Source organism: Corylus avellana, chromosome 11 (genome assembly GCF_965113065.1).
Source record: "Corylus avellana chromosome 11, dhCorAvel1.hap1.2, whole genome shotgun sequence".
Lineage (NCBI taxonomy): Eukaryota > Viridiplantae > Streptophyta > Magnoliopsida > Fagales > Betulaceae > Corylus > Corylus avellana.
The window spans coordinates 14,611,004-14,734,530 of NC_142500.1; the positions used below are offsets into that span (position 1 = coordinate 14,611,004).

At 36.2% G+C, this 123,527-nt stretch overlaps 7 protein-coding genes and 1 pseudogene across 13 annotated transcripts; 3 read left to right on the plus strand and 5 right to left on the minus strand.

Moving 5' to 3' along the window:
* Positions 1 to 222: 222 nt before the first annotated feature.
* LOC148583141 (uncharacterized) lies at positions 223 to 574 on the plus strand. The gene has a single exon (XM_088511505.1). The coding sequence runs from the start codon at positions 234 to 236 to the stop codon at positions 564 to 566; it is 333 nt and encodes a 110-aa protein (XP_088367631.1). The 5' UTR covers positions 223 to 233; the 3' UTR covers positions 567 to 574.
* A 7,689-nt stretch (positions 575 to 8,263) lies between these two features.
* Positions 8,264 to 13,324, minus strand: LOC132165909 (uncharacterized). Of its 6 annotated transcripts, none has more exons than XM_059576615.2 (9): positions 13,143 to 13,324; positions 12,892 to 13,014; positions 11,155 to 11,235; positions 10,993 to 11,081; positions 10,824 to 10,898; positions 9,970 to 10,031; positions 9,799 to 9,867; positions 9,502 to 9,684; positions 8,264 to 8,719 (listed from the first exon to the last, which is right to left on the minus strand). In XM_059576615.2, the coding sequence occupies exons 2-9, from the start codon at positions 13,012 to 13,014 to the stop codon at positions 8,637 to 8,639; spliced, it is 765 nt and encodes a 254-aa protein (XP_059432598.2). In that variant the 5' UTR covers positions 13,143 to 13,324; the 3' UTR covers positions 8,264 to 8,636. The 6 variants fall into 6 exon arrangements, with proteins under 6 accessions (XP_059432598.2, XP_059432595.2, XP_059432596.2 ...); XM_059576612.2 differs by having other exon boundaries at positions 8,264 to 8,731; XM_059576613.2 differs by having other exon boundaries at positions 9,799 to 9,870.
* Positions 13,325 to 37,922: 24,598 nt separating this feature from the next.
* LOC132165422 (polypyrimidine tract-binding protein homolog 3) lies at positions 37,923 to 47,442 on the plus strand. Its single transcript, XM_088511664.1, has 15 exons — positions 37,923 to 38,079; positions 38,563 to 38,631; positions 38,737 to 38,808; positions 38,938 to 39,014; positions 39,216 to 39,294; positions 42,670 to 42,802; positions 43,080 to 43,144; positions 43,244 to 43,293; positions 43,387 to 43,428; positions 43,538 to 43,589; positions 43,720 to 43,777; positions 43,874 to 43,887; positions 44,576 to 44,683; positions 44,766 to 44,909; positions 46,746 to 47,442. The coding sequence occupies exons 2-15, from the start codon at positions 38,575 to 38,577 to the stop codon at positions 47,133 to 47,135; spliced, it is 1,341 nt and encodes a 446-aa protein (XP_088367790.1). The 5' UTR covers positions 37,923 to 38,079; positions 38,563 to 38,574; the 3' UTR covers positions 47,136 to 47,442.
* A 5,039-nt stretch (positions 47,443 to 52,481) lies between these two features.
* Positions 52,482 to 54,592, minus strand: LOC132166321 (glycylpeptide N-tetradecanoyltransferase 1 pseudogene; annotated as a pseudogene). The gene is made up of 2 exons (XR_015909480.1): positions 54,525 to 54,592; positions 52,482 to 53,874 (listed from the first exon to the last, which is right to left on the minus strand). The product of XR_015909480.1 is annotated as a glycylpeptide N-tetradecanoyltransferase 1 pseudogene (transcript).
* Positions 54,593 to 71,775: 17,183 nt separating this feature from the next.
* On the minus strand, positions 71,776 to 82,866 carry LOC132164897 (Splicing factor, CC1-like protein). Its single transcript, XM_059575409.2, has 13 exons — positions 82,221 to 82,866; positions 75,663 to 75,741; positions 75,499 to 75,555; positions 74,937 to 74,992; positions 73,998 to 74,229; positions 73,736 to 73,822; positions 73,528 to 73,602; positions 73,246 to 73,329; positions 72,902 to 72,966; positions 72,630 to 72,828; positions 72,472 to 72,560; positions 72,191 to 72,305; positions 71,776 to 72,030 (listed from the first exon to the last, which is right to left on the minus strand). Exons 1-13 carry the CDS (start codon positions 82,736 to 82,738, stop codon positions 71,989 to 71,991), a joined length of 1,698 nt encoding a protein of 565 aa, XP_059431392.2. The 5' UTR covers positions 82,739 to 82,866; the 3' UTR covers positions 71,776 to 71,988.
* Positions 82,867 to 85,948: 3,082 nt separating this feature from the next.
* LOC132164898 (protein LIKE COV 2) lies at positions 85,949 to 100,889 on the minus strand. The gene is made up of 7 exons (XM_059575410.2): positions 100,656 to 100,889; positions 98,021 to 98,073; positions 97,816 to 97,925; positions 96,935 to 97,102; positions 93,553 to 93,650; positions 93,032 to 93,158; positions 85,949 to 86,396 (listed from the first exon to the last, which is right to left on the minus strand). The coding sequence occupies exons 1-7, from the start codon at positions 100,761 to 100,763 to the stop codon at positions 86,296 to 86,298; spliced, it is 765 nt and encodes a 254-aa protein (XP_059431393.1). The 5' UTR covers positions 100,764 to 100,889; the 3' UTR covers positions 85,949 to 86,295.
* LOC148583142 (uncharacterized) lies at positions 89,390 to 90,970 on the minus strand. Its single transcript, XM_088511748.1, has 2 exons — positions 89,446 to 90,970; positions 89,390 to 89,395 (listed from the first exon to the last, which is right to left on the minus strand). The coding sequence occupies exons 1-2, from the start codon at positions 90,739 to 90,741 to the stop codon at positions 89,390 to 89,392; spliced, it is 1,302 nt and encodes a 433-aa protein (XP_088367874.1). The 5' UTR covers positions 90,742 to 90,970.
* Positions 100,890 to 104,329: 3,440 nt separating the features above from the next.
* RNR1 (ribonucleotide reductase 1) lies at positions 104,330 to 110,771 on the plus strand. The gene is made up of 17 exons (XM_059576472.2): positions 104,330 to 104,897; positions 105,251 to 105,312; positions 105,435 to 105,522; positions 106,299 to 106,562; positions 106,703 to 106,943; positions 107,020 to 107,096; positions 107,288 to 107,458; positions 107,558 to 107,650; positions 107,743 to 107,892; positions 107,982 to 108,068; positions 108,203 to 108,367; positions 108,451 to 108,570; positions 108,941 to 109,143; positions 109,230 to 109,379; positions 109,464 to 109,611; positions 110,168 to 110,251; positions 110,352 to 110,771. Exons 1-17 carry the CDS (start codon positions 104,670 to 104,672, stop codon positions 110,448 to 110,450), a joined length of 2,430 nt encoding a protein of 809 aa, XP_059432455.1. The 5' UTR covers positions 104,330 to 104,669; the 3' UTR covers positions 110,451 to 110,771.
* Positions 110,772 to 123,527: the final 12,756 nt, after the last annotated feature.

Consider the following 123,527-nt stretch of genomic DNA (forward strand, 5'->3'; position numbering starts at 1 on the left):
ACCAACGTTGCACTTTCTCTCTCTTTCTCTCACATAACTTAAACAACACGTACCCTCAAAACCCGCTCGACGCGAAACCCTTTAAAGGGAAACACGGCCAACAAAACACAAGAGAGAGAAAACGGCCGAGAACAGAAAGGGAAAAAAGAAAAAAAGAAAAAAAAAAAGAAAAAAAAAAAGAGTTCATCAGATCCTCTTTCCTTTCCTTGTTCTGATTTCTTCAGAGAGTTTCAATGGCAGAATCACCATCTTCCACACGTAAAAGTAATCCCCAGAATTTGATGACGGTGATGGACATGCGTGTCGTGCAGCAGCTCATGCAGCTCAGCGATGAAGATAACAAAAACAACAACAGAAAAAACGATAAAGATGAAGTGGTTGATCAACCGCGAAGCGACAGATCAACGACTATGGCGAAGGCGAAGATTGAAGAGATTTTCGGGAAAGAAGACGCGTATCGGCCAAAGAAGCGAAGGTATCGATCTCTCGTTAGTATTTACACGGCGACGAAACCTATGAATGCTAGATATGGGAAGAAGGTGAGGTCTTCAACAAACCCTAATTAATTTTGTAACAGATTAGCTAAAGGAGTTTTAGCTTAGAAGGCTAATATTATTACTGATTGAAGTTTTTTTAATAATTTCTTGAAAAGAGTTGAGCCTTTCTTACTATAGCGTGTTGCATGGCTGGTCATGATGATGGTGGTCAAGATTCAGTTTTATTTTTTATTTTTGTTATTAATTTGGTTGCTGGGATTAATTAATATCATGATATAGTGTATTTATCCGAATTAAGTGGGACAAGATCTTGTTGGAATGCTAACTAAGTAGGCTCATGGACAAAATTTAATTCTACTTATGAAGAAAAATCTCATTCATGTATCATCATATCCCCAATAGCTTGGTTAGATATTATGCAAATGGGGGTAACTGAGTGAAGAAATAAGAATTTCAACTAAAATTGAGGCTTGATGGTCAAACCGAATAATATTTTTGATTAACCAGAAAAATCTTTTTTAATTTTCATAAAATGCTTTTCCTTTTTAAAAATTGTTAATCACCGACTTTGAGCTTTTCTATCTCGCACGCACTCCTCCCTCTCTCTCTCTCTCTCTCTCGTAGTCGGTGCTGATATATATATATATATATATATATATATATATATATATATTCGCTTAAATCAATTTCTTGCAAAATGATTTTACTGAAATATTTTACGTGAGGAGAAAATGCTTCGAGAGGTTGTTTGGAATCTAAAAAAATAGAATTAGGAGGGAAGGCAAGTTTAAAAAGATTAATGTGAACCAAGAAATTTGTAGAAATTGGGGTATATATTTTTCATGATGTGTTAATTATGTATTGATAGTTTTTGGTCGTATAGTTGTTAGCTACTTTGGCAGCTTTGGTTTCGATGATGTAGTTGAGCATCTAGCGTTCTAGCTTAAATGTGTTTTATAATAAATAAAAAAAATTCATTCCTCAAAAGCATGTGTGTACCTACTTAAAGTAGCAGTTGGTTTTGCTTCGGCGCGCATATATGTATATGCGCTGAAGTAATTGGAATGATATGTTAGTGAAAATTAATCTTTGAAGGGGACTAATGAGTGTTGATCTAAGCCGCTTGGTTTGCGGAATAGACCATTGGAATGAACTACCTAATCTTATGTATAGCTATTCATTTGTTTGGTAATATACTATTCATGAAAATAGTTTATTTCCATGAGACTACTAATCTCATATACACAAGATTAGCTAAAATGAGCAGCTTAACTGATTCTTAAGGAATTAAATATATTTTTCAAAAATACCCATATAATTTTATTTATTTATTTTAAACTTAAAACAAAATAAAAAAATTTGAAAAATAAAGTGGGTGGCTTGACCACCCATAGAAGAAGTTGGGGGTGGTGCCGTGCGTGGGGGACCACTCTTGAGCAGTTTAGGGGTGGTGCGACCACCCCCGTTGCTCAACGGGGTGAGCGTGGCCATTCCCAGCCCCTTCTGTGGGTGGTCGACCACCCTAATGAATGGTTGGACGCCCACTTTATTTCAGGTTTTTTTTTTTAATTAATTAATTAATTTTTTTTTTTTATAAATATATGAGTTTGAAAAAAAAAAAATTATGGCGATTTTTATAATTTTGATTCAATTTCAATTTTTGCATGTGTATTGTTACCAAACTAAGGAATATTAATAGCTATATTATTTCACACTCTTTTATTCATAGTAGTAGTTATTCCTTTTTCAATGGACTAGACTAGACATTCCGTGAACTAAACGATGCTTAATTTTCTCTGCCATATCATCAAATTGTACATTTAACAGTCATATAACAGCTTAATAAATAATATTACTATGTTGAAATTAAGGCCGAGATAGAGATTATAATCAATAGAGAGAAACCTCTTAGAGCGTGTTTGGTTGCTGTTTTGGAAACAATATTTTTTGTTTCCGAAACACCAAAACGTGTTTCACTACTATAGCAAGGCATTTGGCAATCAATTTTAGAAACAAAAAGGGGTGAAAACAAAATCAACTAAAACACGAAATATGGAAACAATTTAAAGATGTTTCTGAAAACAGATTTTTGTTTCCACCAAAACATGCGCGGAGTGCTTAAGGGCACGTTTGGTATACAGAATGATAATTTCTTTAGGAATAAAAATGCTTATTACTGGGAATATATATATATATATATATATATATATATATATATATATATATATAGTTGGAATGGAATGATCATCTTTATTTTTTAGTTTGGTAACAACATATATTCTCTCACTATAATTTAATCAAAATTCATAAAATACTCTAGATTTATTTATATAACAGCAACAACAACAACAATAATAATAATAATAATTTTAAAAAAACTTGAAAAACGTTCTATGGGTGACCAACAACCTTTGCACAACCACGAGACCCCAAGAGCTCCGGGGTTGGGAAGACGCTTGGGGGGCGGCTAGTCCACCCCTGATGAGCGTTATGGGTGGTCTTGGCCACCTTTGTGGTTTTGCCAGGGTGGTCGGTTGCACATAGAATGTTTTGTGTGTTTTTTTTTTTTTTTTTTATTTAAAAATAATAATTAATGAGTTTGTTGAACAACCTATTTCGTTCATTAAGGAATAGTTATTCCTCTCATTTTAAAGGATTGGCTATTCTCCTAAAGGAGGGGGATAGTTATTGCCATAGCATAGTATGTAACTAAACAAATAAATGATTGTCTCATAAGAAATAGACATTCATTCCAATAATTTATTCTGCATACCAAACGTGTGATAAACATTCGAAGCAATGATGTTCACGAGGTAGATGAAATTAATTATATGGACCCCTTAGGTGATCACTGATCAGATAATACAAAAATGACAAGTTAAATAAAGCGTATTCTTTGTTTAATAATAAATGGATGACAGCTTTAGCGGTAGTATTGGTACGACACCAACGGGTAGCCTTGTACCTATTCATGTAGAGGACAGTCCTGCAACACCTTCCTCTATAAATACCCAAAGTCCTACACTTTTCCTCCAAACAAAAAAACCTACTAATCAATTTATAATATGAGACCACTTTACAAAAGAGTAACTTATTGCCTGCGATAACCTTAAAGCTAGATACAATTATTGCTTTAGGCTATTTGGGAGAGATTCTCAGCAATAGCTATTCATGTAGAGGACAGTCCTACAACACCTTCCTCTATAAATACCCAAAGTCCTACTCCTTTCCTCCTACCAAAAAAACAAAAACAAAAAAAACCTACTAATCAGTTTATAATATGAGACCACTTTACAAAAGAGGATCAAGATTCTCAGTAATAGCTGAGGAATTGCATAAGGGTTTATCCAATGATCTAAATTTTGCCACGTGTCTCATTCAAAAAATATAATAAAATATTATATATATTTTAAAAAATAAATATAAAATTAAATAATTAAAAATTAAAAAAATTAATTTAATAATATGGGGTGGCTGGCCACCCCATTTCCCCCATAGGGGGTGGCCGGCCACCCCAGCCCAGCCATGGGGGTGGCGCACCGGCCACCCCCATGACCCTCCCTATGGCCAAACCTAAAAACAAATGTTTTTTGGGTTTGGCCCTAGGCCACCCCTCAACTGGCCATTGGGGGGTTGCTGACGCCACCCCCATGGCTCTAGGGGGTGGTTCGGCCACCCCCTAGGGCCAAACCCAAAAACAAATTTTTTTGGGTTTGGCCATAGGGGGTGGCTGAACCACCTCTTGGGGCCCTAGGGGTGGCTTCGGCCCCCCCCCCCCCCCAGTTGGGGGTGGCCAGCGCCACCCCCATGGTTGGGTTGGGGTGGCCGGCCACCTCATATTATTAAATTAATTTTTTAATTTTTAATTATTTGATTTTATATATATTTTTTTAAATATATATAATATTTTTTTAATAGGACACGTGGCGAGATTTAGTCCAAATTGACAAAAAAATATCCTTTAGCAATTCCTCAGCTATTGCTGGATCCTGATCCATTTGGGTGTCACTATTAAAGGCAAGGCACCTTAATCATGGGATCCCACCTACAATTTTGTTGCAAAAATTATTCACTTGGACATCAAATACTTGAAAATAAAAATCAAATATTGTTGCCGGTGGAAATGAAGAAGGTGGATGACAGTGCTAGTAGTCCAATAGAATTTGTGAAGTATGATCCAGATAGAACAAGAGCTTTGATTGTTCAGTATTTTTATCAAATGTTAATTGCCTTTCATGTGGAGACTGAGGGGTTTTATGACATTTTGTTAATGGATTGGCACCTAGGTTTGAAGTGCCATACAATGTTACTGTACAAATAGATAGTACGAAGTTATACATGGATGAAAAGGATCAGTTGAAGAGTTTGTTGAGCGGTCAAAGAGTTTGCCTCATCACTGATATATGGACATATTTGCAAAATATGAATTATGTGTTTTACCGCTCATTTTATTTATTTATTTTATGTACATCATAAACAAACTACAAACAACAATAACAACAACAAAATAGAAAAAAAAAAAAAAAAAAAAAAAAAAAAAAAGGGACTCAAATTCAATCGGATCAACCGAAAAACCTAAACTAGACAGACAATTAGTCCCTCACTACACTGGAGATAAGTTAGAAAGGTGAAAACCTAGGAAAATGCATCTAGTGAAGGTTGTGACCCAATATGATGGATAAAACTATCGAGAGTTAGAAAACCCTATGTAACTCAACTCTTGGTCAGCTTCCAAGGAAATTAAAAAGACGAAGAAGAGAAAGCACAATGGAAGCGGGATCTCCTTAAGGGGTGGTGAATTTGAAGCCCAACCAAATTGGGTTAACTTGAAGCACAAATTTGGATATGAGAAACTAGGAAAGGATCCAATATATTATATGCATCTCTTGATGCTAAAGGTGGACTCAAAGGCAATGGTAAAAATGGGAATCACCAACACATCACTTGCTATCTCTGTAAGGATATGATATTTGACTAAATTCATCTTCCACTAAGCTAAAATATCAAACTTAGGTGTTGATGCTTCACACTTATCCAAAAAATATCTATCCAACTTTGATCTACACTCCAAATTATTCTCCTCTACAAGGTGTTGGGTGAATAGTAATGTATATTTATCCGCATTTAGGACCCGGTCATCATCATTAATGTTAAAGGAAGCAGCATTTAAACTTCCCTGAGCCACATCAAAAAGTCTACTAGTAGCCCCCTCCACGAAACTTATAGTATTGCTCGGTCAAATGGTTCAAAAGGTGTCTCACCTTTGCCTCTATGTTATCTGACGACTCATGACCATTGCACTCTTTTAACTAAAACACCAAAGCTTTCGTTAAGGATAAAAGTAGCATATAACATCAAGTTGATCATATTCAAACTTCTCCAATACTTTTCATACTTACTTTTCATATTAGTTGTTATGGCACTCATAATAGGACTATCACTAACACACGTATCATTCAATGTGTTTTGAATTACACAAATTTGCCGAAAATTTAAATTGAAGGTCACATACATTGAACCAGAAAGGCTCGATGTGACATCATTATTTTTTTCAGAAATTTTACAATATTCAAGCATTTTCCCAATCAACATATCGAAGAACAACTAATTGATTATCCTCCTCTCCATTAGTTCGAATACTCTTTGATACTTTTCTGCAATGCTCAACATTAAGTACGTCGAGTTCCATCTAGTAATAACATCTAGACACACCATCTTCTTACGCTGAATCTTTTTCTGCCCTATACACTCTTTAAACTTGGCCAACCTCCACGACGAAGACTTCACATATCTCATTTCATTCCTAACATTTGATATCGAATCATGTACGTCTTTCAAACCATGGGTTACAATAAGATTCAAAATATGTGCGACACACCACATGTAAAGAAGCTTACCTCCCAAAACGGTACAATCCTTATCTTTTATCGTTGTTCTCATTATAATCAATAGCAACATCATTAGAGGAGGCATTATCAACTATAATTGTGAAAAGCCTATAAACCCCCCGTTCTAGCAATGCAAACTCCAACATTCTTCTAATGGTCTCACCCCTATAAATAGGAATTATGCAAAACTTGAGGATTTTTCTTTATGCAACTTTCAATTACAATCAATAAAATGGGCAGTGGAAATGTTGTGTTGGCAAAAAGACTTTCTTTGGAAAAAAAAAATTCTCTACACGAAATCCTCTCGACTTGCACTCGTGCTAGAGGACCTACTCCTCCCCTCCTACATGAAGTTTCTACTACCAATCATTTTAGACAGGTTTATCCTTTACTATTTTTGGCTTGGGGTTTTGGAGGTTAGATCTTTATCCATCCATTTGCCTTGGTCATCCACACACCTCCTTTCCATCGTCACTAGTCTGCCCTCTTCCTCCCTATGGTTCTATTTCTTGCGAGTGTTCTACACGCACCTCCTTGACGCGCGTGGGCTACAGGTGGCTATTCTACCATGGATTTGTCCCATCAGATCCAAAGTCCCCTTATCCTTTTATAAAGAGCACTTTTGGTTCTCTATATCTTTCATATATGGATTTGAGATCAAACAACTTTCGATCTGGTTGGACGTCAAAATCACCATCTTGATAGGAGATCCCTCATCTAAAGTCTCATTTTGGTACATTGAGGTGCTAGACGTCTCTATCTAGATTGGGTTTCTCAGTTGATTTGGTTGTATTTAGAAATTCATTATCTCCACTTACCATTAGGGCCTTTATTTGTACAGAAAATTGAATAAGGAACAAGCTAATTGACATTTAGGAGGAATTTGTGGAAAGCTATGAAGATCAAGGTAAATATTTATAAATTAGTTGAAACTTAGTGTTCATTACTTGTTTATTCATTTAACTCAAGTTCCTTTTAGTGTAGATAAGCCTCAACCTTAACCTTCAAGAAGTGAAGCATTTCTTGGCTAAAATTTTGTTTGTAATGGTTTTTTTTTTTTTACTTGCGAGTTAATTGTCTTTATATTTTACTTTAAATTAATTTATACTTGTAGGGGTGTTGATTTGGCTTCGTGAATCGTGGTGTGCTGCTACTAACTGTTACATTTTGTGGGGTTACTTGTACTTTGGTAGATTATAATGTATGATGGATTTTCTTATATTGTGAATTTGCAACGTTTTGTAAACACTAAAAATGTAATATGTAGTGGATTGTGGTGTGTGTTGCATGCATTTAGTATTGGCTTGGTGATTTAAAATGCCACTAAAACACTCAATTTGGACATTTTGTGTCCACCATGCAACCATTGGACATTATTTCAAGGCAGTTGAATTCAATTCACTCGTTTATTTATTTTTTTTTCAGAGAATATAATTTAATTCAATTGTATTACAATTACATTCAAAGTGTGTATTTACAGTTCAATTTACTGGTATTGTCCAAGTTATAAAATAGATGTACTTTTCAGATTTCAATAAAATTTATAAGTACTTGTATTGCCCAATATTTACAATTTCAGATTACAAATCTTCTTAATTCTACTAATGTATTTAGTCAAAAAAATTAAAAAAATTAAAAAAGATTAAGCCTATCTAATAAAAACTCTATAGGTAATGATATAGAGCACGCCCGGCGTGCATCAACAGTGATGCATGCCAGGCATAATTTTTTTTTTATTATTATTTTATTATTTTAATTTTTTTTTTTTTAAAAAAAAAAAAAAAATTATGCCCAACGTGCATCACTGTTGATGCACGCCGGGCGTGCACTATATCATTACCCAAAGTTCTATATTAGGTATGCACTTAACGGTCAGGATTTAAAATAGATGTACATGATTCCACTTCATTAACTATAATACCCAGTTGTCTAGTAAAGTTAGCATGCAACATCTATTAAAAGTTAAGAATGAAAGAATGTACTGCTACAATTCCTATCCAAAAAAGGAAAAAAAAAAAAAAAATTATACAACCTTTTTCATAAAATCTTGGTAAGCAAAAACTAAGAAAATATTCCTACCCCACAACCTACTAGAACAAAACTGCAAGCACCATGGCAACAATACTTAACTTGAAACAAAGTTACAAAGCCCACAAATACCAGCAAACTTCAATAGAATCCAAGCAGAGCAGGCAACCACATCATTCTTCAACTGCGCACTAAATATTTTACTTCAGCAACACCTGCTGGCTTAGGCAGCTGCTGCTTGGACCGGCCCATCCGATCTGAAATTTCGACCACGGCCACTGCCCCTTCCCCTGCCGCGACCACGCCCTGCAAAACCACCTGACAATATTGTATTAACATAATAGTCACCTGCAAGAGTTCCACTGGCTTACAAAGCCTAACAAGTAGCAAATAAGAAAATTAATTAAAAAGAACTCCAATGACAAGTCATTCCAGCACCAGGGTATTTTAACAAAGAAATTTAAGGTAAAAATCAAGTAGCACATCATGCTGTTTTATTAGGGTTTCATGCATTTAAGTTGGATTAATTTGCTTATAAACTACTAATTATGAAAAGCTTATTCACCATAAGATGTTATGAGCGGCATTTGAATGATAAGGTCAAGCAAGAATCTCTTTATATCAAACTCAAGCACCAACACTTGTTCCATTATTTACAATTGCTGCCCAAAATATTTTTGAATAAATGACAATTTTCTTTATCAGAATAAACAACAATTTTCTTAATCAACTATGTTTTAAACACTTAGAATAAAGCATCTTTATAACAGAAGCTTTGTCACGAATTATATACAAAAGCGCAGAGTAAGATTCATGAGTTATTGGCTGCCGTATGTACCGAGGGAAAAAGAGAAGAAAACGATTGCATGAATTGAGAATCCCCGTCCCTGCCCAAAAAGAAAAAGACATTTTTCTTCTGCTACAATTCTATTCAAGAAATGAACCTTGCCCTCCAAATCTTATCACCGGACCCCATTCGAAATACAATACAACTTATGCAAACAACACAGCTTTATCAGGATCACCAGAAAGAAACAAAGGGAAAATACAAAAAGTGAAGCTTAAGATTGATTGCTCTACAAGCTTACCTCGTCCTTGGGCAGGTGGTGCCTCTGATTCACCATAGTCGTAGTACCCACCAGATTGACCACCATAGCCTCGTCCTCGGCCCCAGAAAGAACGGCCCCTTGCACGGCCACGACCTCTGCCACCAAAACTACGTCCACCATCCCAACCATCTCCATTATACTCCCCAGGCCCATTATAACTTCCTACAATAATATTAAACAGATCACAAACCAACAAGCAACTTTAGCAACTTGCACAGGCATCAGGAGTCAATATAAATTCAGGATCATCAAAAGTCAAACAGCGATCAGTAATACCTCTACCCCTACCCCTACCCCTACCCCTTCCACGACCACGTGCCCTGCCTCGCATCCTAGGCGAGCCTTCTGCTTTATATAAAATAAACCAATACAAAATTAATATAACAGCAGCAGAGGCCCTGATAAAATATAAAATTATAAATAAAAAAATAGAAACTTTCAATTCACCTCCTTCATCTTCATATTCATTTAACGGTTTCACTTGGTCAACTGGAAGAGGAGGTTGATATCTGCATTAAAGGAGTTAATTAAATCAAGGAATACCCAGGCGATTAAAATAGTAAAGTGTGGTATTCTGGTGACCAAAACAAGAATGAAACATCTACCCATTTTTAAATATAAACTATTGAAACAAACAAATCACTGGTACTTCTTATATCAGTTTGGCAAACAATTCAAATCCTAGAGTGAGAATTTTAAGTATCTCACACTTGCTTCATGTACGACTACAAGAATTTTCAAGTAGTTCCTCCAACATAGTAATTTTTCCAAGAATATCTTGAAAAGTATGATCTATCTAGCTACAAGTGTTCAATTTGTTTCAAGCAAAAGTAACACTTATGACACTGCAAATATTAGAAACTGAGGGTAATATATATCTTAATGTTCATCCTACAATCTTTAGACTGTAAACAAGCCATACCAACTACCAAGTAGTCAGTTGCTCAATCTCAGCTCACACAAAGTGACTAGATCAAATGTATGACTGGCCTTGGTGAGTTTATCAAGAAGGTTCAGATAGAATCAAAAAATTGATGAGCTCTAAAGCAAGATAGAGCTTTGCAGGTTTATATAGTGAGCCAATTCTGAACGAGACTTTTAAATGGTTACCTTGAGCAAAGTTCAAGTAAGTTGATTCATTTATAAGAATCTTAAATGATTCATGCTTTGGCAATATATACAGTTACAAAAAACATTAAAAAAAAAATGCATATCCAATGCACCAATAAACAATTAGAATTTATTATCTGAAATAAAATATTTGGCCCAATATTAAGAGAGATCCACTCTAAATCACTTACCCAGTAGATGAACTATCAAGATCCTTCTTTGAAAAAGTGATTGTGATCATTGAAACATGGCGGGTAGTCTCCAGACTGCAACAGAGCAGAAAATCAACCATCGCCATACACAATAAAACTATAGCATTTGCATGAGCTTGATAACATTAAAGAGTCTACTGTTTCATACGGAAGAAGGCCTTCTTCTAGTGGCTCCCACGTATCAGTTATATCAATTGATCCAATTGAAGTGATTTGATGGAGACTAGCAATTCTTCTCTGAAAGTGGTAAAATTTGATAAATAAAAAAGTTCAGAGCAAGTGAGAGATAGACAGAGCACTGTAGTCCTACTTTAATTAGTTCAGCAATCATCACAGTCTTATTAATAGCTCTGCCCATTGCTTTGAGGACAATTTCATCGGACCCTTTCTCCTGCAAAAAATACAGGCATTAATTAGATAAATAGCACAAACAAATATATTTAGGAATGAACATTTGAACTTGTGTCAGAGAAACAGCTAAGAGGACAAGCAAAAACACCCTCAGAATTGAGGAGTAAGCAGATCAAGCTGAATTGATGAAGAAAGCACTACTAACTCAATTGGGAGATCACACAAGAGAATGCCAAGGCATGTTGGATCTGGAAAAAAAGTTTATAAGCCAGAAGTGTAGTGACAAGATATCAGTATGAAGTATCATATTACCATCAGACTTAATTCTCCAACAATCTAACAAAATAACATTATAAACAAAATACAACATATCATAAAAGTGAGAAAGCGTCAACTAGCAAGAACAGAGTCTCTAGGACTGCATCACTGCTATCGCACCCATATGTTTTCTCCGATTACCTTATCAACCTAGGAACTAAACAAGGCATAACCAATAAACAAGGTTTAAGCAAATTGCACACCAAGTCAAACAGAGATCAGATCCTTGGATGGCATATAAATTTAAAATTCTATCCTTTTCCTGGTCAGGCAAGACTCTAAGTCAGTCCTGGAAAGATTAAAATGTGAACAATATGTCCATCCCTGTAGTACTAACACCAGAAGGAATACATTTCAAATTAAAGTAATATCGAATGTACAGATAAGCATTTCTAAACCACAGCAGTCCTGCAAACAATAAATATAAGTAAGTCTCAAACAAAGTAAACATTACGGGTAGTAGATTTTCCAGACTATTCCATCATATCCCAAATCAATATTCAATACAATTGCACAAATTAGATGCTGACTTCTATGCCATAAATTCAAGATCAAATTCAACTTCTTCCGACAGACATACCCACAACCTTTTAAATTTTTTTTTTTTTTTCTTTTGATAATCAAGTCAATTTCATTAAAAGCGCATAGAGGCACAACCCTAATACACAGAAAGTATACAAGAAAAACCCGTCATATGTAAAATAACATAAACAAAAATCCAAAAACTCAGAAAAATTAAAAAGGGGCAAGCTATTGCGCGCTGCTATCCATGTGTAGAGGGATTGAAACAACATTTTGTTTCAGCTCTAACATATCAATTTCTCAATCTTCAAAGCTCATTGCATTCTGCTCTCTCCAAACACAATATATTAAACACAAAGGAGCCACCCTCCAAACTTGAGAATTACGATTGCCCATTTGTCCTCTCCAACTCACCAACATCTCTCTCACCGCTCTAGGTATAACCCAAACAACACCAAACAAATAAAAAAATCTAACTTCATAATTCACTTCCAATCTCACAATGAATAAGGGGGTGATCAATAGATTCCCCAAAAACCTATTCAATTCGTACCATCACAGTCCAATAAAAAACTATATATGGGGAAAAAAACCATTCTCCAAAAAACCAATGTTCTTTTTATTTTCTCGCAAAACCCAAACTCAGTACATAATAATCTATTCAATTTATACTATCATAGTCCAAGGACAAAAAAAAAAAAAAAAAAAAACAGGGAAAAATTTTTTTTCTTCAAAAACCCAACATTCTATATGACCACCATTTCCACACAGCTCTAACAGTAAGCTCTGGAAGTACATAAACATATAAAGTGAAGAAAAAAAAAATAATAATATGGGAGAGAGAGAGAGAGAGAACCTGGAGGAGAGTGGTGGCATAAGTAATGTAATTCCTCATGCGGCCTTGAGTAGTGATTCGAATTTCGTTCTCGTTTATCGGCGTCTCCGCCTTCGGCTTCTCCACTCTCTGGTACCTATCCATCTACTTCCCACCCCCAACAAAAAACCACAACAAACATTACTTCTTCATTTCGCTTTCCAATACATGTTTCTCTTTGCTTTTCGAAGCAAAGAAACAGAACCTCAGAACATTAAGAGGGTAGAGGTTACCTGTTTTGCTCTCACAGAGGCTTCACGCTCTGCAAACACTCTTCTCTCTCTCTATCTCTCTTGGTGGGATTTGAATGGAGGGACCGAAAGGCTCGGGATGGCAGTTGGGGTGGGTTTTATACGATGTGAATCGAGGCGGAGAGGAAAAAGGTTAACCAAGACACCCGAGGAAGAGTAGGGCTTTGAGGTCGCGGTCCTATCGCCGCCGATACCGCTCTTTCTTGGGCGACTATATGGGCCCTGTTCTCCCTCGCTTAAGCCCATTAAGGCGCTGGCCAAGTTTAGAGCCCAAAGACTAGGGTTCAATCAAATGAGAGGCAATTTTTAATAAGGGATAAATGCAAAATTGGTGTATTTGGTTGGCCTAATTTACAAATAATTTATAGGTCCTAAGAGTAGGCCAAAATAACATTTTGCTCCCTGAACTCATTTTCCGTTAAATAACTTAACAAAAACCGTTTCATTGCCACCTCACACCCAATAAAAATAAGACACGTGTTATTTTTTATTTATGCTTTTAAAAAAGAGAAATGCTTTAGTGCAATAAAAAGACCATTTTTTGCCTATAAAAATCCTAAGTGGCAAGAGGTCATAGGCTCTATCCATAGTTGCTGTGACCCTACCCACCGATGGGTCTATAGTCTCTTGCCACCTAAAACTTTTATGGGCAAAAAATGATCTTTTTATTGCACTATAGCATATCTTTTTAAAAAATGACAAATAAGCTTTTCTATGCCATTTTAAGGTTCCAGCACATACTCCACGTTAAATTAAATAAACATAATCCCTCTATACCTTTTGTGTTGTCGTCGTCTTTATCTTCATCACCTATTCAATGTCCATGTCGTTGTCTTTATCTTCCCCACCGATTCTTGCATCCATCTCCAGGTGAGCTGTCGGATTTCGTAAAACGACTGAAATCGCTGCCAGAGAATCGCTAGAAACGTCATGACGGTAATTAATCCACCTTCCTTTGGAGCTTTTTTACTTCCGCTTTTAAGATTTTGGATATCTTTGATTTGTAAGTTACTCTGAGATTTTTGGGCATCTGTGTTTTTGGAGTAGTGCGTTTTTGGGCAATCTTTCTATGGAAATTCGGATTTGTTTTTGGGCATTGAAGCATCTTCAAAAATTGTTTATGGGCATTGGAAACAATCTATCCCTCTCTCTCTCTCTCTCTCTATATGTGTCGTTTTTTTGTTTTTTTATGGCAAGCACAATTGTGTTGTGTACTGGTAGGCACAATGATGAACATCATATATTATTTCGGACTAATATCTTCATTTTGGAGTAACATCAGGCACAAAGTACAAATGGTGGATACCACAAAAGAGTGTCTTAGGAAATGAAATAAATAAATAAATAAAGGAGGAAAAAATTGGGTAATGGCTGGCAGTCAATTTTTTGTTTTTTGTTTTGTTTTGTTTTGTTTTTGTTTTGTTTTGTTTTGTTTTGTTTTGTTTTTTTTTTTTTTTTTTTTTGTGGATTTTGAACTCTCAAAATCAGACATGAAGACGACAACATGAACAGTGAATCGGTGGGGAAGATGAAGACGACGGTGGCACATGGGGATATAGAGGGATTGTGTTTATTTAATTTGACGTGGAATATGTGCTGGAGCCTCAAAATGACGTGGAAAAGCTTATTTGTCATTTTTAAAAGCATAAATAAAAAAGAACATATGTCTTATTTTATTAGGTGTGAGGTGGCAATGAAACGGTTTCTGTTAACTCATTTAACGGAAAATGAGTTCAGAAGGTAAAATGTTATTTTGGCCTATCTTAGGGACCTATAAATTATTTTTTAAAACCACAGGGAGTGATTTGTAAATTAGATCAACCATAGGGACCAATGCATTTATCCCTTTTAATAATAAAAAAATGCAAAAGTAGTTACCCTAATTTGCAAGAAAACCCTAAGTTTTATGTAGTATAATTTTTTTTTTTTTTTGGAGTATAAAAGTGTTTTAAGAGCTTATTGTGGTACACAAAAATAACAAATAGCATGTTTGAGATTGCATTTGAGAGCTTAAAAAATACTTTTAGTACCCAAAAAGTTGTGTGCCAAACAAAGGCTAAGAGCAACTCCAGCAGTAAGAGGTATTCTACCTAGTCAAAAAGCACAATTCTTTATCTTAGCTACTCATTTTTTAATTCCAACTCCAACAGATTCTTTATTTCATTCTCTATTTTTTTTTTAAATATTATTTTTTAATCTTTCTTTATTATTTTCTTTTTCTAGTCTTCGTTCATCATCAATCTGAAGCATTTCCCAATTCTCATCTATTATATGAACCCCTTCCTCCTCTCCTCGGTATGATTTTTATTACCAGCCATGCCCTTTTAGGTCAAAGCAGTTGAGAAATCCATGCCCTCTTGGGTCATGCTCTCTTGGTCTGAAATCCACTTGGGGCAAAAAGGACGGCATCAAAACAATAACAATTTCAATAATTAATGTTGAGGAATGAGAATGTATCGCGATAACAATGGGAACCAATATTGCCGGCGTCTCAACAAAAACGGAGTGTAGATGAACTTTCTTGTTGGAGAAAGTGAGTCTCCAAAGGACTAAGGAAGGCTGTGCTGAACGAGGCCATTGAGGGAGGGAGAGAAGAGAGAAGAGAGAAAAAATATTAAAAAATTTGAACATGGTGCTACTACAGTGAATAGCAATAAGTAGCTATTCGCTATCTCTAAATATGTAGTTTACTTATTCCATAGCTAATCTGTTGGAGACGAAAAAGTGCTCATAATAGCTAAATATACCCATTATGAGCCATTTAACTACTCTGCTAGAGATACTCTAACATGTCTAGTAAAAAATCTCAAAAGTACTTATTTGACTTTTTTTACTCGAAAAATGGCCAAAACGAACTTTTGATAAAAGCTTGAAAATGAAGCTTTTGTCAATAAGCACTTTTTGACTTAAAAACTTAATTTTCCAAATACAATTCCAAACATCCTTTACACTCTCTAAAACAATGCACAAGCTTAAGTAAAAGTCTATTGTGACTATCAATTTCCATAATGAATATGATCATTACTATTTCTTTAAGGACATGACAAGCACATTAAAGACATAAATTTTCATTATTTTTCCAAATGTTTTGGAAGTGTCCTTCTATAATGGTGATCAATGTCTAATAGGGAAGTGTCGAACTTTTGAGCCTTAGGTTCAACTAGTGCATTAATCAATTTGACTACCAAGCTTGTTGACCTGCCTTAGATGGTTGTCTATCAAACTCACACCCATGCAACCCGAACCAACACAGATGAAATCATATAAAGTGTGCAAAAACAAGTCATGAGTCATGACATATCAAGTATGCAACAATAAACAACACACAATGTCCATCAACATCATCTACATCTAATGTAACAGATGCACATGTAATTAAAGCATGTGACACAATTCATCAATGTTTTGCTGATTAGCAGGTTTATCAGGCTCTAGATTTGAGTGTTTCACTAAAATGAAGATACTAAGCGAATAACTAATTAACTAATTACATACATTCCACAATAGTTTCCCTTTATCATTCTCTATACTAATTAAATATCATTTCTTTACTCTTCTTTATTTTTTTAGTTATTTATTTCTCTACTTTTTTAATGATTCAAGAGAGAGAATGCGGTCTTTTTTTTTCTCTATTTTAATAAGCACAATGATTGCTACAATGCAACCCTATACATTGGGTTGTACTATAGTGATCCTAATGTTAGAGCATTCCCCGCAGCTTCCCTCTCAATTTCCCTAAGTTTAGGAAACCAAACTACTTTTTGCCTCCCTATTCAAATACACTCCACAGTAGCTTCCCTTTATATTCCCTATAACATTAAAATATTATTTGTTTTACTTTTGTTTTGTTTTTGTATTCATTTATTTTTGCCTAGAAAAGTGTGAAGAGGAGAGTAGTGAATGTCATTTTATGATTATAATAAACCATGCGGATTGCTTGTAGCAATCCTAATGTATAAGGAAGATATAAGGAAGCTATTGCGGGTGAATTTTTGTTATTTTTTTTAGATTTTTCCTATATGTAGGGAAGAAAAGCAACTTTAGGGTAGTTGCTAGGAATGCTCTTAAGCATTAACAACAGCTTCCCAACAATTTTCTCTCAATTTAGGAAATAAAACTACTTTTTGATTCCATATGAAAAAAAAAACACTTCACGAAAGATTTCCTTATTTTTTCCTATATGAATTAAATACTATTTCTTTTTATCATTACAACCAATGAAAGATGAGAGAGGAAAGAGAATTGTTGGGACATGTGAAGGAGAGATGAGAGAGAATCAATTTTTTATAATTTAATAATGCATTGGGCATCTACAATGTTTCCCAATACATTGGGAAACATTGTAGATGCCCTTTGATGTTAGTTATATTTAGGGCTTTTGATGTGTGTGTTTTTTTTTATGGTTTTTTTGAAATTTTTCCTAAACATAGGGAATGGAATAGATTATAGGGAGTCTGCTGCTAGTGCTCTTAGGGAGATATAAGGAGTCTGTTGTGGGTGGCTTTTTGTGATTTTTTTAGCATTTTCCCTAAACTTAGAGAAGAGAACCACATATAGGGAGTCTGCTGTGAATGCTCTTATGATAAACAAGTGAAAATCATGATGGCATTTATGGCCCTTCATAACTTCATTAGGAAGCATGCAGTAAAGAATGCTGAGTTCCAACCATATGATGATGACAAGGATTTACTACCTACTGAAAGTATAGGCGATGAGGAAGCACAAGATGAGTCAAGTATACAACAATCAGAGACATTCAATGAAAATTCTATTATGCGTGATCATATTGCTAATCTACTTATGACCCGTTGATGATTTTCTTTTTTAATTTTGTTTTGTTATAAACGATTTAAAATGTTGTGAGGATTTATTTGATTGTTGTTATTTTTTATGTGTTAAATACTTTGAAGTGTTTTTTTTTTTTTTTTTTTTGAATCATAAATAGCTTTCATTTCATAAATCAATTGCAACAAACTCCCTGTGCAAAAAGCTCAGATACAATAATCGGTAAAAGACTTTCTGGTGGATCATTCAAACACTCTTTATCCATTTCCTGTTTTGCTGGTAGACGTGCCAACACGTGTGCAGCTTTATTGGCTTCTCTTCGAACATACCCCATCTTCCTGCACGGAACAGCTTGCAACGTCTGAAAAATATCATCAACCAAATGTCCCCAACGAGTCCACACTGATTCTCTTGCATTCACAGCGTCAACAACCACCTTGGCATCGCCCTCAAACAAGACCTGTTGTAACCCCATCTCGCAGCACATATGAGAGGCCAGAAGGACAGCCATTGCTTCGGCAACTACGGGTTCGAGGAATCCTTGCCTAGTTTGACTCTTTGAGGCATACATCTGTCCCATATGGTCCCGGATAACAACTCATAATCCAATTCGACCATGGGATTTATCCACAGTCGCATCCCAGTTTACCTTAACCCAGCCTGGAGGAGGTGGCCTCTAGTTGATCATACATTCTGCCCCACCTGAAATATATGCACGGGAAACCCCATTATGTGCTTGGGTATACTCCCTCAAAGAAGTTGAAGCTTTTTTGACCACTTCATTCGGATGTAGAAAAACACCTTCAGGAATCAAGTCGTTTCGCCTCAACCAAATTTTCCTAGCAATACTGATGAACAGTTGGAAATCTTGCACCTCACATTTTTGCAGCAATCTCAAGAAAATCAGTCCCAGAGAAAGAACTTTTCTGAAACTTCATCCTTCCCACACTCTAAACATCTTGTGCCGATGGACATTGCTATAAAATATGACAAATGGTTTCGGCTTCTAATCTACAAACTGGGCAAGTCGGGTCCGAAATAATTTTCTTCCAAAACAGGTTGTCACGGGTAGGTAATATATTTTGGCAAGCACGCCAAAAAAACATCTTGTCAACCTGAGGCAACTGCAAGGTCCATAGAGTTTTCCAAACCACGCTGGAATTGTTCTGAGAGGAGCCTTCTGCCAACATAGAAGCTTCACGTTCCTTTTGGATATAATAAGCACTCTTAACAGTGAACACTCCCTTTTCCGTCCCCCTCCAAAATTGAATGTCTTCTTGACTGATTCGGCTGATGGGAATTGAAAGAATAGTTTGTACTTCATGAGGAGAAAAAAGTTGACCCAAAAGGGTCTTCTTCCACCATTTTAAATCCTCATCAATGAGTTGTGCCACTGTGGCTAATGGGTCAAGTAATGTGTGAGCAGATTGCACCTTAAATGTGGAAGGGGTTGGCAGCCACTGGTCCCCCTAAATTCGAACATTTTTCCCGTTCCCTATCCTCCACACCAAGCCTTCCCGGATTAACTCACACATGTGTTGTATACTCTTCGATACAAGAGATAGTTTTTTTTCCTTGTGTGGCCTCAAGAATTGAAACTTCCGGATGATACTTGGCCTTCATAATCCTTGCAACTAGACTATCTGGATTCTTCCACAACCTCCAGCATTGTTTAGCTAAAAGAGCTTTGTTAAAACGAGATATATCTCGAAAGCCCGATCCACCACACGCTTTAGCCAAACCCATTTTACTCCAACTCATTCAATGGATCCTTTTCTCCTTCTCTTTGTGACCCCACCAGAATTTATTCATTAGAGAATTAATATCTGAGCACAAAGCTTTTGGAAGAAGAAAAATACTACAAAAAGTTGGTATGGCTTGGATTACCGACTTTAGTAGAATTTCTTTTTCGGCTTGGGAGAGGAACTTTAGTTTCCAATCTTGAAGCCTTTTCCCAACCTGCTCAGTAATTCTTTTAAAAGCTTTCTTGCGAGACCTCCCTACAATAGCAGGTAGACCCGAGTATGTATCATATCTTTGGGTGGCTGGAATCCCTACTACCTCCAAAATTTTTTCCTTCTCATCCTCAAGAGTGTTTCTGCTGAAGAATATGGAGGTCTTATTATTGTTCATTTTTTGTCCCGACGCCACTTCATATGAATTCAAAATCGCTGTCAAATTGGTCCATTGGGAAATAGTTGTCCTGCAAAACAATAAACTGTCATCTGCAAAAAAGAGATGGCTTATCTTAGAGCCCTGTTTTGACGTGGGTACCCTAGTCAAAAGTCCACCCTTGTGTGCATGGGACAATATGGAGCTCAAAACTTCGGCACAAATGAGAAATAGATATGGTGAAATTGGGTCACCTTGCCTTAATCCCCTCGTAGGAATAATATGGCTGTACGGATCACCATTAACTAAAATCTCATAGTGGACAAAAGTAACACACATCATAATAACTTGAATTCACCTATCATTAAATCCCAATTTTTTCATCACCGCCTCCAAAAACCTCCATTCCACCCTATCATAGGCTTTGCTCATGTCTAATTTAACAGCCATAAAACCCTTCTTCCCCCACATACTGGAATACATCGTATGTAACGTCTTGTAAGCTGCCGCTATATTATCCATAATCAAGCGTCCCGGTATAAAAGTGCTTTGATAAGGTGAAATAATGTATGGTAAAATCTTTTTAAGCCTATTAGCCAAGACCTTTGAAATAATCTTGTATAAAATGTTACATAAACTAATAGGCCTAAATTCATTTACGCACATAGGGATTTTCACTTTTGGAATCAAAGCAATGTGGGTCAATTCAGGTTTGTGGGCATTAAGCCAGAATTAAGAATGCCCAATACAGCTGTACAAACCTCTTCTCCCATTAGGCTCCAATTTTTCTGAAAGAAAAAAGCATTCAAACCATCTGGCCCGTGGGCTTTAAAGGGCGCCATTTGGTATAGGGCTGTGTTAATTTCCTCTGCTAAAAATTCCTTCATGAGCTCTTCATTCATACTTCCCAAAACCTTAGTTTCCAAGTGCTGCAAACACGGGCCCAGCTCCACTTCCTGTCTAGCGGTGAATAACGAGGAAAAATAATTTTCAAACACATTTCCCACTTACACTAATGAATTCCAACTTCTCCCACTTTCATCTCTGATCACTGCTATATGATTTTTCTTTCTCCTTGCATTAGCACAAGCATGGTAATATTTTGTGTTTTTTATCACCATGTTTGAGCCAACCCTCCTTTGCCCATTGTTTCTACCACAAGTCATCCTTTTCTATTTGCACACGCAATGCATTTTGGAGGGAAGAAATTTCTTCTTTGTTATCCCCACTGTCCCGGCCTTGCAACTCCAAAAGTCTCTGACTCATTTGTGTAGCAGAAACGTTTTTAGGGCCCTGCAAGGTTTGTTTCCATTTCCTTATGCCCCTTGTGCACGCAGTGATTTTGTTCCTCAACCTCTCCCACCTGATGTCATACTGCCTAGTATTACTCCAAACCCATAGCAGCACTTCCTGACAGTCCTCCTCTATTGCCCAGCTCGCATCACACCGGAATCGTGGACGCCTTCTATAATTATGACAATGTCCCATTAAACTCAAGAAAAGAGGGGCATGATCTGAGCTAACCGCTGCTTCCACCGACACAATAGCTTAAGGAAAAAACTCCCTCCACTTTGAATTTGCTACTCCACAATCAAGCCTTTCCTTGGTGCACTCCATGCCTTCCCTACAGTTACTCCAAGTATACTTTGGGCCATTATAGTCTAGGTCAGACAAATCACCAAATTCCAAAGCTTGTTGAAAAGCTAGCATTTGGCTACTGTGTCTCTCATTCCCACCCCATTTCTCCGACCCACTAACTATTTCATTAAAATCTCCTAGACACATCCATGGCACCAGTGAAAAGTGTGCCAAAAATTTGAGCAAATCCCAAGCCTCATGTCTTTTTATGGGATCCAGATGACCATAAAATCTGGTAAATTTCCAATTGAGGTCCGTCGTTTCTCCCCGAATTAAAGCGTTGATGTGTCTTTGACTGAAGTTTTGGACCTCAACCTCCACATCTTCACTCCAAAGTAATGCCAATCCTCCGCTACGACCAATACTATCCATAGCAAGTATGTTTGGAAAGCCAAGTTTTTGTCTATCAAACTCCATCTTGTTTTTTCGTAATTTGGTTTCCATAAGGAAAACCATAGTGGGCTTTTTATCCTTTACCATCCGGCAAAGGTCTTGTACTGTCTAAAGGTTCCCAAGCCCCCTGACAGTTCCAGCTTATGATGATCATTGCGGTCGGCGGGGCTGATTTCTAGCCTCTGCCACCCTCGAACCATTTTTATTTGCTTCACAGTGAATCCAGCTACTACCCTTCTTAGCATGAACCACACTAACTCCCTCCCCTTCTGCCCCCTTCTTGTATTTGCCCCCCAAGTGTCTCATTAGCCAACTCCTCCTGACCCTCCAACCACTCTCGTTCCTTCCGTTTCCATGTCCCCATAGCCATTCCTGCAATTTCATCATTGGCCGTCCGATTTCCAAAACCTTGGGCCTCCTTAATCGTTTTTTCCACTACTGTCAGTTAGGGCCCCGTAAAAACACTTCCTGGGCTCACCTATAATTCTCCAAGGCCCCCAAGACCCCCACTTAAAATTAGACTCCCATTTAAACGGGGTGACACGTGGGCTCTTGCTTTTGAAGAAAACACATCCTTAATTTCCTCATAAGTTCCCCTAGATTCCCTCACTTTCTGTTTTGTCCCAGACTTGAAAGCTCCAGCTGGCTGGCGAACTTGTCTACAATCAAATCCCAAAGGTTGACTCTCTGTGTCTACATTAAAACTTCCAGATTGGCCTTCCTTTTCTGTCTTCTTTTTTGCATGGAAATTCCCCATATCTTCTCCTTGATCCGCGCCAGCATGTTTAGGATTACATTTTTGGAATTTGCTTTTATTTCTTTCCTAGAATAGGCCATCGTGATCGGCCGACACACCAGAACCGTCGCCAGCCCGTCTCCGTTCGTCCCCTCTACGGTGTTCACTTGCATAAAGTCGTTGCAGTCCCTCGGGACCGGGTTGGTCCGAGTAAGCTCTCCCTGGTTTTTGGGCATATCCGCCATTGCTCCTCTCTGCTCTTCAGGTTGGCGATGAAGCTCGCAGCCACAGGCCATACTCGATCACTTCCTCTTGGTTGCACATCTCACTTTTTTTCTAACATCCACCCTAGCCATGGCTAATCACTCCACAATGAAAACAATATTTTGGAAGGCGTTTGTATTGGAAAGCAATAAAATTGAGTTTCCTTTCACCTTCAACACTCTCCCCCACGCAAGCGGTTTAGTTAGATCCACTACTATCTTCACCCACAGGTACTCCCCCCATCTGATGACATCCATTCCAGTATCTACCGCCTCCACCGCTCCCACAGTAGATCCTATCCGTCGGCCGGTTGTTTGATTCATGCATGCCAAAGGCAAGTCCACCATTCTCACCCAAAACCCTGCCTTGTCAAAAGTAAACTTAGATGGTGGGGTTAAACCATCAAAGTCCTCAACGAGAAATAGGCTTCCTTCGAAAACCCATGGCCTCCCATCCAGTACACATTTTTTTTTATCTCCAATGTCAGTGAATTCCACCAAGAAAACATTCTCTCCCAAAACTTGTAAAGAGATTGTTCCCGATAGTTTCCACCATCGTAACAAGGTCATCTTAATTGTCTCCTTACTCACCATACGATCTGAGACCAATATTCCCAGCACACAAAATTGGCCCCGAGATATTCCTCCCTGTAACTCGTCATCCAGTGTATCCAAATCCAAGCTTTCATATGTAGATAGTGTTAGCTTCATCCACAGTTTTGACAAGTCGTCGGTCATCCTCACGGTTCTTTTCGAAATAGACTCCTTCCACCAACTCAAAGAGGCATTACTTTGAAGTGTTGTGATGCTGCTTTTGATAAATTATATATTCTTATTTTAATGATGTAAGTGTGTTTATTATTGCACATTTATGTTTCTTTATTTCTTTTTACTATTATTATGGTTTTGTATTTAAAGTTTATTTATAGCTTAGAACCTATACCGGTTTTGACGTTTTGTTCAAAATATGTACAAAGAAAGTAAGAAAGAAAATGCAGGACATCACTTTTTATTACATATAAGTACAAAAGAAAGAAAATATTGACGTTTTGTTACATAAACCTTTACAAAATAATAATAATAATAATAATAATAATAATAATAATAATAATAATAAGTTAACATTAATCATTTTTATATAAAAAAGTTGCTATAAAATAGAAGAAAAAAAAAACATTACATGTCCTTTATTGTCATGCGTCTGTTATCTGTACATGATGATCAACACTATATGTAAATAATTATTACATACTCACCTACTAAGGAGAAGACAGTAACCACGTAATTATTTCATAATAATGCCTAAAAAATAGAGATATTGCAATAATATACAATTATTATGATTATCGGCTATATTACAGAAATATTGCTGGTTGGTGTTCATTGACTCTGCAACTAATTGTACAATTATAAGTCAATTGAGATGTGACAGTTTCCATAGCATTCATCACGTTTGTTCCTGGCCACATGAGGCTCACTACACTTGAGCCTCTCCAAGTACTCATCTTCGCATCTTTCAAGACATTTTTCCAGTTTTTTCCTTTTCGATTTAGAATTTAACTTTTTTGAGCGTATACCATCATCTTCTGGAGAGAAATAGAGAAGTCGAGCAGGTAGTGGCAAGGAATGGAGAGAATGGGGCATATGGGAAGCAGAAAAAGAAAACGGGTAGTCCTCTGTATTCTTCAGAACTAGAAAAAAAAGTCACTAACAACATTATCATCACCATAAGTCTCTTCATTAGATTTTCATCCATTGCTCTTCTCCCTCTCTTGGGTTGTTTGCTTTTGGGAATTGTAGGATGAATCTATAATCTACAACATCGAAAGCTTTTATATACAAGAGTTATTGGTTATTGAGAAATTATAGACATTTTAGTTTGAAACTTTGTTTATTATTAAAAAAAGCTTGATTTTTTTATTTTTTTTTATGTAAGCGAATTGATAATTGTTTGGTGATCTTGGAAAGGTTTGATGGCTTATGACTAACATGAATTTTGGTTAACCCCATGCCTCCTAACTCATGATTTTTTTTTATTGTAGTCATCGAGTAAATTTTAAGATTTTTTTTGGCAAAACTCGTGTTTGATCGAGTACGAAAGTTGTATTTGAATTCATTTAAGAGAAAAGTTGTTTAAGCATGGATCGTTTTATGGCTTTAGACTAAAGTGAATTTTGGTTATGACCATATCTTCTTACCCTTGAAGTTTTTATTATAGTCATCTAGTAAGTTCTAAAAGTTTTTTATTTTTATTTTTTTGTGACAAAAGTCATGTCTAATTGAGCATGAAAGTTGTATTTAAATTTATTTAAGCAAAGAGTTGTTTAAGTATGGTGAACTTGGAAACGTTTGATGGCTTTTGACTAAAGGAAGTTCTCGTTAAGGTCATGTCTTGTGACTCTTGAGTTTTTATTAGTCAGCAAGTAATTTCTAAGTTCTATTTTTTTGTGACGAAAGTCATGTCTAATTAAGCATGAAAGTTGAATTTAAATTTATTTAAGCAAAGAGTTGTTTAAGTATGGTAAACTTGGAAACGTTTGATGGCTTTTGACTAAAGGGAGTTTTAGTTAAGGTCATGTCTTGTGACTCTTGAGTTTTTATTATAGTCATCAAGTAATTTCTAAGTTTTTTTTTTTTTTTTTTGTGTGACGAAAGTCATGTCTAATTGAGCATGAAAGTTGTATTTGAATTTATTTAGGGAAAAACATAAAAAAAAGCCCATCAAACTAATAGCCGTTTGCGATAGAGCTCCACAATGTTCAAAAGGTATTAAAGTAGCCCATCAAACTACCAAAATGTATCAAAAATGCCACTTTTTTTTTTTTTTTAATATTCATATAATACCCCTATTCTTTTAACAAATAAAATACTAAAATAATTGTAAAAAAAAAAAACAATTTTTTTTAAAATACAAAATAAATAAATAATAATGGGCGAATAAAAACAATTTTTTAACAGAATTTGATTCCACGACTAAATTGTTTTTTTTTTTTTTTTGAATATCTCAAGAACCTTTGATTTTACTTTCATATGACATGAAGCAATTTGTAATTTAGGCCAACTACAGTGACTACTTATTTATTTATTCCTTTTTTTTTTGTATTTATTAGCCCATTGTTTTTTTTTTTTTTACAATTACTTTATTATTTTATTTGTTAAAAGAATAGGGGTATTATAGGAATATAAAAAAAAAAGTGGCATTTTTTATACATTTTGGTAGTTTGATGGGCTACTTTAGTACCTTTTGAACATTGTGGGGCTTTATCGCAAACGGATGTTAGTTTGCGGAGCTTTTTTATATTTTTTCCATTTATTTAAGCAAAAAGTTGTTTAAGTATAGCGAAGTTGGAAATGTTCGATGGCTTTTGACTAAAGGGAGTTTTAATTAAGGTCATGTCTTGTGACTCTTGAGTTTTTATTATAGTCATCAAGTAATTTCTAAGTTTTATTTATTTTTATTTTTTTTTTTGTGACAAAAGTCATGTCTAATTGAGCGTGAAAGTTGTATTTGAATTTGTAGTAAAGGATATAGCTTTAGGTGAAGAGTTATAGTCTAATTGTTTATTTTAATTTCATATGCCTTTTTAAAGGATTAAGTGAAAAAAATATGTTGGCCTTGAGAAAGAGATGTAAAAAGGAGTATCAAATTATTCAAATGGTGAACTAGGTCTTAGAAATATGAAAAGACAACATGATTGAAGTTGCAAATAGATTTGACATTTAATAATTGCAAATCAAATAATATAACTTAAGTCGAATGTATAATTCATCTTTCCATTACAAAGAATAGTTTTAAGAACAATGAATATTGAAAATATATCATAGCTTTTGAGTTGAGGGGTGAAATTGTCTCTTGACTAAGGTCATGTGTTTGTGCACTACTTGTTGGGTATGTCACAAAGTCTCTTTGCTAACATTATTTTTAATTTTTAAGATGCAATTTGTATACACATACACTTGTAATGATGTGATGTTAGCAAAGAATAAGTAGAAATGCATAGTATAAAATACCCATTCAAAGGATTGGCAAAAGAAGTGAAAAGACTTATATAAAGCAGTTTAATTTGTTATATTAATTTTGGTCTCGTGTGATATGGAGTGGATATAAATAACTATTATAGTAGCCTTTGCAAGGAAAATCATCGAGCTATCAACTAGTTCTTTATTTACCTTGTATCCCACCAGGGACGGAGTCAGCTTTGAATTTGGAGGGACCTAGAGCAAAAAAATTTTTGGAGAGGGACCAATTGGCAAAAAATACCTTAGATTATTATTATTTTTTTTTTGTAATTTGGGGGGACCAAGACCACTGCCAGCCCCCCCTAAATCTATCTCTATATCCTACACTCACCAAGGTTAACAAGTTATCATTCTCGTCCATCAAAAGATTTATGATCTTCTTAGTATGAGAACAATTATCAATATTTGAGACATTTAGAATTTAGATTTTTGATGAAATGAATTCTAACTTCAAATCTTTTACCTTTGTCACAAATGGGATCACTAAAATAACATTACTTGATGAAATATTACTTCACTAGTGAAAGAATAATTATGTGATTAAAATGGGTACTCAGGGATAAGAGGTAGTGAATTAAAGTGGCAGAATAATTGACTTTAATTCGATTACGAAGTATTTTAGGAAGGAATCAAATATTCAATAGAAGAATTGTCTAAGAGATTAAGTGACTAAATAAAAAATAATTTCTAGAATTCAATTACAATTGAGTGGAATTAATTGTAAATAACAGTAATTTGTGACAAGTTATGAGATGGCATTTATCACAGGCCTATTAGAGCGAGAAATATTTTCTTTTTGGGTCCCTCTTCAAGCTCATATAAATGGACCAAGATAATAGGCCTTATTTATTTATATGTGTCATGTTTAGATTTTAAAATATGGATTATTATATGAGAATGGCATGGACTTGTTTAAAACAATGCAAGAGAAGATTGAGAGGTTTGGGCTTAGAATAATACCAAAAAATCCAAAGAGTATCTAAACACATGGGCTAGAGTCAAAACCCAAGCCAAATGCACCTAATATGATGGAGGCTAGGGAAAAGCCTCCACCTAAGAGCATTCTCAACAGCTATCTTAAAGCTGCTTCCCTTCCCTACACAGGGAAAATCTCAAAAAAATCACAAAAACTCACCTACATCAGCTTTCTTATATCTTCTCTATACATTAGGATTGCTACAGTTGAACCTAATACATTGGGTTCAACTGTAGCAATCCACATGCTTATTATAATCATAAAATGACATTCTCTCTCATCTCACACTTTCCTAAGCAAAATAAATGAATATAAAAACAAAACAAAAGTGAAAAAAAAAATAATAAATAAATAAATATTTTAATGTTGCAGGGAACTATAAAGGGAAGCTATTGTGGAGTGTATTTGAATTGGTTGGTAAAATGTAGTTTGATTCCCTAAACTTAGGAAAAATGACGAGAAAACTGTTGAGAATGCTCAGCCATCCAGTCATAAAGGGAGTGAAACTTTGTTTTCCTACTAGTCACACATTGCTCATGTATTAAAGAATTCTAGTAAACCCTAATATAAATAATAGACTTAAGAAAGTAAAAAACACAAGTCTTATTACTAGATATATGATTCACTCTCAAAATAAAAAGGGATTTAATTAATCATCATCTTGTGAGAGCCCACACTCTTTGGTTATTTTCAGTTATTGAAGAGAAAACTCTAGCATGAGGAGTAAGGAGGAAAAATTCAAGAAAACCATGGTGGTTGAATTTCCAAGTAAGTTTCTCTTACTTGTTCTTGTTACTTCAATTGATTGTTCGTCATAATCTTTCCATGATTTGTATAAAGTTTGAATCCTCGGGATCTTTATCTTATTGTGCATGTTTGATGGACATGATTTCAACAAATGATATCAAAGCACGCTTTATCAAAAATATTGAAAAGATGGAAATTTATGAAACTTAATGCATGCATTTTTGTTGGGATTTGATTCCAACAAACCTAAAGCTTGAAAAAGTTCATGAAAAACGCTTAATAGGTTTACATATCACAATTTATGCAGAATTAATGGATATTTAAAACTAAGCAAACAATCACCAAAATATGAATAATCACACACAAAAATTTTGGTGACGAAGAGGAAACCTTTTAGAAACCGATCTAAAAGTAAAACCTCTCCGAGGCAGCCAAACCCAGGAAATTACTATCAAAAGATTATCCAGAGATTACAGACACTAGGAACACTTACAACCCTTTGCAAGACCTTGGCTCTGTAAGATCGATTAGCCTACAACTTATCTCCTTACTCACAATCTTCTTCAACGTGATTCTCCTTTACCGGATCCTTCCGATAGACTTCTCAGCCGTAGATTTATCAAAGGAATAACTCAAACTCTAAGATATTCAATTTAATGTTCACCACATATGATCTCTCTTGGCACAGCCTCTGACGAACTCTCTAGGGGTGATAATTCGTACCTCTCTCTTCTATAATGATATGTGTGTGTGTGTGTGTGTGTGTATATATATATATATATATATATATATATATATATATATATATATAAGATATTCAATTTAATGCTCACCACATATGATCTCTCTTGGCACAGCCTCTGACAAACTCTCTATAGGTGAAAATTCGTACATCTCTCTTCTATAATGATGTGTGTGTATATATATATCAGTACATCAAACCTTAGACCTGGGCCCACTAAAAACACGTTTTTGGGCATAATAGGTAAAGGGTGTTCGGACAGGGCCTTGCAAGCAAAAAACATGCTTGCTAGAATTGGTGTCTGGACAGCCTAGCAGCATGTCCAGACACCCCCTGCAAGGACATTTCGTAGATCCTTGATCAACAGCTTTGATCGATGAGTGTCTGTGGTCCGATTGAGCTGAAACTTTACAGAGACGTTCATGACACATGAATTCACATTATGAACGGTGGAGATTGGATTATGAGCATTTGATATCAGTGTTTAAGCCCGTGGATAGTAGCCTCTACATTTTAGAACTGAATTAAGCCAACACAAGAACTAACAAACTCCCCCTTTGGCAATTCGGTGACAAAACCAAAATATCGAGCCAATCTCATCATCTCCCAATATTTATTCCCCCTTTTTGTCACAGAATAACAAAAGCTCTTCATATTTCCCGAAACACCTCACAAAATACATCAATGCATATCTGGAACACGAATACATAGATAAAACTCATGATCACAAAAAACAATGACGTACAATGCAAGATCATGAAGAAACATTAGCAAAATTCTCCCTCAATGTATGACTCAATAAGAATAAGGGAAAACAAATTTGCAAACATGAGTATTCATAAGAAAAGTATATCCAATAAATGATCAAAAATTGCAAATTCGGATAAACTCTTGTTGAATGTGCCAAAAATATCCAAAGCATGCAAGAGTATCAAAAGATGAATAAGCAAAATCACTGTTGCAACTCATGTGATGCCATTATGTACCATCACTATTCATGCTACATGTGTTGTGTGTGATAAGCCATAATAAAGAGCCAAGCAATGGACAAACAAATATTGACAAAGAAGGCACATTAAAACTTTCAAATCATATGAAAGAAATTCATAGCTTGTTAGGTTAGAAGTCAAACCTTACTAGGGCCTAGTCACTCTCATCCAATACTCTCCCCTTTAGGGCCTATTTGAGATTGCGTTTGAGTAGCCTAAAAGCATTTTTAAGGGTCCAAAAAGCATAAAAATGACCAAAAACACTTTTAGCAAAAGCTAAAGCTCTTTTTGATTTAAAATCTGTAATTTTCAAACGCAATCCCAAACAGACTCTTAGTCTTATCACAAGGCTCAAAGCTACATCCAAAATTTTAATTTTGGATGAGCCAACCACAAAAATTGACACAGTGCAAATTTCATTTTTGAAATATTTTGGCATTTTGCACATTTCACTTTAGATTTTATCTTTGAGAGCGTGTCTTTCATAAAATTAAATACAAGACATAAGGGTTTTAGCTGGAATTTATAGGTCCTAGGTTCAACAAGCATTTGATCAATTTTAACCCACAATGAAAAATCCATCATATTCATCTGGTTTGTCCAACACAATAAATTTGTCATGGATTGACATTCCTTCTTGAAGCTTAAGTGCATAGAGATAGCATAAATGAAATGTGCCACAATAACACATACTTCAATGGATCAATGACAGTTCATTTTAAAGATAATCAACTCAAGAATAATAAGTGTATTCCATAGGTACATAAATTAAGAGGATTTCCAATTAAGAAATTAAAGAGCATTTAAAGCATATATCCATCTTAACATTTCAAACATCTTTGCAACAACAATATCTTTCTCAAAAATTTATTAACACAAATAAAACACAAAAAAGGGCAGCAAAGAAAAACAACATGTTTGAATTGAGATTACAACATGCAATACATAAATATCTTTTAGCATTAAACTTTCATCACATCTTATAGGTCCCACTACAAAATAATAATTTAGTTTAATAACTACTTCTAGGTCTTCACAAGACATTACACATTCATAAACGTTTGATTAGCAAATAGACAAAAATATTGATGGTCCGCACACAACATCTCATCTATAAACCTTTCAAAGATCATGGCATATGAATTTCTCGAAAGGTCCTTTATGAATTTGCCTCAAAACAAGAATCTCAAAACAACCATGTATATACTCTTCACACAAAAAGTGTAACAAAAAAAAAAAAAAATGCAATGCATAAACATGAAAGCAAAAAAAAAAAAAAAAAAAAAAAAAAAAATTGCAAAGCAAGAAAAACATGCTCTAAGATATTCAAAAATATGCAAAACAACCAATCCTAGGCATGTTATTGATTCACCTACATTAAGGTGAGATCATTACCACTCCCCCTCAATGGGTGAATGGTATAATCCCTCATAACCCACACTTAAACAATCTTAGGACCAGATATATGACACACATGGGGTCTCAAATTAAAACAAGTTGGTTGAATATGACCAACTTTGCCACAATAATGACAAGTGGGAACAAAATTTGAGAATGTTGGCTTTTATGAGGAGGGATATATTTAGACTTTGATCTAGACAAACACGACTCTATATCACATTTTTCTTTCTTAGGAGAAGCCGGGTTTTTTCAAAGTCTTTGGGATTTGAACTGAAAACAATTTGGTCTTATGTGACCAATAATCCCACAATGGTGGCATGTCAGAACAAACTTAGTTTGAGTTTGTTTCTTAGAAGAAGTCTTCGATTTGGGCTTCACACAATTATTCCAACAAGTGGTTTTACCCTTATCCAAACAGACTGTATTAGCCTTGACTTCTTTAACATTCACAGGCTTAACAAACAAGGTCTTTCTTTCAGATTTAGAAGCATGCGAAGTAGAGCAAATACCATTATCAACAATCATACTATGCTTATTATCAACACAGAAAAAACTTTCTAGATTATCAATAGAGAATTTTTGTGAAAGTTCTTTCAAATCATTCTCAAGTGATATATTCTTTTTAACAAGCACAGACATCTCAGAATTTAAAGAATCAATCAAGGCATGTGATTTAGACAATTCATTCGCCAAAGACTCCTTTTCCTGTTCTACAGTTTTAAAATTCTTACACATATTTTTGTATCTGTAGGACAGTTGACTATACTCATTAGAGAGGATCTTGTACACATCGTCAAGATCATCAAAACCAAAAGAGTCAATGACAAGGGACTGAGATGTATCTATAGCAAAAAGGCGTTAAGGATCTCACTCAGGAATTTAAGCCAAACAGAGTGAACCCGCTCTGATACCAATTGAAAAATGCTTAGCAGGTTTAAATATCACAATTTATGCAGAATTAACAGATATTTAAAACTAAGCAAACAATCACCACACAAGGATTTTGGTGACGAAGATGAAACCTTTTAGAAATCGATCTAAAAGTAAAAGCTCTCCGAGGCAGCCAAACCCAGGAAATCACTAACAAAGGATTATCCAGAGATTACAGACACTAGGAACACTTACAACTCTTTGCAAGACCTTGACTATGTAAGATCGACAGCCCTACAACTTGTCTCCTTGCTCACAATCTTCTTCAACATGATTCTCCTTTACCGGATCATTCCGATAAACTTCTCAGCCGTAGATTTATCAAAGGAATAACTCAAACTCTAAGATATTCAATTTAATGCTCACCACATATGATCTCTCTTAGCATAGCCTCTAACGAACTCTCTAGGGGTAAAAATTCATACCTCTTTCTTTTATAATGATGTATATATATTAGTACATCAAACCCTAGACCTGAGCCCACTTAAAACACGTTTTTTGGCATAATAGGTACGAGGCTGTCCGGACAGGGTTAGTGGATATCCGGACAAGGCCTTGCAAGCAAAAAACATGCTTACTGGAATTGGTGTCCGGACAGCCTAGCAGCATGTCCGGACACCCCCTGCAAAGGACATTCCATCGGTCCTTGATTAACAGCTTCAATCAATGAGTGCTTGTGGTCCAATTGAGCTGAATTTTGCAGCGACGTTCATGACACATGAATCTACATTATGAACGGTGAAGATTGGATTCTGAGCATTCGATATCAGTGTTTGAGCTCGTGGACAGTAGCTTCTGCATTTTGGAACTGAATTAAGCTAACACAAGAACTAATAGTTCAATCTTGTATTTTTTACATGTTCTTTGACATGTTAAGATCACAAATACAAATTTTCAAGTCATTTGGAATCCATTTAAAATTTTATTAAATTGTTCAAAAAGAAACCGTTCACGCAAATTTTTTTACAGGGATTGTCTAATTACGATTTTTACAACATACATTGAGAGAAGTCTTAAAAATATTTGAAGACTGGTTTTTACATGAAAAAATTGTGTTTGACGCATTATAAAAATGGAATCTTGAATTTCAGACTAGGTGTGTGTTTGTAAAATTTATTGTTGATGCATAACCAAAGAAAATTTGCTTATTTGATTATGGTATATGTTATAAAGTGTTTATAACAAGTATTGATCAAAAGGGATTAATTTTATAAAGCCTTCTCATTTGTTATTGAAACCTAAAAAATTGATTTCAAGTTCATAGCTTAAAAGACAATTATTTTCCTACTTTAAAATAATTTTGTTGATATCCAATGATTCAAAACATGTTTTGTTCATTTAAACACAATATAGAATTTTATGGGTAGCTTTTATGATGGTTGACCATCATACTAAATGATTTAAAAGGATGTTTTGATCATTGACATATAATTGAGAATTATATGAGCTAAGTTGTATGATGGTTGGACCATCATACTTAGGCCTGGACAAATTCACCGCCTACCGACTTTTGACCGCCTATTGACCGATAGCCGACCGACTTCTACCGACACCGCCTAACCAATGGGCAGTAGGCAGAACAATTTTTTTTTTCTCGACAAATTGGGTTCGGTAGGCGAAATAAAATTCTTTAACTAAACCGACTTTACCAACTGCCTACCAACTGACTTCGACGAAAATTTTCAATTTTGACACATACCGACCGACTTTATTGACCGCCATTCGGTGTCGGAAAAAAAATTTGGCGGAATAAGTCGGTGAAATTTCTAACTTTACCGACATTTTGGCGAAACAAAATTTTTCCTACCGACGCCCAGGCCTAATCATACTCAATGATTCAAAAGGATGTTTTGATCATTTACGTATAATAAGAATTATATGAGTTGCATGTATGATGGTTGGACCATCACTCATGGTGGTAATATAATTATGAATCATAGCACCACAACAAGGTTAACCATGGGTGTAACTCATGACCAAGGTATTTTGTGCTTTCATTCATGAATTTGATTTATAATTGAAACACCACCTTAGTGATGGTAATGTGATGCCCCAAAATACCAACCTTTAAGAAAATGATTTATTAAAAAACATATGCTCGTTTTTAAATCGATAAACACCCCACTAATCTTAAAGATTTTTAATTATAACCATCAAAGTGCTACCCTTTTTTGGTGGAAAACCTTTTATTTGAAAAACAGCATAAAAGACCAAAATCAGCCTCTAATCGAACGTTCTTTGGGGGACCACTGAACATTCGAGCCCAACTCTTAGTGCAAACGTTCGTCTAGGGACCACATCGAACGTTCGCTGACCAAATTGTAAACCATTGGGCATTGACCGAACGTTCAACCTGCAACCCTAGAACTACTGTGTAATAGTACATCGAACGTTTGCACATAAGTACTGAATGTTCGGTAACAATCTGAAAAGTAATTTCAACCAATTCTCTACCATTTCAAACTAAGGCACACCCCTCCCACTATAAATACCCCATCCTTCTGGCCTCAAACTCTACCCCTACACCAGAAACCCTAATGAGGAGAATTTGGAGTGGTTTGCCAAATGATTGGTTCAACTACCCTCATCTTGCAAAAGGGGGAGGCCGAACAATCCCTAAGAGCGAACCACCCTCAAGGGCCAACCTATTATTATTATTATTATTATTTATTATTATTTTTTTTCATTTGACCTTTGGGGGTGGCTTCAGCCACCCTCGGGCCTAACGAGGGTGGCAAGCCTCTTGGGTGTGGTTTGGTCACCCACTTTTTGCAAGTTGGGGATGGCTGAACTATCCCCATAGGCCATGCAGGTGGTTTGGCCACCCCTGGCTAGCCATTGGGGGTGGCTTGAGCTACCCCTAGCTAAAATAGGGGTGGCTAGCCACCCCCTATGGCCAAGATGGGGTGGCCAGCCACCCGTTATTTTTATTTTTATTTTTTTTTTAAATCGTAAATAATATTTTATTATTATTTTTTAGGGAAAACATCAGTAAGCCCCCCTAAACTTCCACTCGATTTTACAGACACCCTTGAACTTTCAAATCTCTCATTTTGGACCCCTAAACTTCTATTTGCTCTCACTTTGAACCCCTCAGTTAGTTTTCAATGTTAGATTAAATGGTTTGACTTTTTATACTCATTATACCCCTACGTTAAAACTACACTATTTTGGGCTTCAAAACTATAACACCCACCTAGCCCAAAACGACGTCGTTTTGAGCATTAAAATTATAATTTTTTTTTAAAAAAAAAAATGAAAAGAAAAGGCAAAATATTAAAAAATAAATAAAAAAAATCGAGGTGGCTCTTGGCCAAAATGGAGTGCCTGGATCACCCTATTTTTGGCCAAGGGGGTGGCTCCCATGGCTGGTCTAGTCAACCACCCGCATGACCAAGGGGGTGGTCCGGCCTCCCTCAAAAGGCAAAAAAAAAAAAAAAAAAAACAACGGAATGACTTTGGGGCTTTTGGGAGCGGCCGGACCACCCCCAAGGGCTTAGGGTGGTTTCAGCCACCCCCATACCGACCGTAGGGGGTGGCCGAAACCACCCCCAGGCTCTTGGGGGTGGTTTGGCCACCCCAAAAGCCCAAACCCATCCCAAAACCCTTCTTTTTTTTTTTTTTTTTTTGCCTTTTGGGGGTGGCCGGACCACCCCCTTGGCCATGGGAGTGGTCGAACCACCCCCATACCAGCCTTGGGGATGGCTCCAGCCACCTTGATCTTTCTCCAGTTTTTTTTTTTGGCCCTTTTTTTTTAAAAGAAAAAAAAAAACAATTTTAATGCCCAAAACGACACCGTTTTGGACTGGGGTGTTTTTTTTTTTTATTATTATTATTATTTTTTATTTAAGTTTTTTAATATTTTTCATTTTCATTTTCTTTTTTGTTAAAAAAGAAAAAATATATATAATTTTAATGCCCAAAACGATATCATTTTGGGCTGGGGTGGGTGCTATAGTTTTGGGCATTTTTGGAATTTCAAGTGAGCTGAGTAGGGGTATAATGGGCATAAAAAGTTAAACGGTTTGAATTTAACGTTGAAAACTAATAGAGGGGTCCAAAGTGAGAGCAAATGAAAGTTCAAGGGTCTAAAATAAGAGATTTGGAAGTTCAGGGGTCTATAAAATCAGGTGGAAGTTTAGGGGGCTTACTGAAGTTTCTCCTATTTTTTATTAGTGGAACATGTGTCCCATTTGTGGCTTTAAGATTTATAAGAAGAAATTATAGTCATGAACTACATACTTCTAGCCATTAACTGAATACTCTCTAGTCCAATTTTGAACTGAAGACGAGGTTCCCTTTTTTATAAAGAAGATTAAAATTAAATTTGAAACGTAAAATTAAAAATAACTATAAAAGATGTGCCGTAAATTTTTATTTTTTATATTTTTATATCACCTGAACAAAATTCATAAGTAAAATCTTAACTGGGTGAAGAAACACCTACCTCGATCTTCTTTTGGTCTTTTGTCTTTTTTTTTTTTGGAAAACTTCAGTAAACCCCCTCGAACTTCCAACTGATTTGACAAATATCCCATGAATTTTCAAAACTCTCACTTAGGCCCCCTTGGGTGGTCCGGCCACCCCCAAAAGCACCCGATCCCCCCCCCCCTCCCCCTTTTTTTTTTTGCCCAAGGGGGTAGCCGGACCACCCCTAGACCGACTAGGGGGGTGGCCCAGTCACCCCGATTTCGTCTTCTTTTTTTTAAAAAAAAAAAAAATCAATGCCTAAAACGACGTCGTTTTGGGTTGGGTAGGTGTTTTAGTTTTAAAGCACAAAACGGTATAGTTTTGGGGTAAGGGTAAACTGGGCATAAAATTTGACTTTAACGTTGAAAACTATCAGAAGGGTTCAAAGTGAGAGCAAACCAAAATTTATGGGGCCTAAGTGAGAGTTTTGGTAATTTAAGGAGTGCTTATCAAATTGACTGAAAGTTTGGAGGGCTTACTAAAGTTTTCCCTTGATTTTTCTTTTTAAATAAATTGTGAGGAGACTCTGAAAATTACGTTAATGACCAGGACCTATTCTGGTAACCATTAGAATCCAAACCTAGGGCTCCAGGCCTCTCCCCCCCTCTCTCTCTCTCTCTCTCTCTCTCAGAGGCACACAAGCCACAGATTGGACACTCAGACATATATAAATTCATAGAGATCAGATTCAGAGCTCTCAAGCCCGCCATTTTAACGGTACACTTCTTGGGTTTTTATACTCCTTCTACCAAAGGCGTTTTTTGAGCACGCCCCTTGATTATTGAAGCTTCAATTTGCGTTTCATTCCGAGATTATAGTGTCCGTTCCCAATAAACTTCTTGGGTTTTTTTTTTTTAATCAATTTTTTTTTTTCGTCTGGTTATTCTGTGTCAGGTAAAGTTGTGTTCTTTGATCTTATTAACGTAGTTTGGTTGCTGAGAAAATGTGGGAGAAGTTGGGATTTAAGTCTCCAATTAACGGAAAAACTAAAATTGGGTCCAAAAACAATGAAGAAATGCAAGATACTTAGCATTTTTTTTTCTTCTTCTTTTTCTTGGTTTTCTTAGGACCCAAATAGAGGCTAATGCTTTTCTTGTAGAGTTCTACTAGTGTCACTTGTATTATTATGATTTTCTTTTTCTTTTTTCTTTCAGACATTAGAGGACTCTAGATGTTTAACAAGTTTTGTAATTGTCACAGTAATTGGCTAAAATGACAGAGCCTTCGAAAGTTCTTCATGTTCGAAACGTGGGTCAAGAAATAACTGAGGTACTCTCGCATTGCAAAGGAACTTCTCTCTATTTTTTTAATTGTCTGAGTACCATATTGTTCATTTCAGTTGTGTTTATTCTTATCTTTCTTTGAATTTGCCAGAATGATTTGCTTCAACTGGTTCAACCATTTGGGGTTGTCGCCAAGTTGGTGATGCTTCGTGCTAAAAACCAGGTTACTTTTTTGGGCTCCAATGGTTTTCTTTTTGAAACTTGTTAGTGCTTCTATGCATAGGTCAATAGAGCAATGGCAATTATGGAGCAGTCTAATTTATATTAGTTTTGTCTTGTCATTTTGAAACAGGCTCTTATCCAGATGCAGGATGTGGCATCCGCTGTCAATGTAGTGCAATACTACACGAATCTTCAGCCTAGTGTTCGGTAGAATGTTTTCTGTGACAATTTCTCTTTTCTTATATGCATGGCTGTGACAACAGGAGACTTCTCTAGTGGAAACCCCTTTGTCAGGTCATGTGGTTGAGTGCCATGGTTATTAAACCCATCAATGTGTTGATTAATTTTTTGAGTCTGTTTTTGAAATGTTACACTGAAAACTTAAACGTGTCTGTATGGTTTTATTAGGGGGAGAAATGTTTATATTCAGTTCTCTTCACATCAAGAACTGACTACAGTGGATCAGAATAGTCAAGGGCGCAACCAGGTTGGTGATCGAATTTTGGATACCTTGATATATATGTGGCTCTTGACCAACAATATTTAGCCTTTCTATGCACTAATACAATTTTGGCCTTTCTATGCACTCAACCTCACTTAAAGTGGATGCAAAATATGTTAAATGCTTATATCAATGTGTACAGTGTATGACCTTTGAGTTAGAAACTTTGTTACGAGTGAGCACTCTATCTTTTGCTAGCTAATTGGATTGTTGTTCATAAGCAGTCTTATCTGTTAAAATAAAAATGTTGCTTAGTTGTCCATTAAAGATGTAAACCGACTTTGGCTAAATCAGAGTTGGTTCGTGTTGGCAATGTCAATAATGTTGAAGGTATGGCTAGCATCTGGGGTTGCAGGTTCTCTAGACCTATGAAATATTTAGGCCTTCCATTGGGAGCTTCGTTTAAGGCCAAATTTATATGGGATAACATTATTGACAAGATAGAGTGATGTCTGGTTGGATGGAAGAGGATGTATTTGTCAAAGGGTGGGAGGTGTTATCTTGATCAAAAGAACTTTATCTAATGTGCCTACTTCATGTCTCTTTCCCCGCTCGGTTGGTGTTGCCAGTCACATAGAGAAGTTGCAACGGGATTTTTTGTGGGGTGGCATTGTAATAAGTTCAAATTCCATTGGTTAGCTAGTATATAGTCGGTTCTCCAATCTTTGAAGAGGGGCTGAGAGTCTATAATTTACTTTTGTTCAACTGAGCTTTTTTGGGGAATTGTCTTTGGCAGTATGTTCATGAGAGAGAGGCCTTGTGGAGAGTGGTAGTGGATTATGAAGTTCTCTAGTGACTCTCATCAGTGGAATGTTAACTTTATCAGAGTGGCTCACAATTAAGAGGTAGATGTATTTACCTTGTTGTTCAATTTCTTGTACATTACTTATCAAAAAAAAAAAATTTGTTGTACTCCTTTAAATTGAGTCGGGGTGATGAAGACGAGCTTTGTTGGGTTCCCTCCAAGAAGGGGCTGTTTGATATTAGATCTTACTACAATATTTTTGCTCTCCGTGATAACACTAATTTCCCTTGGAGGAGCATTTGGTGGAATAAGGCTCCTATGAGAGTAGTGTTTTTTGCTTGGTCAGCTGCCTTATGGAAAATACTCATCATGGATAATCTAAGAAAGTGGCATGTCATGGTGATTGATAGGTGTTATATGTGTATGAAGAGTGGGGAGTTAGTATATCACCTTTTACTCCATTGTGAGATGGCTAATGCTCTCGAGAATGCCATCTTTAGCCTTGTAAGGTTGGCTTGGGTTATGCCTAATTGAGTAAAAGACCTTTTTGGCTGCTGGATAGGGTAATTTCATAGGCTTCAGAATGCTGTATTGTGGAAAATGGTTTTATCTTACCTTATGTGGTGTCTTTTGAGGGAAATAAATTATTGGAGTTTTGAGGACCGCAAACAGATGGTAGAGGAATTAATGGATTTTTTCTTCCAAGACCCTTTATCATTGGGCATCTGCTTTAGATTTAAATATTTCTAGTTGTCATGTTTTTCTTGGTCTTTTTTCTTCTAGGGTTGCGCCTTTTTGGTTTTTAATTCAATTGCGATTACTTATCAAAGAAAGTAAAACCACTCTAGAGGTAATAATTGATATTTAGTCTAATATGACCTCATATTATTGGTTAGTGAGCTAGACTTCGATACGTGCCAAAAACTAAAAAGAGCTAGATGTCAAGCTTCTAGAGAAGAGGTTGAACTTGCCCATTTGTCTGCATGACTTAATGGAGAACCAATTTTGGAACTTTCTATAAAAATGCTATTACTCCACCTAAAATATGCATAAACAAATATGTATTTTGCATGTCTGTTTGTGTATGTATTTTTTAGGTTATAGGTTTTTCTCGTGTACTACCTGTGTACACTACCTATATGCCTGCACAATGCCCCTCCGCAATTCTAATAAACTCTTACTTACGAAAAAAATAGGAAAAGATGTGTGGGTTGTGTTTATAGATGTAATTTTTTTTTGCTGATCTAGTCCTCGCTTAGTCTTACATTCAAGACACTGAGTCTGTACACTATATTTCCTAGTCCCATGTTTGAACCCATAGAAATTAAAACACAACAATGAATTTCCCACATAAAAGATAAGGTTTATCAAGTATCGCATAAATGAAATAATTGGACCTTCAAAAGGGTGGAGCTTAGTTTGATTGAGGCCAACTCTATTTTCCTGCGATCATTGCATGATTAAATGCATTTAAAAAAAATGGGACAATTTATTAAGAGGGTATTTGAAACGGGAAAGCCCTTATGTACACATGATATATACAAAAGACATACCTAATGATTCCAATCTACAATTCAAAAATATCCAAATTCCAAAAAAAAAAAAAAAAATGAAGAAACTTGGATACGGGTGGAAGCGAGCATCCACTCATACAATGATCCCAAAAATAAAGATTTAAACTCAAGTGTAGGAAGCTCAATGTCATTAAAAGTCTGATTGTTCCTCTATCTCCAAATAGTCCACATGAGACAGAGGAGTTGCTTCTTCTTTGGGATTTGTTGGCTGTATAATTCTTTATTGGTAATTTTGAGGGGAATCTTTTGTATTTTTCTTCTCTACAAAATTTTTTCCTTTTTTTTTTGATAGAATTTATTGTTAATTACCGAAGAAAAATACATTAATGAAATTTCTTTGTCTGTGATTGGTATACTATGACAAAAACGTCAAGACAGCTTTTTCTAGAAGATAGATGAACCCTATTAAAAAAAGAAAAAAAGAATGGAATCAAATGGAAGGTTTTGTATATCCTAAAGCGGTTATCAAATGAAATGATAAAACAATTGCAGCAACTAACTTGTAACTGTTAAGAGACCACGACCACTGAAGAAATGACTTACAAAACTCTCAATATAACTTTGCTCAGCACGTGTTTTTGTGAGTGTGTGCGCTGCATGCATGAGAGATGCTTATTGTATTTGCAATGTTTGTCAAACAGTCAATTCATGAAATCAAGGATAATATAATTATTTCTCAAATTTTAGTTTATTCTTCTTGTGCAAATGGAGATTTGTCTATGTTGATTTTAGTCCACTCGTAGTAAAAACCATCTTTCTAATTATAGATTCACTGTAACTTTGCAAAATTGTCACCTTTCTAGCTATAGGTGCGTGGCAAGTTTCCAACAAAAGTATCCACATAGGCATAATATACGATGATTAATAAATTTTTCTTTGTTTCTTTTTCAAATGCCTACATACTAGGTAATACAGTAACTTATAACATCTCTCAAATCTTTTCAGTTTCTATTTCTCTATTTATTTATTTCTTTCTCTCTCTCTCTTCTTTCTCTCTACATTCTCTCCTGACTCTGCTGGTATACTTCCGGAACTCTCAAGGATGCACCGCCTAATCGAATTCTCTTAGTCACAATTCATCACATGCTATATCCCATAACAGTGGAAGTGCTTCATCAAGTGGTTTCTCCTTATGGTTTTGTGGAGAAGATTGTCACATTTCAGAAGTCAGCTGGTCAGCTTCTTCAAGTCCCCTCTCTCTCTCTCTCTCTCTCTCTCTCAAACATGAAAAACTTATTGGACATAGCTTCTGTTTAGTATGGATGGGAAGTTTCATTTTTAGTTTCTTCATCTTTCTTATTGCATTGGATTGTAGAGTATTGGGATTTTAACATGTTGATTGTGTCGGTTAAGCATACTCCTGAGATGTCACTGATTTATTCAAGCACAAATAACAGACAAGGTTTTCAGAAATGTATTAAATATGATCCAATGGCCTGCAAATTGTGTAGGTTTCCAAGCCCTCATCCAGTATCAGTCACGCCAGAGTGCTCTTTCTGCAATAGACGCTCTTCAGGTGGGTGGGTTGGTGGATTGTTGTACGTGTATGTTTCTTGAAAGTTGTTTTCAGAGTTTGTTCTGATTAAATGTTCAAAATTTGGAAACTGCTTGGTAGGGACGAAATATATATGATGGTTGTTGTCAGCTGGATATTCAGTTTTCAAAGTAAGTGATATCATATTAATAGTCTCTTGCCCAGCAGGTTTGGTTATCTGTGCAGTATTGAGTCTTCTGTTTTTATTCTTTGTTATACATCAGCCTTTCTGAGCTACAAGTGAACTACAATAATGAGCGCTCCAGGTGTGTGCAAAGCATCTCAACTTCATTTGGCTTTGTGTTAACCCCAATTTTCATTATGGTTGCAATTCATAGCTAATTTTCACCTTATTCTGACTTATCCAATGTGTAGGGACTTCACAAACCCAAATCTACCTTCAGAACAAAAAGGCAGATCCTCACAAGTATGTGCTGTTGATGTTATTTTTCTTAAAAGTGCATGTAATTTTCATCAATCCTTTCACACTAGGGTTTCTACAACTTTATCTCTTTGTGTTTCTGAGGTTCGTATCTGTACTGCTTATCTTATGACAGTCTGGTTATGGTGATGTTGGTAGCATGTATGGTCTTCAACCTCCTGGAACTGGGACAGGTGCGTTTTCTTGAAGTCCTTATTTTTCTTTTCACCACCAATGTATTATTTAATTGACGAATTACTGACAGCTTTAATATATCTTATCTGTTGCAGTAGGATTTCCACAGGTTTGTGTTGCTCAAGCTTTACTCTGAGCCTTGTCCAGGTTGTTTTGTTCATATCTGAGTGGTTTATTAACTAATTGCCTGGTTTAGGAGTATGAATAATTAGCCTCTTTAAATGCTAACCCTCTTGTCCCACAAGTTACTTAGTTTACAGTTTGGTAAATTGTAGTAAAAGTTGTACTCATGACGCTCTTGTCAAATATCATTCCCAGTCTTATGTTCAGATTTTTGTTCATTCTTGATATTTTCTTTTCATTGTTTTTTTTGGGTTATAAACTCTCAAGTATATTTTCAGAATTTGGAAATTAGGCGTACTATACGCACTTTTTGGTAAGTATCACACGCATACATGCACCCACAGAGGTAGACTGACCGTGTCTCATAAGTCTGATAATGTCTACTTGCGTGCTTATGCATGTGAAGTGACTAATAACCTCAAAATCCATTTTGTTTTAGAAATGGTTAAAGTTGACAAGTTTATACAGGGATTTGTTGAATGGCTGACCCTGGCACCAGGAGTGCCCAGTAATGTCATGGATCTAGCGACAAAAGATATTAGATTACCTCATAGTTGCATGATATTTTTGTGCATTTTACTTTCATTGGTTTTGCAGAAGACCTTAGAATTGTGATTCTATTTATCTGTTTAGTAGTTATTTGTGGATAAACCTTTCGCATTGTATTATTTTAGATGGGAGATGCTGCAGCCATCACAGCTGCCTTTGGTGGGGGCCTGCCTCCGGGTATAAGTGGCACAAATGACAGGTGCACTGTCTTGGCTTCTAATCTAAATCCTGATGTAAGTGGTGTTTCCTTTATTTTTTTGACACCCGATTCCTCTTTAAAAGTTCATTAATGCTATATAAACTTTCATTGGTCAGAAAATTGATGAGGATAAGTTATTCAATTTATTTTCCCTCTATGGAAACATTGTGAGGATCAAGCTTCTCCGCAGTAAACCGGACCATGCCCTCATTGAAATGGGAGATGGATTCCAGGCAGAGTTGGCTGTACACTTCTTGAAGGTTTGAATTTTTTTTCCCATATGTTTGTCAGAATCCAAAGTAAAATTTGAATTATATACAAAATCTTTTCCCTTCAGCATTGATATTAAAATTGCAGTTCTAACTATAACTCAATAAAAAGAGAATTTAAGCTTCACACTTTGACCTTACCAATAGCTAACTACTATTCATTTAGTCTTTGAAAAATACAAGCCCCACTTTGGACCTTGAAGTTAGAAAGTTGCAATTTAAAAAATCACATTTGAAGTCTTTCGGTGGGACTTACTAACGTTAAATTGATAGTGTCTTATGTCCATTTCTTGCGTGACAATTCATATGGCTAACAAAGTCCAATACACATTTGCATGCGTACATGACATGAGATAAGCAATGGGATGTCATGTTAACATAGATTCGTGTTTTTTTATTAAATTTTTGTTTTATCTAATTTAGAATAAGATTTTAGGCTGAACAACTTTTTTTGTTGACATGGTGTTGCTTTGTGCATAACTGTCCATGTGAGATATGCTTGATAGTTAAAATTACTTTGTCAACACTCTCCATCAAGTTTGCTTGATTGAAAGATCTAATTGCGACTCTTTAAATTATTTGAAAACTTGATTGTCTTCCCTATTTTTATCACTATCATGTCAACTTCTTCTTAAAGTTGGGAAATGATTATCTATAGTTCAATTCAAATAATTTTTGCTCCTTGTCAACTTTCTTCTTAAAGTTGCGAAATGATTATCACACATGTTCATTGTCCATGACTTTGGTATTATGAATCCTCTTATTTCTCCATAAAGGCAAAAAGTTCAACCCTTTCAGCTATAAAGTTTCCCTCTACTCTCGCCTCTACATTATGAATTAAAGCCCTCTCTCTTGCTACCAAATAGGTTTATATTTGTGTTAGAATATAAAATAATTAAATTCATCTTATTCTATAAGCTTAAGTTTTTTGGATAAGTGGTGATTTGATATGGTATTAGACAAGTGGTCCAGATTTCGAACCTTGTCTCGGTCATTCACCTTCCATCCATGTTCATTAAATATTTTACTTGTGGGGTCTCACCTACTAAAGGAGAGTTTGAGTCCACACGTGAGGGAGAGTATTAGAATATAAATAATTATATTCATCTATTCCTATAAGCTTAAAGTTTTGGGATAAGTAGTGATTTAATAATTGGTTTATTTGTTTTTTCAATTTCGCTTTATTCCTTGATTGATTTCTTATGTTCTTTCTAATGCCAAGTTGGGTGAACTTGGGTCTCCGTCTACTTTTGCCTCTCTGCTATGTTTTTTAATCTGTGTCCAATGAACGAAAATTGTTTGGCTGAACTGGGTCATTTCTAATATGCCTATGACAGAATTTTGTACTTGTCAAATAATAAAAGGAAATTTGTTCACATGTCCTTGATTAGCTTCTTAGAGAAGTGAAATTATCTAGCTTGGTTTGTATTATTTATTTAGTCAAGAAATATTAGGACCTCCCAACCCAAACAAAAGAAAAAGAATCCTTTATTTTCGGATGTTGATTAGCGGATTTTCTAAGATCACTAACTAATGTGTGCTAGGATTAACCATTTAAGGCAATTACCTTTATGTATTTGAGCAATGCAATTATGTTTTTTATTTTATTTTATTTTATTTATTATTGATGTTTCTTAAAGCTATTCACCTTTGACCATGGGGATTTAAGGTTTTTATGAGCATTCATGACACTCATTGTCCTGTCTTCAGATTGGTTTGCCAACAACAAAAGCGGCTATGGCCCCATTCCCTTCATGGGATATTCTTTTTGAGATTACAATGCTCGAGTGTTATAGGGTTAATATCTGTCTTTGTATTTTGTTATAGGGAGCATTGCTATTTGGAAAACGGCTGGAGGTAAACTACTCTAAGTATCCGAGTATAACGCCGGCTCCAGACACACATGATTACTCCAATTCAAACCTTAACCGCTTTAACCGTAATGCTGCGAAAAACTATCGATATTGCTGTTCTCCAACCAAGATGATCCATGTGTCCACCCTCCCTCAAGATATTACAGAAGAAGAAATATTGAGCCACCTGGAGGAGCATGGAACCATTGCAAACACCAAAGTGTTTGAGGCAAATGGGAAGAAACAAGCCCTAGCCTTGTTTGAGACTGAAGAGCAAGCCACTGAGGCACTTGTCTGCAAGCATGCCAGCTCCATCGATGGATCAATCATCAGAATCTCCTTCTCCCAATTGCAATCTATTTAGGAATATCGCATGAAGCAGGAGCTTCATTCAAGGACCGTTGTGCTGAATTATCTTCTCTTATTGTTCTCTTTACATTTAATTTGTCACTCTCAACCACCTTCGGAAGGTGGAATGATGTTTGCCGTCTCTCCTTCACTTCTTCCCCCTCATGTTTCAAAATTTATCTAATTTTTATCGTTTATTTTGTTCTTGTGTATATTACAACGGGTTTGTTCTTGGGGTTGGTGAAAGATTTATTGGCTCCTATTGTTAAAATTCACCATTAACAAACAATTCAATTGCAAAATACTTCGTAAGTTTTTGCTTTTATGTTATACTAGCTCATAATTTGCACTATATGCCGGATTCTTCATTGTAATTTAATTCAATGTATCTATATCTTACTTTTCATTATAGGCTAAAGATGTGTAAAAAAATATATTTCGTTTCTTTTATTAAAAAAGACACTAAAAGTTTTACATCAATACATTATTGAACATAGTAATAAATCACAACAAAATTTGCTATCATAAAACCTCTAATTTTAATTTAAGGGTTAAATACTTTTTTAATATCTAAGTTTTCACATTATTATTTATTTATTTATTTATTTTCACTTATGTTTCAAATTTTATTAACAGATGATACTTGATTTATGGAAAAAGTCTAATATAATATTTTTGTCACATTCTGCCAGTCCAAACTAATGGAATGCCACATGTCACCCCCACAATATGTCACGTGTCCTAAAAATAATAATAATTAAAATAATTATAAAAAAAAAAACCCACCCTTAATTTTTCTTTTTAGGTTTAGTTTTTTTTAAAAAAAATTGTTTTTAATAATAATAATAATAATATTATTATTATTATTATTTGTTTTTTTAGAACACATGGCACATTGTGGGGGTGACACGTTTCATTGTGTTAGTTTGGGCTAACAGAATGTGACGAAGGTACTAAGTTGGTATTTTTAGATAAGCCAAGTATCATCTGTAATAGGATTTGAAACCTAGGTGTGAAAAAAATTAAAAAGTGAAAACCTAGGTACTAAAAATGTATTTTACCCTTAATTTAGTCCATATAGATTAAAGGGTTAAATACATTTTTGCCCCTTGTACTTTAACAACTTTATTTTTTATCCCCTATAGTTTAGTTTTTTATCACATGAGGTATCTCTGTTAAAATTCTGTCCAAAATTTGACGGAAAGGCACGTTAGCACCATTAAAAAATCGAGACGTGTCCATATATTAATTAAAAAAAAAACAACTTGTCGGAGCTACTGAACATGCCATCTACGACGCCGTCGTTTCGATCGCTCTCCACCTCGGGTCACACTCGTGGATCCTTTTCTCTGCCATCCTCCAACCGTAGCTTCCACATCCCAAGCACCAGCAACAACTACGACAACGACCGTCTGTTCCAGCGATCCAAATCTGGACTTATTCAATCGGCAGCCGTCTGCTCCCAACACCCAGGCCCTAATGGTGGATCAGCGCAATGTCAAGATCAACGACATTGTAGGGTGTGGAATCTCCAGCGTTCTTCACAAGTGGGTAAACTACGGCCGGGGCTGGCGTCCCTGGTGGTTCGTCCTCCAAGACTGCGTTCTCTCCTATTACAAAATCCACGGCCCAAAGAAGATCACGGTTAGTCATGAAACGGAACGAGGATCCATGGTCATCGGCGAAGACTCCTTCTGTCGGCTCTCCAGCAAACACCGCACGCAATCCCGCCTCCTTACCTGTCGGGGAACTCCACCTCAGGGTATTTTCAGGTTTTTAATTTGTATGAATTATTTGGGACGTGATTGTGGAATAAATATGCGTATATTTCATAGAAGCTCGCATTAGAGGCTGCAGATCCCGCGGACGTCGACGCCGTGCGAGTGCCATGGCCTTCGGTATTTCTTGGAGACTTCGATTCCACCAATTCACCCCATGAACAACATGGGGTGGCAGGCCACCCCCATTTTGGGGGGAAAGGGTGGCTCGAGCCGCTCCTCGTCTTTTTATTTTATTTTATTTTATTTTTTTATTTTGTATTCTTAATTAATATATGAACATGTGTAAATTTTTTAATGGCCCTGACGTGGCTTTCCGTCAAATTTTGGATGAAATTTAGATGAAGGTATCATCTTCATTTTTATATAAACCCGATGCATTGATAAAAATTAAACCCTATGGAGCAGAGAAAAAAAAAAGTATTTAAACCTAAATTAAAACGTGTTAAAATTTTTGTTCCCACAGGTCTAGTTTAAAACAAAACAAAGTATAAGAAAAAAAGTACTAAGAAAAAACCGTGGGTTTTGATTATCAAAGCATTATTAGAAAATTAGAAAAAAATCTTTGATATTGTTAGTACGGCACCTATTATGTTTCAATACGAATAAATCGCATATAGTTCTGAATATTCAAAAAAAATTAAAGACCAACGTAAACAAAATAAAATTATGAACACAAAATAAAACAAAAATTTTCACTCAACATTTAATATAATAAAATAAATCCTCTTACATCATGTGCAATACTTAATTATGTCTTTAATGTTTTAACAGTGTTTATGTTCCTTTTCTGCACAACATCACACAAATTAATGTAAAAAGTCCCATAAAACATTCAAATAAATTAAAGGTTCATGTAGTTGGCATAAATTACAAATTATTCACTGTTGTATAAAAAAAATTTATAGGTCCATGTAGTTGGCATAAATTACAAATAACTTCATATGATATAAAAGATAATTTATAGGTCCTTATGATTATGATATGCAAAAATAACAGTTTACTCCCTAAAATCAATTGTCGTTAATTAACTAAACAAAATTCGTTACTTTGCTACGTCATACTCAATAAAAAGACGACACGTGTTATTATTAATTTCTAACTTTAAAAAATGACAACTAAGATTTTTCACATCATTAGGACGCCAGCTAACATTACACATCAGCCTCAGTCCATGTCATATTGCTATAGTAAATTAACCTAATTTTACTTCGTGTGTAACCTTCCCTCATCTTCATCTTCCTCAGCCGCTTCACAAAATACGACAGTCAAATTCTCGCAAAATGCTCTCAAATCGTGGTGAGGAAGATGAAAATGATGGGTAGGATTTAATAATAATAGAATCTCAAATTTAAAAGAAATTTGAGGAAATCCGAATTAACTACTCAAAATACAACTTTTTTGTATTTTGACTAATAGTTTTTTTATTACAACCTCCAATAGAAACATAATTGATTCTATTCAACTCTCTACTTTCTTTAAATATTATTTATTTATTTATTTTTTATGAGGGAAGTCCTCGGGTCGATATAGAGTGGCGTCTTCTATAAGACTCCAATTTCTCAGTGGAACTAAAAAAAAAAAAAAAAACAAGAGTTTAGAGGGAGAGCGAGAGAAATGAGAGAAAATAATAATAATAATAATAATAAAACTTACAAGGTGCTACACTGACCGTAGTAAATTTTAGTAAAACTTTTTGTTTTGAAGTGTCAGCTAGAAAAGAAAAATAGCCCACAATAGCTATATTTAACAAATGCTCTTAAAGGATTAGCTATTAAGCCCTTTTTAGTCTTCAACCAATATTTAAAAAAAAAAAAAAAAAATTGTTACAGTAAACATCTGCATATAAAATATTATTGTACGTAGCACATTGAAGCAACTTTTTATTCTTTTCTTTCTCCCTTCTCTTTCCCTCTTTTCTCTCTCACCATTTTTTCAATAAAAATATATATTTTTTAAAAAATAATTAAAAAAATAATATGTTAAAGTTTGTACTGAAAAATTAATAGCTATATATATATATAGTCACTACTATTGGAGATGCTCTAAGCACAAATGCATAAACAAATACCCAAATGTGAAAGGAAAATGCTTGTTGGTACAGTTTTTGCTATAATTTTGTTAGAAATTTACATGCGTTGTATATTAACAGTAAAAAAAAAAAAAATAAATAAAATAATAAAATTTTATAAATAAATTTAATTGTTTAATGATTGACGTGATAAATGATATATGTACTATCACATAAATTTATAGTAAAAATTATAATGTCTCTAACAACACTCAATGTGAAATAAGTAAGAACATATTGAATTGATAAAGATATTCATATAATTTACCATGTTATATATATATATATGGATCTATGCCAAAACCCAGACCACACAACCTCAGATCCATTGAGTGGCAATAGAGGCAGCCATTTGATTGGCTGCTGGTGTAAGCCTTGAGGCAATCGTTTTAATCGCTATACCAAAGGACAAGGACAATTACAAGAAATTAACATTGATGATGTTTCCTATGTTTCCTTGTCCATCTATTTGGTTGACATAAGCTAATGGGAGTTGAAAATTGGAGTTTAATCTCAATTTTCATTTTAAAGTTGTCTTTATAGGAAAAAGTTAGACCGATAGAAAAAAGTGAATTGAATCGTTTAATTAATATTCTAATTAACAATCTCCCTTACATGCCGACTCAAACTCCTATTTAATAAGTAAGATTTAATACAAAATATTTCATTGAAATGGTAGGTGAATCACATATATAGACAAATTTAAAACTTTTGTTATGATATATATTCAATCAATACTTATCTAAAAAGTCTATGCGAATATGAATAAATAAATTTAATTATTTAATTAATATTGTAAAATTCATAAATATGATAAAATATTGGTAGACATATATGCTAAGCACATAGGTTTCACTCAAAAACCAATTGAATTTCAAAACAGAATTTAAGATTTCAGCAGCAGTAGATCCGAGTACCTCCTGGGAGGCTCGATGCCAAATTAGAAACAAGATGAGCTAATAATATGCTCTTTTAATGAGACCAAAATAATAAAAAAGCTACCAGTTCTACTCAAACATCTAGCAATAACTTGTAAAACAAAAAATCTAACAATAATAAATTAATTTTGCTGTGGAGCAACCTTTCATATTTGCTTGCCATAACTCAATTAGTCATGATGGGGTTAGAAATTTTTGTTTAATATCAGATAGATGCCGAAAGCAAGTTATAAAAACACATTTGGAATGAGGAACCAAAGGAACTGAAAGAGATCACATGAGCTAGAACTAAAATTAAATGTCATCTGTGACAATAATCAAGTGTGCAAGGAGATACTGTTGTGGCACATAAACAGAAGGAACTCAAAGGCCATCAGCTTTAGTACTCAATGTGAACCTTGAGTTCATGCTGCCTACAGAATGAACTGCAGATACAAGTAGGGAGAGGAGGTCGATAAGATGAAAACAAAAAATGAAAAACGGAATGAGATGACATGCAATATCTCAACAAAATTCAATCCAGAAAACTTCTTTTTCCTTTCAATAAAGTCATGAACAATATGCATTGCCAACAAAGCTGTGTTATTAAAGATCCGGCGAACAAATCCAAAAACCAACACTGGAAAATATCAAACTACAAAAGCACAAGGCCAAGTTCAGATGGCTTCAATGCATGCCTTGTCCGGTAGTTATAAAGATAGTAATGAAGTTGCCCATCTCCAGGTCCAAATTTCAGTTCTTTCAGGAAACACTCGTTCTGCATGACATCCAACGCATTGAAAACATCAAAATCCTTCTGTTTCGCTACAATAAGAGTATCATTCATTAATTGAAGCAACGGAGTCTTCGAGGAGACATTATAGTAAGAATAAGCAGCTTTCAAAGTCGAGTAAGTCTGATTGCCAAGGATAGACGAAGGAAGTGTGTAGAAGCTGCAGAAGTCAGTGATTTCATGAGTCTTTGGGCTCTCTACCAAGTAACTATCAACCACGTTCTCATGTGGTAGAAGCCAATGCTCCACATCATTTTCGTCAAAATCAGGTGCAACAACAAACTGGCTCAAATAGTCCCTTAGCAACCGAGTAACAGCAGGGACATCTCGAAGTTCCATTTTTCTGAATCCAGGGGTAGCCGGTGAATCCGGTAATTTGTAAAGTTTCACGGTTCGGCTCATCGTCATCCTTGCACCAAGCCTCGAAAACCCAACATCAATAAGTTTCTTTGGGTTCAAAGACCTATGCCAATACTGGCAAGTTGTTATTGGTGTTGGAAGAACCACTCCAGCTGTATAAGCTGCTTGCCAAATATTCTCCAAGTGAACCCTCCGAGTGACTTCCTTGATCATAACAGGTGCAAGTCTCTTTGATCTAAGCTTCTTGTGAACACACAAGAAATTAATCTCAGCCATTCTCACAACCACATCCCGGACCCGGATTCTAGCAGGGACGCCAGTAATAAAAGCAACCAGCTTCTTTGAAGCTTTGGCACGAACACCAATGTGCCAACTTTTGTAATAACCAGGAGGATGCAGTGCCCACCTAAGAAACTCCTTGGAATAATTGAATCTAAACATGCTCTCATCATCCTCAACATAATTATTCTTCAACAAATTGTAAACCTCAGTACAAGTCTCCTCGGAGTCCATCTCACATGTGGTCCATTCGTAGGGACTCGGCAGATTATACGGTTCTTTTTTGACTTCTGATAACGGTGCCGGGGGCTCAATCGGGCCTTCTGGTACACTCGTGTCATCGACATCCTTGAACTGCCCAACAGGTTGGGTTTCCCAAAACTTATGCCTCTTGAGGGACGTGTCTTGGAATTTCCGTACTATGGTCTCCAATGAGCTATCATCCTTGGTAAGAGGGTTTGCATCCAAATCGTTATCCGGGTTTTCCTTAGGAGACCCAGGAGGAGATTTGCCATCACCCATTTCAACAAGTTGTATCCAAAAATGTGATTTAGAACCTACTAACAACGAGAAAATAATCTAGTTATTATCTGAAACTGAGTCAAAAAGCAATCAAAGACAATGTTCTATTGAAAATTTAAACAATAATGAACGCTTAGAGATTCTGGGCAAGAGTGAATTCAAGCAGACCATTAACTGTATATCCAAATACTAAAAATACATAAACCCCATATATGTCTTCTATCAAGATCATTTCCTATTGCTCTAGTAAACCTAAAAGGGGTGTAAACGAGCCAAGTTTGGGCGAGCTTGGCTTGTCCGGGCTCGGCTCGTTCACTTGGAGACTGTGAGAGGAGAGTGAGAGAATGGAGAGATTAGAGATGATAGATTTAGATTTAGGTTAACCTAGCAATTCCCTTTTCTCGCTGCACTTTAGTGTCAATTGGTGAATCGCTAGGTTTTTTGATTTTATTGTAATGTAATTAGTATCCGAGCCCCTGTAAAGTTTAGAATTTGGTATTTTGCACCCTAAATGACCAACGACAGCTAGAATTGCACAAATTGATAAACGGCAAGACCTTTGTGACTGGACACCCTTGTGAGGACTATAAAGAGCTTTTGGGTGCGGCCCATTTAAATGAATTTTGTTTTTTCTAGGAGATTCAAACCACCAAAGAAACACAGATCTAAAAAGAGACGAGATTACCTGATATTAGAAGTTGAAAGAGAATAGATCTTGAGATGCAAAAGTTGAAGAGAGACGAGATGCTCAGATGCAAAAGCTGAGAAAGAGAGATCAATTGAAGAGAGACGAGATCCTTATAATAGTGGATCGATCCTTGAAAGAGATGAGATCCTTGAGCATGAGGGTTGAGCGTGCGTGAGGACTAAACGAGGAGAAGAGATGGGAGTCGGGTTGAGCGTCGGGTGATTGGGTAAATTAGAAACCAATTTACGGTGGTTAACAAAGGATTTTCTGGTCAACAGAAAATGATTTCAATTTGACCACTATTTTACGTCGCACTAAACACCTTAAAATGTGAAATTCATTTTCTGAAAACAATTTTACATCGAAATAAACGGAGCTTGAATGACTACTTCTATGGAATAGATTTTTATTTTTGTTTTGTGCAAACACAAAAAAATTAGAGTTAAAATATGATTCAGTTTTAGTTAGAAAATTTGGCTCGTCATTTTATTCCAACTTCTAATATTCCTAAGTCGTGGATCTCATAAATCTAATAGTTGTTTTATTGAATTTGTAATGAGCTAAATATGTAAAATTTATTGACCCCTAGCATCTCTCTATATATAATAGGGGAGTTTTAAACAGGAGGGCATAACATTACTACAAATGGCATCCTTAAATTAGAAGAAATTTGTGATTATATTTGTGAGGTACCTATTATATTTTGATACAAATAAAACTCATATAATTCTGAACATTTAAAAAATAATACGGAGCAGAATAATAAATCTTTCTTTTTATGAATACAAAATAAAATCGAATCTTTCACTCAATATTTAATCCAACCAAATAAATCATTTTATGTCATGCTTAATGCTTAATTATCCCTTTAGTGTTTTGAAAGCGTTTCTATTCATTTTCTTGACAACAATCAAATAAATTTGTATCTTATTTTGCTTTCAAAAACAAAAAATTTCAAAAAAGTATTAGAGTAAATCATACAAATGTACAAAAAAATTTCCATAAAACCATTCAAATGAATTAAGAAAAATAAGACTCTTAATTTTAACTTATTCCATATTAAATGTTAAAATATTTGTTCTCATGTGAGTAGTTTAAAATGAAATATATGCAAGAAGAAAAGCTGTTGATTTTGATTATCAAAGCTTTAGTTTCCAATATTATTGATGTGATACCTATTATATTTCAACGCAAATAAAAATTTATATTATTCTAAACATTCTAAAAAAAAATACAAAGCAAACTAAAAAAATTATAAATACAAAAAAAAAAAATCTTTCACTAAACATTAAATGCAATCAAATCGATTTTGACATAAGGTGCAATGCTTAGTATTTCTTTGGTGTTTCCAAAAAATTTATGTTCAATTTATACTTATAAATAAATTTTTGCCTTGTTTTGCCTTCGAAAGCATAAAAACACTTTCAAAATGGTCAAAAATCGAGTAAATCACATAAACGAAACAAAAAATCCAGTAAAACATAAGAGCCTTTATTTTAGTATAATTTATATACATTAAAACATATTTAAATATTTGTTCCTATAAGTATATATGATTTAAAATGAATAGTATAAAGAAAAAAAAAATTAGCAAGTAGAATACATGGATTATAATACAGAAAATTAGCAGGATTATTTAATATTGTTAGTGTGATATCTATAATATTTCAATACAAATCAAACGTATAAAATTTTGCACATTCGAAAAAAAAAAAAAAAATACTAAGAAAAATAAACAATTTTTTTAATGAAAATTTGTTCCCATAGGTATACATGGTTTAAAATAAAAAGTATAAATAAATAAAAATAGCCTTTTAAATAAATGGGCTAGTTGGCCAATTTTTTTTTTTTTTTTTTTTTTGAATGAATATTGATAAAATCAATCAATTAGGGGCAAAAAGCTCCCTAGTTACAATGCCATAGAGGCAATTCAGAGTTTCATCAACCCAAATTTTATTTATGACATCTAAAATAGCCTCTTTAGCATGGCTATGTGCAGCTGAATTAATTTTTGTCTTCACGTGTGCAATCCTCCACGATCTCAGCTAGCGCAACCCTTCTCTAATATCATCGATAAAATGGCCAAGCCTACTCAAATTTTTAGCCACCATGTTGACTGCATTGAAAACTTTTAAGGCGTCTCCCTCCAGAATTATATCAAGAAAACCCATCTCCCTACATAATTTCACTACATGTAATGTTGCCATCACCTTAGCCAGAACAGGATCTACAAGATAGCTCAAAGTAGTGTTGTGTGCAGCCAAAACAACACCCATATAATCTCGTACAATAATACCCATCCCAATACGCCCACATGTGGTATCAATTGTTGTGTCCCAATTAACCTTAAAGAAACCAATGGATGGTTTTTGCCATAGCATGGGCAGTTCGTCGACTCAACGAGATCTTTTGTGTTGACCCTTCTAAAGTCCTCAATAGAATTACTACCTTCACTAAAAATTTGGTTATGATGAGTGAAAACTCCTCCTTGTACAACTGGAACCAAATTTCTCATGCCATTATAGCCATAAACTCAATATCTTTCTTTGATCAATCAAGACAACAAAAACATGAGGAAAAGTTAGACCATCATCGGTACCTTTTTGCACCTTCCAGGGTTTGCAACTCCAAACCTCCTATGCAGCAGGGCAACTCCACAGGCAATGTTTCATAGATTTTGCTCCTCTTTCGCAAATAGGGCATCGATCATTGTTAACAACGCCTCATCGTAAAAGATTCAGTTTTGTGGGAAGGAAGTCATTACACGATTTCCACATGAACATTTTTACTGCATTTGGAATCTCTAAAGACTAAATTTTCTTCCAAATTGTATTCCCTGCACATTGTCCGGAACACTCCCCTCTTCGTCTACATTGTGATTCCTTCTCCCTATGATATGCACTGTGCACTGAGAACTCACCATTTGACGTACCCCTCCATGTAAGAATGTCGCTTGTGGGTCCCAAACTAAGAAGAATTTGACATATAATATGGGCTTCCTCCTCCATAAAAATCATGTTGATGAGAGGATTATTCCTTTATTTCATGTCCTAATCTATGAGTTGCGAGACCCTTGCATCTTCCTCTAACAATCATCGGGGGGATTGGACTAAAAAAGAAGTTGGAGTTGGTAGCCATTTATTCCCTCAAATCCGTATATCACACCCATCACCCACACTCCATAGAAGTCCAATTTTAAAAACATCAGCAGTTGACATGAGGCTCCTCCATGCAAATGATGGACGTTTACCCAAAGTCGAATCCAAGATGCTAGATTGGGAATAATATTTGGACTTGAGAACTTGACTTGCCAAAGACGTGGGATCTTGCAATAGTCGCCACAATTGTTTTGCTAAGAGTGCTTTATTAAAACATACCAGATCTCGGAAACCCAATTCCCTTGAGTCTTTGGGACACCCATACGCTCCCAACTCATCTAATGAATTTTGGCGTCATTCTCTTGGTGCCCCCACCAGAATTTTTGCATCAACTTATTGATTTCCTTACAAAAACCAATTGGCAATAGGAAAATGCTCATACTATATGTGGGTATAGCTTGGACTACAACTTTTAGGTTTTATTTCGGTTCTGGCCAAGAATCAAAGTAAAACCTAAATGTTGTAAATTGAGTCTTGTGTTTAACCCTTGAGATTCTCTATGGGATAGTGTTAATAGTTAAAATGATGTTTATTGGGAACCCTAGAATGCTATGGGTTGGCTTTTGGAGTGAGATACTTGTAGTGCTCAAGAATTTCAATGGTGGTTATAGATGTTATAGCTTAGAATTGAATCTAATTATGAATTTCAATGTGAATGCGTAGGTGCATTGCAAGCATGAGTCAAGAAATTACCCAAGAGGACAATATAAGTATTTTACTTACTAAGCAAAAGAAACATTTTCAAAATGTGTTCAAAGCAAGATAGATTTATTTGACTTCGAGCCAACAAAATTTTAGTACACACATGATTTGTGATACTTTGATGATTTGATGATGTTCTATGAAATGTTTTGATGGATATTTATGAATGTTTTCTATGAGCTTTAATATGTTTGAGACATGTTATAGTGATATATGTTAGATATGACAACTTTGATTGATTGCATGATTTACGACATGATCAAATGATTTTATGATGTATATTATGAATAGTACATGTGTACAAGGTTTTGATAACTTTAACATAAGCATGACATGGACAATGAAATGAAACAAAAACTACATGATGAAATGGTAAGGTTGATGGTTCCTAGTAGTGGAGGTTGAGGAGTTTTCTCACTACTATAGAGCAAGTTCCTCATAAAATCGCAACATATGAACAATGAAGATGTATGATGGAGAATATGATGTATGATGATGATGATGATGATGTTGATAATATATATATATATATATATATATGCGCGCGTGTGTGTGTGTATTGATGTATATATATATATATATATGCGCGCGTGTGTGTGTGTATTGATGTATATGATATTATGTTATATGACAACAATGAAATATGAGCATGCATGATATGGCGTTTATGATGTTTTACGATATAATTTACGTGAGATTTTATGCTAGACGCACTGGTATACATATGTAAGTGCATGGAACAAAGCATATGCATATCGTTATAGTTATTTTGCATATGATGCATTATTATAATTTATAAGAAGTTTTATGCTAGATGTATCAGTATGCATATGTGACTGAATGGAATAAAGCATGTGTATATTGACTCTATGTGGTATCAAAATGAACTCAAAAGTCCCTGAGGTATGCCCAAAAAATAATTTAGTCTCTACAGTAAAATTTTGTCGACTAATTTAACAGATTTCGTTAGTGTGAAATTGACCTAAAGAGGACAAGTTCACAATTTTATTGGCTCTAGCGTTTCACACTATCAGAATTTGTTAAGTCAATGGACGGAATTTGAGTATAGAGACTAAATTATGTTTTTGGCATACCAAAGAGACCTTTGAATTTATTTTAATACTACAAGGAGTTAATTGCAAATTAGGTAAATCACAAGGACTGATTTGCATTTTTCCCTATGTTTTATTGCTTATATACTCTTGTAAGCATGAATTCACTCATAATAGGGAATACACGCCTATGAGTATACCGAGTTATATTTATATAATGTATAAATACGTATGACTTAGATGCACTATATGTGTATGTTTTCGAGCATGAGATTGGAGTTTACATATACATTCACAACTAACTAGTATGTTTTTGAAGTGCTTTCAAGACTACGGTATTTACTTTATTGGCTATGAATAAACTAAACTAGTAGTTATTGTAAACTTACATAGTAATGAAAGGTTGGCTCATTTTGAAAGGTTAGTATTCCTATACTTACTGACTGTAAACTCATATATTTGCCTATGTTATTATGGTGGTGGTGGTTTAACAATTTCTTAGACGATGTCGTTGATGTAGATACTAAGGCACTATATGAGGATCTAGTGGTCATGATTTGGGCTACTATGATGATTGAGGCCATGTTGTGCCGAACGTTTTGTATTGGATTGGTTATTAGTCCATCTTTTGTGTAGACCACTCATGTATATGTCTTAAAGGATTTAGCATGAGTGTCTACTAAGTTGTTCTTTATGAAAGCATATATTTGTGGAAATCAACAAACACATGAGGCCTAGGGCATGAGTGTCTACTCCCGATTTCTCATGTTGATTAACCCAAGAACTCGTGAGGAATTCTTTTATTACTCTATTAAGCCCATGACTCGATCATCCAAATTGACTTAATTAACTAATTCATACCACATGCATATGTTGTCGTTAGGAAATTAATCATATTTCCCAAGACCCGTGAGATGCGAAAAATAAAAACAATGCGGAATAACAAAAATTAAGCAATCAACACTCGACACCAAGATTTAAGTGGTTTAGCTAAACAAGCCTACATCCACTAGCGGAGACAACCCGGAGAAAATTCACTATCAAAAGATGGAGTACAAAAATAGTAGAGAGAAAATCACTCAGATCCCAAAACCCCAATACACCCAAATCTCATTAACACACAAGAGAGATTATCCCCAAAATAGAATACAAAAGACAGATGTATAAACTATTCTTTTGCTGGAATGAATGGCGGCTGATCTATATTTTCTTCTCTCACTCTGCATCACCTTTTTCTTTTATTCATTTGTTTTGGGCTCCTCCAAAAACCACCAAAAAGAAAAAAAGAAAAAAAAAAAACACTCTTGCTGCCCTTGCACACACTTTGATCCCTCTCAAATTCTCTCCCACATTGTGTCTACTGCACTTACGTTTTTCTCGCCTCTTTTGGTGCTTCACGTTTTTGGTACACTTAAAAAAAAAACTCAAGGGCTGCTCCTTTATATAAGAGCACTGAGTCGGTTAAAAAATCCTACTACAAGTAGGTCTTCTCCTCTTCAAAGTATATCACGGAAACCAAGTCCACATGGGACTTCAATAACCAAGTCGGTCAACACAAGTGTCCAACTTCCAAAAGGATTTCCAAATACCACTCATAAAAGGAGTCTCCAACATCTAAGAGGAATAAAAGGCAATGGAGCCCACTCCAAACTTGATTTCAAGTCACATGTATAACAATCTCCACCTTGACTTGAATCCTATCAAGTCTAACAAAACATGTCTCCTCCGAATGTTTCTGCCTCAGGCCCTAAGGGCAATCACACTCCATAAGTGCCACTCAAGTCCAAGCGCCTCTTGAACTTCAGCATAAGACCTGATTTAGACATAACACCATGCCTCCCTATCACTCCGGTCGACCATACAGCTTTCTCTGATAACTCTTTCGGGTTAAATACTAAATTAGTCCCTAGGGTTTCACAACTTTATTTTTTCCCCCCTTGGGTTTCATTTTTATCACAGGAGGTCCCTGTGGTTTTGATAAGTGACCAAATTAGTCCATCCGTTAGTTGACCGTTAGTTGACCGTTAAACTGACACGTGGACCAATCAGACGTCGACACGTGGCACATATTTTAATTTTTTTTAATTAAAAAAATGTTTTTTTTAAAAAAAATATATTAAAAAAAAAAAAAAAAAAAAAAAAATCGGAAGAAACTGGGGGTGGCCGAGCCACCCCCTTGGCAATTTGGGGGTGGCTCGGCCACCCCCTTGGGCCCCAAGGGGGTGGCCGAAACCACCCCCGGTTCCCACTGGGGGTGGCTCGGCCACCCCCATGGAGCCTTGGGGGTGGCCGAAACCACCCCCAATGGTGGTTGGGGGTGGTTTCGGCCACCCCCAAGGCTCCATGGGGGTGGCCGAGCCACCCCCAAATTGCCAAGGGGGTGGCTCGGCCACCCCCAGTTTCTTCCGATTTTTCTTTTTTTTTTTTTTTTTTTAATATATTTTTTTTAATTTTTTTTAATTTAAAAAAAAATTAATATATGTGCCACGTGTCGACATCTGATTGGTCCACGTGTCAGTCCGTACAGTCAACTAACGGATTGACTAATTTGGTCACTTATCAAAACCACAGGGACCTCCTGTGATAAAAATGAAACCCCAGGAGAGAAAAAATAAAGTTATGAAACCCTAGGGACTAATTTAGTATTTTTTCTTTCTGTAGACCTATCTGTACCCTTTAGCCTTTTTTCCCTTGGGTAATTCTGCCGATTCCCAAGCTTTACCTCTCCGTAGTGACTCCACTTCTTTCGGCATACCATCTTGAGTAGACGATGGATCTCCACTACTAGTTGTCAGAGCAAAAGAAACCATATCCTCAAAGCCATACATCTTTGTTGCTTTTCAATCATGTTTCTCTCTACCTCTTGCTAAAGAATAACACTCTTCCCGGTGCTATAAGTCTCTTGAAAACTCTTCGTCATCACATTCATCCGTGAGTGAAAATTGTTCATCAAGCTCCACCTCCACAAATTATTTCTCTTTCTACACTATACTTTCAGAAAGATCATCTAAGTTAACAAACTCAGACTTCTTCGGTTCCTGCTCTGTAACTTTAGGTTCTGCACTTGACCCATCCTTGTACATAGCACACTCATTAAAAGTCACATTCTGACTTCTAATGATCTTTCAATTTTGATCATCCCAAAATCGATAACCGAAGGCCTCATCTCCATATCCAATGAAGAAACACTTACTAGATTTACCATCTAGTTTACTCCGAGTATCAGACTCATCATGGACGTACGAAGCACAACTAAAAACTTTCAAATGTGAAAGATTTATCTCTTTTTCACTCCAGACTTCTTCCAGTAGTCTATGGCTCAAGGAAATGGAAGGTTCCCTATTTATCAGGTATGTAGCAGTGCTCACTGCATCAACCCAGAAAGTATTTGGTAACCCAGCATGCAGCATCATACTCCTAACACGCTCATTAAGGGTCTTGTTCATGCGCTCAGCCACGTCATTCTGCTGTGGTGTTCCCGGGATAGTTTTCTCCATTCTAATCCCATTCACTGCGCAAAACTGTTTAAACCTCTTATCTTTGTATTCTCTTTCATTGTCTGATCTTAGACACTTGTGCTTCAAGCCCGTTTCAGTCTCAACCATGGCCTTTCATTTCTTAAAAGTCTCAAATAAATCAGATTTACTTTTCAAGAAATAAATCCATATCTTCCTGCTTGAGTCATCAATAAATGTGATGTAATACCGCGAGCCTCCAAGAGATGCCATTGGTGTGGGACCCTACAAATTCGTGTGTACCAGCTCCAGCTTTCCAAGCTTAAGTGCTTTGTTAACTTTCACAAAACTCACCTTCTTCTGGTTTCCTAGGATGCAGCCTTCACACAAATCAGACCCAACTGATTTCAACTCCGGTAGTTTCCCCTTTGACATAAGTACCTTCATCCCTTTCTCACTTATGTGCCCAAGCCTTAACTGCCGTAGTTTTGAGTCAGCACCCATATCTGCAATAGTAACTGTATCCTTACTATTCGTAGTCATATAGAGAGTACCCGTCTTAGGACCACAAGCCAAAATCTTGGCTCCCTTGTTGACCTTCCACTTTCTACCGTGGAAATGAATTGAATGCCCTTCCTTATCAAGCTGTCCTACTGAAATCAGGTTCTTCTTCAGCTCCGGAACATGCTTGACCTTTTATAGCTTCCATATTGAGTCACTGTGAACTCTAATGTGAACATCGCCTAGGCCCACAACATCCAGGGCCGTTCCATCAACCAAATACACCTTCCCGAAATCTCCACCAACATAGTTCTCAAGAATTTCACGGATCGCTGTAGTATGAAAAGATACTCTTGAGTCTAAGACCCAAGAATCAAGGGAACTATTAACAAAGAGAAGTAGGGCATCATATACTTCTTCTGTCACTACGTTTGCATAATCCTTCTCATTCTCCTTCCTTGATTCCCTACAATTCTTCTTATAGTGGCCAATCTTGCCACAGTTCCAACACTCAGGTTGTTGGTCGAATCTGGATTTGCTTATCCCTTTTCTGGAATTTGATCTGCCTTGACCAGAGTTTCTGTCCTCTACCTCGAGTCTCGAGGTTTAAAGCAGCACTAGAACAAGAGGCTTCACCCACATCTCTTCTGCGAACCTCTTCACTGAGAATCAAATCTCTGACGTCTTCATAGCTCAGTTTACTCTTCCCTGCAGAGTTACTCACAGCCATCCTCATGGCTTCCCAGCTATTTGGCAAAGACGCCAAGACGATCAACACACGAACCTCATCATCAAAATCAATTTCCACCGAGCACAATTGATTTGTGATAGTGTTGAACTCATTGAGATGTTGTGCCACCGAAGTCCCTTCCGCCATCTTTAGGTTAAACAATTTCTTCATCAGATGCGCCTTGTTGTTAACCGACGGCTTCTCATACATGCTTGATAAAGCCGCCATTAGACCTATTGTGGTCTTCTCCTTTACAACATTGTGCGCGACTAATTTTGACAGTGAGAACTTGATAACTGCCAGGGCTTTACGTTCAAAAAGAGCCCACTCGCTATCATACATGTCGTCGGGTTGTTCTCCCAAAAGAGGTTGATAGAGGTCCTTCCCATAAAGGATATCTTCAATCTGCACCTTCCAGTACCCAAAATCTGTGCCATTGAATTTTTCGATTCCTATCTTTCCTTTTTCTACTGCCATCGCTCATACTTGAACCAAAAGTTTTGATACCAGTTGTTAGAAAATTAATTCTATTTCCCAAGAACCCGTGAGATGCGAAAAATAAGAAGAATGCGAAATAACAAAGATTAGGCAATCAACACTCGACACCAGAATTTAAGTGGTTTGGCTTAACAAGCCTACATCCACTGGCAAAGACGACCTGAAGAAAATTTACTATCAAAAGATGGAGTACAAAAATAGTAGAGAGAAAATCACTTAGATCCCAAAGCCCCAATACACCAAAATCTCACTATCACACAAGAGAGATTATTCCCAAAGTAGAATACAAAAAACAGATGTATAAACTCTTCTTTTGCTGGAACGGATGGCAGCTGATCTCTATTTTCTTCCCTCACTCTGCAGCACCTTTTTCTTCTATTCACTTGTTTTGGGGCTCCTCCAAAAACTACCAAGAAGAAAAAAAACACCCTTGCTGCCCTTGCACACACTTTGATCCCTCTCAAATTCTCTCACACGTTATGTCTACTGCACTTACATTTTTCTCCCCTCTTTTGGTGCTTCACGTTTTTGGCACACTTAAAAAAAAACTCAAGGGCTGCTCCTTTATATAAGAGCACTATGTCGGTTAAAAAATCCTTCTACAAGTAGGTCTTCTCCTCTTCAAAGTATATCACAGAAACCAAGTCCACATAGGACTTCAATAACCAAGTCGGTCAACACAAGAGTCCAACTTCCAAAAGGATTTCCAAATACCACTCATAAAAGGAGTCTCCAACATCTGTGAGGAATAAAAGGCAATGGGGCCCACTCCAAACTTGATTTCAAGTCACATGTCTAACACTGATCACACACATTTAGATAAGGAATTCAATGAAACAAGAATTAATCACGTTAAGCATCATAATATGATTATCATAAATGCGCCAATATTGAAATATTAAATAAACATAATTAGGGCTTCAATTTAGCCATACTAAAGAGTTAGTTACATATAATTAAAATAAAATTTAAAAAGAAAAGGGAAAGAAAGAACCAAAAATGACTCCTTGAAGGAGCCTCAAATTCTTCTCCCCAAGATTATGTATGGAATTGTGTGGTTTAGAGGTCTATTTATAGGCTTAAGAATACTCTAGAAATCCTAAAAACCCTAGTAAACTCGTAGTGTTTAGTCCTATTACAAGTGGGACTTGGAAAACCCTAATATGGAAGGAAAGGGAACTTTGGCTGTAGCTGTCTTTTCTCCAGCGCGCGGGTGTGCTCGATCGCAGACCTACGATCGATCTTGTGTCTTTTACACTTGATCATAAATGCGATTGAGTCTTCCTCTTATGCGCACGAGCGTGGTTGCATTCGATCCATGGCTGTGTGAACTTGAGCACTAGTACGCTCAAGCCTAGGAGAAGTGCGATTGATCGCACTGCCTGGACTTGACCCAAAACTTCTAGCTTTTTCTCAATTTTGTCCTTTAAGCCCGATACTTCCAGGAATGCTTCATTTTCTTTCAAAAACCGATAAAACAAAGAAAATACAAAAAGGAAATAAAATTGCACAAACTAACAAAACTAAGGAATTAACAAATATAAATTAAGGGGCTAAAATATGGATATTTTAGCACATAACACACTACAAGTATCTCACTCCAAAAGGGTAATAACAGCTCTTGGCTGCTAGTGGGAAGCTTCCTAAAAGGGTAATAACAGCGTAAGTCTAACGACTTAATAAGTAAACCTCACAGTTTTAGTATGATATGGGTTCATTTAAGCAGAAATAAACGTTCAGTTTGGTAATCACTCAAAAGAGGCATTGTCTCCGTTAATACACCAAAGTAGCACTTTGGTTAATAAAAGGGTGGTGTACTCCCGATGGTAATTGCCTAAGTGTTTTAATGCAGGAAAAACTAATGCTTTATATGTCATAACTCTCATGTATGATCTACCCGAGATATTACCCTTTCTCAGTAGGGTTGGCACTGTCTTGAGAAACCTGTAATACAATGTCAATGCCCCAGCCATTGTACACTACCAAACATAACATTAGCGGCACAACCGAGTCAGACCTCGGGTGGCCCACACCGCTAATTATGTCCGTCTTGTAGTGACCGAGTCAGTTGGGAATGACTGCGCCTAGTCAAGAAACCATTGGATCCAAAGCCCACATAACAACACACACATTTAACCATAAAATGAAGTCTATATAGTAAGCCCATGACCATTATACCGCACGCACCGGTGTACCATGTCATACAATGCATCTTATTGATCCATTAATAAAGCAGTTACTAAGTAGTTACAAAAATGTAGACATGCTCATTTCATACTCATGGTAAGTCAACTGACATATCCCACGTTTTTAAGAAAGTGTTTGTCACTTACCTCATACGCTCGCTTGAATCCTCCGACATCGCTAAATCCTGCTATAACGCAATACGACACATCGTTATGTGCAGTTCTAGGGGACCCTTACGAGTAAAATACTAACCTTATCTAACAAAAGGATTGCTAGGCTCTAAAATACACATGTGTGCTTGTTTCTTCGCAATCTTTCAAACTATTAACGTGTTGCCTGAATCATTTTATTGTCGCCACCATAGGTCCATAACTGAAAGCAGAAAATATATATACTAGTTTTTGCATACTATTGTTGTAACATAGAAGAAAATTCACTTGTATAATTTATATTTATTGTTCACTTTGGATGGAGGACACATATAGTAACCCTATTATGCAAGGTGACAATTCTAAAACACATGCCTTTGCAAATTCCTTCCAATCACAAATGAATCTATCCAAAAAATCATCGATGAATCAGTCTATTGTATGGAATCACTTCAAAAAAGTAGAACCAGTTAATAAGGAAAATTCTAAGGCAATTTGCAATAAGGTGTTAAGGTGTCACTAGAAAAATGGTACTTTAGGCATGATGACCCACCTTACCAATAAATGTATGACCACTCCAATTAGAAAATCGAAGATACCCAAAGGTCAAAATCCATTGAAAATGCCACTTAAGACTACAACAAAAGGCATTGGTACCAACCAACTGGGATTCACGAAGTATGATTCGGGTAATGTAAGGAATTTGATTGTGTGGTATTTCATCGAAGTGGAGTTGCCTTTTATGAATGTGGAGAGTGATGGGTTTAGAGAATTGATGAGTGGAGTTGAACCATGGTTCAAAATACCATGTCGCATTACTTTACAAAAAGATTGCATAAAACTATATGAGGAAGAAAAGCTTAGGTTGAAGAATTTTTTAAGTGGTAAAAGGGTTTGCATCACTACTGATACATGAACATCTCTTCAAAATTTGAACTACATGGTTGTTACTGCTAGCTTCATAGATCATGATTGGATAATGCATAAGAAAATAATCAAATTTGGCATTATTTCAAGTCATATAGGTGAAGATATTGGAAGAATGTTGGAGAATGCATTGATGGAGTGGGGGATTGATAGTTTGTTTACTATTACAGTTGATAATGCTTCAGCCAATGATGCGATGATCAAGCATATGAAAATGAGGTTGAAGGACAAGCCTTGTACTATTTTGGAATGTGAATTTCTTCATATGTGGTGTGCCGCTCATATTTTAAATCTTGTTGCAAATGAAGGCTTGAAAGAATTGGGTGACTCTATTTCTAATATAAGGATTGCAATAAAATTTGTGAGGTCTTCACCAGCGAGGGTGGCAAAGTTTAAAGAATGTATAGCGCGGGAACATATTAAATGTACGAAGATGATGTGTCTAGATATTCAAACAATATAAAATTCTACGTACTTAATGTTGAGCTCTTCTGAGAAATACCAAAAAGCTTTTGACCTACTTGGGGACGATAATAGTAATCATTTTGTTGTTTCTAGCTCTACTGAGTGGGAAAATGCTAGGATATTTGTGAAGTTTTTGAAATCTTTTTATGATGCCACATTGAAGTTCTCTAGTTCAACTAATGTCACCGCCAACTCATATTTCATTCAACTTTGTATTATTCAAAATACCTTGAATGATGGGTGTACTAGTGAGAATCCTATCCTTAGTTCAGTGAGTTTTAATATGAAAACTAAGTGTGAAAAGTATTGGGAGAATATGGAGAAGATTAAGTTAATATTATATGTGGTTTTTGTTCTTGATCTACGTACCAAGATGAAGGCATTGGTATTTTGGTTAAGAAGATGTAATGGGATTGAGTGGGCGCAAGATATCGAGAAAAGTGTGAAACGCCTCTTGAACCGTTTGTGGGAGCAATACCATGAGTTTCATGGGGGGGAGGGGTTGTTTAACTTTGATGAGAGTAAAGGAAGTTCAATTGTTACTTCTTTAAATGTTGGTTGTGAAGAGTCAGAGGATTAAGACTCGCAATATATGAGGGTGTTCTCCCAACACCTTGTGGAAGAGAACAACTTGGACTGTAGGTCGGAGGTGGATCGATATTTGTTGGATGGGTGTGAAGCAACAACCCAAAATTTTAGTATCTTACTTTGGTGGAAGGTTAATGCACCCAAATATCTTATTCTCGTAGAGATAGCCCATGATGTATTGGTCATTCCTATTTCCACTGTTGCATCTGAGAAAGCCTTCAGCAACGGAGGATGTCTATTAGATCCCTTTAGAAGTTCATTATCTCCAATTACAATGGAGGCCTTGATTTGCACACAAGACTGGTTAAAGAACCGCCCAATTAACAATGAGGAGTTGCAGAAGTTTATGAAAAGGGACAGTTATGATGAGCATGGTAAATAGTTATAAATTCATTTTACTACTTATTATCTACTATGTTTTCATAATTTGGCATTTTGTACTTCTGATATAAAAATGTCATGATTTTAATAATAATCATTCTTAACTATGTTGTTATATCCACAGGATTTAGCTAGAAGATTTCTAAAACTTGTGTAATATTGTGTTTTTAATATGTTTATGAACTATTTCTATTGTAAGGGGTATATCTTTTGATTCGTCATTATTTAAATAATTGTTTCTATTATTTTACATGAGGTATAGCTCAATGTAAAATAATAGAATACTTCTAATGAACAAAGCAATGGTTATCTTTATTCGTGAAGATAAAGATACCTCTGTTTATCTTTATTCGTGAAGAAGGGTTGCGAGGCTCTGGGGAAGTGCGAGGACATGGTAAGCAAGCTGGGGTTGTTCTCGGCGAACGAGACAAAGGACGACATCAGCACCACCAATCTTAAATATGTCCTGGTAATTTTTGGTTTGTTTATGTAATTTTGAAAATATTGATTTTTTATTATTGATTTATTCGTGGACTGCGCTGGGTTTTTCTTCAATTGGTTGCTGGGAAAGAATCGGCATGGAATGGAAGAAGAGAGAAAAACTAGTTCTCTGTTTGCTTTGTTTATCTTTATTCAAATGAACTATACCTCTGTTTATCTTTATTCCTATAAAAGATATTTCAAATGAACTCAATACCTCTGTTTATCTTTATTCCTCATTTTACTTCAAAATGCATCGGAGAGCAGTAAGCCCACAAGTTAGTTACTGCATATTTAATAACGTACGTACCCCAAAAACTTTAGAATTATCACATTAATATTTTGTTATCATTGTTAATATGGCAGATGTAGATGAAGGTAATATTTACAAGGAAACTCAAGAAAGCAAAAGAAGAAGAAGAAGAATAAGTTGCTTTCATGAGGCTGATGAAGACAAAGGAGAACTCTTTGGGAACTTGCGATAGCAATGAGAATAAAGAGTTATTAGTTATTTGTCTTTGTTATTTACTCTATTTAATGAAAATAAAAGTTGTTATAATTGCATAAAGAATTCAAAGGCAATGAGAGTTTGAGACGATATTCTCCTCTTTTATTTTTAAGATTTTTAGAGAAAAAAGCTTAACTCTCACACCTTGTGGGTCAAGGTCCTACGTCTCAAGGTTCTTTTTGATTGTAAACTTGTGCTTACAACATTAATAATAATAATTAAAAAAAAAAAACTAGTTTACAAATTTGTGCCCGCCTAGCATGCCAGCTCCATCGATGCATCAATCAACAGAATCTCCTTCTCCCAATTGCAGTCTATTTAGGAATATTGCATGAAGCAGGAGCTTCATTTAAGGACAGTTGTGCTCAAATGGCTTCTCTTTTTGTTCTCTTTACATTTAATTTGCCACTCTCAACCACCTGCGGAAGGTGGAATTAATGATGTTTTCCCTTCTCATTCTCTTCTCCCCCCTCAGTTTTCAAAAATACTTTTCACTTTCATGTCATATTAGAAAACTATTTCAAACCAAAAACAAAACACCCTTTAAACGACATTAACGAATAACAAACAAAACCATTTTTTTTCCTTGGATCTTAGTAGCCAATAAATAACATCCTCAACAATATTTGTGGGGAACCTGAAAGAAAAACGAAATTTTGATTTGAAACAAAGATGTTTTGTTGGGAGACAAGCCTGGTTTTCAATGTTTTGTTGTGGGTGGTAATTATGACTAAAATTGTAGGCATAATAATAGATCTCAAGATGATTCACGATGACGAATTCCTATCCATATGAGCAGTATCCATCCTCCATTTTCCTTAATGTTTTTAGAAGAAGAATGTGGGCTCTAATGAAAGTAGGACAAGGTTTCCTTGCCAAAGTAGGATTTGAAAAACCTAAACCCTTTCAACCACCCCCATTTGGCTATTAAATTTTAAGGTCAAATGAAAATTTGGTCATTATGGATTATCATTTTATAAAGAAAAATGTTGGATTTCCCAAATTTTTCTAAAAATTTAGTTTCCAAATAATGTATCATCCTCCCATATGATCTATTATTTTAGTAAATAAAAATGTAAGGTATGACCTAAAACAAAAAAAAAAATTAAAAACAAAAAGAACGGAGAGAAAATAGGAAATGGTGAAACAGGATGGCATTGGGGGAAAACTCAAAAAAGGTTTTTTTTTTTTTTTTTTAAGGTGGAAAAAGGGGGAAAAAAATTAGAACTCGTGATCTCTATTTCTTGAAGCATAGTTCCAGGCTGATTGAGATACGCCTTGGGACAACTCAAAGAGGTTATTAAATTAACCCATGTAAAAGAAAAGCATTGGTTGCATTAAAATTCTAGGCCAGTATTTTTACACAGCCGCGTTTATGTCTGAAGCAAGTCCGCCAGTGGGTGTGAAGCAAAAAAATTACTTTCATATCATTAACAAGAGAGGCGAAAAGAGCAACAGAAACAGGAATGAAAAACAATGACAAGACATCTAAAATTTCTTCAAATTACAACGAAATGCTGAGTTGTAAAACAGATTACAGATAACCCCACTGGACAAATATACGACTCTTACCATACATCTGCTGCTGCTGCATTTAGCGTATTGAATAAAAATGTATCATCTTAAAGTAGTTTATCTTCCAACTTTTAACACATCAAAAAGAACCGGTGCAGAATTTCTTCATGCTCCACCATTAAACTTGGCTTCATATACATCGGGTTGCTGCAAAACCAAGAGAAAATGTTGGTATAAATCAATTCAATAATTAAACACCAAGGTTTAACTTTACAAGACATCATATAAAAAGGTTTTTAAATTTACAATCCCGGGGGACCATGGGAAGCTGTGCGAGCATAATAATAAAAATAATACAATACATTACCATGAACAAGGCTGAAATCAACCTACGGGCAAACCATCTCAGATGCATTGCACTTTGGGCAGCCATTGCCCCTTCCACAGTTTCAAACCGCAAATACACAAAACCAGCACTATTTCTGTATGCCACATCAAACAGGTTAGAAACGAAAAAATACGGCAAATCTGTTTCTAATATCCATAGACATGGATGCATGTATGTGTATTGAGAGTAATTAATGCTTCTCATAAAACAATTCCAACAGATAATGGGGATGATCGAGCATTATACATTCATACACTTACTTGTCCACATGTGCATGTCTCACTCGGCCATATTTAGAACATTCTTCTTCCACGTCCTCTTTGATGTCCATATCAAAATCTGGATCCATCTGCATAAAAACTTTAAACATTAATATGTTGTAAGACGAAGCAACAAATAAAACAAGAAAATCACAGACCTCTGTTGCTGGATCAAACATATTCTTTAATAGTAAGCACTCGCTAGGGCTTCCAACAGGTTCTGTGGCTGGGGTAGGAATAGCTTGCACTGGAAGAGCTGGCACAGAAACTGCAGCTTGCCCATTGACAGGCAAACTAATGGCTTGAGGATTTGGAGCTGACCCATTAAGCATAGGAACTCCGAGAGAGCCCGCTATACTGCAAAATTTGTTAGGAATAAGCTTAGGACTTGGTTATCATGACATGAAATAAGGATTGCTGAGACACAAACCTTGTGGCAATACCAGAGCGATCCAGCTTCTGCATAAGCAGTGCTCTTGATTGAGCATTCAAAGACTGTACAGAAAGATAATTTATATCAGCAAGCAACTCATTCTGTAAAAATTTGACTATGCAACAAACATTATGGACAAAAATCTTAAAATAACCATCTCCTAACTGTATTATGCTGCACTCTACTTATATTAAATGAGTATCATCATAATCCCTTTTTTTTTTCAGAACAAGTATCATCATCATCATAATACGATAGACTGAACCACATACTTGTACATCTTTATGGAAAAACTAATGTTCCTGCCTACATAATACATATGATAACAAATTTTAACTCACCAAACCACCCCCATCATCATCATCAAAGTCAGCAGTTTTTGCTCCAGTGTCTTGTGCTCCAACATGATCTGTAACAGATGAAACCTATATATACACAACAGGATTAATCACAACTACATTGACACAGATGTGCAAAAATAGGTAGTGATACTGAAGTACAAAAACATGTAACTGACAACAATATCAATGCGGTCAGGGAAAAAACAATATCAATGCAGTATGATCAAATTGTTGTAGACACTTGTGATATCCAAGTTAAAAAGCTTCATAACACAACCGTACCTTGATAGTTCGACCAGCTATTTCCACTTTTCCATTCAAAGATTGAGCTGCCTTTGCATCTTCAAGTTTAGCAAACTGTAAATGCATGAAGACCAGTGAACTACTTGCATACAAATTTATTAATTAAAAACAATCTTTCTACAGTCAACTAGAATATAATAATGCCTTAGAGAAGGGGGAAGTGTTGGGACTAGAATACATTACTGACTTGAACAAACCCAAAACCCTTGCAGTGTCCTGTCTCGAGGTCAAGAGGCAGTTGCACAAGCTCCACAGGACCAAATGGTTCAAAAATCTGAGCACCATAAACAATATGCATGTCATAAAAATTAGTAACATGTAACTGAGTGAGATCAAGAATTGCATAGATGGTGGTTTATATCCATCACATAAAAATGCAAATCAAAAGAAAACAAGACAAAAGGAAACAGTGTCAATGGTAAATCAAGTCCAGTATGCAGTTGCAGTACCGCTCTAAGTTGGGTTTCGGTCATGTTGAAGTGCAAGTTGCCCACGTACAGCTTTCTATCAACTGCTCCATATGGACCTGCAAGACCACTTGAGCCCCCAGTAGAAGCATTAGATTGAACTAGGTTCTTTTCAGCCTCAGAAGGTTTAACCATAACAGGTTGTCCAAGAAGAAGTTGGCCAGAGAGAGCAATTGCCATTGGCACAGACATTGCATCATAAAATTCAATATACCTGCAGTATTAAGGCTTACAATAAGTTCTTCAGAACATGGGAGACTAAAAAGCTTGCAACCAAAACTTACAAAGCATATAGCAAAGAGATGTAGGGAAACAAAAACTCTAGTGCAGAGAGCTCAAGCTGAGTTTCTTTTGATGGATCTGATGGACTCATGTAAAAGAAAATGTTAGCTGATAAAAGTAAAAATAGTCAACAAATATTACATGACACAGTGATCAAGGAAAAACAAGAGAAAACCTCATTAGAAGAACGAGGAACCATATCTTTTTTTTTTGGGGGGGGGTGCAAGAGAGAGAGAGAGAGATGCTGTGCTAATTATATTCATTATACAAAGCTTTTACCAAAAATTGAAGTCTACAAAAGTTAAGGACAGGCTTTCAATCCGTGATGGGAGGTTGTAAATGGAAGGTAGACATGGACATAGAACACATCCTTACATCACAGAGTATCTAGCTAATGAAATTTACAAAAAGGACCCAAAGAAGTTTAAAACAACTCAGGTTTATGTCATCTACCTTGAGTACGCAGCAAGAATTGATTAAACATGAGTGCAAGGTATTCCCATCATCCCTCATCATTATCGCAATGCTAGTCCATTTAAGAATACAGTTAAACTTGATTCTTGTAAATGATATCCTAATAACTATTTTACAATAGTACATGCATCAGAGTATAAAATTGTCCAACAAAAAGGGACATACCCAACTCCTTTTGACCGTCTTGAATTCCTGTCCATGATCAGCCGGACATCCCTCACCTGAAAATGGGGGGGGAAAAGCTAAAACACAAATAGAAACAGTCTAATTTGCAAGGATAACAAGTAGAGAGACAAACTGGATGATTACAGTGCACATAGAAACACTTATATCGGGCCGTTCACAAGACTATCACATAACTCATATGTACATTTCACTCACCCCACATATACAGAATGTTGAGACACAAGTAAGTCAATATACTACTCGTAACTGAAGGCAGAGGAGCATTTACTGCAACAGCAACCAAATGTATCTCAATAACATGGACACATAATGTTTGAAGCATTGTCTCATGCAATAATATTGTAATTACTTAAAACACATGTAGGAAGAAAATAAAATTTTGAGTGGCATTGAAACCATCACAAGATGACAATATGAAAATACCATTTTGAGAGGAAATTTTTTTTTTAAGTACCATTTTGAGAGAAAATACAGTTTATTGCAAGAGAAATCCAACTATTCTAATGATCTGCAGAATATAAAGAAATAAAATTCAACCAACCTTGCCCGCTCTTGAGAAGAATTCATATACATCCCTCTCAGTTGCTTTCAAAGGCATCTGCAATCGCCAAATTCATAACAGCAGAGCAAACAAACAAAACACATTAATAACCTTTATGCTTACTTGCATTTCAAAGAAATAAATACCTCATAGAAAGAGTCTACCTGGTATGCAAAAACAGTTCTCTGATCCCTTTCTGGATCTGCTTCCGGCTCCACTACTTCTTTCTTATCTTTGAATCTCCTGCCACCAATACAAGTTTCAATATAATGAGAAAAACAAGGTAAAAGAATTATAGAATGCTAATTAATACATTATTACAACAAAATTTTAGAAAAAGTTGCTGGTAATAGTCAATCATGCCCATACATAAAAATATGCATAAGATCAAAATAGTTATTTTGCCCCCTTTTGCTGAATCAGCACGTATGCTAGTGAAACAACTTTCAGAATCACAAGGATCAAATAGATTTGGGGGGTTTGTTTATGTCAGCACAACAAAACACAATCCTGTCTTGATGCCCTTGTCATATAAGCATATAGATACAGAAATAATTCAGATACATGCAACAATAAGATGACCATGCACCAAGAATTTCCCATCTAGGTGTTGTTGGATTGCAAGGGAATGCATTTCCATCATCTATACTTTACCTTAATCAACTGCTCCTTCTACTAGTGATCTTCCAATTCAGAAAACAAATACTGACTCATGACTATCATGTACCATGTAGAATTTTAATACCAAATTTTCCTTTCTATAACGGTGAATTCCTAATTCACTGCCTCAAAAGCTAAAATCAAATAGAAACGGTCTAAAAGCTCCAAATTAACTAGTCCTTTTGAGGTGATAGCGCAAATGTGGCTAACGTTTCTCCCTAGATGGTTACAATTAGTATCAAAGTCACCTAGTAATGCCATGTAATACTATCAGTACTACATGATGTGACCCTAACAAGAACATCAGGGGTTAAAAGGGGGGAGTTTGTAGTACCTCGGTCCCATATTGGAAATATGAATACCACACATAAAGTGGGTGATTTAAAAAGGCACTCATGGGTGCTACATCTCACATTGCTTATAAGTCATTTTAAAGAAGCTCCAAATTGACTAATTCTTTTGAAGTGATAACACAAATGTGACTAGCATTTTTTCTTAGGTTTCTGCAACTAAAAGAGCAAAACCAGACAAAAAATCACAATGAGGGAAGGGAGCAGCAAGTACCTAGAGCTTCTAGTTAATAGAGTCCCCTAACATTTCACCCTTGCACTAACACTTGCAAACTCTCGAAAGTGAGTGAAGTGCTCAATACCTACTGGGTATGGACATTCTAACAAGGGATGGTGTGGACCCTCAATCCCTAATTGACTCCCCTCTTCCCACCCCAAAAAAAAAAAAAAAAAACCCTTGCCCTTCACTCTACATACACTCTGTATAGGCTCTACAATCTACATACCCACAATACCTCGAATCCTCCCTAACCTTAGATGTTGTCTCTAGCAAAAGCAAGCTCTTATTCTTTTTTTTTTTTTTTTTTTTTTTTTTTTTGTTGATAAGTAAATCAAGCTCTTATTCATCTCCCAAACATCCTAGCTCTTTATCTATTCAATAGTTTAAACTCAAAATAATTGCTCAATTTACTCCCAAGCACTTCAAAAATAGAGACCTTAGAAAGAAACCTAGTCTTTATCATCTCCATCACAGAGAAGACCTGCAGGTAAGATAGCAAAAACAAAAGACTTCCCCACCATCTTTTGTTGAATCACTAATTGGCTTCCCCCATGCACAATACCTACAGGGGATGGACGTTCTAACAAGGGATGGTGTGGACCCTCAATCCCTAATTAATTCACACCCCCCCCCCCCCCCAATAAAAAAAAAACCTTGCCCTACACTCTACATACTTTGCTGCCTCCAACACCTTGAATCCTCCCTAACCCTAGTTGTTGTCTCTCACAAAAGCAAGCTCTTATTCATCTCCTAAACATCCTAGCTCTTTACCCATTTAATAGTTTGCACTCGAACAATTGCTCATTTCACTCCCAAGCACTTCAAAAATAGAGACCTTAGAAAGAAACCTAGTCTTTATCATCTCCATCACAAACAAAACCTGCATGTAAGATCGCAAAAATAGAAAGGCTTCCCCACCATATTTTGCTGAATCACTGATTGACTTCCCCCCAACCCCTTGTTGCTTCTTCTTGCTCTCTTTACCTTGGAACTAGATCATCACCAGTTCATTTGAACTAGAAGAGAGCATCCAGTTAGTTATTCTTTAGAGACATTTTTGTCTTTTCACTTTTTTGGAGACAAAAATGCCCCTCAAATGAACTGAAGAGGATCCTAATTCCTTTAACTCCACTTTATAAAGCCTCAACATAATTCATTGCCTCCAACATGCCAATCCTAGCTAAACTTTGGACTGATCCTTTGCAAAAGCAAACCCTTATTCATCTCCCAAACAGATGCCTCCAAAGCCATGCTCATCATTGACTCAAACCTTGACCCTAAATTGCTCACTCACATTGCAATATCCCAAGACTATAGACCTTTTTTTGATAAGTAATAGTCAAAGTTTTATTAAAAGCGTAAGGCGCCCCTATGTACACTAGAAGTATACAAGCGGAAACACCTAACTAGAAAGAAAAACGAACACCAAAAACCCTCCAAAACAAACACCCAAAAAATCCACCAAAATCCCCACAAAACCACCCAATAGCCCTCAAAACCCACACAGAGCGCTACACCGCAATTGTGTTGCCCTTCCCTCTCCGAGATAACGCACTAGCAATGCCATAGTTAATGGAGCTTTCTAAATTCAACAACTCTCTCTTGCCCTTAGTCCTATGACGCCAACTTCCAATCCTCCTCTTCATCACCATCCAACACTCGATCAAGGGGATTTACCCGACAAAACTCCTCTTCCATGTCCTTCAAGAACACCATATGTGGATCATCATCATCCTTTACACCTTCCCTCAACCACTCAATAAGCTGTTTTTGGGATTCGGTTAGACCATTTTCAATAGGTATGGTGTCATAGGTGCAAACACCCAAAGACAGCCTAGTTGCTCTATTAGACCCGAGAACAGCATGTTCAGACCCCAGCAAACAAGAACCCGGAACAAAGCCATCCAACCCAACTTCGACATGAGGCATGATTGTCAGCAAAACTACCACCAGCAACACCTCCAGTGAGGCATCCCCGCACCCACCCAAAAAGGATGGGAGAGAACCTGGAGATGAAGAAGCCCCTTGAACAGAACTCTTCTCTGCCATAGGGACCAAAGAAGCCGTCCAAGAAGTCACCATCAAATTCTCCAACGACTAGGAAGTGTCGTGGAGATTAACCCCCGTCAGCTCAGCCGCCCCAAAGGAAGAACCACCAGACAACTCTGGAGAAACAGCCACCCCAGAGGAAGCAGCAGAATCTTCCTTCACAGCCAGTGTCGACAGAGATGCCTCCTTCCCCCCAAGCGAAGCTAGAGAAACGAATCTCGGCCTAAAAAACCCTGCCTGAGCAAGCCCTTCGCCGAAGAATGCTTACAATCAATCTTGCCAGAAGCTTTTCCCACCACCAAAGATACAAAAACCACCGCAGGCTGAAGACTAGTCGAACCCTCCATACTCACCAAAGGCTGAAGACTAGTCGAACCCTCCACCGTAGAGGCAATACCATCACTGGGTTCGTCGGAGAAGCCATCGAAAACCTCTGGAGTCATCGTAGCTAACACCAGCAACTCAGATCCATCGCAAAGGCGAGACCTCTCTCCGTCGAGACATCCCCTTGACCCACTACAAACCCCGACAATGACCCAAAAACAGGTTCTGAATCCGGATCCAGAATAAGAGGTCTTACCTGATTGGGCTTAAAGAAAAACTTCCTGCAGCTAAAGCCTTTGGGCTTTAAACCCAACCCAGCAGAATGACCCAACCAGTCTTTGACCCGGTCCACATCAAACTGAAAATGCCCTAGAATCATCTTCAGCCAGCGAATGACAAAAATGCCCTTCATCACTTTCTTCTTTTTCACTGTAGCGCTAGCTACAGCCGCCAATGAACCAAAAGACCCTAACTCGTAGTCGAAGCAGTTTACCGCTGTTCTCACCTCCTTATCATTCGCCAACATCAGAAGTGTATCAATAGTCGCGGGTGGCGGCTCTAACCCAACAGGCTTCTCAACATCACTAGCCACCCAACAAAGCACATCCGTGAAAGATCGGCTGGAAGTAAGAATGCCCCCATTATGTTGCTCCGCCAGGGCCAGAGAAGAATCTTCAAGCGACAGCGACTCAAATTTCACATCAAGAAACACCACCAGCTGTCGCAACTCACCCACCAGCCCCTTCCTTCACTGCCCTCAAGGAGCCAATTAATCCCTTTCCGGCCACCCTCTGCATAGACAGCCGCTTCCAGAAACTAGCCGGCCTTCCCCCCCCCCCCCCCCCCCCCAAACCATCAAAACCTTTGCATCCTCTCGATAAGATTTAACAAAATCTGCCTTACCCAGAGACCTCACTGCTTCTTCTATCATAGCCACCAACCAAGCAAAACATTGAAAACCCAAAGAAGGAACCCTACAAAGTCCTTCCTCCTTTCCCCCAGACAAATCACAGACTTACCTTCCTCCGCCGTAAAGAAGAAAGATTTGGCTTCCACGGAGAAACGCCGCTCCATGATAGCCTCACCCAACAAGCCTCGATGAAGGACACCACTAAGACATAAGCGCAAAGAGCCCCTCGTCACCACTAACTAATCAGAACAACACCAGGCTAGCTCGAAGAAGACAAGCCAAAACCGAGGCAGAAAGAACCAAGATCTAAGAAACGCTTCGAGCCAGAGTAGAACCCTAACGGGACGCGCCTGCACGCATCACCGCTAGAGAAGAGAGAAAGAAAAGGGACTACAAACCTAGCCTTGAAGAAATGCTGGTTGAAAAGGAGCTTAGGGTTGAGCAAGGTTTAGCAATATCTAAGGTTGCTATCACTATGGCTGCTGTATATTAGTCGATATTCCATTGTTCTGTATTTCTGTTTGTGTTATGCAATATCTAAGGTTGCCATACTATGGCTGCTGTATATTAGTTGATATTCCATTGTTCTGTATTTCTGTTTGTGTTATTTTGTAAATTCAGTCATCATATCAAAGCGTTAAAAGAAAAACATTTTAAGGGCTTTCATCATATTAAAAGGCGATTGATTTTCAAATTACACATTTAGGTCACATGAGTGTCACATAATCAACTTCAATTATCTCAAACAATGGGACACTAACAGAGAAGGCTACTGGAAAAATAACTAGAGCTCACCGCAATGTTTTAAAAATGTAAAAAATACAAGGGAAAATTGAAACTTAACCCAAACCTCTGGATTGTACAGTGCAATCTCACGGTCTTGCCTAGCTTTATATGTGAAAGAATGAAGTCAACCCACACAACCAGGCCATATAGGCATCAACTTAAAGAGAAAGAAAAAAAAAAGGGGGGGGGGGGGTGGAAAGAGTGCCAGCCCATTGCAACAAAGTCCGTCCGCAAACTAACAAGATGCTAATTCAAACTTTTAATCTTAAACAGTAAGGCTGAAACACTTTTTTTTATATAAAATAATTTTTTGTCTCATAGGAAATGAGAAATTTGAACTAGTGACCTCCGTTTCATGAGGAGTAGTCCCTGGCTAATTAAGCTACCCCTTAAGGACAAGGCTCAAACTCTTTATTATATTAAGTTGCTAATAATGCTTGTGCAACCTAATTGACATCAGGCCGTTGGCTATCCTAAGAGCGGAACTGCATGCCCCTAAAGTTGTATTATTTTAAAGATTATTTTAAGTGAGACAAATCCAAACAAATCTGATCCATACACACTTCACTTCTATATTGTAGAATTAGAATGTGAGAAATACTGACTCTATTAATCCCCAGAAAAGTGAAACTTAAAAGTACACAAATAGGTATGCTTTTATCATGCCCCTGCCTGATCCCCTCAATAAACAAAAAAGGAATGCATAACATAAGTACGAACATAAAAATTAACAAGGAAATGGATAGACAACACTAAAAAATAAATGAATTTGACAGTTGGCTCATAGATTGATCGTCAACAACATATCATGGAAAATCCCTTTAATTTGGCCATGACCTATACAAGAGTTTTGTGAAGTTAAGCTGAAACATGCAAAGAAATAAGTGCTTGGTTTGTCTTCCAAAAGGTATAAAAACAGAAATATGTCAACCAATATGTGCAAACTATAGAAACTCTAAATCATGGTACACAAGCACCAGAATAATTAAACACATTTGGAGCAGCATCCTTAAAAGTGCTGCTAAACCAAAAAATTCAAATCCTAAAACACCTCTCTTTCTTCCTTTCTTTCTTTTCTCTTCTCATTTTGGGTAAGTAATAATAGCCCGCTTCTATGTATCTCATTATGTAACAAAATAACAACTTGGCTAACCAATAATGTACACGGATTGGCAAACCGAACAACAAGAAATGACCAGTTCGAAAAAAAAAAGCTTACACTCCAAAGCTAATAGGCACATATCAATTATACTTTTAACTGTATGATTCCATAACTAGAACCCAAATACGAACACAAGACCCAAGTTGGCATTCTACAAATTTGTGCATTAAATTCAATTTTTTTTCTAAAATCACCAACCAAATTAGACAAGCCGCAACAACAAAAACCGAAATAGATTTAAAAGAGAAAGAATAAAGTTACCTGCTCTCTCTCATCTCTAAGTCTCTGTCCCTCTCTCGGTCCCGGTCCGACCGGCTCTGGCTTCTCCGAGACCTTTCCTTCTCGTCTCTCTCCCTTTTCTCCCTTTCTCTCTCCCTCTCCCTCTCTTTCTCCTTCTCTTTCTCCCTTCTCTCCCTCTCCTTATCTCTCTCCCTTCTCTCTCTCTCCCTCTCCTTATCCTTATCTCTACTACTACGCTCTCGCTCTCGCTCGCGATCCTTTTCTCTCTCCGGGTCTCTGTGATGCCGATCCTTATCGCGATGACTGGACCGCTCTCGGTCGCGGTCGCGATCGCGCTTGTCGCCGCCGTTCTCGTCGTCGGCTCTGGACCTCTTGCTCTTGCGGTCGTCGCCGTCGGCCAGAGCGGGATCGTCCTCATCCACGTCTCGCTTCCTGTAGCTCCTCTCGGTGCCCTCCTTGCTCTTGCTCTTCCTCTTCGAGTCTCTGTCGTCGTTCTCCTCCACCGTCTTCTCCAAGTACTCGTAAGCGTCGAAGTCCATGGGTTCCTCCTAATCGAAACCCTAGATTTGCAGAGTGTGTGAAGGGATAAAACGGTGCGAATTTGTGAACCGATTGGGATTTTTTTTCCTTTTGGATATTTCTAGGGTTTTGGGAGCGCTTGGGCTTAAGCTTATCTACCATGATCTGGGAAATGGACTCGGATGTAATTTTGTCAAAAGACGCTGTCCCTCTGAGGAAAGGACACCAGAGTTGAAGCCCAAAGAAAGTGAGCGGATTTGGGCGGGACGTCCTGACCCGAACTTGAACCCTTTTCTTTTTTTCCTAATTAAAGTTTGGTTTAATTATTTTTTAGGAGATTAATAAACATTATCAATAACAAATAATAGAACTTTTTTATTATTTGGTTTCAATAATAAAAATAATAACAGAAGTTGGTTTAAAAAAAATAATAATAATAGAAGTTGAGGGGTGGTCCACTGACCTGTTGAGAGTGGTTGAACCCCTTCTAAGGTGGCGGAAAATGCCAAGTGCCAAGCCTGTAGAAGCCAACTTTGTTAACCCTTAAGTCCGGGAGAACCAAGGTTACATATTATGAAGTTTGGAACACTTATAAATTGTAGCACTCCTAAATTAATTAATTAGTAATGATTTTAATGTGTCATCTTTACTGCTGTTCATCTTATTTCCAGCCGCGGCTACTTGCTAGTTGTTTGTTTGTATTTTATTTTGAATAAGAGATTTCTTTTCTCTAAATTTTCCCTCATGAGTGAAGAGGAATAATTAGGTGTGATGAGTTTTTTGTCACGGCCTGGATAATTAGGTATGAGAGATTATCTCTCACGACCGGTTTAAATAAATTTTGTTGAGAAATTTGGCTACCCATATCTTAAAGCATCTCCAACAGTGTAGCTAAAATGGGGATATTAGCTACATTTAGCTATTTTTGTCATTTTTTTTGCTCTAACATAATAACTTCATATTAGTTATTATACCTTAACTGCTATAGTAAATAACTTCATATTGCTATTTACTGTAGCACACTAAATTGTTGAATATAATATTATTTCCACATTATTTTCTCTCTTCTTTCTCTTCTCTCCCTCCCTCAACGTTTCTCTCTCTTCTCTCATCTATATTAATGAATTTATGATACAAATTCAAGTCTTTTGAATCATTAAAAACTCCCAAAAAAAAAAAAATTGAATAACATGCATATAATTGACAAACTAAAAATGAAAAAATAAAAATAACAAACAGATATGCTGCATGAAACAATTCTATTGCAATTTACAAGATGATGCAAAAGCGGTCACAGATAAAAAAAAAAAAATTAAAATTAAAGAATAATATTTAATAAAATAAAAAATTAAATAAAGAATCTGTTGGAGTTGGCATTAAAAAATGAGTAGCTAAAATAAAGAATTGTGCTTTTTAACTAGGTAGAATACCTCTTACTGCTGGAGATACTCTTAGATCTAGTCTACTCAGAGTGCTCTTTAACTGTATTTGTACATGAGTTAGCGGAAAATTGAAGTCATAGATACCACCTGGTTGTAAGAATTTTTGTTTGTATCTATGACTTTGTAACCTCATAGCATGTGGTAGGGGTGTTCGAACGGGCTATAACCATAACCGCAACCGACTTGTGCGGTTATTGGTTTTTAATAACTACAACCGCCTATGCGGTTATTGGTTATTCAATCCAATAACCGCGCAGTTATAACTGCTTTTTTTTTTAAATGGACTTTTGGGCCTTTTAAGTGCTTTGGGCATTTAATTTGCTTTTTTAAAATAAAAAAAAATCTTATTTTAAGGGTTTAAAGCCAAAATGTTCCGAAAATGATGAAAAAAACATGGCCATATAAATTATAGCCCAAAAACATGGCTTAAAAAAACATAGCCCAAATCCATTAACCCAAATTCGAATGAAAAAATTAAATAGACAAATCCCAAATCTGAATACATATTACAAAATACAAACCAAATGAAAGTAAAGCAAATATATATATATATATATATATATATATATATATATATAAAGGCCTTTTCCTACCCCTAAAACCGCTAACCGCAACCGTCCTAGCAGGTTAGCAGTTTTTAATAACCGACTATCAAATCGGTTAGCGATTATCAGTTAGCATGTGACTATGATTTTTGCAGAACATTATGCTTTATGCTATAAGAGTTTTATACTCTTGATCTTTAATCAATGAGATTTTCATTTTTCCGTTCCAAAAAAAAAAAAAAGTGTCATCTCTACTACTATAATATAAAAAATAAACACAGCAAAAAAAGTAACATTAATCCAAGTTAAAATGCTATTTACCATTGTATTCTTTTCTTTTCTTTTCCTCTTATTCTTCTTCTCCTTCACCCATACATCATAATACGGACCAGAGCATCTATAAAAACAAAAACAAAACAAACTATTCTCTGTTAATGCAACAATATATAGAAACACATATAAAACTGTCTCTACAAGACTTTGTACAATGAGTTCAAGTTCTCGTTAATGCAATTAGTTTTCACCCTCAAAACTATAATACTAAAAGAGTAATGCTAGACGCCATCTTTATAGCCCTTTTATATCTCTCCAAAACTGATGTTTTACTTTTAAATCATGATTAAATTTATGATAAATTACTATAAGATTTTAATAGTCACGCGACTTTTGGATGAACACAAGAGAAACATGGAAAAGATGTTTAGCATTACTCATATTGAAAATTTATTTCATGGTTTGAATGATGCGAAAAATATTTTCCCCTACAACTAAAACCAACCAAAAGCTGCTAAAAAAAAATGGTGGGCATTGGGAGAAGGGCTAGGTTTCTTCTTGTGGCAATTTTGCTTTGGACTTGAAAATCATTTTTCAATACCGAAAAATAGAAAATATAATTTTGAAAAATGCATTACATCGAAACAAGGGCAGCCTAATAGAAAATTTTCCAACTCCACTAATAAAAAAAAATAAATAAATAAAAAGTAAGCTAGGGACCAAGCTAGGGACCACGCCTAATGAAACGGAGGTCACTAGTTCAATTCTTCTCCCCCTTGTGTAGATATGTTAAAAAAAAAAAAAGTAAGCTGGGGTGGCACATTAGGGTCAAACATGTTTTCTCTTTTCCTTTTTTTATTTTTATTTTGTTTTTAAGAAAACAAATACTTTTCTGCAACCCTATTAAGATTATCTAAACAATCCCAATGGCAATCAGTTCCAAAGAGTGGGAAGCACATTACAACACAGCTAACAACTCAAGGCATTAATGCCAGTTTATTAAAAGGCATCAAACATCAAATGTCTCCAGCTTTTTTTTTTTCCTCTTCTGAGACCAATGATGTAATAGAACAGAGAATATGATCATAGTATACAAATACAACAGTGAAGATAAGCAGTTGCACCCCCGCCCTCTTCCCTCCAGACACCAAAACTGACTTAGAACTACAAATCAAAGTTTTGATAAAAAAGAAATACAAAAGAAAGTGGACATAAGAAAAGAGTTCATCCTAAAGCCTGCTGCAATGAGCCTACAGTTCTGGAATGTGAATGTGTAATTACAATGTTGCCAGGCACCATGCCTTGTCTTTGATGTCGTTAGGCTATTCTGTTCAATGGGATTCTCTCATTCTGTCTAGCAACCCTTTGCAGAGGAGAAATAGTTTGTGGCATTGTCATACCCCCAGAAACAATGATCTCTGTAGTATTGCCCAAAAAATGTAAGGAAAAACAGATAAAGGTCTATATTGAAAGCTTCAGAGCAAATATATATATATGTGTGCGCGCGCGCAACCTACTTAACCAATCTCTGAACAGGATTTCAGAGGGACAGGTAGAGTGGTAATATAACTAGAAGGGTGTCTTACATGTTTAATTAATGCTAATGATTACAGACATGCTCAGACTGGTGGTTTGCGCAAAAGATAGCACTCATGACCCACAAGCACGAAAACGGGGAAAGAAAAATCTTGCCAAATATAATAAAATCTAGTATGGGATTTGTTTCCAGACAATTGATTTGTCTTCCTATCTTTTTTTGTTCCAACAAGTGAGTGGACACAAGGACAGGGTAGAGGAAGAGTCAAATGAGTAACCTCGGCTTCTTGAAGCATGCCTCAGGCCAGGTGTGCTACCCCTTGGAGTTCTAGAATATTGATTTGCATCCAACCCAATCACATGTACTTATAAAGTTTTACGTAGTTAATATATGTAATAAAATGTGATTAATAAAAAAATCATCCTTCAAGAATAAAGAGGAAAAGGACCAAGACACACTGTCACAAATTAGAAGCTGCAAAAAGTACATTGATTCCTTAACATTTTTTTTTGATAAGTAATATTTTATATCAAAAGCGCAGAGGGGCGCAACCCTAGTACACAGGAAGTATACAAGGGAAACGACTAACTAGAAGAAGAGAAAAGAACAAGAAAATCAAGAAAGCTAATAACTAAAGGAGCGAGCCAAGCCGCTGTCCATGAGTAGAGGGTATGGAAAAAGAAGGCCGTGAGTTCCTCCAAGGATCGCTCAGAATCCTGAAAGCATCTCTCATTCCTTTCTAACCATAGGCACCACACAATGCATTGAGGAACCATTTTCCAAACAACGCCACTCTTGGATCGACCTCCTGACCACCAACAAGCAAATAATCCCTCCACCTTCTTAGGCATGACCCAAGACAATCCAAAACGGCTGAAGATAGCGTACCATAAGGATCGAGCGATCTCACAGTGAAGGAACACATGATCAATAGACTCCCCATCATTTTTGCACAAATAACATCTATTGATTATGATAAAATTCCTTTTTCTGAGATTATCAAGAGTGAGAATCTTCCCTAGCGCCGCCGTCCAAGTAAGGAAAGCCACTCTCGAAGGTGCCTTGGTACCCCAAATACTCTTCCAAGGAAAATGATCAGCCTCTTTACTTACCAAGACATCATAGAAAGATCTAACATCAAACTTCCCTTTTCTAGACGGGATCCACCAAATTCTGTCCTCCCCTCCCCTTCTCATTCTCTGGGAATATAACAGAGTATAGAACGAGGCTAACACTTCCAATTCCCAATCGTGAACCGACCGAAAGAAACTAACATTCCATTGGCGGGTTCCACCCATAATCTCCAAATTGTCGGCAATGGACGCATCTTTAGCATTAGCTATATTGTGAAGGCCTGGGAAAGATTCCTTCAGCGTTATATCTCCACACCAAACATCATCCCAAAATCTTATATGAGACCCATCTCCTGGATCAAATTTAATATGTTTAGAGAACAAACGCCACCCCCTCCTAATGTGCCTCCAAAGACCCACCCCATGCGGGCCGGGAGTGTCGACGGAATGCCATCCACCCCACTCGGAACCAAACTTTGCATCCACTACAATTCTCCACCAAGCCTCTCTCTCATGCACATAACGCCATAGCCATTTCCCTAAAAGGGCTTGATTAAAGACTCTCAATTTCCTGATCCCTAAACCACCTTTAGATATCGGAGAGCATACCTTGTCCCACTTGACCAAATGGTACTTGAACTCTTCGTTGAGACCACCCCAAAGAAAGTCACGTTGAAGCTTCTCAATTCGCTTGGCCACTGAAGCAGGTATAGGAAAGAGAGATAATAAATAAGTAGGAAGGTTAGAGAGTGTGCTCTTGATTAAGGTGACCCTTCCTCCCTTAGAAAGGTATAACCTTTTCCAACTGGCCAACTTACGCTCAACTTTTTCCAACGTATCATCCCAAATGTTTTTGGCCTTAAACCGGGCGCCCAAAGGAAGCCCTAGATATTTCAAAGGCAGGGACGCTATACCACAGCCCAAAACCCCTGCCAATTCTTCCATAATAGCCACCTCACCTACCGGAACCAAGGCTGATTTAGCCATATTCACCTTCATACCTGAGACAGCTTCAAAACAAATGAGAAGAGCTTTAATAGAGCGAATTTGGTCCCTATTTGCCCCACAAAATACCAACGTGTCATCTGCAAATAAAAGATGAGAGATGGTGACCCTCTCAGGCAAATTGGCTCCCACAGAAAAGCCCGAGATACGTCCATTATCAATGGCGGCAGCAATCATCCTGCTAAACACCTCCATAATAATGACAAACAAGAAGGGAGACAATGGATCCCCCTGCCTTACCCCTCGAGAACTTCTGAAGAACCCTGAGGGAGTACCATTGATCAATACAGAAAAGCGTGCAGTCGAAATACATCGTTCAATCCATGAACACCATTTCTCCCCGAAACCACATCGCCTGAGAAGATACAATAGAAACTTCCAATTTATATGATCATAAGCCTTCTCCATATCCAATTTACAAAGCAGCCCTGGTTCCCCTGAATTGATTCGGCTATCCAAACATTCACTTGCAATAAGGACCGAATCCGTAATTTGCCTGCCCTTCACAAAAGCATTTTGAGGCTTTGAAATCACCCTATCCACAACCCTCCTCATCCTATTAGCGAGAACTTTAGCAATAATCTTGTAAGTCCCGCTTATAAGACTTATAGGACGGAACTCCTTAAACTCGGAAGCCCCGGGCACCTTTGGAATGAGAGAAATGAAAGTAGCATTAAGACTTTTTTCAAACTTACCACGAGTATGAAAGTCTGAAAATACCGCCATAATGTCTTCCTTAATCACCTCCCAGCACTCTTGAAAGAAAGCCATAGAGAAACCATCCGGACCTGGTGCCTTATCTCTGTCCATGCCTTTAATCACCTCCAAAACCTCCTTTTCATCAAAAGGAACTTCTAGCTGGTTGGCCTCATCCGCATTCAACATATCAAAAGCAAGATTGTCCACCCTAGGCCTCCAATCACAACGTTCCGAAAATAAGGACTCGTAAAATTGCACCGCCTGATCCTTGATGAGGTCTTGGTTAGAGGAAAGAGATCCATTAATGGCTATGGACTCAATGGAGTTGCATCTACGATTAGAATTGGCGATCCGATGAAAGAACTTAGTGCACTTGTCCCCCTCTTTGAGCCACCGAATCCTGGATTTTTGTCTCCAACTAATTTCTTCTTGTAAAAGAGAGATCTCCAATTCCCTAATAACCACCCTTTTTCTTTCCTTTTCTTCTTCATCTAATTCCCTCTCCTCCTCCAATCTGTCCATGTTCTTCAATTCTTCCGCTTTCTCTAAGCATCTTGCACTTACATTACCAAATTCCATCTCATTCCATCTTTTAATGTCCTCCTTTAACGCCTTAAGCTTTTTGGCCAATATAAAACTTGGAGAGCCAAAAAAACTATAAGACGACCACCAAGCCCGTACCCTATCGACAAAACCAACATTTTTCAGCCACATGTTTTCGAATTTAAAAGGCCTCTTACCCCTAATCATGGCGTCACAATCAAGCAAAATGGGGAAATGATCCGAACATAGTCTAAGCAACCTCTTCTGTAACACACCAGGATATTTGATTTCCCATTCTGGAGAGACTAGGAAACGATCAATCCTAGACCGCGAGTAAGAATTAGACCAAGTGAATGTACCTCCAGCCAAGGGAAGATCCATGAGCCCCTGCTCAGCAATGAAATCCGAAAAATCCGACATTGCTCGTGTGAGACGTGCTCCCCCCGCCCTTTCACTAGGAAAGTGAGTGACATTGAAATCACCACCAATACACCACGGCACCTCCCACCAACTGATGAGACCAGCTAACTCTTCCCATAAACGATGTCTAATGGAATCGAAATTCGGACCGTAAACCCCCGCAAAGGCCCAAACGAAATCATCCTCCACATTCTTGAACGAGCAGGCTGCAACAAATTCCCCCACACAAACCTCAAGCTTCGTGACCACCCTTCTATCCCACATCAATAAGATTCCACCCGAAGCTCCTCTAGCTGCCACAAAGCACCAGTCTGCATACGCACATCCCCACAAATTTCTCACAAAACTCCTGGAAATATACTCCATTTTTGTCTCCTGAAGGCACACAATGTCTGCCTTCCATTGTCTGAGCATGTTTTTCACCCTCAAACACTTATTGCCCTCATTGAGCCCCCTCACATTCCAAGAGATTATCCTAGGCTTCATGGATAATCTCTTTGTGCCCTTCCCTTCACCCTAGCCCTGCAACTATTACCATCATAATTGATAGAACTTACCAAATTATTAAGTTCCCTTGAGCCTTTTTTTCCCCCATTTGAGATCATTCCTGCTCCTTTCCCTTCATTTTCTGCAATAATAGTCGCAAACAACTCCAAAAGCTTCCCTTCAAACCCATCGCATGAGATACCCACAACATGACTAAATTCCTCCACCATTTTCAAGACCTTGTCAGTGGGTTGATTCCCCTTTTTTCCTTTAAGTCCCAATGTTGGACAGCTTATGAGCGGACTGTGATCCTCCCCATCGAAAATTGCCAACTCCCATCCTGCCATCAAGCTCTGCTTGGGTGTAGCTGATTTCTCCACAGACTGTGGAGAATTAAAAATCTCCACGTTAGTTAAACTATGGCCCCTGTCCACATCATCCCGGGATTCTAGTTGAGCTTCCAGACCGTCCCCCTCCATAACTTCCATTCCCCCTATCAGACCAACCTCCTGCCCCGCCCCTATGGAAACAACCTCCCCTTTTCCTGTTTCTCTCTCGCAGACTTCCAGAGCCTTATGATTACACGGTGCTTCAAGTCGAGGCAACGAGTCCCGGGAATCAGATACTGCCGGAAGCTTAGAACCCGCTGTCACCGCCAACGCCCAACCATCCTGGACTGCCGGAAGCCCAGACCCAGCCCCCGCCTTCAATACGCGAGGATCCTGGCCTGCCGGAACTACTGAACTCGGTCCCCTTGGAGAGTCGCAGCATCTCCCGCCGCCTATCTCCCCTTCCGACGTTGTTTCCTTCCTTATCGTCACTGTCTGTCGCGGTTCCAGGTGCAGCACGCCATCCACCATGCCGGACAGCCCCAAACCACCTTTAGAGGAAACTTTTCCCATCAGTCCCTGCTCAGACCTTGCCGGCAGACCTGCCGGTGATTGACCCATCGTGGCTTGAGGCCCAGCGAATGACGACGAAGCTCCAACATCTCCCACCTTGCTTGTCGTCCAGCCCACCTGAACTCTTTTCACCCTCACCGGCCTCTTCTTCTTTTTCCTTTTAAATCTCGACTTCTTTCCTTTTCCCATCGATTGGGTTTTGCCCAACGAACCCATGGGCTGAACTTCCTCCCTCTCGATGTTAGGAGCTGGTTTAGGCCCAAAGCCCGCAAGCCCACCAGCGCAATATCCACATTTTCCCATCGCCAACCGTTCCAGGCACACGCTGATTTCCATTTGGAGTTTTTCCAAAGAATTTCGAAGTTTAACGCATTCGAATCCTCCAAAATCCACGTGTCCAATGTCAGAAATATTCCTCCCATCAGGTACCTCACGTCCTTGCGCAGCCACCCTTGCATGAGACAAAGGGCCACTACCCAACAAACCAGAATTTGCCGGAGGAACATTCGCCGGAGGCACAGACAGCACCGGCGACGAAATGGCCGGAAAATTTCTGGTGTAACACTGTCTCTCTGATTCTTCCGAGCAGCCCCCCTCTATCGGCTTTTTCCCCTTGTCCTTCGCCTGAGGTAACCCAGCTGGACGCTTGAGTATGGCCGTCGGACCTGCGCAGTTGACTGGACCTTTCTTGTTCTTCATCGCTTGTGGCTCTCCGTGACTTGCATTCACCCCCAACAACCACTTCGGAACCCTTGCGATGGGTTCAGACGACGTCAAGAACAAGTCTTCTGAGGGACGTACCGTAGCCTGTAACACCTCCGAAAAACTCCTCCTTTTCTTCCCCTCATCCTTATCTGGAGCCACCAAGAATGGTTGGAAATATCTAACAGCAATCTGAATTTCGGACTCGAGTTTGTTCCAACCCTTCTGGTTCTTCCCTTCTGGCACCATCACTGACTTGCGCCTCTCCCTCCCATCGCATTCTTCGATCACCAAAAAACTTCCAAATCTATTAGAGCACTTTTGAGCTAGTATTCTGGGATAGCCCGGTTTAGATTGATCATGAAAAACCCTTGAGTCCTTTACTGCCATCAGCTCCTCGAATATGTGAAGAAGCCAAACTGCTTCATTGCTACTCAATTTCACTGACCTCAAAAACCTCCTGTTTTTCTCCTGAATCACTAAACCAGCTTCCCCATCCTTCACCAGCATTTCAAAATCCTTAGATTCTGTAGACCATCTCCTAGATAACCCCATCTAGCCACCAAAGACCGCCCACCTTAGACTAGAAAACCCCTCCTCAACACCTGCCTTACATTGATTCCTTAACATATGCAGTGATTAAAGCAAAAAAGTAGGCATAGCTATAGTAAAAATAGAAGACGTACCTATGCCTTCTCGGATAGAAAGATTTGGTCTAATGATCTCTTCAGAGTTAACTAGAAATATATCGCCAATGTAGAGATGGTTTGTTGGGACAAAAACACTACATAACTCTTCATCTTCGTTATCTCTCTGGGGTAAAAACAAACCAACAAAAAAAATGTGTAATTTGTAAAACACAATAAGCAGACTAATACAACAAAAATCCCATGTCAATCAGTTACCTTCACATTTGAACATAAATAAAAAGAGGTGGACATTAGAAACCTTAGATCAGAATTTATTTCCATTCAAAATGAGAAAATCTTAAATCAGAGTGACCTGTCATGTAGACTTCTTTAAGTATAATTTTTGGTCTGGTCAAATAAACTTAATGGAAAACAGCTTACAATATAATAATAGTAAACCAAAGAACCAATAATTCCTCTGAACGTGACTCAAGCATTAAGGTTCAACACTATCAAGAAAATTTTGGTTGTTTCCTGGGATAAGTTTTGAAAGAAAAAAAGGATGGTACAAGGAGTACCTGAAGAGTGACAGTTGATGTGATAAAACCAAAGGCATATTCACCAACACGTGGGTGACGGATAATTGCTACCTCTTTGAATGCCGTGGTATTTTGGTCTGCAGAGAAGGAAATGGCATCATGCCAAGTTAAAGCATGTTTTATAGAGTTGCCATAATCTGGCTAATAAAATTGATCAAAATATCAAAATTTAGGGCCAAAATAAAACTAGCTTCCATACTACCATTCAAGTAGCAGGTGGAAGGTAACATACATAATGCATTTAACTCACCAGCCATACTATTAAGAGGAAAGCAATTAGCATTCAGCATACATATTAGCAAAAAAAATTATGGAAGATTCAATCACATCATCAAAGAAGTTTAAGAAACATATATAAGTGGTTATCCTAAAAGCTTAAGTTGATAGAAAGAGATAAATTTTATCATTTAATTTATATTCTAACACTCCCCCTCATGTGTGAACTCAAACTCTCTTTTATTAGGTGAGGCCCAACACGTTAAATTTTAATTTAAATGGAGTGAAATTGGTAAATGTAATTATTTAATCAATACTTCAACATTCTCTCTCACGTGTGAGCTCAAACTCCATTTTTTTAAAAGGTGAGTGAAATATTTAATTTAAAAGATGGGTGAATTGACAGAGTCGAGGTTTAAACTAAAGATCTTTGACTCTGATACCATGTTAAATTACCACTTATCTTAAAAGCTTAAGCTGATAGAAAGAAAAAAAAATTAATTATTTAATCAACATTTTAACACTCCCCCCCACGTGTGAGCTCAAACTCCCTTCTAACAAGTGAGGTAAAAAATGTGAAATTTTAATTTAAATGGGGAGAAAATTAGTAAATTAAATCATTTAATCAATATTTTAACAACATCTGCTCTACTCAATGAAAGACTTGCACAGTGGCATTCTCGCTCAGGGCACCCAGCATTTTGTGTTGCTTCTAGAGTCGTGTCTAAGTTTGGTCTCTCAATGTTGGCAAATAAAACGGCACCGTCGTGCCAAGCGCGTCTTAGCTCTAAGAGTAAATAATTAGCATTTTCTTGGTCTTCCATAGGACCACATGTAACAACTCCTTTAGAGTTAATTTACATTGATGTTTGGGGTCCTTCCCCTATTTGTTCTCAGTTTGGTAATAAATATTGTGACATTTTTTTTTATGCTTTTAGCAAATACACTTGGTTATTTCCTATGACTCGCAAAAGTGATGTTTCTACCGTTTTTTCTTCAATTCCAAAAATATGTTAATAGATATTTTAATCACAAAATTAAAACTATGCACTCCGATAGGGATGGGGAGTACCGCTCTCTCACAAAATTCTTCAATCCATTGGCATTTGCTATTGTCTTTCATGCTCCCACACTCACCAATAAAATGGTGTTATTGAATGCAAACACTGCCACATTGTAGAAACGAATCTTGCCTTACTTTTCCATGCTAATGTTCCACTTCGGTTTTGGGACGAGGCTTTTCAAACAGCTTGCTACCTTATCGATCGTCTTCCCACACCACTAATTAAAATTTCCTCACCATATGAAAAGCTTTTTCACACCATCCTTGGTTATTCACTTTTGCGAGTCTTTGGCTGTGCTTATTGGCCAAACTTACAACCTTATAATTCCCACAAACTCCAAGCTCACTCTCTTCAGTGTGTCCTTCTTGGCTATAGCCTCATTCACAAAGGTTACAAGTGGTTTCACATTTCCTCCGATTGCACTTACATTTCCCATGATGTTGTCATTGGGGTATCCAGACTCTACTCCATCTCAATCTTGTTTGCCCTTTCTATCCGTTCAGCCAATGGTGTCATAATCTGGGCCCCGTGCAAAGACCCTCCTCAAGCCCTCTGCACTTTTCTTATTTCTAATATTCTTCTTTTTTTTAGACCTCCAAAAATTTCAGCAATTCAGAATTTAACCAATTTAGGTTGCATGTTCATATGCAAACAGTCATAGCAAAATGCTGAATAAACTCCTAGGTACTGTGAATCTAATGTTTACAAATCAAGTGCAATAGTTCCTATAGTATGATCACCTAACCAAGTTACACATTGTGATTGCATGCCAATGAATAACAAAGAAAGTATTATGTTTTTTTATAATATAACTTTTTTGATAAGTAATATTGTATATATCAAAAGCGCAGAGGGGCGCAGTACACAGGGAGTATACAAGAGAACGCCTAGAAAGAAAGAGAAAAAGATTATGTGGGGTGGGGTTGTTGGGTTATGTGGGTTAGCCTTTGTGTTGGGTGTTTCTTGTGGGTGTTCGTTGGGTGGTTCTTTTTGGGTCTCTTGTGGGTACTCCTTGGAGCATAGAGCTTTTTTGGGTGTTTCTAGGCACTCTCTTTATATGCTTCTTGTGTATTAGGGTTGCACTCCCTTGGTGTTTTGATATATACAACAATTACTTATCAAAAAAAAAAAAAAAAAAGAGAGAAAAGAGAACAAGGAAATCTGAAAAACTAATAATTAAAGGAGCTAAATAAGTAGCTGTCCAAGTAATAAAGAGGGAAAAAAAGCAAAAGAAAAATGACTTGAGCTCCTCTAAGGTCCTCTCTAAATTCTTGAAGTTCCTATCATTTCTTTCCTCCATAGACACCACATAATGTATAGGGGCATTATCTTCCAAACGACCGCACTCTAAGAGTTAAACCCCGACCACCAACATGTGAACAAATCCTCTACGCTGATAGGCATAACGCAGGAAAGACCAAAGCGACTAAAGATAGCGTTCCATAAGGAACAAGCGACCTCACAATGGAGAAGATGATCAACATATTCTCCATTCAACTTGCATAGACAACACTGATTGACCACGATAAGTTGTCTTTTCCTGAGATTGTCCATAGTAAGAATTTTCCCCAAAGCCGCCGACCAAGCAAAGAAAGCAACTTTTGATGGAGCCTTGGTCCGCCAAATACTCTCCCAAGGAAAAGAGGGATTGTCTTTGTGTGCTAGGATCTTGTAAAGAGATCTAACATCAAAGATCCCTTCGCGAGACGGAATCCACCAAAGTTTGTCCACTCCACCTCTCCTTCCTTTGAAAGAATACAACAGAGAATAAAAAGAGGCCAAAATTTCCACTTCCCAATCATGGGCTAAGCGTATAAAGTTAATGTTCCACTGAAGGGTGCCACTTGACAAGTCCATATTAGTGGCCTAGACCCCACAGAAAAGCCTAAGATATTTTATAACATAACTATCAACAACAAATTAATACAATGGCCTGATGTGACATCCCTAGCTAAACAAAGCACGAGTGGTCCAATGACTCTCCCAAGAAATAATAATGTCTGAGAATTTCAATTCCCCTTGTCCAACTAGATATATTTAGTAAGAAAGCAAATAAGAATACAAATAAAATTATGTATTACCTGGAGAAATTGCAGCACTAATTTGTTTGGAGGCTGAGTATATATGTCTAATAAATGGCATCCGCTTTATAAACCATTCTCCAAGTGAGAAAACAGTGCCACCAATCCATGAAGAAACAAAAACACCAACAAAGAATACGAAAAGTAAAGATGTGATAAACCCAAGTCCTGCATCACAAACCAAGTGTCTTGAGACACATAATCAAAGATGTTGAATACAAAGGCAGTTTGAAGAATAATCACCAAGAGAATGATAACAGTTAGTTAAATAAAAACTGGGTGAAGCAGAAAAATGTCATCATATGACGCAGCAGATTTTTACATCTATAAATGAATATGACATCATATCAAATACACTATCATAAGAGTAAATATCTTTTCAGACATTGTCAAGGAATTATAGTCCAGTCAAGCCATGCTAAGCAACCAGCAAAATGGGGGTCAATGGAATCCACATCATCATTAAATTCACTAATGCCCACAACCACCAAGGTTCCTTAACAACTTCGAATTCCAACCAAAACTTGTCACATTCTAGACAAGTTCAAGTTCCCACCACACCGAACACCTGGTTTTCATAATCCAAAAGGTAGCTCATAAAATTGGGAGACTACAACTACAAGGGTAAGGGAAATTCAAAACTTCCTTGTGCAACAGATAAACAAATGTTGAGTAACCTAGATTTCTTCCTTACATTTTTCTACAACAATTTTGAATTATTTTCAGCTGAGCTTCCTCAATCATGTACAAAGAGAATATCCCTAATTTAGCATGCATTTACAAAGTCAACAATTATTTAAATAATGCTGAAGTTTAGCAATATATGTTCCCATACTTCTTAAAAGGCAGCATTCATCACAAATTGTACATCCAAAACTTACCAAATATGTCAATGCCAAGCTGGGCATATATTGGACTGAAGAAACCATCAACAAATTGAATAAACCACCATGTAACGAAAAATGTAAATGCAACCGGGAACAGAACTACACTGTAATGTCACAGTTCAAAGCAACATTAGGCTCGGAGATAAGAAATTGATAACCAATCAGAATATCAAGAGCAACCAACAGCCGAGCTTCTTACCATCCAGTCATAAACTTCTTTGAGACCCAACTCTGAAGAACAAAACAGCAAGCCTGAACAAGTGAATGGAACAAGCAATTAGAAGTTTTTTCTATAAGTAATGTAAATTCATTAAAAGTGCAAAGGGGTGCAACCCTAGTACACATGAAATATACAAGAGAACCCCTCAAGTATAGACAAAGAAGAACACATAAAAAAAAAACTCATAAGAATTAGAAACAGGCAAACTATTACATGCTACCTTCATGTATAAAGGGATTGTAACATCATCTTATTTAGCTCTTGCATTCCGCTCTTTCCAAAGACACCACATTAAAACACAAAGGAGCCGACCTCCATATTTTCAATACAGTACAGTTTCCCAATTGTCCCCTCCAACTCACCAACAACTCACTCACACTTCAAGGCATACCCCAAGCAACACCAAACAACTGAAAAGGCGCACTCCACAATTCTGTTGCAACCTCACAATGGAGGAGAAGATGATCAATAGACTCCCCACCTTTCTTACACATACAGCATCACTCCACCACAATAACATTCATCTTTCGTAAATTATCCAAAGTAAAGATTTTCCCTAAAACTACCGTCCACACAAAAAATGCCACTCTGGAGGGAGCCTTAATTTTCCAAGTACTCTTCCAAGGAAAGGAGAACTTGCTTAAGTAGATACAACTTATGGTAAGACTTTAACTTGAAAAGATTTCCTTTCATAAGGAATCCATCATATTGTATCCTCACTTTCATGCCTTACTCTTTGAGAATACAACTCAGAGAAACTAGAGACCACTTCCATCTCCCAATCATGCACAGGTCTTATAAAGAAAATATTCCAATAAATGTTTCCATTCCGAAATTGCATATGATCCGCCACCCACGCATCCTTACCACAAGCAATTGTGAATAACTTCATACATGAGAACTTCAAAGGCTATTCTCCACACCAAACATCATGCCAAAACCGCACTTTAGATCCACCTCATACCTCACATGTTTAGAAAAACCTGGTATGTTCATTTTTTACATCAACAAAACAAAAACTATTCAAATATGACAACATAAATTCAAAAAAATTCCAGCACAAAAACACCAATATGCTTAAGGGAGACAACAAGGGACATGTTTTACATGCAAATATCCTAATTGGTAAAAGACCAGATTTGAACTAGGTCATTTCTTACTCAATGGTGGAAATAGGGTGATCCAAGTAATATTCTTAAACCGTACCACATAACTCTTGAGTTTGAGGTAGATTTTGAGGCTAACTAGGGCGAGAGACAAACAAATGTCAAAGGCATCCTTCTGCAATAGCTTCCTAAAGTTATTCCAGTTATTGGAATACACATTTGATCCCTCATTTCTGGCTGCTACTTGCTATTATTGAGTTGAAAGAGTCTATCCTTGCATGCTGCTGCTTGATAATACTTGCTTTACATAATCACTCTAGAAGATCAAGAGATCATCCAAAATTCTAAATAACCAAGTGGGATTCACTTAGATAGTGGCTTTGCAACAAGAGAAGAGGATACCATTTTATGCGAAATAATGATCCATGAGGACCCAAAAGACACAAGATCATTACCAATTTGAAGGAAGGTTCCCTGCTCATTCATTTGTGATATGCATGTGTTGTTGGTGAAAACCTTTCTCGTCTAAATTATGTGATGTCCTCTAGCTCCACTTTGTATATTTCTCTATCAACACCACCTCTTGAAAAGCTATAAATGGTAAAGACCGTTCAATTGAAACTGCTCTTTGAAATTCTCCTCCACTTGTGGATACCATCCATCTACTAAATATTTCTTTCAAATTTGAAGTTTTATAACGTCAACCACTCTAAGACGCCTCTCTTTCCCGTCTCTATCCGTTTCTACTTGATGTAAGTTGTAAGTCCAGCAATTTCATCTACTCTTTTTTCAAAAATTATCTTGCAATTTACTTATCAAGAAAAAAAAATATCTTGCAACTATTGTAGAATGACAACAGGTTAGCTGCTTTAAAATGTCAGGCCTAAATTATGAGTGACGTGTTCTTTCCATGATCTTTTGAATGATTAATAAAGGAAGAATTGGAAGGCTTGGACATTAGTGGCAACACAATGCCTGGCCCGGTAGCATGCTTTGCATACATTCACAGAGTTTTTTGTTTTTTTTTTCAAAATCCACAGTAGTGATAGTTTGTGCAAGCCTCTCAAGTTCTATTTTTTCGTGCTTTTTCTATACATTTTTTTTTTCAACTTTGTTGCAAGAACTACCTCCCTCTTCCATACTTTTGTTTTTATAGCAATCACACTAATTTAACCGTAATCTTGAACAACCCTCAAAATTGCTATATTTGCCTCAGCCATTCTGTCATGTAAACAAAAACCCATATCTATTCCAAGCCGCTAATCAAAGAAAAAACCATACTTCAATAACTCATCATTAACACTCAAATCTCCGAAATACCATGCTTATACAACTAAACAGTAACCTTAAGCTTTAGTCTTTTTTTTGCTTTTGTTTACTGTGAATCCAATCTTTAGGAAGTTACAAAAAACGTAAAATTGCTTGCAGAGGCCAGGATCCAGTAGATCCGTGTAAAGCTGGAAGTGAAACAAAGTATTTGGACGGTGGAGATTGGAGAAAAGGCGGACCTTACGAGTGGAGGAGTTGGGGGAGCCAGGTGGAGACTTGGCTGGATCTTCCCCTCCATTTTCAGCTTGACTCAGCGGTATCGACGTCGATTCCTTCTCTTCCGCCATTTGAGGGACTTGTTGACCTGCCCTGCTTCTTCCCTGATATCTCGAGTACCTCTGTGCGTTTGTCTGTTTGTGTGTGAGAGAGTGAGAAAAGAGAAATTAATGTGATCGATTAAGATGATGGGGACTGAAAAAACAAATGCAAATGCATACTTGGACTTTAAGCAAGAAACTTTTATTTGATGATGGTTGCTGTAACGGCAAATTGCACCGTAAGCAATGCCACCTGGAATGTGGGATTTTTTTTTTAATGTGGAATTGGGTCAGGAGCCCTCCAATTGGAAAAAAAATTGGAGATTTTTTTTTTTTTTTTGTTTGGTATGTCCGCTCAAGAGAGGGAAAGGAGGTTTGAACTAATGACCTTCGCTTTATTAAGTGTGGTCCTAGCCAATTAAGCTACCTTTTGAGGACAAATTATAAATTTTTTAATTGTTAATTATGGCCATTCATTTTAAATTCAATGTCTATAAAATCATTTAAACCTTGATAAAATAAAAGCCAACATTTAATGCCTCGATTATAAAAAAGCAGCTGCCATTTTATAGACCATTGGATTTAAAATAAAGGGTCACGATTAACAATTGGAGAATCTTCAATTTCTCCTCAATTTGAGGGAATCTCAATTCAATTGGGTCTCAATTCTTTCTCTCGTAGTTTCAAGATAAGAAATGCTAGAAGTCAATATTTTTTTTTCATATTTGGTCCATTTTATTTTACAAATTAACTATTAAATTTATAAACTTATGTGGATCTCACAAATCTAATGGTTAATCTATTCAATTTATAAAAGAATATTGTTCAAATATGAAAAACCCCTTATCATTTCTCTTTCGGGATAAGATTGAAAACTATGTTTTATGATGAATAATTTTCATTTTCACCAATATTTTCGTCCATAAAATGTAATTATTTGTCCTAAATTCCTTCTGGATTTGGCAAAATTTATATAAATTTTCGGTAGTCTAGATTTAATTTTATTCTCTCTTTCTCATAAAAAAAAAAAAAAATTAATTAATTAATTAAATATTGATAGATACAAAAAATACTTATTCCTTCCAACTTTACTATAAATTTTATTAGTTTGTTACTCAAGAAAGTTTAGTATTAGAAGGTAAAGTAATCTATTAATTTTCTCATTATTTGTATTTTTGTTTCGTTGCATTTAATGGTATATTTTGTGTTACGTTATTTAAAATTTTGGAAAAGTTACAGTTTATCCCCCAAAGTTGACAACGTTTTTTAATTCAAACACCAAAGTTTCAATTTTTGCAATCCACACCCACAAAGTTTCAATTTTTTTTTTTTTTTTAATTTGACCAATATTATCTCAAAATTCTCATATTGCTCATAATTTTTATTTTTTTATGAAAAAATAAATAAATTTGGAACTGCAAAAATGGCCAGATGGCCAAATGAGTGGTTACGGCCACCCCGAATTTTTATTAAAAAAGAAAAAAAAAATAGGGGCAATAGGGGAAGTTTTGGATTCAATTAGTCAAATTGCAAAAATTTGGAACTTTGAAGGGTGGATTGCAAAAATTGAAATTTTGGTATTCTAATTGAAAAACGCTGTCAACTTTAGAGGGATAAACTGTAATTTTTCCTAAAATTTTAAAATAATGTAATATAATATTCACAATCCCAATTCAGATCAATTGATTTTGATAAGAGTCGATATTTAATTAATCACAAAATTGTGACAATTAAATATTAGATGAATCCGGACCTCTACAAAGCAATGTGAGAAATATATTGCCTTGTCAATTAATTGAGATCTTAAGTGATAAATGAAGGAAATTAGTAACTTCTTTGTCTTTGTAAATTTATGATGTAAAGTTTTACCTAAATGCTTAACCAGATGATGGGCCTAAATGGAGTTACATAACATATTCTAGGTGCTCGATGAGAGAGAAGTTTGATCGGGGGGTTTTTAAGCAATAAACAACATTTAGGGTCCCCCAAAAAAATAAAAGCAACTGGGCTTCTATTCTCCAGGCCCATATGGAATTCTTCTATGCCTCATATTTGAGGACAGGCCTGCTTCAAAAGTCCATAATCCAAGATGAGGCTTGCTCATCAAGGATCCAAATTAACCACTATGGTGTGAGATCCTGTGCTCTAAGGTGGCGCAGACGAGCAATAATTTTAAGGGTTAAAAATTGTTTTGGTATATGGGCTTAACGACTTTATTATTATTATTATTATTTTTTTTTTTTTTTTTTTCACTTAGGCTCCATTTGTTTTGGCCTAAAATGATTTTCGAAAAAAGTTTTTCGTATTTTCGAGTGTTTAATGCGATGTAAAATAATAGTAAACGAAAAATATATTCCATTTGATAAAAAAATCTTATTTAATTTTCGGAAAATAGTTTATATTTTACAAACCTAACTAGGACGTCACCCAGACCCTCACAAGGACTCGACCAGGACCCTACTACGACCTAATTGAGACCCAACCGAAACCCCACCGAGACTCAATTGGGACCTTGATAGGACCTGACTGTGACCCGGTTCACCTCGACGAGACCCAACTGGCACTTGCTAGGGGCCCGCACAATACCCTTGCCGGGACTTGATTGGAACTAAATCGGGACCTCGTCAAGGGACCCGCCCAGGACCCGACCTGACCCATCTAAGACCCCGTTAGAATTCAATCAAGACCTCGTCAAGACTTGATTGGGACCTACCAGAGGCCCAACCAAGACCCCGTTGAGACTTGCCTAGGACCCCATTGGGACCTAATGTCATAAACTGTTTTTAACAAAAACATTTTCCAATATTTTGCGTGTACGGAATATATATATATAGGCCCGACCAAGACCCCGTTGAGACCTGCTTGGGACCTAATGTCTTTTAACAAAAATATTTTCCAATATTTTGCACTTACAAAAAATATATATATAATTACAATTTTTTTCCTTTTTCATTTAATCATATCAAATTTTAAATTATGAAAATGTCACAGTCAGGACTTGGTGGGGTCTCGGTTGTGTCTCGATAGGTTTTCGAGCGCGATCTAGTCCACTTAGTTTAGTCCCGAGCAAATCCTAGTGGGGTATCATCTAGTCTCCCTACAGCTGTGAGGGCCACTCATAGATGTGCTTGGAGGCTCTTTTAAGGGGATGGTTAACCATCCTAGTAGAGCCCCAATATATTCTTTTCTCTCTATTTTCTTTTTATAATTATTTCTTTAAGGGCAAGTTTGTATTTGTCTATTACTTAGGTAAAAAAAAAAAAGACCAAAAATGGTATGAAATGACTTATTTATTACTAAGACATACCGCATACAATTATTTATTTATTGTGAAATCTCACAAATTTATTTATGACAAGGGCAAATCATATTGATTAATTTTAATAATTTTCTTTAAAAAAAAAATAAAAATTTAAAGTCTTGAGACCAACCGCCAAAAAAGAAAAAGAAAAATGGCGCCCCAATTTGGAATTTGCAGTGCCCCCTTCCTTCCAATCCTCTCTATTCAAAGTTCAAACCCAATCCAAACAATTAAAAACAAATCTCGCTTTTTCCCTGTCGTTTTGAATGCTTTATTCATTAAAGAGTGTCATCAACTGAGTGGTCCCCACGCCAACACATCGCCAGCTCCACCACGCCCCCACGTTTACCCGCCAATCTACACACAAACGCTCACACCCACACCCACAGCCGCATTAACGCTCCCCCAAATTCTGGCGCGAAAAGTTCAAATCTCAAAACTCCCTCTTAGAGGGAAACCCACGAAAACCAGACTAAACCCTAATCCCTATTTTCAAACGCGCCCTACCTTTATATAACTGACCCACGTTCTCTCATTTTCTGTGTGCACCAGACTTGTTCGACGAAATTCCTCAGAGACAGAGGCAGAGAGAGAGAGAGAGAGAGAGAGTGCGCGCGCGCGAGAGTAGTTAGAAAATGTATGTGGTGAAGAGGGATGGGCGGCAGGAAGCGGTGCATTTTGACAAGATCACGGCGCGGCTGAAGAAGCTGAGCTATGGGTTGACCATGGAGCACTGCGACCCGGTGCTGGTATCCCAGAAGGTCTGCGCTGGGGTCTACAAGGGCGTCACCACCAGCCAGCTCGATGAGTTGGCAGCCGAGACTGCCGCCGCCATGACAGCCAATCACCCCGACTATGCCTCTGTGAGTTTGGCCACCATTTCTTTGTTGATCTTTTGGCTCCGGGTTTTGTTTCTTTGATATATTTTATGATGGGTTTGGCCTGGTTATCAAAATAAATTTTGCGGCTTTTGTCTCTGGGTCTGGTTTGATTTCTCAATTTCCGTTGAATTTGTATGTAGGTTATGTTCATAGACTAAGAACGGTAAAAGCAATGATTATTTTTTGTAGGTTTTTTTTTTCTTTAATGATTTTCGGTTCTGGGTTTTGTATATTTTCTAAAACTCTTATGATTTTGCTGTGGATTGTTTAGTTAATGCTTAGAGATGACTGTGTGTGTTCTGATCTGTTCCTTTTTGTGATATTGTATGATGCAGTTGGCTGCAAGAATTGTTGTTTCAAATCTGCACAAGAACACGAAGAAGTCATTCTCGGAGACGTAAGAATCACCAAAATTCAATTATATTTTTCTTTAGTTTCAACTAGCAGATGTGGTTGCAAAATTTAGAGAAAAAAAAAAAAAAGATACTACATTTTGATATGGGTGATTGTTCAATGCAGGATCAAAGACATGTACTACCATTTTAATGAGAGATCTGGGCAGAAAGCTCCTCTGATTGCTGATGATGTTTATGAAATAATCATGAAGGTAATTACACTGCCATTCTTACTGAATAATAGGCATGGTTGTGAACTTTGCATTTTAAAGTTTTGCTTCTATGTGTTCGCTTGTGCTATCATTATTGTTATTTTTTTAAAAGTTTAATTTATTGATTAATCTTTGAGATTAAATGATGGTTTTTATACTTTGATATTTTTGTCATTGTTTAGGCATAGAAGAGTAGTAGTGGAGCATGTCCATACTGCTTATAGAACTATTACAATTGATTTGTAAATATTGATTGCTTATATAATGACATGGACAAACTATGGTCATTAATTCATTACTGGGACCCTCGATTTTTCTTTTCTTGAAGAAATTTTATCTTGATTTTTTTCCCACAGTTGTGGTAAGAGGTTGTCTGAAGTTTGTACTGTTAAGTTTGGTTTGAATGAAGAAATTTTTTGGCAATAGGATGGTCATCATGGATTTTTCATTTCTCTTTTGGAGTTCAATTGTTTGATTCTCAAGGTGTATTCCACGTATTGGTTTGAGTACTCAATTGGCTTTTCCTCCCCTTGTAAGAACAAGGTGGAGGTTAGTTGCTTGTAACTTATTGATAAGCAAAAACAGTAATGCAATATCTTTTGTCTTATGGTGTTTTAGATTCTCTCAACTTGAACAGCTCTAGATAGCTTGTCATCTGAAAAATTAAGAAAAATAATGAAAATGAAAGAAAAATAACAGTGTATGATCCGGAAGTCTTTGCAAAGATATGGGTGTTAAATATTATTGCCTTTATTGATTTGATTTTTTCCCCCCAGAATGCTGCTCGTTTGGACAGTGAGATCATCTATGATCGAGACTTTGACTATGATTACTTTGGTTTCAAAACCCTTGAGAGGTCTTATCTATTGAAGGTCCAAGGAAAGGTTGTAGAAAGGCCTCAACACATGTTGATGAGGGTTTCTGTTGGAATTCACAAGGATGATATTGATTCTGCTATCAAAACATACCATATGATGTCTCAGCGGTGGTTCACTCATGCTTCTCCTACCCTTTTTAATGCCGGAACTCCCAGGCCTCAAGTATGTTTGTGTATAGGCTTCTGTTTTTTTTTCCTCTTCCAATTGTGATGTGAAAGGGTGTTATGGTTATTGAGAATATGCTTGGTTTAAAGGGGTGATTTGGTTAGTGAGACTTTGCTTTTGTTGATGTAACTTGGCAGTTGAGTAGCTGCTTCCTAGTGTGCATGAAAGATGATAGCATTGAAGGCATCTATGACACCTTGAAGGAGTGTGCTGTTATCAGCAAATCAGCTGGAGGAATTGGTGTCTCGATTCACAACATTCGTGCCACTGGTAGCTATATTCGTGGAACAAATGGGACATCCAATGGCATTGTTCCAATGCTACGTGTATTTAATGATACAGCACGTTATGTTGATCAAGGGGGAGGCAAGAGAAAGGGTATGCTTATGATGTTTTCTTGTGCATACTGTTTGAAGAGTATTTTGTTCTAATATTGTATGTGTCCTGCTTATAGGTGCATTTTCTGTGTACTTGGAGCCATGGCATGCTGACATATTTGAGTTTCTAGATTTAAGAAAGAATCATGGGAAGGTATGGTTAAATGGGGTTGTTTTTAACTAGCCATGAAGCAATAGTGTTTATCCATTAGCTGCAAAGTTATCCTTATTTATCCCATGTGTATGATATTATATTTTCTTTAATTTGAGCTGTATTGGCTGTTATTTTCAGTATTTAAAGCAATTGGCTGTTAATGATAAGTTTTTAACCATTTATTCTTGTAGGAGGAGAATCGTGCACGGGATCTATTTTATGCTCTTTGGGTGCCTGATCTCTTCATGGAAAGAGTGCAAAGTAATGGACAATGGTCGTTGTTTTGTCCTAGTGAGTCTCCAGGTTTGGCAGATTGTTGGGGTGAAGAATTTGAGAAATTGTACACTCAATATGAAAGAGAGGTATGTCCAAATTTTCCCTGCCTTTATTTTGGTCCTGTTAAATGTGTTTTGTGGTTTACTGGTTGTTATTTACTGATCATCCACTATTGTTCTTTATAGGGCAAGGCAAAGAAGGTTGTCCAAGCACAGAATCTCTGGTTTGAGATTTTGAAATCCCAGATAGAAACAGGAACCCCTTATATGCTTTTCAAGGTCATCCAATGAAATTTATCTGACTTTTTATGTTTCATTTCTTAATTTGTGCAATATTTATTCAAATTCTTTTTCTTTATCATTCTTTACAGGATACTTGCAACAGGAAAAGCAACCAGCAGAATCTTGGTACCATCAAATCTTCAAACTTGTGTACTGAGATAATTGAGTATACAAGTCCAACAGAGACTGCTGTATGCAATCTGGCATCAATTGCTCTTCCGCGATATGTCAGAGAGAAGGTGGGAGTGCATCTGGCAAACATGTCAAGACTTTTGCCTATTTGTTGGTTTCAGTTATTGATTTAACATTTGTTTTGCTTTTTTACCAGGGGGTTCCTATGGAGTCACATCCATCTAAGATTGTTGGTAGCAGAGGCTCTAAGAATCGATTTTTTGACTTTGACAAACTAGCAGAGGTTTGAGTTTTTGTTACCAAATTGATTAGCATGTTAGCATCTTGTTATAAATGTCTCCTTTCTTGCCCCCTCTGCAGAATGTCAACTATTAAAGAATTTGGCTTGTAACTTTACTCCTTGTACTGTTGGGACAGGTTTCTGCATTGGTTACTTATAACCTCAACAAAATAATTGATGTTAACTACTACCCTGTTGAAACTGCAAGAAGGTCAAATTTCCGACATAGGCCTATTGGTATTGGAGTTCAGGGTCTTGCTGATACTTTCATGTTGCTTGGCATGGCATTTGATTCACCTGAGGTAACGCTTATTTCTGGCATTTGGTACTCGTAACCTTAATTTGAATAATTTAGGTTAATAGTTGATTTGACTATGGACTGCAGGCTCAACAGCTGAACAAAGACATATTTGAGACCATATACTATCATGCTCTGAAAACTTCCTCAGAGTTAGCTGCAAAAGAAGGGCCCTATGAATCATATAATGGGAGTCCTGTGAGCAAGGTATTTACTTGTGAAAATGATTGTGCAGGACATGGGAGTGCTTTAATCTTGCAGTTTGATTGCTTTAGTCTCGTTAATATATATATCGGCTTTTGTCATTGTGATCTGTTTTGAGACAACTGACCCTAGATGGGGGGGTTTCCCCCACAATGTAGAGAACTTTATCACATGTAATGGAATTTCTTTGAGAATTACTCCAATGCATAACGATAAAGGTTTCATCCAAAACAATTTGATGCATGGCATTTCTTGATCTGACATTCCATAACAGTTCCATTGAATCTCTTAGGCCTAAAAGATGGCACCTATGCACTTGCACAATACAATGCTAGTTATAGCTGCCTGCTTAGATGGTTGTTATCTTGTGCAGGGAATTCTTCAGCCAGACATGTGGGGTGTAACGCCTTCAGATCGGTGGGACTGGAATGCTCTTAGGGAGATGATATCTAAGAATGGTGTTAGAAATTCACTTCTTGTTGCCCCTATGCCGACTGCTTCCACCAGCCAGATTCTTGGAAACAATGAGTGTTTTGAACCATATACCTCCAATATATACAGTCGCAGAGTTCTAAGGTTTGATTTGCCATCCTACACGATTTAGCTTTTTTAGTACTAAATGTCCATGGTTGCCTTATAATCTCATCTCTCCTTCTCTACAGTGGTGAATTTGTTGTGGTGAACAAACATCTTCTTCATGACTTAACTGAGATGGGTGTGTGGTCTCCTGCAATTAAGAATCAGATAATTTATGAGGATGGCTCTGTTCAGAAGATACCAGAAATCCCTGATGAACTGAAAGATATTTACAAGTATGAGTTGTATTTACTTGGTATTTTCCTATTTTAGTATGGTTGATACTTTGGATTTGTGCTAAGACAATTTGCTGCAATCAGAACTGTTTGGGAGATCAAGCAAAAGACTTTGGTTGATATGGCTGTTGATCGTGGGTGCTACATTGATCAGAGTCAGAGCCTCAATATTCATATGGACCAACCCAATTTTGGGAAACTTACCTCCTTGCACTTCTATGCGTGGTCCAAGGTATTAACTTTAGTTCTGCGTAAACATCTGAGTTTGGGAATTATATGAAAAAAAATCCAGCCCTCTTTGTTACGATTCAGAGGATGATATATGTGCTCCAGTTGTGATGAATGGTTACATAATGTGGCAGTATATCATTAGCCATAGGATGCATTTGGTCTTATGGTTGGTTTTAACTTTTTTAAAGAATTGAACCTTGTTGGATGGTAAATTATTTCTGTTCAATGACAACAAAATGAATGTATTGTGCAATTGGCCAATGATTTTACCTTATGTGGTGAGGTTGAAGGTTGTTCCTTGCTTTGACAATCTAGGAAGCAGATGTTTTATTTTTCTTGAGCATAACAGAAACACTAGGTCAATTTTATATGGTTACATATTCTTCTGTTCATTTAAAAACTTGATATTGTGTTGTTTCAACTGCTGCATCTTTCAATATGATATAGGTACCTGTCGCATTGTTAGGTTTTTTTGAAAGATGTGCCATTTGTAATTTTCTTTTAACACAAATTGTAACGATTGCTTTTCTTTTCTTCTTTCTCCTGGGAATATGAAGGGTCTGAAGACAGGGATGTATTATCTGCGATCAAGAGCAGCAGCTGATGCCATAAAGTTCACTGTCGATACTTCTATTCTCAACGTAATGATCAATGTTGATTGCTACTGATTTCACAGTTTCAGTTTTTTTTTTTTTTTTTTTTTCCTGTATATAATTATGTGAACTGTTTTTGATAATGCAGGAAAAACCCAAGGTGGTGGATGATGATGTTGATACCAAGATGGCACAGATGGTATGCTCTCTTACAAACCGTGAAGAGTGCATGGCTTGTGGAAGTTAAAAGGGTTCTATATATGGAGTGGCAAAAAACGTTCTTCTGGTTGAGATTCTTTCTCTTCGGCTCAGAGCACAGAAATTTAGCTTTGGCTTTCAGGCTCTTATGCTCTAATTAAGATGATATTTTTGAAGTTTTTAGGGGCATATAGGTTTAGAAGTCTACTAATCAAACACTATAATATCAAACCTTCAATGACTTCGAAGTCTCTGTATATTGGTACTGGTTTGTTAATTGTTACATATGTATTTTGTATTGATTTCGTGCTTCATGCATTACAAGTTAAAGACTGGAGCTGGTGTTGTAAATAAATGGAAATTGGCTTTATTCCAAATGATTTGTTAGATTTGAGATTTTACAAATTTATTGGATCTGTGACAAGGAGACTCTAAATTCTCAAGTGATTGCACATTAGTGTTTTCCTTTCCTAAAATCCCTGGATACTGGCTTGTACTTGTACTTTTTTCCTCTGGGCTTGAGCTTGTTACATTTGATTGGCTTTTGGGTCTACAATCCTCAACTGTTAATGGGCCATAAATTGGCTAGGCTTGATTGTGTTGCTGAGTTGCCTATGCATGCTAGGGTTACCAATTTTTTACAACTAAACATGAAATTAGGATCTTATTCTTATGTTTTGACATAATCCGAATTTGATGTATTATATAAGGCTTGTACGACTTACGATTTTGATATGAATCTAATATGAAATTTGAAGAGTAGGAGTTGATCATTATAATTTTATATTTATATTTTTAATACAATTTCAATCTTGCACGGAACACCACGCCATGACAATTTCTGTGTCAAGTTGAGGTTTTCTGCTTGCAGGGTTTGAATTGTCAGGATTTCTTTTTGTCCATTTCGGCATTTGCATCTTTGTCTTGTAGTATCAAGTTCGGCTACGATTGATTGAGGTATCCAAAAGGAATTTGAATTTTGAAACTTCTTTGATGAAATCACGTGCTTGAAGAGTAAGCACATCAGTGTTAAACGGGTTTGTAGGTTGACCTGTTTACGACTTGCGCCCATTTAATGTATACTCAAACATGACCCGTTTAATAAACCGGTCGGCCCCACCAGACACGACATGACAAGACATGGGAATTTTCACGGGTCACTTGACATGACCCATTTACCCGTTAAACTTAAAAAGTGATTTTTTTTTTTTTTAAATAAAATAATAATAGTTTTAGCAATTATCTTTTAAAATTAAACACCTAGTAGGCTAGCCGCACCAAATCACTTAATAGGCTTAATTGTCTAGAAAAAAAAAAAAAAAAAAAAAAAATCTACATCATCTAAAAGGCTGGAGAAACAAAGGAAAAATGGAAAAGGTTGGAGAAAGAAAGAGGGGCGGCGGCGGCGTGAGCGTGAGGACTAGGAGAGGTCTAGTACGTCTAGAGACTGCGTTTTTCCTTTATGTAATTAGGTTTTAAAAAAAAAAAAGATGTAAACGGGTATGGCAGGTCACCCGTGACACGACCCTCTAGACACTCATAAACGGGTCAACTCGTTTATGATCCAAACCCATTTAAGGTAAACCCAAACCCGCTAATTTCGTGTCGTGTTTGTATTGGGTTATCAAGTCATGTCAAAATTGCCAACCCTAGGTTTTTTGCTCGGAGGGTTTGAATTATCAGGATTTCTTTTTGTCCATTTCGGCATTTGCATCTTTATCATGTAGTTCAAGTTAGGCTAAGACTGATTGAAGTATCCAAAAGGAATTTGAATTTTGAAACTTCTTTGATGAAATATGTGTAGAAGTTTCTTATATTTAGAAAGGAGTACGTAGTGATTTTTAGCACACTGGCGTGCTTGAACAGTAAGTATGTCGGTGTTAAAATATTATTTTATTTTATTTTTTTACTGTTCAAATATTATTTTAATAATATTTTAACACCGGCATGCTTACTGTTCAAGCATGCCGGTGTACGTGCCAAAAATCACTACTCATCTAGAAAGACTTCTATATATCGTTAATTTATAAACTTTCTTATTGTACTTTTTTTTTTTAGTGCAATAACCGCATGATAATAAATATATGTACAATCTTAATTATGTGTATATAAGTATTTGAAAATTTTTAAAGCTTAGTTTTACATTAAGTTTGTATCATTTGGTATCAATACCAAGTTCAAATCAAAAGAGCAAACAACTTACAAGATATAGTAGGTTGTCATAGATATCAAATTCGAAAATGTAAATTAAGTGTAATCTTAATTATATATAGATGTATAGAAGCGCTGTTGAGCACCCTTCCCTTACGAGCAGATATATAAGAGTAAAATTAGAAAAAAAAAAAAAAAAAAAAGATATATAAGAGTAAAATTTGATATAAAATTAAAATATTTGAACCTAGTTAAATGGAGAGATTAAGAAACCTGATAGCGTAGCAATTTGGTCATACACACATGCCATGCAAAAGTCCAGAAATTTGATGACAATAAGTGTTAATGTTAGGGTGCATTTCACCGCTAGGTCTGGCAAGCGATAGTGATGGATCATTTTCAAGAAACGTGAATGCTTATTGTTGATTAACAAGTTTTTTTTTTTTTTTTTTGGACTGAATCTAAGTGTGATTTTTCAATTTTCAAGGAAGAAAAATGGTGGGCAAGTGGCTGCATGGGTGCATTTTATATTGTGCTGTTACAATCAGTCTAATTAAGGGTGTGTTTGTTAAATGATTTTGATTAAATACTATTTATCTTACTTTTTACATTATATTAATCACTTTGTCACTTATATATATATATTCTTTTCTTTCTTTTTTTTCATCAATCAATTTTTGTTATAGTATCAAACTACTAAAACACCCAGTGGCGGAGGCAGACAATTAATATTGGGGGTGTCGCTAAAATTTTTTTGAGAGTATCGAGTAATAACTTGCATTAGTAAGAGAGAGAAAAAAAAAATTTTCTTTTTTTGGGGTTGTCATATGGAACTTGGGTAAGAAAATAGCAAAAAAATAAAATAAAATTTTAAAGCTTTGGGGTGCCGTGACACCCCCAAAGCCTCAAGTGGCTCCACCACTGAAATCCCTAAAAACCCTTTACCAAACGGAGCCTAAGATGAAAGATGGGAGAGTGATGGATCGGAAATATGTCAAAAACAAAGACTTTTAGAATCAAAGTAAACTTTAGAATTTTCTTTTTTTTCTAATTTTGTAAACTTTAGAATTTGTTTGAACGGTCCTCATACTACTCTTACATGTTTTTCCGGGTCAAAAATTCTAAGTGTACGACTCAAACCATAATGATATTTGTAATGGGTGTTTAGGGAACTACTGCTTTGAGGAGCAAAACCAATTCTATGATCAGTCATTAATTAAAAATAATAATTGAAAAATACGGGGTATGATAAATAGCACAACAGTCATTTAGTTGATATTTTAACAATTTATTTATTTATTTTTATGAATAAAAATTTCATTCCAACACAACGCCAAAACACACCAGCAAGAAGCATAAGCTAGAACTTGGTTCTGTACAACAAACAAAAGAAAAACCAGACCCAAACACAAACAATTACAACCAGTCTCCTACACAATAAACCACAAGCTAAAACCATTCTACCACCTAACTGAAAGAGAGATTAGTCAGAAGCCGTCACCCATTCTGAACTAGGATATTCAAAGGAATACTCAAATTTTCACAAATCTTGATATTTTCATTAATTACTATGCTTAGAATTTTCCGAGTCCTGCTATGCGGCTGCCAAAATTGAGGGATGATAGGTACCCAACTTAGAGGCCCAACTTAAGTCTAACTTTTATCTTATTTTTTTATTTTTAAAAAAACTAAACATCAAATGAAAAAAAATGTGTGAATGAATAATATCTATTTTTGGTTCTTCTTTTATTTGGTATTTTTTTTAAAATACAAAAATTATATTTTTCTTCATAAAAATGTCATTTTTATAAGGCAAAAGTTGGACTTAAGTTGGGCCTCTAAGTTGGGACTCTAGCATTTCTCGCCAAAATTTGGCAGCCTAGTGTCGGACATATATTTAAAAAAATAATAATAAAAAATTTTGTTGTTTTTTTTTTTTTGTTAGTTAAATTTCTATGAGTTAATATTTAGTTTCTAATGGCTCAAAACTTATTTTTGGATTCAAAATTAAAACCTAGGAGTGGAAGCTTAATCCTTTAGGGATGGTATCACCAAAAAGGGATTCGATCATCCTATATTTGGTGCTAATGCCTCAAATTTGGTGCTAATACCTCAAATTTGGATTCCCCTTTAATATCTCTCTTCTTTAATTTTTTTTTTTTTTTTTTTTAAATAAACAAAATGTCTGACGCTTGGATGTCTCAATTTGGCAGCCGAAAATCTCTATTCGAATTTTCCTATGCCCTTTCCCCATGATTCTTGTACTAATCTTTCAACAAATAAACTAAAATATTTGCTCATAATTCACCATAATAAAGGCTGATTCAATAACCAATAGATACTGTCACATCAGTTCAATGAGATGTAATTAAGTTGAGTATGTAGCATCACTCTTTAACATTTACCCTCGATAAGTGAATTTCAACACGTAAAATTTTCAATTAAGATGGGACAACGCTGGGAACAATGTTCAAATTCAAAAACTTTACTATGATACAAGTTTTTAAGTCCATAAAAGATGATAGATTTAATTACTTAATTAATTTTCTAACGGAACCAAACCAAATTAATCAAAACTCTTTCAACGAACAGAATTTTATTTTTATTTTATTTTCTGATTTTATCCGAAAAGTCTTGTTAATTCCTTCTAGAAGCATTTGAAGGTGCAATTTATTAGAATTCCAGAAAGTAGTGGTGCCTTGTTGCTTCGGGTGCTGGGGATATTGGAATATTTTCAAACCCTTTGAACGGTACGGTGCGGTCGTGTGAGTAGCTGCAACTACAATGACTCGGACAAATTGTTTGAGTTTGAACACGTCTTGATTCTTTTGCAAAGGTTTTAGAGAAACCTCCATTAAAATTAAAAGCCATTTGTCTGTGTCAAACAAACAACGGGGTTCCCTACCGTTGCTTTTCTTTGTCTGTCTGTCTGGGCATGTGTTTCAGATATGTGCATGCACTTCTAGGGTTGTGATGGACTTTTATTTATTTTATGGTATTTTGTTTGAATTGACCAAATTATCTGGTTTTGATAGGTGGGTCAACAATTTTTTAGTGGAATTATACTGGAGTTGGGAGTATTGTGTCGTGAGACTTGGATCAACCTCCATTAACCATGCAAAACGCTTCTAAAACGTTTATTTGAGATTGCATTAAGGAATTTAAAAAGTGTTTTTAGTATTTAAAAAACCGTGTCTAAGTAAATGAATCTGTTTATCAAAAAACTTATATATAAAAAAAAAAAAATGTTTTCTTTGAGACTTGTTTGCTCTTATAAAAGTCTTAAACGCAGCAGCTTGAAAATAATTCAAACAGATAGAGGCTTTAATTTCGAACATAATTCAAACAGGCTTTAAGAGCATCTACGGCCAATGTTCTAAAACTTCTATATTGTATTAAGGTTCGTTTGGAATTACGATTTTATTAAGTGTGGTTTTAAAAATTACGTTTTTATTAATAAACCAATTGTTAAAAAAATATGAAGCGAGTGAAAAAAAACCTTTCATCATCAATATTCAATGACAAGACGGTGTTTAATAGTTTATTATCGGTGATGTATAAAAACGTGTTGTCAAAGGCCAGTGGGTAATAAAAGAAAGTCAAATATTTATTGTTAGGAAGGAATTGGGTGGGAGCTGTATATAATTTATTATGACATGGACTTCACTGTAACACTCCCTTTTCAAACTATTCATCATTCCCATATGCGTTGTCTTCAACTATTCCATCCTTTTATGCATGTTTTTGCCTGTTTATACTTTGAATTTTGACTTTTGACTTTGCTCAGAAGCCATTTTTAGAATAACTTAATGCTATGTTTTTTTTATTCCTAAGTTGAATAAATGCTTTCTTACTCAAATAAATATGTACTATATATAATTTATTAATCACCGTAGGCACCAAAATTCCATAAAAATGTAAACTATTCCCATATATATATATATATATATATATATCTTTCTAATTTTTTTTTTTTTTTGACATGTTCACATAAAGGAAGGAGAAGGGAAGATTCGAACCAGTGACCTCCGTTTCATGAAGCGTGGTTCACAGCCGATTGAATTACCCCTCGATGACCTTTCATTTCAATCTTTCATTGTTGCCCATGTTTTTTTTTAAGAAAATAATATAAAGAGCTGAAAATACAAAATAGGAAACTTTTTGAGACCAAAATTAGATGTCCTCTTTGCCAACTTCTGGGGGGGTAGGTGGGTGGGAATTGCACCAAAGTGGATCGGCAGAAGCCGCAGAACGCCCATTTGACGAGATCATGCACTGGCATGTTTGAAAACCTTTTGGGCGGTTCCAAAGTTTGAAATAAGAAAGTACTATAGATGGGATCGAGGAGGAACATGTGAGAGTCTCTTTCTAAAGGTGCCAAAGAAGATTTTTGAACGGGTCGACCGGTCACTTGTAAGACAAGAAAATGATCAATGAAGTGGCATTGGTTGAGAGCCGCTTAAAAGACTTTGATGATTAAGTAAGAAAAGTAATCGTAAAGAAAAAAAAAAATAGAATTGCGAGACTTTTTAAGAAGAAATTGACTTCTATCTTATTTGAGAAAATTGACTTTTAGGGCCCATTTGGGAGTGCGATTTTAATAAGTACGATTTTAAAAATTGTGTTTTTAAAATCGCTACTTTTTAAAATCGCACAGGCATTTAGTAAAACATACTAAAAAGTACTTTTTTTTATCAATTGAGTGTTTGGATAACATTAACATATAATTGCAGTTTCATGATCAAATTACCAATAAGGATGAACAAGACAGAGAGGATGAAAAAAGAAAAAAAAAAAAGAAAAAAGGGTTTTAATATATTTTAGGTGGGTATTCTTGGTATTTTTTTCATTCCCGTTCTAAAAAAGGTAACTATTGCGCCAAATATATCTTTAATAGAAATCGTGATTTTGTTTTAAATTCGCACTTTTTCAAATAAGCACCCTCTAATTAGCTTATTGAAATCGCAGATTTTTTTGCGATTTTAAAATTTGCGTTTTTAAAATCACAATTCCAAACACCATAAAGTTGCGATTTAGTTTAAAATCACATATTATTTTTTTAAAAACGCACCCTTATTTATATTAGACTCGTTGTTTAATTGCCACATTGTAGTGGGTTTGTGATTGCGGAGGCTCTAAGCTTTTTAACTTTTCTAGTGGGTGTAAATTTAGGAGTGAAAAGGCAGTTACAGTTAATGATTATTAGCTAAAACTGCTAACTGTAATCATCTAGACGATTAACCAGCAGTTAATAGGCGGTTATTCTTAAGTTGTTTTATTAATAAGATCGGCTCGATTTCTTTACCAAAAAAAAAATCACTTTTTGAAAGAATTTTTTTAAAAAAAATTAAAGAAAAAAACAAAACGAAGTCATTTCTATGATAATACGATAATACCCTATTACATTCGACATATGTTAAAGTAATAATCAAGTGAATAAATTTATCTCTTCCTATCAGCTTAAGCTTTTGGGATAAATAATGATTTAACATGATATCAGAGTTAAAGGTCCCGGGATCGAACATTAACTCCGTTAATTCACCTTCAATTTAAATTAAATATTCAATGGGTCTCACCTATTAAAAGGGAGTTTCAGCACACGCGTGAGGGGGAGTGTTAAAGTATTGATTAAATTTACCTCTTCCTATCTGCTTAAGCTTTTGAGACAACTGATAATTTACGTATTGTGCCTAGGGCTGTTAAGTGAGCGAAGCGTCTCGCGAGCAAGCTCGGGCTCGGCTCGCATAAACTCAGCTCGTGCTCGACTCGAATATTAAATGAAGCACTTCATGAACACAAATCCTGGCTCGAATATTAAACGAAGCAAGCTCGGCTCGACTCGGCTAAGCTCGTGAACAGCTCGTATAAGCTCGAGTGTGTGTGTATATATATATATATAAACTAAGTAATAAATAATTAATTATAAATCTCATAATTATTAAAACCTTAAAATTGCATTTATATTTAAGCGTTAGAGAATGAAAAATTCTAGACCCTTCGTGATGAAAGAGAGAGAGAGAGAGAGCAATCACTAAAAAAACCTCGATTCAATTAGAGCAGATCCAAACGAAAGGAAGAAGAATCAAGCAGAAACTATTGAGAGAGATTGCGAAAGACATAAACTATTGATGAATCAAATAGACCCAAACACTATCACTACATGTCTGGTGAGTGAGAGTGAGAGAGTGGGAAATGAGAGTTCAGGTGGAAGATTCGTTGTGACTGGTGAGGGGGATTGAGAGAGAGACGTTAAAAAAATATTTTTTGTAGGGGGCGTTGTCCCAATGCAGTCTGAATGCAACCTGTTAACTTGTCCCACATTGTTAAGAAAACATCAATTTCCAAGTTTGCTTATCTATAAAAGGATGCATATCCTCTCTCTTTGAAACCAAATGCCTTGCTGTATTAACTCAAGCTTCATACTCGACTAGCCAGACTAAGCAAATACTCATATGCAAACTAACTTCTTAAGCCATTTAAGAGTACTTGAAGTTAAAAAAAAAAAATTTAAATAAAAACATTAAATATAAGAGCCAGCTCGTGAGCTGGCTCGGCTCGACTTATTATTAGCTCGAGCTCGATTTTTTTGGCTCGCCCTTGAGCTCGAGCAAAATTTAAATGAGCCAAGCTTGAACAAGGGAAGCTCGCTCAAGCTCGGCTCGTTTACACCGCCTCACCTATTAAAATAAATTTTGGACTTACACGTAAAGGGAAGTATTAAAGTAATGATAAGTGATTAAATTTATTTCTTCCTATCAGCTTAAGTTTATGGGACAAGTCATTTCTAAATTTATATATATATATATATATATATATATATATATATATATATATATATATATATATATAAGCGGTTAGCGGTTATGCTAACCGTAACCGCCTTTAAAAGTGGCTATCGGTTAGTATGGTTAGCGGTTAGTGTGGTTAATAACTGCCTACATTTTCAACCCTAAGTGTAATACTTTCAAATTATTTAATTTAATTAAAAACAAGGGATTCAACTCCTCTCAAAAACCTTAGCCCATTGCTCTACTTTTACTCCAAACAAAAATGCTAACTTAAGCATCAGAATATTCTCGATCTTTGGCGTTCTTAGTATTTTGCAGGTAGCTAATCACCAGTCAGGCCGTATAAAAAATTGCATCAACAATAGTTTTTAATTCATGAAAAACAACCAAAAGAAAAAAAAAATTGAAATATATTATGAAACAATTATTTTATATCTTTTCTTTTGTTTATATTTTTTTAGAGGTTATTTTTTGTTAACACCGAATTGATATTATTATATAATAATTTAATATTTAATATTAATATATTTTTCATTAATGTTTGACCATATCGATCTTAATATATTTTTTTTGGCTCTTTCTCCTTAGATTTTCTGGTTCCGTTCCTGACTAACACAATCTTAAATTATTATAAATATGAAAATATTGATCATTGCTTTCTCCCAACATATTAAACATATTGGGGTCATGGAAATTGGGGGACCTATGTTTTGAATAAATTTGTATATAAATTAAGCTGGAAGTAATGAGGTCATAGGATGGGTGGGAACTTTCACAATCACAAGAATGTTGAGATATATATAAGAGTAATTACCTATAACAATACTATTAATCTCCTTTCTACGAAATGTCTTACTCTAATGATTGAACTCAAAATGTGTACTCAACCATCTTCAATGGGTCACATTTTTTTTTTGGTTTTTGTCCTTCGAACCCCATTATTTCTTTTTTGTCCAAACGTGTTGTACTAACACGTTGACATATATAATTTTTGTCATTAAAATGCACTGTACGTAGTTGAATCTTTGAACTCCAAGAATCTACTTATTTATTGAAACAAAATAATAATAATAATAACAATAATAAAAAGAAGACTTGCAAATTAGATGATTGGTGCGTATTCACATTTGTGTAAGAAACAAAACCCATCACGTGATATATCTCATGCCATTTGTTTCAACGGGATGCAAGTTGGATTCATCAAGTGAGTAATACAAATACAGGCTTCACATCTTAAGTCAAAGAGCAAAGATATTTTAGTAAACTGAAATATCATGAAACGACTTTGTAAATTTTTTTTTAAAAAAAATTAATAGTTAATTTTCACCATCAAATAATAATAATTGTATGACAATTATATATATATATATATATATATATATATATATATAGGAGTTTTCTAAACAATATTTCCTGTAAGTCAAAAAGGGCAATGCTATTTAGTAAATTGTTATATCATTGTCGTATATACAATTGAAATGCTATTAAAGGTAGGGGTGACAATTCGTGTTCGCATGTTGAGTTCGAATCGTGTCAAGACATGTGTATAAGATTATATAAGTCAACTATATATAACCCGATCCATTTAATTAAACGGATCAAACCCCTCAACTCTAAACCTCTAATTTTATATTGGGTTCGTGTCGAGTTCACGGTTTATGTCAAAAATTGTTAACTATTATGTCAAAAATCGTTAACCATTATGTCACATGTCGGGTTCATGTCGTATCGAGGCATGAATATAAGACTATATATGTCAATATTAACCTGAACCATTTAATTAAACGAGTCAGATTCCTTAACCATAACCAGGGGCGGAACCAGGATTTTTGGTGTGGGTGATGGATTTTATTTTTTTTTTGATAAGTTAGGAACACTAACTTATATAAATACAAAAGCTCATAAATAAATATAATTTATCTATATGTGTGTTTGTGCCTGCTTATATAAAATAAAAATATAGAATTTTTAAATTTAATCTCATAGCATTTCAAACACACAATAATATAAACAATTAGCAAAATAAACTAAACACGATCTATAGAGTTCAAGAAAAATTGTGCCAAAAGTAAATATTGTAAACCCAAATGACTGCAGAATAATCACTCAAAAACTAAATAAAAACAAATATTTTCATTATATTCCACACTTTTGCACACAAAAAACACAAATAAATGCAAGAAAAAACGAGATGTGGGGAAGATGGCTAAGAGAAAAAGAATATAAACGGAATAACGCATACTATGTTAATTTTGGGAGAACAAATATATCATTTTTAGGAAGACGAATTCATAAAATATGTATATTTTATAAATAATTGTAAAAAATTTTGGGGAAACATTCGTCATCACCCTTGAACTTGGGTCTGCCTCTGATCATAACCCTTTAATTTCATATTAAATTTGCTACTCACATCAAAAATTGCCAACTCTAATTATAATGTTACATCGAATGATGTAACAGTCCATTGAATATCATTTTCGGTTGAGTCAAATTATTGTTGTAGTGTCCACGTCTATCCATTAAAATGAACACTACTAAGTTAACGAGTTGCCATCCCCATCATGTTTGTATTGAAAAAATGAAAAAACTCAAAAAGAGTCGCAAAAAATCAGAATTCGTTTCACACGGTTTTCCACCATAGCCACGTGGGATGTTTGATGCGTCGACATCTAAAATTGGTAAACTATATAGCCCACAGGATTGTGCTTGTGGTCCATCTGTTCGGACCGCATACATAGGGTTTCTGAGCCTGGGCGCATATCTAGTAAACAAACAAAAGGTTTTAACGCGTAATCTGCAATCCAGTGCTTTGACTGAAGTCAGCGTTGAAAATAGATTTAGTCAACTTGGATTTTAAACAAATCACCGTCGAGTGAGCCAATCAGGATGCCCCACGTCAGCAAGAATACGACAAGTAATGGATATACTCATATACTTGGTTCAATGAATACGAAAGAAGAAGAAGAAGAAGAAGAAGAAGAAAAAACAAGTAGAAAGTTGACAGTAGGGTATGGCCAGCCTACGAGTGGAAGGCATGCAGGAGAAGATATAGCTTGAGACCATTTACCCTCCCATTTGCCAACTTGCCCAATCCCTTTTATAATAAGCTAAGCTCCCATTGATTTGACAAAATAATAATAAAAAGTATAATATTCAAAATTGTCATGTGGACGGAACTAATGAGATGGTATTACTCATTATTATCTTATCCTTTTTTAAAAAAAAAACAAAAAAAAAATCAAGCATTTTTATTTATCTTAGAGGTGACAATTTATGTTAGCTAGTTCAAATTGTGCTGAGATATGAGTATAATACTATACATATTAACTATAACCCGACCCATGTAGCTAAACGGTATTAGACCCTTTAACTCTAACTTGCTAATTTTATCTTAAGTTTGTTTAGAGTTTGCAGATCGTGTTGTGACATGAGCATAAGACTATATAAGTTAACCATAACCTAACTTATTTAACTAAATGGGTCAAACTCTTCAACTATAATTCATTAATTTTTTATGTTCATATCAAATTTATGGGTCATATCAAAAATTGTCGACTCTAATTTCTCTTCACTTGGTTAATAAAAAAGGATGTCAAACTTTGAACCAATTAAAGACATACATTTTTCCGTGACTATAAAGCGAAACCAAGCCGTGATCGCAGCATTTAGACACACCCACAATAACAAGGGGAGGTCTTGGGTTTGACTCTTGCTCTAAAAAGCATTAATCTTCAAACCTAGTTAATGTCTTCACCCACTCCAATTGTTTATTCAAAACTAGAAATTTGATAAAGAGCCATAAATGATTATAGTTAGGGATAATAATTTATGTTCACACGTTAGATTAAGGTCGTCTCGATTTATAAGTCTAAAACTATATAGGGATCAGACCTCTCAATCTCAATCAGATAATTTTTGTACCAAAAATTATTAACCCCAAACGTTGAGTGTATAAAATTATTTATGTTAATTCTAATTTCTAACCCAATCTATTTAATAAAACAGGTCAAATTACTCAACTTTAACTTGTTAATTTTGTGTTGAGTTATCAAATATTGTAAAAGATTAGCATTAAAGTCGGCGGTTAACTGGGTTTACCGAAAGTCTTAGAAGCCCGATTCTCAACTGTCTTACTGGGCCATCTGATGTCGGCAACTCCTCCTTGATATGATGATATCTCTATT

Coding starts and splice junctions, on each gene's coding strand:
- LOC148583141 (XM_088511505.1), top strand. CDS start 234: ATGGCAGAATCACCATCTTCCACACGTAAAAGTAATCCCCAGAATTTG.
- LOC132165909 (XM_059576608.2), bottom strand. CDS start 13,014: ATGGATAGGTACCAGAGAGTGGAGAAGCCGAAGGCGGAGACGCCGATA. Junction 10,032..10,823: donor CTTGATAGTTCATCTACTGG/GTAAGTGATTTA, acceptor CCTTTAATGCAG/ATATCAACCTCCTCTTCCAG. Junction 8,732..9,501: donor ACCACCTGCCCAAGGACGAG/GTAAGCTTGTAG, acceptor CAATATTGTCAG/GTGGTTTTGCAGGGCGTGGT.
- LOC132165422 (XM_088511664.1), top strand. CDS start 38,575: ATGACAGAGCCTTCGAAAGTTCTTCATGTTCGAAACGTGGGTCAAGAA. Junction 43,429..43,537: donor TACAATAATGAGCGCTCCAG/GTGTGTGCAAAG, acceptor TCCAATGTGTAG/GGACTTCACAAACCCAAATC. Junction 44,910..46,745: donor TGGCTGTACACTTCTTGAAG/GTTTGAATTTTT, acceptor ATTTTGTTATAG/GGAGCATTGCTATTTGGAAA.
- LOC132164897 (XM_059575409.2), bottom strand. CDS start 82,738: ATGGACTTCGACGCTTACGAGTACTTGGAGAAGACGGTGGAGGAGAAC. Junction 75,556..75,662: donor GAACTGTTTTTGCATACCAG/GTAGACTCTTTC, acceptor TGGCGATTGCAG/ATGCCTTTGAAAGCAACTGA. Junction 72,561..72,629: donor TGTTTGATCCAGCAACAGAG/GTCTGTGATTTT, acceptor GTTTTTATGCAG/ATGGATCCAGATTTTGATAT.
- LOC148583142 (XM_088511748.1), bottom strand. CDS start 90,741: ATGAAGCCTAGGATAATCTCTTGGAATGTGAGGGGGCTCAATGAGGGC.
- LOC132164898 (XM_059575410.2), bottom strand. CDS start 100,763: ATGGCGGAAGAGAAGGAATCGACGTCGATACCGCTGAGTCAAGCTGAA. Junction 97,926..98,020: donor AAGAAGTTTATGACTGGATG/GTAAGAAGCTCG, acceptor GTGACATTACAG/TGTAGTTCTGTTCCCGGTTG. Junction 93,159..93,552: donor CATCAACTGTCACTCTTCAG/GTACTCCTTGTA, acceptor TTTTTACCCCAG/AGAGATAACGAAGATGAAGA.
- RNR1 (XM_059576472.2), top strand. CDS start 104,670: ATGTATGTGGTGAAGAGGGATGGGCGGCAGGAAGCGGTGCATTTTGAC. Junction 106,944..107,019: donor AGGGGGAGGCAAGAGAAAGG/GTATGCTTATGA, acceptor TCCTGCTTATAG/GTGCATTTTCTGTGTACTTG. Junction 109,612..110,167: donor ACTTCTATGCGTGGTCCAAG/GTATTAACTTTA, acceptor GGGAATATGAAG/GGTCTGAAGACAGGGATGTA.